The sequence below is a fragment of the Phyllostomus hastatus genome, unplaced genomic scaffold (genome assembly GCF_019186645.2).
Source record: "Phyllostomus hastatus isolate PE091 unplaced genomic scaffold, TTU_PhHast_1.1 phas_scaffold_216, whole genome shotgun sequence".
NCBI lineage: Eukaryota > Metazoa > Chordata > Mammalia > Chiroptera > Phyllostomidae > Phyllostomus > Phyllostomus hastatus.
The window spans coordinates 4,679,513-4,797,618 of NW_025334018.1; the positions used below are offsets into that span (position 1 = coordinate 4,679,513).

General features: G+C 46.5%; 8 protein-coding genes and 1 non-coding gene across 19 annotated transcripts; 4 read left to right on the forward strand and 5 right to left on the reverse strand.

Moving 5' to 3' along the window:
- Positions 1–1,305: 1,305 nt before the first annotated feature.
- NPR1 (natriuretic peptide receptor 1) lies at positions 1,306–16,793 on the reverse strand. The gene is made up of 22 exons (XM_045817061.1): positions 15,243–16,793; positions 14,262–14,461; positions 13,764–13,877; positions 13,214–13,349; positions 12,758–12,849; positions 11,904–12,039; positions 11,618–11,702; positions 8,799–8,919; positions 8,300–8,374; positions 8,078–8,155; positions 7,534–7,638; positions 7,218–7,289; positions 6,958–7,114; positions 6,524–6,679; positions 6,091–6,259; positions 5,230–5,376; positions 5,026–5,149; positions 4,805–4,873; positions 4,286–4,460; positions 3,983–4,081; positions 2,129–2,220; positions 1,306–1,976 (listed from the first exon to the last, which is right to left on the reverse strand). Exons 1-22 carry the CDS (start codon positions 15,952–15,954, stop codon positions 1,914–1,916), a joined length of 3,177 nt encoding a protein of 1,058 aa, XP_045673017.1. The 5' UTR covers positions 15,955–16,793; the 3' UTR covers positions 1,306–1,913.
- An 8,795-nt stretch (positions 16,794–25,588) lies between these two features.
- Positions 25,589–25,660, reverse strand: TRNAM-CAU. Its single transcript has one exon. It is a non-coding gene; the product is annotated as a tRNA-Met (tRNA).
- A 168-nt stretch (positions 25,661–25,828) lies between these two features.
- ILF2 (interleukin enhancer binding factor 2) lies at positions 25,829–33,772 on the forward strand. Its single transcript, XM_045817338.1, has 14 exons — positions 25,829–25,928; positions 26,580–26,639; positions 26,852–26,894; positions 27,426–27,530; positions 28,460–28,537; positions 28,801–28,903; positions 30,468–30,533; positions 30,928–31,044; positions 31,517–31,595; positions 31,848–31,935; positions 32,544–32,605; positions 32,679–32,793; positions 33,019–33,109; positions 33,261–33,772. The coding sequence occupies exons 1-14, from the start codon at positions 25,924–25,926 to the stop codon at positions 33,419–33,421; spliced, it is 1,173 nt and encodes a 390-aa protein (XP_045673294.1). The 5' UTR covers positions 25,829–25,923; the 3' UTR covers positions 33,422–33,772.
- A 283-nt stretch (positions 33,773–34,055) lies between these two features.
- Positions 34,056–36,302, reverse strand: SNAPIN (SNAP associated protein). Of its 2 annotated transcripts, XM_045816836.1 has the most exons (4): positions 36,109–36,297; positions 35,794–35,840; positions 35,424–35,542; positions 34,056–34,909 (listed from the first exon to the last, which is right to left on the reverse strand). In XM_045816836.1, the coding sequence occupies exons 1-4, from the start codon at positions 36,249–36,251 to the stop codon at positions 34,808–34,810; spliced, it is 411 nt and encodes a 136-aa protein (XP_045672792.1). In that variant the 5' UTR covers positions 36,252–36,297; the 3' UTR covers positions 34,056–34,807. The 2 variants fall into 2 exon arrangements, with proteins under 2 accessions (XP_045672792.1, XP_045672793.1); XM_045816837.1 differs by lacking the exon at positions 35,424–35,542 and having other exon boundaries at positions 36,109–36,302.
- A 7,726-nt stretch (positions 36,303–44,028) lies between these two features.
- On the reverse strand, positions 44,029–53,949 carry LOC123804339 (chromatin target of PRMT1). Of its 6 annotated transcripts, none has more exons than XM_045816508.1 (7): positions 53,653–53,949; positions 52,438–52,519; positions 50,856–51,009; positions 50,177–50,260; positions 48,220–48,403; positions 47,267–47,404; positions 44,029–45,260 (listed from the first exon to the last, which is right to left on the reverse strand). In XM_045816508.1, the coding sequence occupies exons 2-7, from the start codon at positions 52,500–52,502 to the stop codon at positions 45,055–45,057; spliced, it is 831 nt and encodes a 276-aa protein (XP_045672464.1). In that variant the 5' UTR covers positions 52,503–52,519; positions 53,653–53,949; the 3' UTR covers positions 44,029–45,054. The 6 variants fall into 6 exon arrangements, with proteins under 6 accessions (XP_045672464.1, XP_045672463.1, XP_045672467.1 ...); XM_045816507.1 differs by having other exon boundaries at positions 48,220–48,406; XM_045816511.1 differs by lacking the exon at positions 50,177–50,260.
- Positions 53,950–55,275: 1,326 nt separating this feature from the next.
- Positions 55,276–58,840, reverse strand: S100A1 (S100 calcium binding protein A1). The gene is made up of 3 exons (XM_045817322.1): positions 58,694–58,840; positions 56,542–56,694; positions 55,276–55,603 (listed from the first exon to the last, which is right to left on the reverse strand). The coding sequence occupies exons 2-3, from the start codon at positions 56,680–56,682 to the stop codon at positions 55,460–55,462; spliced, it is 285 nt and encodes a 94-aa protein (XP_045673278.1). The 5' UTR covers positions 56,683–56,694; positions 58,694–58,840; the 3' UTR covers positions 55,276–55,459.
- Positions 58,841–59,361: 521 nt separating this feature from the next.
- On the forward strand, positions 59,362–71,248 carry S100A13 (S100 calcium binding protein A13). 4 transcript variants are annotated; one of them, XM_045817317.1, is made up of 5 exons: positions 59,371–59,511; positions 59,589–59,726; positions 60,119–60,222; positions 60,600–60,797; positions 71,010–71,248. In XM_045817317.1, the coding sequence occupies exons 4-5, from the start codon at positions 60,645–60,647 to the stop codon at positions 71,151–71,153; spliced, it is 297 nt and encodes a 98-aa protein (XP_045673273.1). In that variant the 5' UTR covers positions 59,371–59,511; positions 59,589–59,726; positions 60,119–60,222; positions 60,600–60,644; the 3' UTR covers positions 71,154–71,248. The 4 variants fall into 4 exon arrangements, with proteins under 4 accessions (XP_045673276.1, XP_045673273.1, XP_045673277.1 ...); XM_045817321.1 differs by lacking the exon at positions 60,119–60,222; XM_045817320.1 differs by lacking the exons at positions 59,589–59,726; positions 60,119–60,222 and having other exon boundaries at positions 59,362–59,511.
- A 4,416-nt stretch (positions 71,249–75,664) lies between these two features.
- Positions 75,665–77,864, forward strand: S100A14 (S100 calcium binding protein A14). The gene is made up of 4 exons (XM_045816933.1): positions 75,665–75,769; positions 76,099–76,210; positions 76,690–76,836; positions 77,061–77,864. The coding sequence occupies exons 2-4, from the start codon at positions 76,181–76,183 to the stop codon at positions 77,196–77,198; spliced, it is 315 nt and encodes a 104-aa protein (XP_045672889.1). The 5' UTR covers positions 75,665–75,769; positions 76,099–76,180; the 3' UTR covers positions 77,199–77,864.
- Positions 77,865–78,904: 1,040 nt separating this feature from the next.
- Positions 78,905–84,630, forward strand: S100A16 (S100 calcium binding protein A16). Of its 2 annotated transcripts, none has more exons than XM_045817255.1 (3): positions 78,905–79,104; positions 83,411–83,588; positions 83,869–84,630. In XM_045817255.1, the coding sequence occupies exons 2-3, from the start codon at positions 83,436–83,438 to the stop codon at positions 84,025–84,027; spliced, it is 312 nt and encodes a 103-aa protein (XP_045673211.1). In that variant the 5' UTR covers positions 78,905–79,104; positions 83,411–83,435; the 3' UTR covers positions 84,028–84,630. The 2 variants fall into 2 exon arrangements, with proteins under 2 accessions (XP_045673211.1, XP_045673212.1); XM_045817256.1 differs by lacking the exon at positions 78,905–79,104 and adding an exon at positions 82,642–82,733.
- Positions 84,631–118,106: the final 33,476 nt, after the last annotated feature.

Genomic DNA, 118,106 nt, shown 5'->3' on the forward strand with positions numbered 1-118,106 from the left:
CCACTCAGTCCTCTTTAGCTTCTGCGCTCTCTCCTGGGGGCCGTCTACCACCCTTGTGAGGAGGAACTGGGGCCTGGGAGTGTGGCCCCCAGGGCCCACCAGGAAGTTGAGCGTGCTGTGTTACCAGGGCAACCATCCTCCCGTCAGGCCCTCTTAGTGCTTGCTCCTCGTCCCCAGCTGAGGAGGGTGAGGACTTAACCATGCAATAAATCAAATCTGACCTAGACCAAAAAGGGTGAACAGGGAGCACAGAACATCAAGTCCCCTGGACAAGAGAGAGGACAATTTATCCTTTCTTCATCCCAGACCACTATCAGGGAGCGCTGCTCTGGAGACAGACCTCCAAGCTGTCCACCCGTACCTCCAGGCCCCACTGGGCGTGGACTCCAGGAAGAGGCTTGGGGAGGTGGGAGGAGGAGCCTGTCCGCACTTGATGGATGGTGCTGAAGAAATGTCTGGCACTTTCTTCCCCCTCGGGGGAGGTAAAGCTGTAGCCGCCTCTCCCCCTCATCTGCATTCCTGCCTGCCTGCCTGCTTGCTCAGGAAGGGGGTGGGGTGAGCCCCTGGACCTGGGACAGGGGCCCTTAGCCTGGCAGAGAGTCATTTTACAAACTCTCACTCACGTTTGTCTACACCGGCATGGAAATGGAAGGACATGTGGACAACCCCAAAATCTCAACTCAGGTAAAAAGGGATCCATATGTTCCCACTCTCATCCCGCTTTCTCTGTTCAGTCCTCACTCCTTTTCTGGTGGTATGCCAGGCACTGGGTTATAAAACAGCTGTTTTCAAGGTGTGGTCAACAGCCCCTGGGAGTCCCCAAAACCCTTTCAGGGGATGGATGAGGCCAAACTGATTTTCATGCTCCGAGAGTACACCTGCAGCCGGGGTCAAACAGCTGGTGTCAGCGTGAACCAGATGGTTAGCACTGCGTTCGTCATTGCAGTCTTCATTACCACACGTTGGCAGTTGAAAATAAAAAAAATTTAAAAGCCAGTTTCTCTTAAAAATGTCTTGATAAAAGCGTAAAAAGTTACTAACGTGATGGGTTTCTTATTATTTTAAATGAGTTAATAGGGCTTGTTTTAATGTCTAATACGGTATAAACCTATGTAAACAAAAGCTCTTTGGGGCCCTCAGTAACTCCTAAGGGTATGAATGAGTCCTTGGACCAAAGTGTTGGCACTGCTCGGGTCATTCCTAGGCTGTTTCCAGCTTGGGAAAAATATCTTATCTGACAGAAAGGGTGGAGAACATGGCCGAGTTTTCTGGCAACCTTCTCTCCCTCAAAAACAGACACTGTCATTAGAATAAAAATTTTAATGGTCTTCACTCACAGGAGAAGCTAGGCATACAGGCCTTCAGCCCTCCATGCCACGCCTCTCCCCTGCACAGTGTATCCAATGACGGGTGGCGGGAGATAGAGGGGTGTTTGTGGCCTGTGTGGGCTAGGCCCAGGTGTGGACTCCTCCACCCCCTAGATTCACCTGTAGGAATCTAGGGGCACACCCCTTTTTCTATTCCCCATAAGGTGGCTCTCCCCCTTTCCCATAGAAGTCACAGTGTAGCAAGGTTGAGGGAAGAGGGCACAGGAAGGGGCAGGGGGGTCCAGGAATCCACACCCCAGGTAGGCCTGAGTCTGGGTGGATGGTGGGGGGTGTGCCTGTGTGTGTGCCACTGGGCATGATTGTGTGCTCTGGCCCCATCCTGTGAGCTTCGAGTTCTTTCTCCCCAACACCAGTCCTCTTTCAGAGGTCATATGTGGTGTCTCCACTGGAGTCAGCACACCTGAGCTGTTCACACCACTTCTCTGATCCTTTGGCAACGGTGGGGCTGCTGTGGGTGAGGGTGAGACCTCTTTGTCACTGCTGGCACTGGGAAGGGGAGTATGGAAGGCCAGCAGGAGAAGCAGGTCAGCCTCGGGTGCTGTTTCCCCGCTCCCCCAGGAGCCAGTAGGTCCGAACTTTGCCTTTGCCCTGGAGGGAGAAAGAAGACGTTGGGATAGGGAGTGACAAGCCCGCTTTCCCAAATGATGGGATCGAGAACGGGTGCTTAAGAAGGGGCCTGGGGGAGAGTAGTCCCCTCTGGGACCCCAAGGGGTGATGAGGGTAGGGACTTCCTTCTCTACCTTCATTTCTACATCCCCTCGAAGCTCCAGCTCAAAACCACCAAACTCCTCCAGGACGGCCTTGGTCTCAGAAGACAAGTGGATCTTAAGTGCTGAGTAGGGTGGGGAGAAGAAGGGAAGGTGAAGGGTGCAGTAGAAGGGAGCAGGGGAAATCTGGGACTGCGGGGATAGAGATATGCTCTCTCCTTCTTTTCTGTCCAGAAAGCTTCCTAATTCAGAGTCCCACCCTCTCCATGTGGTGTCTGACCATACTGGCCTCTCCCTTAGAACTTGAGAGCTGTATCCTGGTAGGGAAGAGTAGAGTCACGGTAGCTATTTAAATTAATTAAAACTGAATGCAGTTAATTCGATGACCACATTTCAAGTGATCAATAGCCCCCTGTGACAGAGGCTGCCAAATTGGATGGCATAGATTAGAGGACATTTTCATCATTGCAGAAAGTTCTATTAGTACTCTAGAGCATCACCAGGCTCTAGACGAACATTATATAGCACAGCTGGTCAGGAGCTCAGGCTTTGGATCCTGCTCTGCCCAGGAAGAATGCTTGTGTGAACGCTTGCTCGGGGAAGTAACAGGAACTCTCTGGGCCTCATTTTCCTAGACTGTAGAGTGGTGATAGTGACAATGCTCATCTCAGAGCCTTGCTGTGAGAATTCAATTCAACATTCATGGGGAAAGGCAGAAAACCGTACTTGAACAACAATAAAAAATGTTGAAATAAAAAAAGAAATTAAAAAATTCAACATTCATAAAGTAAACAGAATCTGGCACATGGGAAGCACTATCTTAGCAGTTGCTGTCAGCTATTTAACTCACCATCCTCATTTTCTAGCTAAGGTAACTGAGGCCTAGGGGAGGAGATCTTCCCAGGCTGCTGAGATCACACCCAGGCCTCCGACTTCTGACAGGGCATCCCCACACCCCTTCTCTTCTGTGACCTCCACTCCTGGGGTCTGCATCACAGTGACCTTGTTCTGTTGTTTAACCACTTCTGAAAATGTGCTCCTTCAGGACTGGGCCTCAGTGAGAGGCTTTTCTCTACCTCATCAGCCCCAGATACAGTGCCCAGGGAATGCCTGCTGAACCAGGGCCCCCCTCAGCTCCCAGTAGTCCTTCTCCTGCATGAGGTTTAGATGGGGTCTGAATGTACCCCCCAGCTAACTGTTGGTCTGGGTCTTCTCAGTATGCCAGGGCCTGGCACTCAGTAGTTACTCAATAAATGTTTACTTGATTGAATTGTGTGGAATACAGCAGGAGGGCAGAAGATCATCAGGAAGCGGGGCCAAAGGAAGGGGTGGGAGCAAGCATTTATTAGGTCCCTACTGTGTGTCGGGCTGTGTTAAGTTTTTTACAACCTGAGCCAGGCATCATTTTACAGATAAACAGCTGAGGCTCAGACAAGCTGGATGACAATTACGTGCTCCTCATACAGCTTTCTCATATGACTCCAGTGAGGTGGGCATTTTGTTCTCATTTTTGCAGATGAGAAAAACTGAAGCTCAGAGCTGGGTTAGTTGCAGAGCTAAGACTCACATCCGAATGAGCAGTTCTGGGCCTTCTCTACCACCCCCAAGAGGAGCAGAGGGGTTCTAAAGGTGGGATTGTTGCTGGCAGCTGGTGAATACTGGCCTGGAAAGACTTTCCAAACATTTGGAAAGATGGGGCAGCTAAGATCTGAGCCTCTGATTAGAATTCAAGGTGATCTGCCCAGACTGAGCCCTTAGGAGCAGGAGCCTGGGAGGAGAGAGGGCTAGGATCTGGGACAGGAATGGGGCAGGCACAAGCTGTCCCAGGGGACTTTCCTGGACTCCAGCTTACCCTGCCCTCCCTTCCCATCTAGAGGGCCACCATACCTTCTCCGTTAGACTCCATTCTTGAGGCCGTGTTGACTGTGTCCCCGAAGAGACAGTAACGGGGCATCTTCAACCCTACCACACCAGCGCACACAGGTCCTGGAGGGAGCGGAAGCCCATTAGCTAGGGGGCAGGAGGGTGTTAAGAGAGGTAGGTGGGAGCCTTCAGGGTGGCCACGGGGCGGGGCTAGGGCACTCCTGGAGAGGCAGGAGGTGGAATCTTGACGGGGGCGGGGCCGGGGGAGCGCTCATTTTTTAAACTCGGCCTCCTGGAGCCCCTTCCCTGCGCCGTCCGTTGCCTCACCTGTGTGGATACCGATGCGCAAGCGCAGCTGCTCCTGGGGCCGGTGGCGGATTCGGAAAGAGCTCACAGCGTCCAGCAGCGCCAGGGCCATGCGGGCCACCTCCCGGGCGTGCAGCCGCCCGTTCCGCACTGGGAGCCCGGACACCACCATGTAGGCGTCGCCGATCGTCTCCACCTGTGAGGGTGGGGCGAGCGTGCAGGACTTGCAGGCTGGACCTCTTTCTTCCCTGTGCCGCTCCCAACACTTCGTGCACTGCCATCGTCATTCTGAACCCCCACGCGCCAGTCGCTGGCTTTCCTCCTCATCTCCATTCCCCCATCCTCCCAACTCCTCACCCCTACCCCACCGCCCGCCCCCCAGCAGTTTCTCTGCCTGCTCCTGGGTCTCCTTGTGACACTGTGTCTCCCCATGTGCCCTGGTCTCCTCTCTTAAAGATTCTGTTTCATTCTGCCCTTCACTTTTCTCTGACCCTGTCCCGGAGTCTCTCTGGCCCTTCCCACCCACACTCCCACTCTCACCTTGTACACATCAAAGTTGTCTATGACGGCATCGAAGCAGGTGTACAGGTCATTGAGCAGGGTGACCACCTGGAAGGGAAGAGAATTAAAAGGGGTGGGGAGTAAGGACCCCACCTGGGCTTGGGTGGGGAAAGCAGAAGCAGAAGGCAGGCCTGTGGGATGGAAATGCTAGGCTCCGCACACCAGCCTGGTCTTCACCAGTGGGCTGCTCCCTGGCTCACCTGCATGGGTGTGCTCTCTGCTGACAGGGCTGTGAAACCCACAATGTCACTGAAGTAGATAGTAACGCTGTCAAAGGCTTCGGCCTGGACTGTCTCCCCGCGCTTCAGCTGCTCAGCCACTGAGCTGAGGGGTCAGGGATCAGAGGGTGAGGTGGGGTTGGGACGGGGCTGGCATGGCGCACGTCACCAGACATGGGCACTCACTGAGGCAGGATCTGGTAGAGCAGGGCCTCAGCCTTACGCTTCTCTTCCAGGTAGGCCTGGGTCCGCTCCTCCACCAGCTCCTCCAGGTTGTTGGCATACTGCTCCATGCGAGACAGCAGGTTGTCCAGGATGTTGCTGCTGTTCTCTCTGAGGGCCGAGGGGCAGTGGGCAGGGGTGAGAGGGGAGCAGTGAGCCCTACCCCCAGTGCCCACCCCAGGCCTTCACCCTACCCAGGCTTATTGACAGCCCACCTCCCAACTGCAGTGGCGGCCCTGGAGGGAATGCAGGTCGAGGGGCACAGCAGGATGGTGTGGCAGTGGCAAAGGGTAGCAGGAGAGTTCAGCTCATTTTTGAGATACCAGGGTCAAGTATGAAGCTTTACCCATACTGGCTATTTTGTTCAACTTTGTTAAACAGTGAGTTAGAAGGAGGTGGAGGAGGAGGGAAGGGACAGGGATGACTGAGAACGGCAGGAGGGCAACAGGCTTAGTGGTGTCTGCAGGCACCAGGCCAGGCGGCACAAGGGGATGGTGAGCTCACAGGGTGAGCTCCTGCGGAGGGCAGAGAGGCCCCATTTACACTGCACACCACTGGACACTAGAGACCCTGGGGGCTGGGCCGGAAAGGTGTGGAGTGGCTGCATTACTGGAGGAGAGGAGTACGAGAGGTAAAGGACTGTGGGGACAGCTGTGTCATTCAGTATTCACAAGGGGGACTGCAAGGCTGTGGTGGGTGCAGTAGGCTACGCAAGGGGGACTGTGAGTGGCTCCCTCTGCCACTGCAGGGATGAGACTGAGTGAGGGGCATTGGTGGTAGAGGGGCCTGGGAGGCTGGGGCTGCTCTATGACTAAGGCTGGTGACCTGTTAAACTTCCGCAGCATCAGGCGGATCTGCTGGAAGGGTGGCCGCTCCTGTGGGTCCTCTGCCCAGCACCTCTGCATCAGGTGCCCCAGTCCTTCCAGGTGACTCTGCAGGGCCAGAGACGGCCGAAAGGGTGGCTGCTCGCCCCTAGTCACACGCTCGATGATCTCTGTGTGGTGGGGGGAAGGGGCTCAGCGGTGGGTCAGTCAAAGGCCTGTTGACATATGGGGTGGGGAAGTCCAGGACCAGGGCGTGGGGCAGGTGAGCCCTGTAGGGTCCTGGGCCAGTCATGAGCCAGGGTCACTGGCAGCAATGGAGCAACAGGTGGCTGAGCTTTCCAGAAGGAAGACGTGGTATTTCCAGGGGTCTCTCTCTGTGGGGCTGGGGTTCATTGAGACTGTGGCAGGGCTAGGAGACAGCATGGTCCTCTCACCTTTGGGGCTGAGGTCCAAACCTTCCACGTGGAATACGCCACTCCTCAGGGCAATCTCCTGAAGGATGATCCCAAAGCTGTACACGTCACCAGCCTGAGAGCCCCGGGTGGGGGGCGAGGCCATTCGCAGGAGCTCAGGGGCTGTCCACAGCTTCTCTGCAGGTCAGAGGTAAGGAGACACAGGGTGAAGGGCCCCAAAACTAAAGGCAAACAAGGACGTAACTAGGTTTGGCTGGGACTGATGTAGAGACAGCACACCGAGTGCTAGAGCTAGTAGAGGCCTGGACACCACTTCGTCTGACTCTTCCTTCTGCTGGTGAATGAACCGAGCAGGAGTCCAGGAAGGCGGGCTCAAGCCCATCAAGACCAGGCCTCAGTCTCCCTGCTGGGCTGGGCTGCGGCCAGGGTTGGGGACAGAGTGGGTCTGAGCTCACTGGCATAGAGGATGTGTCCTTGCTCTGGCTCTGGGTCCCTGAAGCTCTCCAGCCCATAGTCAGTGATCTTCAGCACAAATCGGCTGTCCACCACGCAGTTGGATGACTTGAGGTTCCCATGGGAGCAAATAGCCCCATTGTGCAGGAACAGCATCCCCTGGAGAATGCGGGAGGCAGGGGTCTTGGGTATGAGCGGGACACTACAACCACAGCCAGAGAAGCATGCCTCCCCCACACCCAGTGGGCTCTCCTGGACCTGCCTTGACGATGTCATTGGTGAGAGAGTACCGGAACATCCAGTCCAGGGTGATGCTGTCATTTTCCAGAATGTCCTGCCGGGCAGTGAGAGTCAGACCTGTGCCCTGCAGACTCCCCTAGGGGGAGAAGTGCAGGGCTCCGACTGCCGTGCACTGGCAGAACAGGACAAAGCTTTGCATTCACTCTAGTGCCACTGCCCATTTTATAGATGGGGCAAATAAAGGTCAGAAAGAGAGAGGCTTGCCTGGGGTCAGACAATCGGCCAGGGTCAGAGCCAGGGCTAGACCCAGGTTTCCTGACACCCCTTTGTCACCTCACCTGTAGGCTCCCACGGGGACAGTACTCTGTGATGATACAGATGTTGGGGGGGTCGGTGCAGGCACCCACAAACCTGGTCAGGTGTTCATTCTGTACATCCCGCATCTGCAGGTGGAAGTCAGCATCAGGAGCCTGACAGAGACCTCGCTCACCAAGTTATCCCCTTTCTTAAGGACCCCTCACCCTTCTTAACTCTATTCATTCTCCACAGACATTCTAGGATCTTCCCTGGTGATTCCCAGCCATGTTCTCTCTCCCAACTTCCCCCTCCCCCCAAATCTGCTCCATACTCCCTTGGCGTCCTAAGCCCTCCACTCCTCAGGGGCACCAAATATGGCCCCTCCGGGACCTTCCCCCAGGGTATCTCCAGTCATCCTTTCCCCATCTATGACCCCTCCTCCCACACACAATACGCAAACAAAGGCCCATCCCAGGGCTACGATAACCCTGAGGTCCCCCCTAACCAGGGCTGTTGGCCAACCTCCCCATGTCCCCCTGGGTGGGGGGACACTCCCCTAGGCTACTGCCTCACTCCCCACATTACATGCTTCAGTTCAAACAGGACTTTTCGTGTCAGCTCAACGCGTTTACGGTTCACATGTTTCACAGCCACGAGGTTGCCCTGGGCAAGAAATGGAGACCGTCACTGTGCGGAGATGGCCCAGTGCCCTGGGAACTCCAGCTGCTCCTGACAGCCCACCCCTGTCTCTGGGACCCTCCCCTGTCCTCTGTTAGAGAACACCCTGCCCCAGACCCCCAGGCCCACCTTATAATACGCTGTCTTGGCAAAGACCTGGAACTGGCCCTCCGTGGTGAGCAGGGAGCCATAATTGGAGCCTCTCTGAAGGGATGGAGAGCGGAAGGGGCGTCAGCCCACGGGACTTACCGGGGGCCCGGCTCTCTCTGCTGGTGGCCTGAGCTCTGGTCTTCACTACCCTGCTTTATCTTTGTGTCTCCCTGCTTCTCATTCCACACCATGAAATCCCCTCCTCGGTTACTCTTTTTTAAAATGTATTTTCACATATACTATCATCAGCCTTTGAAAGAGCCCTCTGAGGGAGGCTCTGTAAATATAATCATTATCTGAGGTCATCTCAGAGAAGGACTGTGACTTGTCCAAGGTCACACAGCAAGTGAAGATGGAGCTGGGACTAGAACCCTGCTCCCTGCTCTCTCCCCTCTACCCATCAAGCACTGCCCTCCCCCTGCCCCATACCCAAGCACTCAGCTGCCCCCCACTCCCCCCCCAATACGAGTGTTCTTACCCCACTCAAGGTCAGCCGGCTGCCTGCACTCCAGAGGTGCCGCTCAAGGCTACTGGATTGCAAGTCCTCCCAACGCACCCGCCACAGCTCTGAGGCCAGTTCCTTTTCCAGCTGCATCTTCCTGGAGCAGGAAACTTGCATCTGAGCCCCTGACCCAGGGCAAAGGCACTCTGTCCTGCAGCCCCTTCATAGAGCCCTGGGACCATCGTATGTGCTGAGAGCCCCACTGCTTTGCTAAGAGGCAGATTTCAGGATTGTCATCGGGGTTAAAAGGAGGTTTGGAGAATTCTGCCTCACTGGGCCCTTGGCTAGTCACTTCATTTCTTTGAGTGTCATGTCTTCATGTCCAAATGTCCTCATTTGGAAACTGGGGACTTCATATTTACTTCAAAGTATCGTTATAAGAATGAAAAGGAACACTGAGGACAGACTTCCGGCAAGATGGAGGAATAGGTGGACGCACCGTGCCTCCTCGCACAACCAAGATTAGAGCAACAATAATTTGCATACAGAGTAACACTCAGAACTGATAAAGAATTTGTCTGAATGGAAGTCGGACAGCCAAGAAGTTGAAGTGGACCCGTACATCCAGACCGGTAGGAGACGACGAGCCGGGCGGGCGCGGGGCTGGCGTGGGTCGGCGGCGCGGGGGAGGTCGGGGAAAATTTGGCGCGAGGTCAGCGCGACAGCCATCCGGGGCGCAAGAACGCAGCGGTGATCCCTGAGTGCGCAAGCTGCGGCTGGCGGACCCAGTGGGGCAGCGATTGTGGACCAGGGCAGAGCTCACAGCCCAGGATCCCGGAGAGGGGTCTGGGCCCAGGAGAACGGAACTACCACCATTGTCCCCTCCCGTCCCCGCTCCCGCCCCCACATATAATGTCACAATCTAGTGACTGGGGTTCCCAGCCCCGGTGAACACCTAAGGCTCCGCCCCCCACCGTAACAAGAGCGACCAGACCGACAAAAAAAAAAAAAAGAGAGACAGGGAAAGACATAAGACATGTTTCCAACAGAACAGATCAGTCCCCCAGGACTCATCCTTTTGAGCGACCAAGAAATAGCCAATCTATCAGATGCACAGTTCAAAACACTGGTGATCAGAAAGCTCACGGAATTGGTTGATTTTGGGCACAATTTAGATGAAAGGATGCAGGTTACCATAAAAGAGATGCAGGAAGATATGCAGAGGAGAGCCAATAGTGAAAGGAAGGAATCTGAGTCTCAAAACAATACAGTGGACCAGAAGGAAGATAGAATCAACCAAGCAGGAAAGCATGATGAAATAAGAATTCAAAAAATCGAGGAAAAGCTTAAGAGCAACCAGGACACCTTTAAACGTTCCAACATCCGAATTATAGAGGTACCAGAAGGGGAGGAGCAACAAGTGGAAAAGTTATTTGAACAAATAATAAAGGAGAACTTCCCCAATCTGGCAAAGGGAACAGTCTTCCAAGAAATCCAAGAAGCTCAGAGAGCCCCAAAGAAATTGGACCCAAGAAGAAACACACCAAGGCACATCATAATTACATTAGCCAAGGTAAAAACGAAGGAGAGAATCCTACAAGCAGCAAGAGATAAGGGGACAGTAACCTACAAAGGAGTTCCCATCAGAGTGTCAGCTGATTTCTCCAAAGAGACCTTACAGGCAAGAAGGAGCTGGAAAGAAATATTCCAAGTCATGAAAGACAAGGACCTACATCCCAGATTGCTCTATCCAGCAAAGCTCTCATTTAGAATGGAAGGGAAGATAAAGTGCTTTTCAGATAAGGTCAAATTAAAGGAGTTCATCATCACCAAGCCCTTATTTTATGAAATGCTAAAGGGACTTATCTAAGAAAAGAAGATAAAGAAAAGACATGTATAGTAAAAGGACAGCAAACTCACAATTATTAACAACCACACCTAAAGCAAAACCAAAAGAAACTAAGTAAACAACTAGAACAGGAACAGAACCACAGAAATGGAGGGCACATGGAGGGCTAGCAGCAGGGGGGGGTGGGAGGAGGAGAGGGGGGAAAAGGTATAGAGAATAAGTAGCATAGAATGTAGGTTGAAAATAGATAGGGGGAGGGCAAGAATAGTATGGGAAATGTAGAAGCTAAAGAACTCATAAGTATGACACATGGACATGAACTAAAGGGGGGGAACATGGGTGGGAGAGGGGGTACAGGGTGGAGGGGAGAGAAGGGGGGAAATGGGACAACTGTAATAGCATAATCAATAAAATATATTAAAAAAAACAAACAAAACAAAAAACAAACAAACAAAAAAGAATGAAAAGGAACATTGTGCAGCAGTGTCTGCACAGAGTATATGATCAACCAGCACTGACTTTCTTCCCTTCCTCCTCGCTTCCCTCTGCCCTTAACTTCTGAACTTTCATCTCAGCTCCACTGGAAGGCAGGAGCGGGGCTCCTTTAGCTCTCTTGGTGCACACAGGGCTCATCAGCCCTGCTCTGCTAACGGGGCCCAATCCCAAAGGGTCTGAGGCATAGCTTCTCATCCGGTCTACAGGAGTAGGGAGGACAAACTAGCCCCTGGGCCAGGATCCAGGCCTTTATTATGCCACTCCCCCAACTGCTCTGCTCCTCTGGGATCACCAGGCTCTCCTGGCCACTCCTATCCCTGTTTTCTCCTCCTCCTCCTCTTTTCTTCCTTGTGTCCTAAGACTATGTAGTCTCTTTTCTCCCCCATCTCCACGGGCCTTCCCCTGCTGTGCCCTCACCCCTTTCCCCTCCCTTCTGCATCCCTGCCACCTCCCCTGAGGGTAGTGCTCCAGGTCTCCCAGCCTCACTCACCACCCTCATCCCGGGGCTCACCTGTATATGAAGAAGGAGACGACCAGGATGCTCAGCAGGGAGAGGCTGCCCACCAAAGCCAGCACCTCCAGGGTGGAAAAGTGGGCTGTAGGAGACAGTCCGAGTTGCAGCAAGAAAGATTTTGGTTAGACAGCAGAAGAAAGAACCTTCTAAGAGTCAACCAGTGAACTAGGATGATGTATAAAAGGAAGAAAACTCTCAGTGTGGGAAAGGAGCGCTTCTCTGACTCCTCATGGGGGGAACCAGCAGCTCCAGAACGGAGGCCTGGGTGGCAAGGGGCAGGCACCTTGGTTGCAGGTGGGATCCTCATTTTCAAAGCCGCATTTGGGGATGTCAGGAGGCGGGTATCCTAGGGGCCAGTGTAGTATGCGCCCTGATACAGCCACCAGCTCCTGGGAGGTCCCATTGTAGTTCAGAACGACCTAAGGGAGGGAGGGCAGGAATGGTGGGGGACGAGGCCTCCTGCCCCGTGGAAGAGTCCCGCCTCCCACCTCCCCCATCTCTGCTCCAGCCCTGTGTCTGGGCTGTCAGCTATGCACCACGTCCCTCCTCTGAGTGGGTGCATTCCATACCCATGCCCATGTTATTGGAATGGAAAAACTTGAAAGCTCTTCAAAGGGGAAAAAACCCTCCATATAAGAAAAACTCCATACAAAGAAAACTCCATATGGATCCCTAGCCCTATACACAGGCAGCTTGAAACACATAGAAAACAGGAAAAGGCAGTGTTCTCAGTCCACATTCTTGGCTTAATCCATGTATTCTTCCTCCAAGAAGCCTTCCCTGGATGACCTCCTCCTCGGTGCCTGTGCTCAGTCCCTTCCTGTTCCTGACCTCGCTGAGAGCTGCATAACGGTCAGTCCCGGCCCTGAGCTGCCTGTCTCTGTGGGAGGGCTTTCTGAGAGCAGAGCTGCCCAGCCTCCTCAGACATGGGGGTCCCCAAGGGTAGTGCCTATGAGCCCCCTAACATTCTGGCTGCTATTACAGACTAGAGCAGATCTCTTTAATCCAGAGCTCTCCATAAGCAACCACACATGGTAGGTCACAGAGCAGACAGATACCCTGGCAGGGCTGTGGGGGGAGGCCGAAGGGTGAGATGTCTTTCTCTGTTGGCGCAGTCTTCTCTGAATACAGCCTTACCCTGAAGGTACTAGTCTCAGGATCCATATCCCAGAGGGAAAAGTCAGTCTCTCGATCTCCGTTGCTGTCCATTTTCAGGTATCCCGTCACACCTAGGGGCGTGGAGAAAGGTGGCTGTGTTTTGAGTGAGTGGAAGTACGTGCAGGGACCGCCCCCCTACCTGGAGTCCATCCCCTGCTTGCCCCTGCCTTGCCCTCCTAACACATATATATGGAATGATAACAAAGGGCACAGACATTTCAGCAGCAGGAATGATTGGGGCTGGACGCGCAGAAGGACTTCTTGACGGAGCTAGAGAGATGGGGCAGGAGGGCCTAGAGAAAGCTGCGGAGGTTTCTTGTGGAAGAGAGGAAAAGACCAGCGTAACCAGCTCTGCTGCAAGACTAGAGGCTCCTTGTGGTCTCCTGCATGGTGCATGCACCACAAGGCAGCCCACTGCTATCTCTAGGTCCTGACCTTGGAAGCTTCGGTTCCACATCCGCTGAGTGATGCCCTCCCCGTCGGTGACAGTTCCCCCTTGTGCCAGAGTCTCTCTCACTGCCTGGACAAAGAGCAGGAGCCCGTCGTGGAAGGATGCTGGGATGGTGTTCACCTGCAGGGACCAGCAGAGCCTGCCTGGGGTGGGCTACAGAGTCGGGTGCTGAGGGGAGGGGAGGAATGGGAGGTGCTGGGAATTTGGAAGAGGATGGGAGAAAACGCCCCCACGTGACAGATTTTGCTACTGATAAGATGCCTCTGCATATAACACCTTCGAATCCTGCTAGGCAGATAGGGCAGGACTGATTGTCCCCATTTGACTGATGAGGACATGAGATTCAGAGGTTGAACAACTTGTTAAAGCCACCCCGTGCCCCCATGAGCAGGAGAGATATGGAAACAACGGGAAGGGAAAGAAAGGAGTATCTGGGGATACTGGGATGGCTGAGAAAACAGGGTGGAGACTGGCAGAGGGCCACGGAGTGGGGGCTGAAGGTCCACACTGGAGGGTCCTAGGACCCTCTCCTACCAGGCCATCCTCCACGGTGAAGTTGAACTGTTCATGGGCCAAGTGTTTTAGCTGCTGCAGGAATTCCAAGTACTCAGGATTATCTGGCTCTTTATATGTAATGATTTTGGCAGCCTGAGGAAGGGGTCAGTGGAGAGTGGTGAGCTGGGTGCTTACCGGTCCTCCCAGTACTCTGGTGCCCACCTCAACTGGACCCCATGTCCTAGGTGAGGTGTTATCTGCTCCGAAGCAGGGGAGCCAGTGGGATGGCTTCTCCAAACCCAGTTAGTCTGCACGACTTGAACATACTTCCACCTCCAGCCTATTCTCTCAAATCTCGTTATCCCGGCTCTGAGTCCTCCGGCCCTCCATGCACTCCTGGCCCCAGACCCCTGCTCTTCATCACCTAACTCCCTGTGAGCATCAAGAATCCTTTCAGACACTGCAGGACCCAGTGCCCAGAAACCATGTGTCACCAGCTCCAAGTCCCACAGCAGGGCTTCCGACCTGGACACTCACCTGAAAGGCGCGGTGGGCACTGCCATCCTGCCCATCCCCTCTCTCCCAGGGCCTGCCGGGAGCAAGGCCATGTGCACCTTGCAGGCTTTGCCCAAAGAGATCCAGGTGGAAGAAAACATAGTCCTTCCCACTCAGGCCAGCTTCCAGGGCCAGAAGCATCAGGGTTCTGAAGGCATCTGGGGAGCTGCAGATGTAGATAACTGGGGAGGAAGGAGGGGGGCGGTCAGAAAGAAAAGCAGCCTAGCCTTGGAGGAGGGAACTCCTCAGACAGGGAAGCTGGGGCACCTAGGGGGTGTTCAGAGACCCTGTGGTAGTTAAGTGGAACCACTGGCTCACTAAGTCTAGGCTTTGGCAGCAGAAGGATGGAGAAGGGTGGGAGGAGAAGGTGGGAGGGGAGGAGGAGCAGAGGTGGGGGGAGCAGGAACAGCTGAGCGGAAGGTGGGGAAGGTGGGGTCAGGAGTGGAGGCCGGAGGGAGGGGAGGGTCAGCTGGAGACGCGCGGGTGTGTGGGAGCAACGGGAAAAGAAGATGGAGGAGGGGTTGAGGCTGTTGGGTGGAAACAGAAAATGGGCGAGATGAAAGGGATGGGAACTAGGCCGGGGACCTACTGTAAGTGTCAGGGTGGCAGCAGGCGTCCCTTCCCTCCGGTACCTCAGGAGGAACTGGTGAGCAGGAGGTGGGAGAGTGGGGGAGGGGACAGGAGAGGAGAGCGTGGTATCAGGAAAAGAGGGGGATGGAGAAAGAGAAGGAAATAGAAACTCAGAGATGAAAAAGGCCAAAAAGGCTGAGATAGGAATGAGGAGCCGTGAGGGGGGGAGGGGGGGAGGGGGGAGGAGGGGGGAGGGAGAAGGGGGAAGGGGGAGGGGAGGAGGAGGAGGAGGAGGAGAAGAAGAGGAAGAAGAAAGGCCAGAGAAGATGGAGGACTTCCGAAGGCACCTCCGAAGGCTCTGGAGCAAAGCGGCGGGCCCCTGTGCCCTCTCACCTCGGCCTTTGCGCTGCACCGCCCGCAGCACACTAACGTACTGGTGGAGGTCGCCCTCGTCGAACTCCAGGTGTTCTACCGTGACGTTGAGGCGGTCTCGGACCCTCATGTAGAGCCCCTCCACCATGAAGTAGCAGCGCTGGTCGTCCTGCGGCCGGTAGGCATACAGCACGAGCGCCCGGCGCTCCCAGCCCAGCCGTCGGTGCAGCGCCGCCACGAAGTCGCCCAGCTTGACGTGGCTGGGCCCCGCGCGCGTGGTCAGCGCGTACTCGCCCTCTTCCCTGAAGCCCAGCGCCGGGGCGCCGGCCGTCAGCAGCGGCACCCGCCAGTGCGCGGTGAAGCGCGCCACCGGAGCCGCGGCGTACACGCAGCCGGGGCCCAGGAACACCGCGGGCTTGTGCTCCCACTTGAGGTCCACCGCGGCCAGAGGAGCGGCAGTGTCGGAGCAGACGCCCCGCGCGTCCTCGCTGCTGCCCAGCACCGTGCGGACCGTCCAGCCGGGCAGCAAGTCGGGCTGCGCCTTAACCCTGGCCAGGGCCAGTTCCACGGCCGGGCCCACGCGCGCCCACGACCACGGATAGGAGGTGTTGGCCAGCGGCAGCACCGCGGCCACCGTCAGGTTGCCCGCGTGGCTGCCCCGGAGCAGCAGCAGTGGCGGCAGGAGCAGCAGCAGGCGCAAGTGGGCGCCGGTGGGGCACCTGGGGCGCGGCATGGCCTCAGAGGGCACCGCGACGGGCAGGGACTCCCACCATGGCTTCCACGGTCCCCTCGGGCTCAGGGTGCGCCCCGGTGAGAGTGAGGCAGAGTGGGGTGATCACCCCAGGGCACTCATTCCCCTCCAGCTGCGACGGTCACCGTCAGGGTCGCCAAGGGTGCACTGCGGGCGGGAGGGCGGGCGGACCCCCGGCGGGGCGCGACGGCGGGGTGCGTGGAGGGCGCTGCGGAGCAGGTGGGCGCCAGGAGCAGCGCGCCGGAGCCCGACCCGAGTGAGCGTGTGTGTGTTAGGAGAGAGAAGAAGGGTGCTCGCTGGGGCTCTGGAGAGAAGGTGCGAGATGGCGCGAGGGAAGGAGAAAGGGGAGTGAGTGTCGTGTGCGTGCGGGAGTGCTGCCCCAGCGAGTTGCCAGAAGGGGTGTCCGGCCGGCCCAAGTCTCCGGCTGTCCGGGGGGGACTGGGGAGGACCTGAGCCAAGCTCCAAACCCTCCCTCCCGGACGCTTCCCCTCCCATACTCAGTGACAGCAGAGCCAATCCCCGATCTTTAACTCTTTCCTCCCCGCCTCCAAGTCGCGGGCTCTCCTGCGCCCACAGCCCGAGCGCTGTCCGCTTGGAGCCTCTTCCAGCTTCTCTGCCGCCCATCATCCACCCCATCAGAGAGGTGGCATCGCCTCGCAGGAAAGCGAAGGGGGACTGAACAGAAAAGTGTGTGGGAACAGCCGGAGGCCTCTTGCACTCCTCCCTTCTCCCTCCCTTCTCACCGGGTTCCGTCTGGGGAGGAAGGACGTGCTGGTTTGGGATCTCCGCAGGAAAATGTGTGTGTGTCTGAGAGCGACATGTTTCTGGAAAAGACGTTAAAGTAGGTGAGCCCAAGGTCCCAGTGATCCAGCCCATCTCAGACGCCCCTCGATCCCCCGTGAAGCGAATCAGCGGAGAAAAAGGACCAGGTGGAAGTGCGGAGTTAACTCTTCGGTTCCCAAAGTGGTGTGCGCGGTGGAGGGAGAGCATGCGGGTGGCTGGAGGGGAGAGAGGGGTGACCTCAGGGCCGTTATAGGAATGTGACAGTGTATGTGTTTTCGTGTTGAGAAGGGTTGTTAAGATGAGTTTTGTGGTGGCAGTGAGAAATAGTGCTGGAAATGACCAGCAGAGAGGGTTTGGCCGCCTTTGACGGCTGCGCGCCTGGTCAGGACCGCTGTGGAATCAGTCTGCCCTCTAATGGTCAGCAGGCGTCATTGGCCGTATTGTGCCACAACCTCTCCAACCCTGCGCCCAGGCCTGGACCTAAGGTCAGCAAACTTGTTCCGTTTAGCAAACAGTTGCAGGGGACCTAGTACGCATTAAGCAATGGCTGGAAGCCGAGGGTAAAAAGAGAAATACATATTCAGGCTTATACCTCTGAGGACCTCTATTTGGGATATATAACCATAACGTACTGTTGTTAAACACTGCAATATAGAGATGGATACATTACTAAAAGGCCCAGATGAGGACTATTCTGCCTGCCTAGGGACCAGGAAAAATTCCAAAGAGAAATCATTCAACAAGGGTAGAGGATGAGAAAGGTATTCTAAAGAGAGCATAATACTGAATTATGTTTCTTATATAGAGAATTTTAGGAAATTTTTGAATATTTTTATGGATAAGAGGCAACAGTAGCCCATGGACCAACTTCAGATGGCAGGCATTTTTTTCTAAATTTTTTTTCTTATTTTTAAAAGATTTTATTTATTCATTTTTAGAGAGGGGGAAGAGAAGAAGAAAGAGAGAGAGAAATATCAATGTGTGTTTGCCTTTCACATGCCCCCCTGCTGGGGACCTGGCCCAGCAACTCAGGCATGTGCCCTGACTGGGAATTGAACCAGGGACCCTTTGGTTTGCAGGCTGGAGCTCAATCCACTGAGCTACACCAACCAGGGCAGGTATGTTTTGTTTGGCCTGCATCCTTCTCTGTCTCTCTCTTTCTCTGTGTGTGTGTGTCTCTCTCTCTGTCTCTCTCTCTCTCTCCCCCTCCCTCACTCTCCCTCTCTCTCATATATGAGATATGATTTTACTTATTTCACTTTTAGAGAGGCGAGAGAAACATCGACGGCTGCCTCTCGCATGCCCCTAACTGGCCCAGTCGCAACCCAGGCGCTTGCCCCCACCAGAAACCAAACCAGCAACCCCTTGGTTCCCAGGCCAATGCTCAATCCACTGAGCCACATGAGCCAGAGCTCTATATGTATTTTATCTAATAACCCAAACTTAAACATCAGTGGATGATGCGCGAGTATTTGCAGTTATAACTTATCTCGACATACCGGAAAGCTGCTAATAGAAGTCCTGCTTCTCTCCATGATAACTCAGTAGGAATCAGTATCCATCACCTCTTTGAGATGTCCAGTTCGTCTGGTTCTTTTCTGCCCTGTTCACTCATTGGCATTTCTGACTGCAGTAAGGGTTTATGTTTTCAACACTGATTTATGGTGTAAGGTGTATACATGTAGGAATGATCGAGGAAGAGGTAAAAGACGGCAGCAGAGGGCAGCTCATGCAAGCTCTTCTGTGATAGGCATGTCTTTGTCCTGTAAGGGGAGCTCCAGAGGCTATAGAAGTGGATAAGAGATTGGAAGATTTTAATTTTTTTTGATGTACCAATTTTTTACTGATATGCAGCAAGCCACTTAAAATTTTATATTAGCCCTGGCTGGTGGTGTCTCAGTTGGTTGGAATGGTTGGTTTTGATTCCCAGTCAGGAGAAGGCGACCAATTGATGTTTCTCTCTCCAATCAATGTTTTTTCCCTTCTCTGCCTCCTTCCTCTCTTAAAAAAAAAAAAGAGCAATAAAAAATAAACATGTAAAATTTTATTTTAAAACATTTGGAGAATGTAGTAAATTTCCTTGATAAAATGTTAGCCTCAAAGTACACTACCAGGCAAACTCTTGGGGAGATTGCAAAACAGAAAGTTCATAGACAATATAAAATTGCTTGAAGGACATAGATTATTAAATCTTAAAATTTCTTCAACTTTTTTACTAGGGAGGTTTTTAAAAAAGTTTTACTGAGGTATAATTGATGGACCAGAAACCACATATTTAATGTATACAGTTTGATGTGTTCAGACATATGTATACACCCATGAAACCATCACCACAATATCTAGGTAACAAACATATCTGTCACCTCCAAAAGTTTCTGTTTCTTTTCCTCTGCACGTATGTGTGTTAAGAATAATTAACATGAGATCTACCCTCTTAAATTTTTAAATGCATAAATTATTGTAAGTATAATCAATTGGACTTCAAGGAGAGAAGACACTATGCAGGTAACTGAAGTTTGGATGACATTGACCCATTCGCTGAGAAGTTGAAGAAGCAGGTTTTGGGGAGATGATAAGATTTTTAGTTTATTGGGTTTGAGGTGACCATAAAAACCTAAATGGAGGCGTCCAGTAGGTCATAGGATTAGTGGAGGTGGACTTCAGGAGAAATGACTGTGGTACAAGTCTAATTTAATAATTGAGCTCCTCCATCAATAATGGTGGACTAAACAATTTGTCTAATTTCTGAGCTGAATATAAACTAAAACATTGGATGAAACAATTTTTTACACCTACTAAAATGGTTTAATAACTTTAAAAAAACAAGAGAAAATCATAGGTGTACTAAATGTACTAAATGTCATTTAATTGTACACTTGAAATTTTACATTATGTGGATTTTACCTGTTTCTTTTTTTTGTCATTTTAAATTTTTTATTTAAAATTTTTATTTTTGTAAGTATATTGATTATGCTATTACAGTTTTCCCATTTTTTCTCCCCTTTATGTCCCTCTGCCTGTTTTTTCTCCACCCTCCCCTCCTTAGTTCATGTCCATGGGCCGTACATATAAGTTCTTTAGCTTCTCCATTTCCTACACTATTCTTAACCTCCTGTGTATTTTGTACCTACCAATTATGCTCCTTATTCCCTGGACCTTTTCCACCATTCTCTTCCTTCCCCCTCCCCACTGATAACCCTCCATGTGATCTCCATTTCTGTGATTCTGTTCTTGTTCTAGTTGTTTGTTTAGTTTGTTTTTGTTTTTGTTTTAGGTTCAGTTGTTGATAGTTGTATTTGTTGTCATTTTACTGTTTCTGTTCATAGTTTTTTATCTTTTTTTTTCTTAGATAAGTTCCTTTAACATTTCATATAATAAGGGCTTGGTTATGATGAAGTTTAACTTGAGCTGGGAAGCACTTTATCTGCCCTTCCATTCTAAATGATAGCTTGGATAGGGTAATCTTGGATGTGCGGGTCCTTGCCTTTCATGACTGAATACTTCTTGCCAACCCTTTCTTGCCTTCAAGGTTTCTTTGGAGAAACCAGCTGATAGTCTTATGGGAACTCTTTTGTAGGTAACTCTCTCCTTTCCTCTTGCTGTTTTTAAGATTCTCTCCTTATCTTTAATCTTTTTAAAAGGATTTTATTTATTTATTTTTAGAGGGGAAGGGAAGGAGAAAGAGAGGGAGAGAAATATCAGTGTGTGGCTGCCTCTCCCATGCGCCCCCTACTGGGGACCTGGGCAGCAACCCAGACATTTTCCCTGATTGGGGATTGAACTGGGGACCCTTTGGTTTGCAGCCTGTGCTCAATCCACTGAGCTACACCAGCCAGGGCTCCTTTAATCTTGGGTAATGTAATTATGATATGTCTTAGTGTGCTCCTCCTTGAGTCCAACCTCTTTGGGACTCTTTGAGCTTCATGGACTTGCATGTCTATTTGCTCCACTAGATTGGGGAAGTTTTCCTTCATTATTTTTTTCAAATAAATTTTCAATTTCTTGCCCTTCCTCTTCTCCTTCTGGCACCCCTATGATTTGGATGTTGGAACGAATAAAGTTGTCCCAGAGGCTCCTAAGCTTCTCCTTATTTTTTTGAATTCTTGTTTCTTCATTCTGTTCTGATTAAATGTTTATTTCTTCTTTGTGTTCCAAATCATTTATCTGAGTCCTGGTTTCCTTCCCCTCACTGTTGGTCACCTTTATTTCACTTTGCACAGCCTTCACTTCTTCCTCCATTTTGTGGTGATACTCAATGATTTCTATGAGCATCCTGATTAGCAGTGTTTTGAACTGTGCATCTTGATAGACTGGTTATCTCCTTATCACTTAGTTCTTTTTCTGGAGTTTCAATGTGTTCTTTCATTTGGGCCATATTTCTTTGTCTCAGTGCTCCTGTTACTAGTGAGGGTAGAGCCTTAGATATTCACCAGGGAAGAGCAACCCAGGTCGCTATGTTGTGGCCCTATATGTGGGGGAGGAGTTTCAGAGAGAACAATGCCGCTTGCTCAGCTTTGGGTGGGCTTTCAGTCACTTCCCCTGCTCCCTGCAAGTGAATTGGGACCTTCTGGTGCTGATTCCCAGGTGTGCGGGTTTGTGTATGTTCTAGGACCCTGTGGGTTCCTCCAACAGACTCTCCTATGACACTAGGCATTCTTCCTGCCACTGCAACCCCCTAGGTTTTTACAGCCAGAGATTTTAAGGCTTTATGTCCCTGGGCTGGAAGTCTGGGTTGCGTGGTCTGTCTTGCTCCCCAGTTATTACTACCTCAAGCTCTCTCTGCCCCCGGCTGCCTAGCTCCGTCCCTCCTACCAGTCTGGATGAATGTTTCTTCTTAACTCCTTGGTTGTCAGACTTCCATACAGTTCAATTTTCTGGCAGTTCTGGTTGTTTTTGTCTTTAAATTGGCTGTTATCCTTTTTTGGCTGTGTGAAGAAGTGAAGCATATCTACCTATGCCTCCATCTTGGCCAGAAGTCCAGAAGAAATTCCTTTAAAAATCAAGAACTAGTACAATGCTGAGGAATTATTGGTATTAGAACATGAAAGGACAGGAAAGCAGAGCTGAGACCAGCAGTAGGACTGCTTTTACTCTGGGTCCATTTGCTGATGAGGAATTGGTGGAAGAAAATGAATTGTGTGGGGCAAGTGAGACAAAAATTGGAGTCCAAATGTCCCCAAAGGTGAGAGCCTTAGTAAACCACTCTCCTGTTTTTGGTGAGGATCCTGGAAGGCTGCACTCATAGGTAAAACCTAAGAATAGTGTAAACTAGAAGTAGAAAACCTAGACCCAAAATATTCTAAAACCAAAATTAAGAATAAATTGATGGATTTGACAGCAAGTTAGACAGACTGAGGATTGAGTAATGATTCAGAAGAAAGGACATAAGAAATTACTCAGAATGAAACATGGATAAAAAAGAATGAGCCCTGGCTGGTGTGGCTCAGTGGGTTGAGTGCCTGCCTGAGAAGCAATGGGTCACTGGTTTGATTTCCAGTCAGAGCAGATGCCTGGGTTGTGGGCCAGGTCCCCAGTAGGGAGCATGCAAGAGGCAACCACACATTGATGTTTCTCTCCCTCTATCTCCTTTCTTCTCTAAAAGTAAATAAATAAGTAAAAATTTTAAAGAGAAAGCTGTTTTTTAAAAAAATATTTTATTTATTTATTTTTAGAGAGGGAAGGATGGCAGAAAGAGAGAGAGAGAGAAAAACATCAATGTGCGGTTGCTGGGGGCTGTGGCCTGCAACCCAGGCATGTGCCCTGACTGGGAATTGAACCTGCGACACTTTGGTTCAGCCTGCGCTCAATCCGCTGAGCTACGCCAGCCAGGGAAATCTTTTTTTTTTTTTTTTTTTTTAAAGGAATGAAAAACATGAGACATAGGGGATACCTTGATCAAGTCTGATGCACCTTTATTTGGAGTCCAGGAAGGAGGGAAATAATAGAATAGAAGCAAAATGTGAAAAAATAATGGCTGAGAATCTGAAAAAGTGGGTAAAATATGTCAAGCCACAAATTCAAGTTCAACAAAACTCAGACAAGATATTTTAAAAATCTATATTTAGACCCATCAGAATGAAACTGCAGGAACCTAAATAAAAATTTTAAAATATGGAAAAGTATTAATTACTTTCAAAGGAGAAACCATTAGATTGACAGCTTTTTTTTTTTTACAGTAAAAAGGGAAGCCATAGACAGTAAAAATAATATTGTAAATGAGCTGAAAGAAAATAACTCCTGCTCTGGCCCTGTGGCTCAGTTGGTTACAGCATCGTCCTGACAAGCCCAAGGTTGTGGGTTCCATCTTCGGACAGGGCACATACAAGAATCAACGAATGAATGTATGAATAAGTGGATTGACAAATAGTGTTTCTCTCTCTGTCTCTCCCCCCCATTCTAAAATCAATAAATTTTTTAAAAATTTGCAATCAAAAACACAGGTGAGGACAGAGGGGAGCCAGCAAGCTGGGATGGTTCTGCTAGAGAGTGAGCAGTACCTGATGGTGTGGCCCAGGCTCTTTCAGAAGTGCCGGTTGTCCGGCCGTGTGGTCGTCACTCTGAAGAAGTGTGATGGTGGAACTAAACCCATTTCAATGAAAGGTTCTGTAGAGCGCTTTGAGTCCTCAGACAAGAAGTGTCTGTTAAAAGCTACTGATAGGAAAAAGATCCATACAGTGGTGAGCCCCAAAGAAGTGAATACATTTCAGATGGCTTATTCAAACCTATTGAGAGCTAACATGAATGGGCTGTAGAGGGACAAAAAGTGCAAGAGTAAGAAGAGCAAAGCAGCACAGTGAAGGGCACCAGATTCCCTGATTTCACCAACTAACCACTGAATTGCTATTTTTCCTTTGGTTTTTACTTTTGGCCACAAAGGTAGGTTTCTAGTTCCCCTGCATTACCTGTTTTGATGTGAGATTAGAGTCATTTTGGATGGAAGAAGAGCCGTGATGTTTACAGAGTAGTTAAAAAATGCCATTTTATTTTTGTTTTAAAAGACTTTATTTGTTTATTTTTTAGAGAAGGGAAAGGTAGAAGAGGGAGAGAAACATCAGTGTGTGGTTGACTCTTATGTGCTCCCCACTGGGGACCTGGTCCGCAACCCAGGCCTGTGCCCTAATTGGGAATTGAACTGGTAACCCTTTGGTTTGTAGGCCAGTGCTCAACCACTGAGCCATACCAACCAGGGCCTGATTTTACTTTTGATCTAGCTAATTGGTCTGTGTTGGGTAGTTGTGTATTCCTGGATTATAGTTTAAAGCCTCTGCAGCCATCTGTGTGAAGAGCAATGTATCATTAAACTTGACTATGAGAGAAAAAAAAAGAAAAGAAAAAGAAATACAGGTGAAATAATACAGATGTATTATTCATACAAATAAAAACCAAGAAAGCCACTAGCAGATGGGCACTGACTCCTGAGCAGAAGGAATTTATACCAGGTCAATGGTTGGAGTGCCAGGAAGGAAAAAAGCATTAAAAATGGTAAATCTAAATGACCACTAATTTAATTAATAAACACTTATGTTTATGGTATTAAAAATATAGAGAATTAAATTCTGTGCATATATACAACTAAACCTACCCAAGAGAAGTGAATGCATCTCGACCACAAGAATCTTGTACAAAAATGTTCAGAGCAGCTTTATTCATACTGTCTCCAAACTTGAAACAACCCAAATGTGTTTGCGTGTGTCACAGCCAGTTGGAGGTTCTGAACTCATCAAAAGGAGAAAGGACAAACTGTGGTATAATTATGCAATGGAATGCTACTGGTAATAAAAAGGGGGAAATTGCTGATAAATGCAAAAATGTGGAAGAATCTTGAAATGTGCCAAGCAAAATAAGCTAGGCAGAAAAATTACATGCAATATGAGTCTACTTATGTGAAGTTCAAGAAGAGACAAAACTATTCTATGATAATAGAAATCAGAGTAGTGATTGCCTCTAGGGGCAGGGTAAAGGGGTATGAGTGAACTTTCTGAGGTGATAAAAATGTTATTTATCTTAATCTGGGTGTTCGTTATACAGACGTAATAATTACTCAAAAATAATTGAGCTGTGGGGTTAAGATCTGCGCATTTTGTCGTAATAAATCGTATATCAATAAAGTATTTAAAAGACTAACACAACAGCAATAGTGGATAATTCTAGAGACAGTGATGGTGGTAAATGGAATTAAGTTATTCCTGCATTTTCCACGAGGAGGGTAAAAGTATTACGTAAAACCAGACTTTGCTAAGTCAAGGATGCATGTTGTAATTTTTAGGGTAGTCACTGTAAGAGGAGGAAAAGAGTGTATAACTCAACAAAGGCGGAGAGGGAATAATAAACTAATCAGTGCAAAAGAAGGTAAACAAGGGAAGTATTACAGGAAGGACAAAGCACATAGTAATCTGATTAATTTAAATGCGAATACAGTATACCCTATACCCGTGTATGTGGCTGGTGAACCCTCGCATAAAGGTGAAATCTGCCAGTTTATATTGAGCGAGGAAAGAAGAGAAATGGGGGGGGCGGGGACTGGGCAAAGGGCCTGGGGAGGGTCCTTCCCTCCTGGCTACTTCCCTTGCTTTTTTTGAATTCTCTCAGAAGGTGTCTCGGTTTCCCTTCTGGTCTCCCTCACCATCACTGCTTTTCTCCCTCTGATTCAACCAATACACTGCCTCCTTTTCCCAAAGCCGCTTCTTCTGTGCATTGCCCCATTTCACTTGCTGATGGCCAAAACAGCTTCAAAAGGCTGCAATTTTGAGGAAGGAAAAAAGTAGAAAGATGGCATTTTTTTTTTTTTAATTGAAAGAGCAGAAATTAAAAAGGGGGTTAAAAGGAACACCGATAGCAGAGGATGGTTTCGATCCATCGACCTCTGGGTTATGGGCCCAGCACGCTTCCGCTGCGCCACTCTGCTGTCAGCCGGAGTGACTCTCTTTTGATTCCTAGAGAAAGTTTTCTACTTGGTCTCTGTTCTGACTTTTTACACAGTGCCGTCTAGTGCCTAGTAAAGACGATAATTTTCCGAGGTGAACCAATAGGCATACGCGGAGGGGTAAGGCGGGAGCCAATCACAACAGAGCTTGTTGGGATACGGCTGCCAGCCACCTCTCCGGGTGTCGGCTCCTCAGAGGAGAGGGGCGGTTGGTGTGGTTTCTATTGTTCGGGATTTAGGGCGCCATGAGGTAAGGGCACTGGATGCTCTGGGAACATTTAGGGTGTTTGGCTCGAAACTTCGGGAGGGTGCGCGGAGGACTTGAAGGGACCACATGTCTGGGGGCTGCCCTAAAACCTGAGAACACCGGGTCTGGGCGAGTGGGGGAGGCTCGAGGCCGCGGAGGCGAGGAAACCTGGGCCTGGGATGGCGGTGGGGCTCAGGAGGGGGGTGGCGGGTTCCGCAACTCTGTTTCTGAGGGGCTTAGGCGAGGGGATGGCCTCAGTCCCAGGAGGCGCACCCCTCTTGCCCCCCATCTAGCCTGAGAAGGCTTAAACGAGCCTCATTCATCCTCTGCCAACTACGTTAATAAATCAGCAGTTAGTCTCTGAAGTGTTAGGGTTGGCGTGTCTTGGGATTATGGGTATTTCTTACAGGGGCTCATTGTTTGAGCCCCGTCATTGTTTGGTGTGGGCTGTGATTAAATTATCCAGAACGAGGAGGTAAAGGGGTGAGGCTGGGCTTTTGGGATGGAGAGAAGTGTAAGTGGAAATGGGGATACTTGGCGTCCAAAGGAAAGTTCAGAGCGATGGAAGTAGGCAAACGAAATGATGTGGCCAGTGTGGTGGAGAGATTTCTTTAACGAGGTCAAGACAAGCTAGTCTTGTTTATGCACTTACAGGGGGGACAGAGGCCGAGGTCGCGGTGGGCGCTTTGGCTCCAGAGGAGGCCCAGGAGGAGGGTGAGTGCCGGCTTTTAGCATCTCTGCACTGGTTAGTTCCCATTTCAGTCATCTTAATTGGAGCCTGGAGTGGACTAATAATGTTACCTGCTTTTGTGAGATCCTGCTGTGATTTAGAAACCACAAGCTCTCCTGCTAAATGAATTTGGCTGAATTGTGCTAAGTCACTTGATATCCGTGGTTAATAACTCTGATTATTTCTCGTGTTTTAGGTTCAGGCCCTTTGTGCCACATATCCCATTTGATTTCTATTTGGTGAGTACCATGGCCCCTGTTCACTCGTGGATGTAGCAGTGAGCCTGGCAACTTGTCACTTGTAGTTTCCAGGAGCCCAGCATCTCCCCGTTAAAACAGTGGTTGCATTAGGAAAAGGAATTAGTGTGTAGAGTCGGGGTTTTGAGTCAGCTGAGTTGCTTTACATACAAAAACAGTGTAAGCCTCTGTTTACACTGTTGGGTGGGTAAGCTACTTTGAACATCTTAAGGAATAGAAACACGTGTAAAATTTTCAATATTTTCTTTTGTAGCAACAAAAATCAATTTCTCCGGTATATAATTAAAAATATATATTTTATTTACTTTTAGAAAGAGGAAAGAGAGGGAGAGAAACATTGATGTGAGAGAAACATTGATCTGTTGCTTCTCGTACGTGCCCGGACCAGGGACAGAACCTGAACCTGTGCCCTCGCTTTGTGGAACGATGCCCAGCCAACTGAGCCAAGGCACCTATGGTCAGGGCACCTATATATTACTTTTTATAAATAACAGTTGTCTGCTTCTGGTTTAGTGTGAAATGGCCTTCCCCCGGGTCAAGCCAGCACCTGATGAAACCTCCTTCAGTGAGGCCTTGCTGAAGAGAAATCAGGACCTTGCTCCTAATTCTGCTGAACAGGTATATCCTTTTGGCTTTCTACCTGCGATTCCTCAAAGACAGATAGAGAAGTGAATAACTACTGGTGAGGTTACTGTTATCAGAGCCTAAACTCTATAGTTTTACATTAGCCTTTTACATAGGGGGTATGTTCCAGGACCCCCACTGGGTGCTGACACTGTGATGGTACCGAACCCTGTGTGTACTATCTTTTTTCCTATACATGCACAACTCTGATAATGTTTAATTTATAAACCAGACACAGTATGAGCTTAACAGCAATAACTATAATTAATAAAGTAGAACAATGTTAACAGTATACTATAATAAAAGGTACAGTGCCTACATGATGAAATGAAGGGAGATAAATGATGGAGGCAGGCACTGTGACGTAGCCTTAGGCTATTTACTATAAGGGTTACTTGAACACAAGCAATATGACACCTTAACAGTAGATTTGATAACCAAGAGGGCCTTGGGCAGGTAGCATATACAGTGTGGGTATGCTGGACAGAGGGATACTTCATGTCCTGAGGGGAGTGGTACACAATTTAAAACTTATGAGTTGTTAATTTCTGGAGTTTTCCATATAATATTTTTCAATAGTAGTTGACTGGAGGTAGGTAGGTAGGTAGGTAGTTAGGTAACTGAAACCATGGAAAACCAAACCATGGCTAGGGGGTACTACTCTAATTGTTCTTATTTCTCATTGTGGGTGGAGGGAGAGTGCTAGATCACATATATTTTTGTTTTTTTACTGGGGAATCTGTCTTTGAGATAAAAAAGTTGATTTCTTCTGGTATGTTCAAGGCTAGACAGGTTAGTGTTTTCAAAGCATAGTGTCAGTATTGATTCAGTTTGTAAGGAAGGGATTAGGGGGAAATAGTGAAACTGAGAAACTACTTACAATTTTTCACCTTAGGTTATTTTTATTTCCTGATGTTTTTCAGGCCTCTATCCTTTCTCTGGTGACAAAAATAAACAATGTGATTGACAATTTGATTGTGGCCCCCGGAACATTTGAAGTGGTGAGTTTTTGATGATTTAGCCCTAGAAAAGGGCAGCCATAGGAGTATGGAAGTTTCGTTGGCTCCTTTGTGGTACTGATTTTGGAGATAAGATTTGTATCATTGTTATCAGCTAGGCATGATGTATCAAGCTTTTGTGTGGTTTTGGGATATGATTTGCTCTCTGCAACTTCCAAATCTGAGTAACAAGCTATGTTATAATTGAACTCTGAGAGGACCTAGGTAGCCTTTTCCCTTTTTTTCTGAAATCCTTTTTCCAACAGCAAATTGAAGAAGTCCGACAGGTCGGATCATATAAAAAGGGAACGATGACGACAGGACACAACGTGGCTGACCTGGTGGTGATCCTAAAGATTTTGCCAACGTGTGAGTGTGCTTCTTTCTGGCCATGGGAACAGAACATAGCAGTTGGATTTGAGGCACAGGGATCTTTAAAGCCCTAATTTCTTGTGAGAAAGGATGTTTGGAAGACAAATGGGAAAATATACTTATTTATAAAAGTTCTTAGTTTATTAATTCTCTCATGAAAACTGTGTATAATCACCACAGATTAAAGTCCCCGAAAAATCTTTACTCCTTCTGTTGTGCAATCTCGGGCTCACTTTTTGCCAGCAGCACCTATGTTGACCTTTGCAGTCTCCCAGACTTTCTTCATTCTGTTCTTGCATTCCTTTCTCTGTTTTGATGGGGGGTCTTGTCATATACGCCATGTCTTGCAAGTCTGTGTTTGGGTTCATTTTTGTTAGCATAATCCAAGGAATCATAAATCATGCCAAAGCCAGTTATCCTGCCACCACCAAAATAGGTTCTGAGTACAAACAGATGACATCTGGTGTGGTCTTATACATCTGGGCTAGTTTCTCCAGATTTTCTGCTGTAGGTCCTGTTGTTGCCTTCCCAGGGTGAGGGATGTCAATGATCATTTGTTTCCACTGAAGTAGTCTGTTGGTCTGAACTTCCTGGTTATGATAGTTCCTGTGTTGTTCATGATGGTGGCTAATCTTCAAGTAGCCAGGGAGGAAAAAGCAGAAAATATATTTTTTTAAAGTGTGGGGGTAATAAGGGACAAACTATGGAGTATGTGTCTGAAAAAAGGTATGGCAATCTGGCTGGGTAGCTCAGTTGGTTAGGGCATTGTCCCTGAGATGCCAGGTTTGTGGGTTCCATCCCTGGTTGGGCACAGACAAGAATCAACCAATGAGCCCCTGCTGGTGTGGGTTGAGCACCAGCCTGGGGATGGGAAGGTCGCTGGTTTGATTCCCAGTCAGGGCACATGCCTGGGTTGCTGGCCAGGTTCTCAGTTGGGAGCATACAGGAGGCAACTAATCAATGTGTCTCTCACGCATTGATGTTTCTCTCCCTCTCTTTTTCCCCTCCCTTCCCCTCTCTCTAAAAGTAAATAAGTAAAATTTTTAAAAACCCAACAACATAAGAATCAACCAGTGAATGCATAAATAGGTGGAATAGCAAATCTGTTTCTCCCTCCCTTCCTCTCTCCCTCTTCCTTTTTCTCTCTAAAAATCAATAAATAATTTTTTTAAATGTATGGCCAGTTACTATAGGGCAGTGTTATTAAAATGGGAGTGATTTTGCCCCATAGGGGACATTTGGGAGAGTCTGGAGATATGTTTGGGCTACTGGCATCAAGTGGGATGCAGGATGGAACCTACCCCTCAACTTCCATAGAATTATCCAGCCCAAAATAGCATTAGGGCTACCCTCCTGTATAAAAGGGATGTGGGACTAGGAGAAAGTGTCCTGTGTCCTGAGTCTTCCGATTTCTCTGCCCAGCCATTAGCTTCCCCATTATAAAAGTTTTTTGTTTTTTTTTTCTATTGCTTACTCTTACTCCAGCCTTGAACTTGGGGCAGAAATCAGAGTACTTAGTAGATAATTGTAACGTTTATTATCTCCTTTTCTCTCGTTCTAGTGGAAGCTGTTGCTGCCCTAGGGAACAAAGTCGTGGAAAGCCTAAGAGCACAGGATCCTTCTGAAGGTTTGAGTTTGTTGCTGAGCATGTATTTAGTGGTCAGAGGAGCCAGGTCTGTAATTCTAAGTACATAGCTAACAAAGTCTGGTCAGGCTAGAAGGAAGAGTGAAGGAAGAGTTTTATGTTGGGGAAGTTTTGGCAGAGATCTCCAGTGTTCAAAATCCCGGTGATCTCCCTTACTTTAAAAACTCTATTGTAAATCCTCATTTTGAACTACTGCTACTTTTGAAAACCTATTTATTCCCTCACCCCAGATTTATCTTTGATCATCTAACAGAAATGTGAGAGTTAGAGCTTTTAATTTCCTTTTTTAAAAATTATTTTATTATTTCTATTACCACTCTCCTCCTTCCCTCTTGTACCTCCATCCTCCCCACCCCCTGCCCACTTTTTCTTTCAGTTTTGACCATGCTGACCAATGAAACTGGTTTTGAGATCAGTTCTTCTGATGCTACAGTGAAGATTCTCATTACAACAGTGCCACCCAATCTCCGAAAACTGGATCCAGAACTCCATCGTTAGTACTTTTATTCCATTGCTGGGAAATTTGGGGGAAGTTCAAAACATAGTATAAAGTTGCTGTTGAGTTTACTTAGGTTGTTGCCATTCCACATGAAACCATCTAGGACCTAAGTTTATTCTCAAAATTTGCTACCTCCATCTGTATTGTGAACACAAGTTTGCTAGTGAAATTGTCAAAGACAGGATGACCAGAAAAGCAGTTTGAGGACTTAAGAAAAAGAACCAAGGAAATATTTATGGAGGTGGGTTAGGCTTTTGGAGAAGATTGTGGACTTCGTATGCCTCTAGATTTGGTCTAGGGGACGAATAGTGAGTTTTGGACAAGTGATTTGCTGATCTGAGGAACATGGAGTGGTATAAAGAAATACAGTATCCTGTCCTCTTTCCAAGTTACTGAACTATGGCAATGGGATTGAATTGCTTGCTTAATAATAGAAATGTTTCATCTTGGCCTGTTATGCTTCTAGTGGATATCAAGGTGTTGCAGAGTGCCTTAGCAGCCATCCGACATGCCCGCTGGTTTGAGGAAAATGCTTCTCAGTCCACGTGAGTCCCTCCCTTGGTATTAAGATAACCTAACTCTTCTAAGTATAGTGAATAGCAGGATACCCCTATACTTCATCTGACAACGTTTCTGGCTCCCGATTTTCTCTCTGGATTTTGAATTTTACCTTAAATAAGAAAATTTAAATTGAGACAAGAGATTGTATAGTTCTGGAAATAGCTTCAGCTGTATACCTTAGGTGTGGAAGTACATGGTCATACTACTTTTAATCCCTGGGTTCTTCTTACCTTCAGAGTTAAAGTTCTCATCAGACTTCTGAAGGACTTGAGGATTCGTTTTCCTGGCTTTGAGCCCCTTACACCTTGGATCCTTGACCTCCTTGTAAGTAAAGAAGGGCATTTGGGGTTTCTTCCTGGTCATTCCTATTTAACAGTAGTTACTCTGATGTCTATCAGAACCTGAAATTTGATGAAGCTTAAAAGAAACCTCATCGGTGGACAACTAACCCAATAAAGATTCAGTGTTTCCTTGGCTCAGTTGCCTGAGTCAGTTGGTGTGACTCAGTTGGTTGGAGTGTTGCCCTGTGCACTGAAGGGTTTGGGTTTGATTTCTAGTTGGGCACATGCCTAGGTTGTAGGTTTGGACCCTGGTTGGGCACATACAAGGGGCATGTGATTGATGTTTCTGTCTTTCTCTCATCAAATATGTATTTAAAAAAAAAGATTCAGTGCTTATTATTATTACTTCAGGGATTTTTAGTGCTTTAAATAGTTATTACTGCCCCTTTGTCTTTTTTATTATGCTGTCATTTCATTAATATGATAATGGAGAGAACATATTAGATGAGCAGTCACTTCAGAATCACTTCGGAACATGAAAATTTTGGCTAGGCCTTAATAACCAGTTTTCTTTATAATGGTTTATGGTTTTAGTTTATTTGAAGATAGACTGCTGTTATTTATGGCACACTTACCAGGTTTATTTTCCAGGGGCACTATGCCGTGATGAACAACCCCACCAGACAGCCTTTGGCCCTAAACGTGGCATACAGGTAGAGCATACTTCTCTGGGTTTGGGGCTAGATGTAAATCATCTCGATGTTTTAATACTTCCCTGTGTTTCAGGCGTTGCTTGCAGATTCTGGCCGCAGGACTGTTCCTGCCAGGGTCAATGGGTATCACAGACCCCTGTGAGAGTGGTAACTTCAGAGTACACACAGTCATGACTTTGGAACAGCAGGTATTAGGACAGCTCTTAAATGGTCTGTTTTGTCTCATTCTTGAATATCCTTGGGTCAGAAGGCAAAGGGAACGTGGTCTTTAGGGGTCAAGGATTTGGGGGTTCTCACATACTTTGGTCTTGAAATTAAAAAGTTGCCTTTATCTCTGTTTTCATGAGAATGTTAGTAACATAATGGTACTTTGATTCTCGTTGCTTATTTGCCCTCACTTTGTTCTCTTTCAGGACATGGTCTGCTACACAGCGCAGACTCTGGTCCGGATCCTCTCACATGGTGGCTTTAGGAAGATCCTTGGCCAGGAGGGTGATGCCAGCTGTGAGTGACCACAGGGCCAGGGCTTCTTTGGAGTATTCTGTGTTCTACAAAGCAGCTCTACATTGCTCAGACATCTTAACATTTTCACTGTGTAGATCATGACTTCTGTGTTGGGCTACTTGTCTGAAATCACCTTTTTTTACTCTTCTAGATCTTGCTTCTGAAATATCTACCTGGGATGGAGTGATAGTGACACCTTCAGAAAAGGCTTATGAGAAGCCACCAGAGAAGAAGGAAGGAGAGGAAGAAGAGGAGAATACAGAAGAACCACCTCAAGGAGAGGAGGAGGAAAGCATGGAGACTCAGGAGTGACTGTCCCTTATCTTCACCCTTTGTTACCCAGAGGGAAGACTGAAGCTTAATTAAGCTAACTGCTACTGGGCTTTACATGGTGGCATTTCTGAGGGATGTGGAGACAGGAAGGGAAAAAAAATAAGCTCTATGGAAGGAAGTGTCATCCCACTTAGTTCTTATATTGACTTAATAACTAGAAGTCTCCCATGTATAATGAAGCAAGGTAACAACTTTTCTTCATAATACTGTACAATCCCCAGCTCCTGGAAACCTCTTTCAACCAGTACTTTGTTGTTGAAATGTCAACTGTTCATGCCTCAATTTTTTTTTTTTTTTCTAAGAAAAATGATTAAAGTACTTCCTAGTAGGGCTCTTGGTCTTGTTTTTCTGTGGTATGTGGCCACTTTTATTGCTTGCTTTTTCTTTCCATTGAAAATGCTACTCAACCCCTGGCTGGTGTGGCTCAGTGGATTGAGTGCTGGCCTGGGAACCAAAAGGTTGCTGGTTTGATTCCCAATCAGGGCATATGCCTGGGTGACCAGTTGGGGGCGTGTGAGAGGCAACCAATTGATGTATCACACGGATGTTTCCCTCTTCCCCCTCTCTAAAAATAGTAAATAAATACAATCTAAAAAAAAGAAAACACTATAAAGTATTTTCATTGTGAACACTAGATCACAATTTGAAGCTGTATTTGAATTGAAGTACAAAGACTCTTGGAACTTTTCCACATACCAGAGTAAACTAGAATGTTGTTTGAGCATTTATTAAACTGTTTTAACACTGCTGCTGCATTCAAGCTAGTGAAATCCACAAGAGGGTAGATAGGTCATTCACATTGACTTTGCCTGCCCTCCAAATCCTCAGTATAAATAGAAAAATGAGAAGTCATAGGCAAAGGATATGCTGCTCAAGTGCCAACAACCAACTATGTAACAGGAAGCCCCTCCCTGGTTAACTAGGCTTGAGGGTAACTGGGTCTTAAGTATGTACCTTTAAAAAAATTAAATGTAGCCCTGGCCTGTGTGGTCTGGAGTGGAGACCAAGATCATGGATTGGATTCCCGGTCAGGTCACATATCCAAGTTGGGAGGTTTGATCCCCAGTTGGGGCACATTTCTCAAAGCGATGAAAACAATGTCCTCAGGTGAGGGTAAAAAAAAATCAAATGTAGAGGTCTCAGCTCATTCTTGGAAGGAAGCAAGAGCTGTAATAAATCCTTTGGGATCCTGAGTCCTGTAGGTACATAGGCTTCTTTGGACTCCCACTTAAATGGGTAAGACTTAAGTGTTTCAAACACAAATGACAGCACTGTCCTGATGTCTCAGGATATCCTGGAGGCAATGAGGCAGCTGGAAAACAGTACTTGTGCTATCCTGAGGCCATGGGACCATCTTCCGGCCTGTTACTTGCTTGGGGAGCCAGGGGGGTAAACTCCTGAATCCAGCATTGCCCTCCTTCGGGCTGTTTCCTTGGCAACACTGTGGTTTAGCCTCCTGAGCCGTTCCTACAAGACAAGATTTGGAGATTTAGTAACTCCTCTGTGAAAGGCTTTAGAGCACACTGTCATCCAGGCACTGGAAAGTATCAGATTTGCTCCATCTCAATGCAGGTCTTCTAAGGTATACAGGAATGTAAATGACAGCAACTTGGTATTGAGAAACAGTTCTGTCATGACAGACATTAATTTAGTTGACAACTCTCCTTCTAATTGAAAAATTACTTTTTTTTGCCCTAGCTGGTGTGGTTCAGTGGACTGGGCAGTGGCATGCGAACCAAAGGGTTTGATCCCCAGTCAGGGCACATGCCTGGGTTGCAGGCCAGGTCCCCAGCGGGGGGCATGCGAGAGGCAAGCACACATTGATGTTTTTCTCCCTCTCTTTCTTCCCGTTTCTAAAAATAAAATCTTTTAAAAAAAGATTTGTGTTGGAGACTTTGAGACATCCCTTGAAAATTGGAGTCATATCCTGAAAACTTAGAAAGCAGAGCAAAGATTCACTATTGTTAGGATATTCTTTTACCTGGGCATTCTGCAGAATGTTGTTGACCAAGACAACTCGTCGCCGGGCATTAAGTAGCTTCTTCACATAGGGGTCGAGATCCAGGGCCACTTTCTGATCCTCATTGATACGGCACAGTTCTGTGAGTGGAAGTAACGTGCAACTAACACCTACTGGCTCATTTCTTGTTCTTAGGCAAAGCAGGCTAGTAAATGGGAAGGAAAACACTCGTGTACCTACATGGCCTACAGTCACTAGAAACTTCAAGGAATCTGTTGGCAGGCTTGCTGCGCTGCAAGGAAATGACGGCAAACCCGGCCCAGAGGACGGCAAAACATTGGATTCTAAAAGTGAGCTGGAGAATTCCGGATACACAGGGATGCTTACTCACCAGTAGCTAGGTTGTCAATTTGTTCCCGCAGCTCTACCTGGCTCTCTCTGCAAAGAAGTACAAGGCCTACAGGGTCAATCAATGGAACTGAAGAAACCCGTTCCCCTACGTGTTTCCCTACTGCTGAGAGAAGGCAGATTCACACCCTACTACTTCCCATCCCGGCGAGGCCGTTCCGCCCTCCTCCAGTTTCCCAAATTTATTCTTATTCTCTTCAGAACCTTGGCAGAAACCAATCTTGCTTCCGCCCTCTCTCGGCCCCGCCCCTACAAAGCCAAATCGAGAGGCCCCGCCCCAATCTCCCCTCTCCGGCACCTGACGGCGTGAACGTGAGAGTCGAGCTGCTGCACAGCAGGTCGCAGGAACTCGAGGAGCCCCTCGGCGAAAAGGTCGCGGCCTGCAGGCCCGGCCACCGGGGTCCCCGCCCTGGATACAGCAGCGGAACCAGGCCCCGCCATCACGAATTGCCCTCACGCCGGAATCTGCCGCGAGGGCCGCCGGGAACTGAAGCCCAGCTGAAATGGCCGCGAGGGGGCGCCCGGGAAACGCCGACTCCCACCCAGCCTCCGGGATTTCTGGGAAATGAAGTCTGGAGCTCGCAGGGTGGGGAGAAGGGCCAGACCTTAATGCTCTCGGTAGTTGTAGTTCTTCATAAGCCTTGAAGGGGCGGATATTTTTTAAATTTCCAGACTTAAGGAGCTAGGGAAAGGATTGATTTTGGGAGGGGTGGGTACTTTTTGTTCTCTCTGAATGTGAAAAATAAATTCTATCCCTAATTGCCCATAGCCTTGCTATGCTAACTTTATGAGAAAACCAGAATACATTCATAGAATAGTTTTATATTGCTATTTCTAAATTTATGAGTATATTTTAATGGCACTAAAATATGTACAAAACCGTGTATAAATATTATTCACCCTGAAAAAGGGATGAAATTCTACTACCTGCTACCATATAGATCAACCTTGCAGACTTTATGCTAGGTGAAATAAGCCAGACACAAAAGGACAAATATTATATGATTCCATTTATATGCAGTGCATACAGCAGTCAAATTCATGGAGATAAAATGTTTTATCTGTGTATCGGAACAGTGTTGAAAAGGGCTGTGGAGAAGGGAGAATGGGGAGTTACTGTTTAATGGGTACAGTTGCAGTGTGGGATGAGTAGCGACCATTGCACAATAATTTACTTAATGCCATTGAACTGTACACTTAAAAATGATTAAAGTGGTAAATTTTATGTTTCGCATGTTTTGTTACAGTAAAAAAAAAAAAAAAAGTAGCCCTGGAAGGGTGACTCAACTAGTTGGAACTTCATCCTGTGCAACCCATGCACCAAAGGGTAGTGGCTTTGGTTCCCTGTCAGGGCACATACTTGGGTTGCTGAATTTATCCCAAGTCTGGTTGGGAGGGTGCAGGAGACAGTTAATTGATGTTGGTGTTTCTTTCTCAGTCCATGTTTCTCTCTCTCCCATTCTCTCTAAGATCAGTAAACATGTCCTTTGGTGAGGATTAAAAAATACATAAATAAATTAAAATTAAAAAATAAGACTTGTATGTGTTTCCATATTTTCATTGTTCTTCCTTCCAAAAGTTTCCTAAGTTTTGTTTCATTTTTACGGCTTTTCAGAAAGTTTACATCTCTTTCAATCTTGTTGATTTTTCAACAAGAGGCACAGCCCTCTATCCCAGTGGCTCACAATTCTGTGGGCCATAGGATGAGATGTGCCTGTAGAGATGAATGGGATTCAGCCATTCATCTCTACAGGCACAACTCAAGGCTGAACTCAAGGGGTTCAGCCTTGAGTTCATTCTCAGGAGTAAAGGAGGAGATGTTTAAATCACTGTGAGAGAGTGCTGGTCAGCAGCTGTAAACTTGAGACTGTAACTGTGGTCATTTTAAAGCTTTGTGCACTTTTTGTTTGCCTCCCATTTCCCTGTATTTTTCTCTCTAGTGATTAGAGGTAAAATTCTCATGAGAGGCTGGGGACTTATTTTGGGAGTAAGTAGTACAGAAGTGAGTAGGGCAATTGCAGCCTACTTCACAGTCAGGTCTTCAGAAGGGGAAGCTTAGGAGGTGGAAAAAAGTGGTGACATTGTTGAAAAGGAAAGAGAAGAGGACCAAGTCCTTCAGGCTTGAGAACAGACTGGCCTGGACTGGGAAAGAAAGTTGATGGCCTAGTATCTAGACACAAAGCCCCTGAATTACGCTGCAGTTCTTTCTTACAGGTACCTCTTTGAAGCAGTGTTACCAAATTTAGAAAACAACAAACAGAAACCTTGGGACAGTAGGTAAATTTGAATTTTAGATAAACAACAAATAATTTTTAGTATAAGTTATCCTACTTCAAAGGCTGGTTCTCTAAGGAATCTTACTTTGGTTTTTTTTTTTTTTTACGCTTTCCTTTCCACTCCTGTTCTTATCACCTTGAGTTAGCTGTTATCTCTCAGGAAGGCATTGCAACACCCTCCTGTCTGATCTTGCCTCTAGTCTTTCTACTCTCCCGGTCACTCTGCATTCTAAAATACCAGTCAGATGACATAATAACCTTGCTCTGAGAAAGTAAGTGCTGAAAGGGACTTTTGGAATCCTTGTTTCCTGGGTTCCTTGGACACGTCTGTGAGGAAGACTGGACAAGGGTCTCACAGAAACCCTGAAGTCTGATAACGGGTTGAAGGCCAGTGCTGGTTCAATTATTCATTCTCTAAACACTTATCAAATTTCGGGCATCACGGCACAAGGTATTCAGCACAAAACCCCCCTCCGCCCAGCTTGCACCCATATCACATTGCAGTGGCCTTCCAGTCCTCGGCTTTTCCATAGAGGCTAGAAGGAGATGTAGGTCATAAGAACTCCCCCTCTCTTCTGACTCCTACCTTCCCACCCCCCTGGGTGGTGCTTAGGTTAACCTGCCCCCTCCTTGCTGGGGACTTCAATGTGGGTTTTGGGCGGGGTAGGTCCATGAGGAAACTTTGTAGGAACAGCTGTCCTGGCTCAGGCAGTACAGCCACACAGTGCCCTCTGCCTCGAAGGCTAGCTGCACCCCTGTACCCAATGTGGACCACAGATGGGGCAGGGGGTGTAGTCAGGGTTAGCAGAGGGTCCTTCTTGTGGTGGTGCACACAGATACTGGCATCTGGTGATGGCTTTAACTGGGGAGGGGGACCTGAGAGTTAGACTTCTTTGGGCCTGTTAAGTCCAGGTAAGGGACAGGGATTTCCTGGTCCACCCTACTTTCTGGGAGGCCAGAACGCTGTTTAGGGAGCCCTACAATGCTTCAGAGGCAGAGCCGAAGGAGGAAACAGTAATGGTAGAAGCAGGGATGGGGTAGATAGGCAGTCAGGAGGCCTGAGATTCTAGCTGTTTTATCAAATGGTGCTCCTGGAGAGCTGCCATCTCACCTCCCCCATGGGTGAGTTCTCTGGTCAAGCCAATATCTGGTCAGACTCTAGGGCTCCAGCTTATCACAGAGGAGTCAGAGGCTGAAGGTGGGGTCCTGCCATTGGCAGCACTGGGAACTGCAAAGTGTCTGAGGAGGCCTGTCCTCTTCTTTTATCTTCTTTGTCTAACTTTCTCCCATCTCCTCTTTTATCCAGTTGCTGACCTGGCTTTCCCCCTGAAATGAAATTCCTCTAAAGGATGTGCTTTTTGTTGAAGTCCAAATGGTAAAGTTTTAGAAATTTTGGGAGACTTCAGTGTTACAGATGCCTTCACTCTGTGTGTCTGCCATCCCTGTGTTTTTAGGTCCCTGGACCCCAGTTCCAACATGTGTTTATGTATTTCCCTCCATCAAAGAGATGGAGGGAAATACATTCTCTATTAAAGAACAAAGTTCAACTGAGTAAATCTGAATACTAATTAGCTTTATTAAGCAATTCATAAATTTCAAGAATTGGGCAGCATACCATCTAATAATTAGAAGGATGCTCCCAGGAGTTGTATAAATTGGAAGGTTTTTATAGGCAGAAAGAGGGTAGAATGAGGAAATTAATAATGAATTACTTCAAGAAAGGTCACCTTCCCTAGGGTAAGGCAGAGGGTCTTATCAGACAGATTACCTCACTGGTGCTGACCAGGTATTTCCAGACTGATTGGTTTAAAATTCAACTCTGGGAAGAAACTGAAACTGCAATTAAATTAGTTACTAAATTTTGGTTTGGTGATATAACTTAGCAAAAATGACTCCATTTTGGTCTGTTCTTTTTTCTTTTTTTTTTTCTTTTAACACCTTTAACAAGCAATTCTTAGACACCAGCCGAGTGTTTGGGCATTTAGCTCAAGTCTGACACTATCTACCTGGACAGTCCACCAGGCAGGAGCATCAGATCCCACTGGTTGAGGGTTCAGTCCTAGAAGATCTACCACCATCCCCATCCCATTTCAGATGCCATTTGAAAGTCCAGGTTGTTACCTGTGCTTCTGACTTACTGGCTTCTGGCTTCTGGCTATAATTCAGAAGTTCCCCATGATGCTCTCCTAGGGTCCCATTAATTTGCTAGAACAGCTCACAGAACTCAAACGTTTTACTTACTAGATTACCAGTTTATTATAAAAGGAGGTAACTCAGGAAACAGCTGGATGGAAGAGGTGAAAGAAGGCAAAGTATGGTGAAACAGCACACAGGCTCTGTGACCTCTCCTGGTGCTCCTCTCTTCTCCAGTCTCCACATGTTCACCAACTCAGAAGCTCTCCAAACACTTCCTTTGGGTTATTATTCTACAGGCTTCATTACATAGGCATGTTTGATTAAATCATTGGCTATTGGTGCTTGAACTCAACCTCTACCCCTCTTCCCTGGAGTGGCGGGGAGGAGGAAGGGATAGGGGATTGAAATTGCTAGCTCTTTAACCACTGGATTAGTTCTCCTGGCAACCAGCCTTCACTTCCAGATGGGGTCCAAAAGCACCTCATTAATATAACTCAACCTTTAGTCCCTACTACCTCTCCAGAGGTCTGGGAGGGGGACAGAAAGTTTCAATCTTCTAATCACCTGGTTGGCTCCACTAGCCACCAGCCCCCAACCTATGGGGCTCATTAACATAACAAGACACCATTATTGCTCTAATCACATGAAATTCCTAGCGTTTTAGGAGCTCTGTGCCAGGAACAGTGTGCAAGACCAAATATATATTTCTCATATATCACATATTACATCATACGTGTGTTTAAATCTTAAGCCAATAATCATGTTACCCTAAAGGGCAAAAGAATTAAATAAATCAAGCCTAAATGGAGAATCAAGTTGTCAAACTCAAAGTCTGGTGGTTTTGTGAGAAATAAATGATAAAGATTTATTAAAGGATCTTAAATTTTGCAAACTTGGAACACAGCTAGGCAAATATGCAGAAGTGTTCCAAAGAAAGAAAAATTAAGCTTTTAGAGTAAAAAGTACATTCGTGCATTCTTAGCCCAGGATTGGTCCAGGATGGTTATCAGTGATACGTCAAGTGGTCTGGAAGACGGGCACCAGGAGGTCTGGTCAAGTCTAGTGCTGTGGGTATGTGAGTCTTTCAAAGCATAATCAGAGGGTTACCTGGAGGTCCAGATGTATTTATAGGCATTGATGCAAGACTGAAAAGTTCAAAGTTTAAGTCCTCAGGCTGGTTAGAACAAGAACCCTCTTTTGCAGTGTTGATAATTGTAGCAGCTTGATTAAAGCAACTCCACTTTTTTTATTCCCTAGTTTTCACTCTTTTCTCAAAACAAATCCTTTAGAGCAGTGGTCCTCAAACATTTTGGACCAGGGACCGATTTCATGGAAGACAATTTTTCCATAGATGGAGCGAGGGGGCGATGGGGTAGGGGGTTGGAACTCAGGCAGTAATTCAAGCAATGGGAGCTGCATGAAGCTTTGCTTGCCCACCCCTCACCTCTTGCTTTCGAGGCCCCATGGGGCCTCAGCTGCTCCAGGCCTACTGGCCTGCCAGCCCTTCAAGGTAAGAGGCCCGAGACTAGGGACCACTGCCACCATCACAGTTCCGAGTGTCTGGGCCTATCTCCACCTAACACTCACTCTCCTTGGCATACGACATACTTTTTTAGGTCTGGATACCTTTGTTATTTGTTGTTGCCTCTATTTGGTAAAAGGCTAAAGATATAGATGGTCTGAAGAGAAACTAGAGTATTGTTGCTTCTATTTGGAATATTCTTCTCTCTTGTCTGTTCAATTTTACTTTCAAGATCCAGTTTATTGATCTCTTCCGTGCTCCCTATGCCTTTCTAACAATGTCTTGTTTATGTTTGTATGGCAAGCCCTCCACAGACTGTGGCTGAATGAGTGGAAGACTTACTACCCAGGAGCCAGGCTGACTCTCCTTGTCTCTCTACCTGGGGCACTCACCAGGGACAGGATAGCAGAAACAGGACACAAGCCCCAGGAGATGCTGGAACTGCAGTGAGCAGCAGGTGGGGCTAGAGAGCCCATGAACTGTAGGGGACTTTCCTGTATCCACTTTAGGGAATGGAGGGTGGGTGGGGGGCGGATATAGAGAAGGCAGAAAGGAAGGAGGGGTTTAGGCTCCAGTGGTCACTTCATTGCTTATCTCTACAGAGACTCTCAAAGCCCCCACATTCCACCTCACCAGGATACCCCAGTGTTCCCTGACCACCAGGCCATGTCTTGACATTTTCATAGTAGCAAAGATTCAGATTCTAGAACACCAGCCCCTACACTGCCAAGTGGAGCCAGAGCAAAAGAAGGGGTGTAAAACACATGGGGCAAGTCTTTTTGGACAATCCTGGCCATGTAGCTCTCAGTTGGTTAGAGTCATTCCAAAGTGCCAAGGTTGCAGTTTGGTCTCCTGTCAGGACCAAATAATGAGTACGTAGAATAAACCAATGTTTTTTTTCTTTTAGATCAATAAATTTAAACAAAAAAAAACACAAAGTTTTTGGACAACCAGTCCCCATGGGTAGTAAGAACGAGTCAGCAGAATGGGTGGGACTGGAAGCACCCTGGACAGGGGGAGCCTGAGCTAGAAGAGGCCAACCTAGGAGACAGAGCAGCTCAGGTATACCCAGCACCTTGGGAAGTTCCTGTCTCAAAAGACCCAGATATTCTTGGCCCCCCCACCCCCTCTGGTTTTTATCCTGGAAATCTTGCCGAGTGTGGGGAGTGCTCCATATAAGACCAGTATGAGCAGAAATAGACTGGGGCACTCTATAAAGAATTAGACAGCTGTTGAAGGGCCCCACTGTAACCCCTTATGAACTCTGCCAGGTTCCCTTTTACTCATACTGCTCCACAGCCCTTTGTGCCCCTTCTACTCCTTACATAGATGAAGGATTCTCTCATATTATTGGGGATGTATCAAGAGCCACCAAAATATTGAGGTAAAGTTCTAAAAAAAAAAAGTCATTTTGGGGCAACTTTCCAGCTACCTTAGAGGAGGGGCCAAACACTTGGGAGTAAGGGCTCAGTGTCATCCCAGATCCCAGGTTGTATGAAGAGGATAAGGAACCCAACTCACCTTGCAGATCCCTCTTCTTAATGGTTTTCTAGAGGCCCTGAGAGATGCTTGATGTAAGGTAAGCAGGGGATGTTAAGTTTGCAAGATAGCCTGCTCACTGCCAATCAGCACCACCCTCACAGAAGCCTTGGGGCCTGCCAAAGGAGACATCCTTACCACTAGTCATGCCCACAGAAAAATACTTCATGGTCCATTCTTAATAGAATGGAACCCACACTTGGAACCCACATCAGCATAATTAAGTCCTCTACCTGCACACAGTCTTCCTAAGCTCTCCCAAGTGGACTAAAACACTTGCTGCACAAAGTCAAGCAGACTTGGTCAAACCAACAGGATTCAGATTCAGGATGTCCTAACCAAAATTTCCTCCCCAGCATGTAATAAACCCCACATCTCAACAGATCAGGGTACTAGGTAGCTCAATGGTATTAGTTTGGTTGGTGGTAGTTAAGATCCCTGCCCCTTAAACAGTACAGGGAAAAAGGGGTACTAGTGCCAGGGTCCAACATATTGCCCAAGACCACCTTGCCTGAGCTTTCTATGGACCAAATGGGTCAGTACATTACTTTGCGTGGTTAAACTTTCTACAAGGCTTACTCAAAGGTGGACAGATTCTTCACTTTCTATACCAAATCCACAACACTCCCTCTTCAGAATTTCAACACAACTATGAAGGACTCAGCTCTACAAGGGGTATATCAAGATATTGTTATAGTAGCCATAGCATTTCAAAGAGCACAACAAATAAAGAGAAAGTCCTGGCTGGGTCTGAGAGAATGATTTCTTGTTATAATAAACCAGAAATACAAGATTTCACCGAAACTGGGACACTTGTCAGGATATGGTTGAACTTACAAACCTTCAAGGAAAATAAGATGGTCAAACAAAGCCAATGTATAGAAAAGCCTGATCGGTTTAGGATAAACATAAGGATTATGTTCAGAATGAGTATCTTCTGAACCCTCCCCAGCAGGTGTACCATATTTCTCCCATTCCTTCTGCAGCACCTGCTTAACCAAATGGCTTTTCCCTCTCTATTTCATATTTCAGGCATAAGCCAACCTAACAGGACCCCTCTGGATGTGATGCAAAGCCACAGGAAGGTTTATAAACCTTATTCCAGCGTAGAGTATGCACACACCCAAGCCAGCACACATTATGTGGTATCAATGCACATGGTGGCAACTTTAATCAAACCAGAGCTGCTACCATGTATATAACCTGTTATGTGGCCTTGTAGCCAGGTCAATGTCCCTAACTTACATTAAAAATATTAATGTGGCAGAGTGCATTTTGAACTCCAGATATTCTCAACACTTCTAAAAGGCTATTAGAGTGATACAGAACAAAACTATATCTCAGAAACCTAGGCGTTAGGGAAGAACACTGATGGATTATTTCTGGGACTTTCCCCAGAGGGTATAGAGATGTTAGAATGTCAGGGCATATGTAACAGGTGAGGGGAGGCAGGGGTGGAAAGAGGGCCAACATATTCATGTTCAAAGAGAAGTCTGGGAGAAGGAGGGGGGGAAAAAAAAAACCCCAAACCCCAAAACAACAAAATGAAACCAAATCCAAGTCAGAGGAAAAAAGGGTTTCATACAATATAGTATCAAAAAAGTAAAAGGAACACACTAAATGCACAAACTGGTGGCAAGTTAAGTCCATAGTCTATTCTGATAGGTCCTTCCAGCATCAATCAGGTAGGTTTCTTCTCATCTGGTATCTCAAGGTTATTTACAGATGTGATAACTTTAACAAGAGTCTCTCACAGGAGGGCAGGCAGGCTTCAATCATTAGTTTCTGGATCTGTCTGTGCCATGTAGGCATCCAACTCGGCATCCAGGTGTCCTTTTGTTTTCGACATGTACGCATCCAGTTGGTTGTCCAGCTGCTCCTTGGTCAGTACAGGGCGAGAAAGGGCACCTCTCCCTCGTCCACGGCCTCGGCCTCTGCCTCCAAAGCCCCCTCTTCCCCGACCTATCATACCCCGACCTGGCCCAAAGGAAAAAAAGACAGTTACAAGTAGTTTTAACAGGTGCTATAGTAAATGCCCCTTAGAGCAGAGGGGCCTAGCTGAAATGCTGAAGGGCAGGGCAAGGAGGAGAAATCTGGAAAAACAGTAAACACACTGGGTAGCAAGCAACACATGGAAAGCACAAATAATGAATCCCTTATTATATGCTCATCTCTAAATGTCACTTAAACTTTTTCTTCTGTCAACAAAGGGAAACTGATACTTTAAAAAATCTTAATCTTTTCTAAAACAAATGATCTGAAGTTTGAGGCCCACTGTAAGTTCCTCATTAAATTACATATAAACCTATTTAGTAAGACAGGAACTAATAAAGGCACAGAGCAACAGGGGTGTGAAGCCAGGCAATTTTCAAACCCAAAGACCTAAAATGAGCTGACCCCACGTCAGGAGACTGAGGAGTTGTTTTTACACAGGAACAATGTGGGGAGATGGGAAAAAACATCTTGAGTACTCCCAGCCACTTTGATCTCCTATTCTAGAGACTTATGATAATCTGAGAGATGGTTTCAATTCACTTAGCAAAACATACCCAGTTTAGACTTTAGACTTCCCCACCCGTGTCCTTGCTCAGAAACCAAATCAAGATAATTTGGAAACATGCCATTTCATCCTGAAACCCAAACTAGCTTGCACTTCACTCAATAAGCCAAGCAACATACAATGGGAGAAGAAAACAAGCCCTCAGTTATCAAATTTCCTTTCCTAAGTTTCTATCCCTTGGCAATTTCAAGGCCATAAATTATGGAATATGCACCACACACTTTTAAAAGGATCAAAGCAAATATACAAAGGGACTAAGAGAATAAAAATGTTCTTTTTCTTGGACAGGTGTTACTGGGAGTTTTCTGCTAAACTCTAAGCCAGAGAACACCTGAGACTTGGCATTTTAACAGCAACATCATTAAACTTCTCCAATCTGGGTCATGAGGTCACAAAAGAATTATCACTAAGTCTCAAAGGTATTATCAACATGATGGGGGGAGGGAGGTATAAGGGAACTTAAAAGGTAATAAAAAAAAGATGAGATTCATTAGAATGCTAATTAAATCTAATCCTAAAGTAAAAGAGGGGAAAAAAAGATTAACATGAGTCAGTCAGTTAACTGACATAGGGGTTTCGTGCTCATGTATAATGTGCACCCAGTTTTGTGCACATTATACACGGGATTATTATACCCATATATAGTACGCACCCTTATTTTCCCCTAAAAAATCTGGGCCAAAAAGTGCGCATTATACATGGCAAAATATGGTAGTGCCATACTGCTTTCTACCTTGATCAAAAAAGGTCATCTCTGCTCTGACCAGCCTAGCTCAGCTGGTTGAGCATTGTCCCACAAAGCAAAAGGTCACTGGTTTGAATCCCAGTCAGGGCATGTTCCTGGGTTGTGGGCCAGTCCCTGGTTGAGGTGTGTGTAAGAGGCAATCTGTCCCTCCCTTCCCCTCTCTTTAAAAATAAAGTAAAAAGGTCATCTCTGGTTTCCTACAGACACAACTTTACCTTGGATTTACTTGGTTTGAGTCAATACCCAGCTCCAAGTCTCATTATCCTTATCTTTAACTCTGCTTCATTTTTGTACATCTTCCTCTTCTGGATTCTTAAGACTTAAAAGTGGGGTTCTGAGTTATGGGGTGGGTTGTATATGGTGGTGGGGCAAGGGCAGAGTAAGGTAAAACCCCAAACTGACCACTTTGTCATTTTAACAATTTAAATTGGTAAGAGTCTGGGAGAAGTCTACAGATAATCTGGCTCTGTAACATGTACCTGACTAGTTCTTGGAAAACCCATGACAGACTTTTGCACTACCACCACATGAATTCAGAAAATAAGCCAGTTTCAAAAAACAAAACAAGACAAACAAATAAGCCTGCCTATGACTTAAAGCTGTGCAGAAAGGTGGCTCTGAGTTTTGAAGGGAGAGAAATAAGAGGGAGCTACTCTCTGAAGTTGGTAGCTGACTAACCTCTACCACCGATTCCGCCACGACCCATAGCTCCACGCCCTAGGCCCCCTCTCCCAGGACCTCCACGACCTCGAACACCACCTCTTCTTAAGCCCATTCGGGGAGCTACGGCTCGTCCACCTCGGAGCAGGTTTTGACCTTGGAGAGGAGGCATACAATGTATATGCAGGTAAGTCCAAGAGAGACAAAGTAGATTCTAACCAAAGGAAGGTGGTGAGGGTTAGATGAGTTAATTCAGGTAATTTGTAGGTTGGGTGGGGCAAGTTGCATACTGAGCGTGAATAGATTAAGATGCTCTTTATTCAATCAATTCAACAAGTCTGACCAAAAATCTGTTTTTGGAAGAACCTGGGAGGAGTTAAAGTAATCAGTAAGCACATACATTTAATAAATATTTGTTGAATAATCAGACAGGCATCTAACATTACAATAGATTTACAAATAAATGATATGGTTCCTGCTCTCAATACACTCTTACTGGGGCCAAGAACTATACAGGGAATGGTAAAACAGTGCCCCAAATGTAATACATAGCTAAGTGCTATGGGTCAACTTGTCTTTTCTTTTTCACAAGTGTATTTTGCTAGCACCAGGAAAAGAGATGATTGGTTAAGACACAGGCCAACAGACCCATACATTTCTTAGACTTGACTTATTTCTAGAACTTGAATGTGCTTTGATTCAAGCAGCAGCAGGGTGTTTTAAAATGGGATGGAGATGACATGGATAACCAGTTGTTATGCAGATCATAGTCTCTCACCACTGCACATTATCAGAAAAGGAATGGTATTGATAAAAGGACATGCAACACTATTAAATATATGTGATTTCAAGTTATTAATTATGTTAATACAAAATCAGGCTTAAAGATGTTAAACCAACGTGTCCATAAGCAGCCCAAGAGAAAAAGAAAGGGGGTGGGACCCAACAATTACCAGGTACATAGCACTGACCTCGGAGCGACATCCCGCCCCTAAGTAGGGTTCTTGTGGCACGTCCCCCACGTAGTCCTCCTCTGGGCAAGCCTCTCTGGATTATGGGCAGGCCTCGTCCTCCGATTGCTCCCCTGGCCAGGGCCCCTATGGGTCGGCCTAACCGTGCCTGGATGTTACTCTTACCCAGGCGCTGCTTTAAGCTCTTCTGGAAGAAAAGGTGTTGGGGGATTGAGATCAAAAAAAGCAATCCAGTGGGATGTGGTAACTCAACGTGCAGAGAAAAGGAAGCCAGTGAGATGTCTGTGTGAGGCATTTAAACCTGCTATGGGTATCATGAGGAAGCTACACCAGAAGCAGGCCTTCGCCTCAAAACATGGTATAAAAGAATTCTGATTGAGCTTCTAAGAAGCTTGAGTATGGTCCCATGAAATTGGCATCACCACAAATTATCTTGCTAGTCTGGCTAAGTCATACACCACTACTTGAAACTTAAGTTTTAATAAGGACACTATATTTCAAATCCTGATTCTGTTTTTAAACCACAGGTTGACAATGTATGACTTGATTCATACCTGCCTAAAAACTACCACTGTCTTCAAAGGTTTACTCAAACACTAAAGAAATTCATCCCACTCTGGGCAAAATTTAAATTAAAAATTCATCTGACTTCTTGTGACTTAAAACAACATCTGATTTCTCAATGAGTTCCATTTTCCCTGAGTGTATGTATGGCTAGATGGTCTACTTTCTACCATATGATGTAAACAAACACCAAGTCAAACTTCCTTTTCTTACATTTCTTAAATAGCCACAATTCCATCTCTACCCTCACAAACAGCTCCATTAAGCCAGTGTAATGACCTTTAATTCAAAATAAACATACAACTCAAATGTATCTCCATAGAGAGCCAGCCAAATTTGCATTAGCATAAAGACAGGCTACAATCACAAAACTCAGGTCCACACTTGAGGACAAGGACATACCAGAGATGAAGATTTTCAATAATCTGTCTTTAAAAGAAAAACCATTAAGACCACATTGCAAATAATTAAATTTCTTCGAAGGAGGTGACTATGTAGCCTTGAACACAACCAAGGCCTTACCAAACCTGTTTTCCTATAAACTCATCAGTCAATATAAATGAAAATAAATTCTATGTACCCTCAGACTTCACCCATAAGCAACTACCAATGATTTCTTTTGCAACCGTATGTTCTAAGTTATTATTATTAGCTTTCTAGCACAAGATCATAAACTCTTTCTAATCAGAGGAGCAGGCTCTGAACACTATGCGCCTAGTGTGAGCAGGTGTAGGCAATCGTAATAGCCCACTACATCACTCCCCTGACAGTATACCTCATTCTACATGTCATTTGTGTCCTGTCATCCTGAGAATATTCTCCCTTCTCAAGCTGTATTTGCCACCAATACTGGTCTCTAACATTGACAGGAAGCTTAAGGACATCCACTACTGTCATCCAGTTTCTACTCTAGAGCTGTTCTGCGTGCAAAGATAGCAACGAGCCACACGTGGCTATTCAAATTACACATTAAAAAAAGAAAAATCAAGTTTCTCAATTTCACTAGCTGCATTTTGAGTGCTCAGAAGTCACCTGTGGACTAGCAGCTACTGTATTGGAGAACACAAATATAGAACATTTCTACCACTGCAGAAAGTTCTATTGGGCAGCACCACTCTAGTGGCTATTTCTGCATTTAAAGCTTAAAAGATCCTTCGGAATAGTCCGTCAGAGACATTATCTTCAGCAATTTTGTATTTACTCTTGGAAAATGGTGGTGCCTTTTACTACTTTCCTGAGTCAGGAACGAATGCAGTCACTCCAAGGCTTAAGGTAGCCGAAGCAGAAGGCCTTGTTTATTTTTGGTCAGTGAGCCCAACGGTTCTGGGTGAAGGTTATATTTAACTGCTGAATTTATGCACAGCCATGCAGTGCTACCAGTTAAAGTCCTTACAGTTGCATGGCACCGCCCTCCAGACGCCCAGCCACAGCTTGGACATATCCTTCCACAGCCACTGTCCGGACTTGCATAAAAAGTCTATGAATAATAAAGAGCAGGTTTTATTTCAGGTCTGAATAGGATTATCTCTTACTGAAAATTTGAAAGAGAACCCATTAACTTTTAATTACTCAGTGCTCTTGCTCTACTGAGAAAACTTTAGCTGCTGTGGAAATGAGGGTCACCCTACATTTTCTACATTTTAGCACTAAAAGCCATTGACTAAGGCCATTCAGATGCCCTAGACTAGGGGAGAAATAATAGTATCATCTCCCTAATTCATAAATCATTGAACAAGGAATAAAGGATTTTCTTTTAACGGTTATTCTAAAACAGCAACTAGAATTTCTTTGTGGAAAAAGCCAGTGAATTTACTTTAAGGGCAAATGATCAGAAAATAACACATTAACATTCACTGCTAACAAAGAAACAGGCCACACTGATGGCAAACTCCCTAAAAGAGAAAGACAACAAAAAGTTACTTATTGGTACCTGCCAAAATGGGAATTCTCTGAAACTTCTCTTTCTTCCAGAGAAGTTTCAGTTTTTGCCCTGAATCACTCCTGACAGTCTTAGTGGACTGCCTGACAGAGACCACCAGCTGCTTCTGGAATGTTTAGACCTGTTCTCTCACCTGCTTAATTTTTAATGCTGCCTGGACAGAGGGTCTATTCTCCATCTGCTGGGCCAGTCTTCTGTTTCTGGCACTGGCTAGCTGCTGTTGTTGCTGCATCGAAGCCCGAATATTCACTGGCATCGGCTGTTTGTTCTTCAGCATATTAGTAAAGCTTCAAGGTCGAACAAAATGGATGTTTAAATAAAAGCTTTATTATAAAACATTTATTGGCATTTTCATGGCTTGCTAGACCAGGAACTCCAGATCCCACGAACTTTTAAGTAAAGTGGTACACTTAGATCAAGGTTGATGTGGGTGAAAGACTCCTCTGCTTCCACAAACTTGCAAGAATCAGAAACTTAGAAATGCAGCTAAGTGCAGCACATTCAATCAAAAGTGATAACAAGGGCTCAAGTAACAGCTTTTAGAGAGGCGGAAGGTATGAAATACACGCAATAAGCAGATATGGTGACAACACGAGACAGGAGATGTAGTTTCAAAGACAAACGGAGAAAGCCAAAACCCTGGAGAACTGAGGGTGTATTTTAAGGGCAAATATAAGGAAGGACTAGAGCACCCCCAAAACTTATGAAAATAATGCACCCATGTAAGACAGAAGTGCATTTTTTTAATATATGTTTGCTTAGTTATGTGAGTATGAACAATTAGTGTATCCTACCTAAGAGAAAAGGAGCAAATATGTTTCAGAAAAAGTGAAAATGTACAATGGTCGAATGTCAACTTACTAAAATCACTGGTCAAAGGCAGTCAATGAACTCTCATTAACACAAACTGCCTTTGAATACCTTCGCTTTTCTTAGTCTCAAATGATTACTTTTTCTGACGTCAACTGATTACTTCTGAAAAAGTTAGATTAGTTCAACTGTTTAAAGCTGCTGCAGACACTCTTTTAGTTGGAGCATCACCCCGATATGCCAAGGTTGCAGGTTAAATCCTCAGTCAGGTCAGGGCATATAACAGGATTCAACTAATGAAATGCAGAGATAAGTGGAACAACAAATTGATGTGTTTCTCCACAAAAAAATAAGCTTAACAGAATGGAAGAGAAGAACACTTAACTGTAAGAGAATCCAAAACAAAAACAAACTAAAAGCAGAATGGAAAGAAAGTGAAATGGAGCAAAAGCAAGTGCCTCTTACAAGGCCCAAGAATGGCATTCAAGGGCCTTTGGACATATTTAAAGCTTGCTACCTGCCTCTTACAGGCCAGACACAACACTGCTGGCCTTGGACTGGGCAACAAGCCTACTGCAGCCAGGGTACTGTGCTACCAAGCTGCACCATCCCTGTATCAATGTTTAAAAAATGTGAAGAAAAGGGAGGGTATGAGGAGTCTTTTTAAAATACATCCCACCAGATTAATATTTCAGACAGCTTAACATAAAAATCTACTGATAAGGGGTTTTGAAACAACCGCCCAATTTGCTCTGTGTACCACATAAATAAGATGCAACTATGAACAGAGGTCTGTAGCCTTCTGTTGGTATTTACTTTAAAACTGGTTTTTGTGTATTGGACCCCAGGGCCAATTTAAGTATGTTTTCTTATCAATGAGCTGAAGTTGCTGTTGGCTGCCTCACCGCTCATTTAGAGACATCTTGGTGGTGCTTTTTAGCACAACTTTCGGCGCTGACTGTGCAGCCATCTTCAAATCCCGAGGATCTACAAAGGACAATAGGCAGAATGAGCAAATCAAAGTAACAACGACCTTATTTCTACAAGGGCCAAAGGCCCAAAACAATAATGAATGAGAGGCTTGTATCAAAGACTACTTAACGACACACTAAACTCATTTCAGGTGTTTATGTTTATAAGATAGTTCTGTCAAATACACTTCAAGGCCACGGCACAGGACAGAAAGTAATCTTCCAAAGCCTCCAAAATGGCAGACTTAAGCCTAGCTAAAGGAAGTGTTAGGAGTTTGGTTTTTCATCTAGCAGAGTCCTTTCTGAAAAAACCTTGGCTGCAAGCAGCTCTTTAAAAAGTGCAGAAGCAGCCCTGGCTGGTGTGGCTCAGTGGACTGAGTGCCCACCGGAGAACCAAAGGGTCGCAGGTTTGATTCCTAGTCAGAGAACACGCCTGGGTTGCGGGCCAGGTCCCCAACAGGGTGTTCTCGAGAGGCAACCACACATCGATGTTTCTCTCCCTCTCTTTCTCCCTCCCTTCCTCTAATAAATAAAATCCAAAAAGGTGCAGAAGCGGCCCTGATCAGTGTGGCTCAGCTGGTTGAGCGTCTTCCCACAAAGCGAAAAGGCAGACCCCTAGTCAGAGTTGCAGGGTGGGTCCATGCAGCCGAAATCAAGAACCATTCATCTAGAGACGACACAGGCAAACTCAGTTTCAAAACTGACATTCGACTCCAAAATCAGGTAGGGGCCTGAGCAAGGGACCGGGGACCTGGGGGGTGGGAGCAGACAAAGTGTCCTAATGGGGCACTTAGTTGGGAGTTTTACCCCACACCGCTCTACGAGATTTAACCCTAAAGTTGCCATTACTTTCTAACGTTCCCCAAAGTCCTATAATTCTCATTTCATCTCCCTACCATCTCAAAACCTGGCAAGACCACCAACTTTGCTCCATCTGCCTATTTTCCTTTCTATCCATTTCAAATCCCAACCTTTTCGAGCAATCCCGCCACCAGTTTCCAATTCAGGCCCGCCCCTGTCTCTCCCCGGGGCTCCGCCCCCTCCCCGGGGCCTCCACACTCCAGCACCGTATCTGCTTCCACAGCCCACCACCGGCCGGTCCGCCGGCCCCTTCTCTCCAAGACTTTAGTTCTCACTGTAGAAACTTACCGAAGGAAAAGGACGCCAGTGCTCCTCCCGGGGCTGCCACGACTGCTGCGGAAGGCGGGCCGGAAGCCGGCCGAACCTGAGTTGATGGTGGAGGGGCTCGGGTTAACTTGTTTCGCGGTTGGCTAGATGTGTAAACGGTGGCCTGCTAGGTTAGTTCGTTGTTTTTGGCCGGCTGTCTGGCCAACCGGTCCACCTGCTCGCCTGGCCTGCCCTTTTCTGTCTTTCGTCTGTGTCACCACAGCCACTGCCGCCAACTACCGCTCGGTGTCCAAACAAAATGGCCGCCACGCCCAGTGCGGTGTGGGACCGGCTAAAATGGCGTCGGCGCAATACGTCACACGTCAGACTCGCGCACGACGAGGGGAGGAGGTGGGAAGATTTGTGTTACGCCTGCGCAAGAATAGCGGAGTCCTAGGGCGAAGGCGGGCGTTTGGCAAAGTACCGGTCTGAGTGCTCCCGGGTCATGAGGGGGCGTGGCTAAAGCCTCGCGGTTGGATCTCGGAGGGACTTCACGTTCCTGGCCAGGTCCCAGCTAAGTCACATTGTCTAAAATGGTTTTATTTTTATTTTTTAAAAAGATTCTATTTATTCGTTTTTAAAGAGAGGGGCAGAGAGGGAGAAAGAAAAGGAGAAAGATCAATGTGTGGTTGCTTCTTGGGCACCCTGTACTAGGACCTGGCCAGCAACCCAAGCACGTGTCCTGACCAAGGATCGAACTGGCAACTCCTTGGTTTGCAGCCTGCGCTCAATCCACTGAGCTACACCAGCCAGGGCTGACTGAAGTTCTTTACATGGGACTGGCATCGTTTCTGTAAGGGACCACTGGAATTGGGTAGTTTGCATTGGCTCTCTTTATTCTTATTTGCTCTCATTCACATTCACAGTTGTGGAATGCTGTGATCGCCCCAGGCAAGGCCTGTGGGGGCCAGTGCTAACAGCCCACATCTACTGGATTCTCTGCTCCAGTTACAGGAGCCCAGTCGGTATTTTCTTATTCACTTTCTCCCTTCCTCAACTTGGCTTAAATATTGTTAAATTTTTATTTGTGTGGGATCCCTATCTGCCATCCATGTCGGTTTTGATACAGACATATATGGGATTTTTCTAAAGCCTGGGTACACAAAATGCTCAAATGTTTGATGAATGAGTGAATGAACACATCTTCAACCTTCCCACAACACCCCGCCCCCCCGACTCCCACCCCTATATATGCTGGTCTGAATCCTTCTGTTTTCCTTCTTAGCACTTACGTGTATAGGTTTAGTGGTCTGGTGCCCTTAGTGGAGTTTACGTGTGTGAGGGTAAGGGTCATGTCTGTTTTGTTCACTGCTGTATCCCATGTTCCTACACTATGTCTAGCACATGGAAGATCCTTTAAATATTCTTTGAAGGTTGAAGGGAAATTCTTTTTTTGGCTTTATAGCTGAGAAACTAAGGTCTCATCCACTTCCAGCTGGAACTTTGAACCCCTACCTTCCTTGGCCTTGAGCATTCCTCAGGTAGGAAGATGTAATGGTCCCTTGACTTCTTGTCAAATAAGATCCTGCCCCAAATTAGGCAAGTTGGGAGTGAGCCACCTTCACTTCCCCACCCACTTCCAGGGTCCAAAGGAGACACAGCAGCTGGCGAGAGAGGAGCCTTTAATGAAACATGAGTTGCAGGACTGGCCCACTACTCTTGCGCCCTTGTTGGAGGGTGGGCAAAGGTGGGATTGTGGGGAGGGAAAAGTGAGGTGAAAGGAAAGCAGGGTGTAGAGGCAGGTATGGCAGTACAGAGGGGAAGGGCGCTGCCCACTGGGACTGTCTGCTCAACTGTTCTCCCAGAAGAAGTTGTTGCAGGCCACTGTGAGGGCGGCCACCAGCACCACATACTCCTGGAAGTCCACCTCCCCATCTCCATTCTCGTCTAGCTCCTTCATCACCTTGTCCACAGCATCCGCATCCTTCTGGGCCTGTGAAGTGAGGAGATGGAGAGGTAGTTGTAAAGAGATGAATAGAACTAAGTCAGAGGCAAAGGGGATGGTTGGTTGGGGAGAGGGAGGCATAGATAAGCAAGGAGAACTACATCTAATGGGACTGTTCTGCTCCCCTCCTCAGAACTAACACTTGTGACCTCCTGTTGCCTACAGAATAAGCTCCTCAACAAGGCAGAGTAATAACACTAGTTATTATATGTTGAGTGCCTACAATGGGATAAGCACTTTATCAGGAGTTTACAAAGTATTGTCTAATTTGATTGCAACACAAACAGTATGAAATAGATTTCATTATTCTCATTCTAAGAAAGAAACAAATGGACAGTTGGTGGTTAAATGTGTCCAAAGCCACACAGCTAGAAAGTAGCAGTGCCAGAATTTGAACCCAGGTTTAATAAAACCTCAAAGCTGGTGCCTTTCTACTCCTTTAGCCTACTTTTCTACATCCTTCACTCCAGTCAAAACTACTGAGCATGCTGCATATTTCTGCCGTGCTTTTATTCATGCAGATACCTTCTGAAATGCCTACATTTATCCTAATAATCTTCCGTGAAAATCTATCGCTCAAGCACCACATCTTTGGAGAAGGTGTCCCACTTCAGCCAGGTTAATATTCTCCCATAATCCTTTCTGCCACTTCTGTTAAGGCTCTGTGTGCTTTCTGGTGTTCAGGCTTTACGTTCGAATGTCAGTCTTTACCTTGTAGACGGTGCGCCTTGTTATTGCTGTATTTACAGAGGGCCTGGCACTTAATAGGTGATCAATATCTCAGGGTGTTTTGACTTGAACCAAGAGAGTAAGGAGATGGATGAGCTGTGCTGGGAGGGGGTGGGGAGATGGCAGGGAGATGCCCACTCTGTTCCCCCACCCCTCACCCAGTCCACCCTGTACCCCCGCCCTGGCCCTGTGCTCACGTCCAAGAAGCCGGAGAGCTCGGTCTGCAGCAGCTCTTTCAGCTCCTTCTTGCTCAGCTTGTACTTGTCCCCCTCCTTGCCCGAGTGGGCATGGAACACATTGATGAGAGTTTCCATCGCCGTCTCCAGCTCAGAACCCATTGCGCAGCTCACCTACCCACCCCCCACCAGGGAAGTGAGCTGGGAACTGTGATCAGGGTATCTGGGGTCAGGGTGAGGGGAGTCCTCAGACCTGGCCCTGGTCCCACAGCCCAAATAGCCATGAGATTGGAGTCCCATTGCCATCACAATTTACCTCTCGCTGGGATTTTATGACATAGGAGAACCCAAATATATCTGAGTCCACAGCTGTTCTTCGTGCCCCTCAGTCCATACTCCAGCCAGAGGGAGTCACGGCTAAGAGTATGGAGGTAGGACAACTGGAGCAGGGCTGGCTCTGGAGGCCTGCAATGGGCTTTGCAGCGTCTCCTGGCTGCCTGAGCAGACGCTGAGGAGGGCGTGGGAGGCAGACAGGGAGGCAGGGGTGGTCACAGGACCCAGCCAGGCTTCTTCCGGCTCTATTTTTACCCTGGACATTGCTTGCCAAGCATAGCCAAGCTCTGCCGTTGGGTGTGGTGGGCTGGGCTCCTCTCTATAGACTCTGCTGCCCACCCCTAGCAAGGAGTCAGCCTGGTACCCCTGGACACCTGGTGGAGAAGGTGCCCAGGGTTCATGGGGGAGAGAGTCTCATTGCCTGTGAGCTTCCTGTCAACAGACTGGGGACCTCTATTGGTCCTTCAACTCTGTTCTGTCCTGAACATGTCACACTGGCTCCCCGGGGTGTGCCTCTGTTACCTCTACTTTGGTTCCTTTTACTCCTCTGCAGAATCAGCCCTTCTGTTGGGTGGTGGTGGGAAGGGCAAGAGGAATGTCTGAGCCTTTGCCCTGGAGCCAGAGCTTCCAGGGAAGAGGAGAGGAGACTTGTGTCCCCTGCTGCTGGCCCTCCTATCCCAAGGGCCCGGCCTGGTAGATGTGGGGACAGGGGCAGCAGGGAGAAGGGGTTGGAATGCATTAGGGGAGATGAGGAACTCTTTAATTCAAGGGTCTGCGAAACAGGAGGAGAAACATGGAGGGGTCTGTTGAGGAGGGGAAACTGCCAAGCCAGGGGGCTCTTTCCCTTGGTCCTGGTACAGTCAACCCCTCCACAGCCTCAGGGGGCAGCTCAGGTGTCTCAGATCAGGTGTCCCCATCCTGTCCCAGGCCTGAGGGGCTGGACAATGGGCCCTGATCAAATGACATCCCAGCTCTTCAATGGGGCCCTTGTGAGTGTCACCTGAACTCCGGACATGAGAAGTGGTTGTCACAGAGACATGGGGGAGATGGAATCCAAGCCCGGCTGATGGAGGGGATAAGGAGCATGTGAGGGAGGGGTGCCGGTGGCTCAGTTACTAGCCCCATCCAGGAGGGGCTCCTGGAGGTTGCCTGGAGCCCTTGAGCAGCCAGGTGTTTTATGTAGGAGCAGTTCTGAGAGGATCTTGGCAGGGAGGAGGAAGAGGGCAAAACAAAAAAGGATTGGGGGGAAGGGGAATCTAGAGGTCTGGGCAAAGAAAGGAGGAGGAGAAAGGGGAGGTTGTATGAAGTGAGACTTGGGAATGGGTATAGGTAGTACCCTACTGCCCCCGTTCCTGAAATCTCATTCATGGTCCGTGCTCTGCCACCCCCAGTCTTCCCTGGGCCCTGAGATCTTGGCAAAGCTGGGTGGGGGTGGGGGTGGCAGAGGCTGAGACTGCAGGGGGTGGGCAGAAACAGCTGTTCCATCTGCATGATCTTACCTCACTGGAAGTGAGCCAGGGGTTGGGTCCCATCCCCAGGACCTGGGAGGTGGAGGAAGCCTTGGGAGAGCACTCGAGGGCTCCCTGCTAGGAGGGCCTGGTCTTTTGGAAGCTCCGTGGCTGGGTTCCCCTCAGGCTTCCTTGCTCACCTCATTCCCAGGTAGCCCTCTGACCTTCATTTGCCTCCAATTCCTGTCTCCCACAAGTCCCGAACTGCCATCATCCAAACTCTTCCCAGACCCTCACCTCAGTGCACCGCAATGCCATTGTCCCCAAAGTCCTGGACCCCCGCTGAAGTCCCCTTTCCCCTAAGCTGGCCAGGGCTGGGGCAGGATACTCACTGTCAGCCTGGGCCTGAGGTGGGAGCAGGTTCTGGACAGACAGACAAGGCTGAAATGTGGCTACTGGAGCTGTGTCGGGAGACCTGTCTTCAGTCCTCCTTCCCCCACTGACCCCACCTCTCCACCAGCTCCACCCCTTTACAGACACCCAGTGGGGCAAGGGGCCAGGAGTGGACAGAGGCGCCCTCTGTGCTGGAACAAGCTGCCCTGTGTCTTCTCCAGTCTTGGTTGCGTCTCCCCCGCTGCTGGCCCCCAGCAGGCAGGGCCCAGGAGGAAGGGAGGGGGGTGTCGGCAGGGAAAGGTCCTGGGAAGGACGCCGAGAGCCCCTCACACCCCATAGTACCCAGCTGTCACCAGCTAGGCAGGGAAGGGGAGGAGCCCACTGAGAGGGTCTCCGTGAGGGGACCCCTCAGTGAATAATTTGGTTTTGGAAGTCTCCCTGAGAAGTTTCAGTATGAGACCCCAAGAGGGATTTCAATCTGGGGTCTCCTCTGTGGGGTCTCATTCTGATTCCCCTATTTGTGGGGTCTCTGTCTGGAATCCTCTGAGGGGATGATCTTGGGCTGCAGGGTCTTTTGTGGGATCTCATTCTGAGACGCGTGTTTCTTAGATTGGGCCTCTCAGTGCTCCCTCTGTTGGTTCTTTCCGCTGGCAATCTGCAGCCTCCCCCCTACCCCCGCCCCTATTTGGGCGTCTCCCGTCTTCAGAATCAACTAGGAAACTTGACACCTCTGGGCTTGGGAGTGGTTGCCTCTCTGCCTGACAGGCTTGTAAACCTCAGCTCCGCGCGCTTCCACCCATCTCTGTGACTTGTCCCGGTGAGTAGTCCCCCTTACTCTGAAGGGAGCCTGGGGAGCCTTTTTCTTTTCTTAAAAAAGATTTTATTTATTTTTAGAGAGAAGGGAAGGGAGGGAGAAACATTGGTCAGCTGCCTCTTGTGCCCCAAACCCGGGACAGCCCAGGCATGTGCTCTGATCAGGAATCGAACTGGTGACTCTTTGTGGGACAACGCTCAACCAGCTGAGCCAAGCAGGTCAGGGCATGGGGAGCCTTTTTCCTTTTGGGGATCCCAGGTCCCTCCCCAGGAGCCCGCTCAGATTGGGAAGTGGCTTGGGGAAAGGCCACAGCCCCTTGGGAAAGAGTAGGGGGGGTGCCTGAAAAGGGAGGATTAGTGGGCACATCCCCTACATCAAGCCCCCCTCCTGCCCTGGGGCTGTGTGTGCCTGGACGGAGACCTTTCTGGGAGGCGGCCGTCGGAGAGACCCATCCTGGACCGCTGTTACCCGGAAATGGGCGGGAGGTCCAGTGGGTCCTGTGCTCTGCCCAGATGTCCCTGTGTGGAAGCAGGGAGGGGCCACCGGGGGGCGGGTCTGGCCTGAAGGAGCCAGCCCTGACCACAGCTGGGCATTTGCCGGATTCCTGCAGCTCCGCTGGGAGGAGTAGGCGCCGTGCCTGTGGTTGAAGACCCAGGTTCCCTAACAAACAAACGAGCTTTGGAGGCAAACAACCTTCTGACTCGCTGAGACCGGGTGAGATTCCAAGAAAGGACCCTTGGGACTGAACTCCACAGAGGGGCCAGGAGACTGAGAGGGCTCCAAAGACCACGCTCAGACCAAAAGCCTCTCTCTGAGAGGAGGGTCTTCAGGCTGAGGGACCACCACAAAGGGGTCCTTAGAACACAGGCACTTCAGAAGTTTGAGATCTAGAGAGGAAGGGGTCTGGAAGTGAATACCACTTCTCCCGCCTACACTGAGGATCTCCTCTGCCCCAAGCTCCATCCCTGTCCCCTCCTTCCTTCCACATAATGCTCCCTCCAGGCAGAGGCGTGAGAGGTGACTCAGGGCAGGGGCACGGGGCACTCTGTCTATCCTGAGTCTCCCTTTCTCTCCTTACTCTTTGATGGCAGGTCAGCCCTGTGAGGCCATCAGCTGCTGTCCCAGGGTCCTTCCTAATGGCAGCAGAGCCACTGACTGAGCTGGAGGCGGCCATCGAGACAGTGGTCACCACCTTCTTCACCTTTGCAGGGCGAGAGGGCCGGAAGGGCAGCCTCAGCATCAATGAGTTTAAGGAACTGGCCACTCAGCAGTTGCCTCACCTGCTCAGGGTAGGTGTGGGTCTCTGGGCCTGAGGTTTTGGGAGACAGTGGCTGTGGGACACTGAGCGTGTGATGTGATATTGCTAGGCATGATAATGGGACTACAGGTGTGTTGTGGTGAAGGGTGTAGGTGACTGCTTGTATAAGTGGTTCTGGGTGTTCTTGCCTGGTGTGTGTAACTAGGTAACACTGTCTGGGGGGAAGTGTATTACTGGGCTTTGTGCTGTCATCAGAAGATACTGTTAGCCTGGCTGGTGTAGCTTAGTAGATTGAGCGCTGGCTACGAACCAAAGGGTTGCCAGTTCGATTCCCAGTCAGGACACATGCCTGGGTTGCGGGCCAGGTTCCCAGTAAGGGGCATGCATGAGGCAACCACACATTGATATTTCTCTCCCTCTCTTTCTCCTTCTCTTTCCCTGTCTCTAAAAATGAATGAACAAATAAAATCTTAAAACAACAACAACAAAAAGAAGATGCTGTTAGGTTCCTGTGCCTGCTCGGTGCCTCTCTGGTCTCATTTCATGAACATAAGACTGGACCCAGAGCTGCTTCCAGGAGGTTCATAAACCGCCAGAGCTGGGTGGGTAAGAGAAAACATGGCCTATTTTCCTCACTTAACAATTAATGGAAACTGAGGTCCAGCTGTGGGAAGAAGTTTGTCAAACACACACCCAAGCCCCACAGCCTACGGTAGTTCATGTAGTCATAGAATATCAGCGACCTATGGTGACCTCCCGCCCTCTCTGGAAATACCCTCGATAATGTGCCCAACAAGGTCATTCCTTCTGTCCTCACTGGGCGGAGTAGGGATTTAAATTTCATCCACTCTGGGTTGGTACATCATCCAAGGCTGCTAACAGTTTCTTTTGCTTTTTTTCTGAAAATTCACAGGCACATAAAAGTGTCTGTAGGTAGATTTAAAAGAAAAACAAACAGCCCTGACTAGAATGGCTCAGTTGGTTGTGCATCATCTCGCAAAGTGAGAGGTTGTTGGTCCCCTTTCCGGTCACATACCCTGGGTTGCAGGTTCCGTCCCTGGTCAGGGTGCTTATGCGAGTCAACCGATGAATGTTTCTTTTTCACATTGATTTTCTCACCCTCTTTTTCTCCCTCCCTTCCCCTCTCTCTAAAATAAATAAAATCTTAAAAAAAGAAAAAAGAAAAAAAAACCCAAACAAGTCTCTGAAACTCACAGTCTGTCATTTGCAGAATCCCTTCCACCCTTAGACTTCCTAGACTTTTTCCCTTTCTCTTCTCACAGAAAACTTTGGTCTCTTTCCTGAAAGTTTTCCCGAAAGTACAGCATTTCCTGTAGCTTTGTCAAATAATGTAACGACTGTTTTTTTCTTCCAAATACAACTTCCTCTGGGCCTGGAAGTGCAGGAGTGAGCTCTTTGTTTTTCATTGCTGCTTCCAGATCTTAGTGCTTTTCTTCTTCCTGAGATGCCCAGTTCCTTGGAAGCTCATATACCTCCTGCCTTCCTTATAGCTCTTTGGATGCTAGCTTACTGTTTTTCTTCTCACCACTGGTACTTCTCACCTCAGTATCCACACGGACTACTCATCCAACTCCTGGGCTTTTCCATTTCTTGAGCTCCTCACTTCCAAAGATTCTGTCTTCTTGCATCTCAGCATTCCACTCCTCTGTTTATGCTTCAGATTTTGTCATTACCAAAATAAGCACACCACCTCCCAAATATTAGTTTTAAGACTCCCTTTCTCTGTGTTCTACCTCCATCATTCCGATTCTCTTCCTCTGTAGGGGAGTACAAATGAATTTTTGTCCTACCTTTCTATGTTCTTCTGGCTAGCGTAATAATCAAGTTAACATGAGATAGATGAACAGGCAGAAATAACCAAAGTTCATACGCATGTACACGTGGGGGTTCCAAAGAATGTGGGATCTGCAGACACCTTGGGCAGCTGAGGCTTCTGTGCGGTTCTGGAGCTAAGGAGAAGGGTAAGTGGGTTTGGTCTGGGACTTGAAAGGGCAGGAAGGCAATTCACATGGAGACAGCAGAGCAAATGTTTGGTAAATAAATGTTCGTGGGCCATCTTTAACATGGGATGCAGAGAAAACTTGTAGCCAATGGGCCTCTCTATCACACCTAATTCATGTAAACTCTAGTAATCTGTAATGATAGCTCCCTTCCTGAAGCAGGTCCTCTATCTAAATTCTTTTAAGCTTTTAGGGGGAAGGTCAAAGGTTTTCCCTGAGTTTGTTTTTTTTTAAAAATAATCAGTCTAAAGTATTCAGTTTCCATCCCCAAGACCATATTTTGGGGTGCAAACTCTGCTTCCCCTGACTTCTAGCTGGTTCCTCCACTCCAACGTGTCCGTGACTCCCTATGGTTTTTTGGTCTTCCATCATTATCCCTTGCGTCCTCATTTCCTGTTACTCACCTGGGTTCTGAGGCTCATCATTATTACCACTCCCTCAACCCCTGATTCTGTTTCTCTCTATCCTTGTCTGGCAAAATCCCAATCTAGGTTAAATCCAACATTCCATCTTCATCACCTTGCCGGTTAAGTTCACCATTCCGTGTCCGCTCTCACGTAGCAGAATCTGGCTGGAGAAAAGGTGCCGCCAGGTTGATTTGTCTCACTTGAAATCTGTAACCACAACCCCAAGGGGACCCTCAGTGATGCCTGCCAATTCTACTGCATTTCCCTGGTTGATTCATTTATTAGCTCTTTCAGATGATTATTTCACAACTTTTCCTTTCTCTTCAAACTCTAGTACCTCTTTCCACATTCTCCCTCTCACTAAGAAATTTTCTCACTGAGAAAATAAGAGCAGTCAGCAACATCTGTGTACTCCTTGCCCCAAATCTACCAATGATCAACACCCCCCCCCCCCCACTTGCCTTCCAGTTTCCATGAATGATCCATATGTGCTCCCAAGGCCAGACTCTCCACTGGTGCCCTGGATCTCATCCCTTTTCACCTATTTAAGACTTTACCCTTTCAACTCTTCTTCCTGGTCTTGCATCGTCAAAATTTCCCTCTCTACTAGATTGTTCTGATCAGTTTCCAGATATGCTGCAATATACCCCATCTTTAAAAGAAAGAAAAAAAAACCTCTCTTGATTCTATAACTCCCTCTGGCTATGCCATAGATCTCTATTTCTCTTTTATAGCAAAACTCCTCAAAAGCAATGAGAGATATTTATACTTACTGTCTTTACTTTTCCTCTCCTGATAGAATGCTCATTCCTCAGGTATTTGTTAGACTTATTCCTTATTTTACTCAGATTTCTGCTCAAATAGCAAATCCTCAGCATGGTCTTCCTTCACCACTGAACACAAAGATCACCTCCCTCGAGCTCTATTACTTTATTCTGCTTTATTTTCTTTTAGAATACTTCTATCACAACCTGACTTGCACTGTCTGCTCATACATTACTAAGACTCAAGTCCCATGAGGAAAGGAATCTACTGTTTTATCTCTACTTAGAGCAGTATCTGACTAGGAGTAGGTGCTCAATAAAATATTGAATGAGTGATTCCTGGCTGGTGTGGCTCAGTGGACTGAGTGCTGGCCTAGGAATCAAAGGGTCGCTGGTTCAATTCCCAGTTAGGGCACATGCTTGGGTTGCAGGCCAGGTCCTTATTGGGGGTCAGGTGAGGGGCAACCACACATTGATGTTTCTTTCTCTTTTTCTTCCTCCCTTCCCCTCTCCCTAAAAATAAATAAATAAATCTTTTTAAAAAAGGACCATCAAATCTCTAAAAAGGACATTTCCTGGTATTTAAAACAAAAGAATGAAAAAAATTAACCAGCTTCAAATAATCAGTACCTCCGGGATATTTTGGGATGGCAAACTCTGCTCCCCCTTAGAGTGCATAAAGGATATTTCCCCATTTTTAAAAATTGATACACTGGCCCTGGCTGTGTGGCTTAGTGGATTGAGTGCTAGCCTGGGAACCAAAGGGTCACTGGTTCAATTCCCAGTCAGGGCACATGCCTGGGTTGTGGGCCAGGTCCCTGGTGTGTGGTGCAAGAGGCAACCGCACATAGATGTTTCTCCCCCTCTTTCCTTCCTCTCTTTCCCTCTGTCTAAAAATAAAAAAATATGGGTTAACACAAATTTGTGCAGCCAATCTTTCATTGGAGTTTTCTGTTATGTCCATTTTTTCCCTTTTGCAAACATCCTTGTTTATTTATCTTTACATACTTGAGGGAAAGGTCTGAGAGCAGAAATATTAGGTCAAAAGGCATGACTGTTCTTAATTTTTACAGGTGTTACCAATTTGTTTCCCAACAAGTTTGTATCCCATTGTATGGCTGCCAGCAGTGCATGTGAATGCCTGTTCCCCATGTCCTTACCCAATATGAGTCTTCTCCCTGCCCCTGCTAATGTGTTTATTTCAGTAACAAAAGAAGAAAGATTAATTTTCTTTAGATGCACAATTAAAGCCCAAACTAAGTCTTACGAAGCTTTTAAAAAAATGTCTGATCTTATTTATTTTATTGCTTTTTCTTTTTTAAATCATCACCCGAAGGTAGGTATGTTTTTAATTGTCTTTAGGGAGGAAGGGAGAGAGAGAAAACATTGATATGAGATGTTAGGGTCATCAGTGATGCAGGCTATGAAAGAATTCACAAAGAGCCCTGGTTGGTGTGGCACAGTGGGTTAAGCACTGGCCTGAGAACCAAAGGGTGGCTGGTTTGATTCCCAGTCAGGGCACATGTCTGGGTTGTGGGCCAGATTCCCAGTATGGGTGTCTGAGAGGCAACCACACATTGATGTTTCTCTCCCTCTCTCTTCCTCCCTTCTCCTCTCTAAAAATAAATAAGTAAAATAAAAAAAAAGACAGACTCATTAAAAAAATAAAGAATTCACAAAGAGAACAAAATGCAGAGAGAAAAGTTCAAAACACTGGTAATCAGGATGCTCACAGAATTGGTTGAGTATGGTCGAAAAATAGAGGAAGCAGTGAAGGCTATGCAAAGTAAAATAAACCAAGAGTGGAAAGGGGCATGGTGTGGAGGGATACACCAGCACTGAGAGGCGGGAGCTTTGAGGTTTTTTTGGATTATAATTAGATTATAAAAGGGTGTCAAGTTTGCTCTTGTGTGGCCCCTGGGCTGTTGGGGCCATTGAAATACAGATTTGGGTGGTTTTGCATAAGCTGTAGTTTGCTACAATATTATCTTTTGCCTGCAACTGTGGGAGGCGGTTAGTCATGTTCTGCTCTTGCTTTCATTTCCAGTCTCAAGGACATGAACTTAGAAGAATAAAATGGCAGTTCTGTTTAACAAGGTCATAGGCCTGCTTTGCAAATGGTGCCATCTTTATTCTTTTATGAGAGAAACATTGATTGGTTGCCTCCCGTACATTCCCTGACCAGATATTGAACCTGCATTATTTTTAAAAAACATTTAAGTTTTTAGAGAGGGGGGAGGGAGGGAGAAAAGATGGGGAGAAACATCAATCTGCTGCTTTCATTGGCTCCCTGGCCAAGGACTGAACTGAACCGAGCTCCCAACCCAGGTAGTGCCTTGACTGGGAATCAAACCAGTCCTTTTGCTTTGCAGGACAGACAACGTCCAACCAACCGAGCTGCATCAGTCAGGGCCAGATCATTTTTGACTGTACGCAAAGGTGGACTCTTGTCTCTCGGCAATCTATCTGTTCCTGGCATTTTTCTTTGGCTTCCTTCACTCTCTTAGCCAAGAGTTTAGCATATTCTGCTCCCTCCTCCTTATTTTTCTTAGTACCCTGTTTCTTTAGAGCAATTCACTGACATTTGTATTGGAGACCATGCGCAGTAACAAGATACTGAATCTTGGGTGCTTTGTCCCTGTGTTTCTTCCCTTTGTTTAGGGGCTTTCTCACAACATATTGGCGGATGTAATCAATCTTCTTTAGAGACTGAAAAGTTTGTGAATTCTGCTAGTTCTTTTGGACTCCAGTCGATGAGTCACAGTAATATCAGTGAGATCAGGAATATCTTCCTCCCCCTTTTTCACAACGGCCAAGTTGAGAACACTGAGATTGGTCTCCACAATGCAACCCTGAGTAGTTTTGTGCCTTCTTCAGTCATCTTTGGTCTGTGCCAGGAATTCCCCTTACTCAGTAGCAGGAGAACAGGGTCAGGGCAAGACGCCCTGCCTCCTGGGGAGACCTTGTTTGTTTTTTCCACCACTGATTTGAATGACATAGCCCTTTCATTCTTCACCCAGAGCATCAGCAGCAACTTCTGGGTCATACACGCCTCATAAATGGAACAAAGTTTGTGTTCATTTCCACTTCAATGGGTTTCTGGCAACCAGTGGCTGGGAAAGAGATGTTCAACTTCATCCTGAAGCAGCTGACCACCTCTGAGGAGCCCTGAAAAAGTTAGCAAGCTTTTAACTTTTGCCAATCTAATAGGTGAAAATGGTACTTTTTCTGATTTATACTACTTTTAAAATTCTGAGTAAAATACAACATTAAAAAAACTTTTTCATGGACATGTATATTGCTTTTTCTGGGAGCCACTTGTTTATTTCTTTTATCAAAGAGTTCTTTTTTTTCACATTGATTTTTTTCTAGCTCTTTATAGAATGAAGAAATCAGCTCTTATCTATTATGTGTGTTGTGTGTTCCCCCTAATTTGCCCTTTGTCCTTTGACTTTATTTCGGGTAGTTTTTTGCCATACAGAATATTAAAAGTTTTTATGTAGTCAAGTCCTCCAACTTTTCCTGAATGGCTGCTGTGTTTTATTGTTATGCTTAGAAAGATCTCCCCCAATTTAACATATTAAAAAAAACACACTTTAAAAATAAATAAAAATCGCATAGCTCAGAGGATTGAGCGCGGGATGTGAGCCAAAGCATCGCAGGTTTGATTCCCAGTCAGGGCACATACCTGGGTTTGCAGCCCATGGCCCCCAGCAACCTCACATTGATATTTCTCTCTCTCTCTCTTTCTCCCTCCCTTCCCTCTCTAAAAATAAATAAATAAAATCTTTAAAATAAATAAATAAATGAAATCTTTAAAAATAAATAAATTAAATAAAATCTTTTAAAAAACACTTTATTTTATTAACATTTTCCTACTGATGTGAAATGCTACCTTTATTTTTTATCCAATTCCCATGTGTTTTGGGTGTCTTTATTCTGTTTCATTTATCATTTTATTATTTAGTAACAATCTCATTTACTGTAGTTTTTTTTTTAATTAGATTTTATTTATTTATTTTTAAAGAGAGGGGAAGGGAAAGAGAAAGGGAGGGAGAGAAATATTGGTGTGTGGTTGCGTCTCACCTGACCCCCACTGGGGACCTGGCCTGTAACCCAGGTATGTGCCCTGACTGGGAATCGAACCAGCAACCCTTTGTTTCACAGGCCCACACTAAATCCACTGAGCTTCACCAGCCAGGGTTCATTTACTGTAGTTTTATAATATGCTTTAATAACTTGTAGGGTTGTTTCTCTCTTATTTTTCAGAATTTTACTGGTGGATCTCATATGTTTATTTTTCAAGAAGAATTTTAGTAACTTTTAATCATGTTAAAAAGAATCCTGTAGATTAATTGGGATCATGCATATATATATTTTAGGGAATATTGACATCTTACACTATTGAGCCTTTCTCTCTAAAGTATGTTTTTTATTTATTCAAATTAATTTTTAAAAATTTATTGATTCTAGAAAGAGAAACATAGATTTATTGTTCTACTTATTTATGCATTCATTGGTTGATTTTTTAAAAACATTTATTTATGCCCTGGCTGGTGTGGCTCAGTGGACTGAGTGCCCCACCTGCAAAGCAAGGGGTCAGTGGTTCATTTTCTAGTCAGGGCACATGCCTGGGTTGCCGGCCAGGTCCCTAGTAGTAGGGGGTGTGCAAGAGGCAACCACACATTGATTTTCTCTCCCTCCCTCTCCCTTCCCTTCTAAAACTAAATACATAAAATCTTTAAAAAATTTTATTTACTTATTTTTAAAGAGAGGGGAAAGGGGGGTAGAGAAACATTGATGGATTGCCTCTTGCTCACCCCCATCCAGGAACCTGGCCCACAACCCAGACATGTGCCCTGACCGGGAATTGAACTGGTGACCTTTTGGTTTGTGGGATGACATCCTACCCACTGAGCCACACCATTCAGAGCTTGTTGGTTGATTTTTGTATGTGTCCTGACTGGGGATCACACCTGCAGCCTTTGGCCTATTCAGACAACACTCCAACCAACTGAGCTACTCTGCCAGGGCTCCAGTTTTCTTTTACATTAAATACATCGTCTGAGACCCAATTTCCAGTATGGTGGGGCTCACCTCATTTACATATCAAAAGACGTTATCACTCTCAACCCTTAGGAAATTCCAAAAGTTTTGTGAGTTGTGAGTTTGGGACTGTGGAGGAAGACCACATACATATGAGTGTTATATTTTGGTTGGGCATTTGAATGACCAAAAGTATATTTTTTATAAATCACAATATCACATATATCCTTCAGTTCAGTTTTCTTCACAAAAGCCAGATAGATTTCTATATTTATGGTAAGTGCTTTATTTTCTTTTTTACTATTTTAAATGCGATCTTTTTTAGTATAGTTTCTAATTGATTACTATTTATATACATAAAAGTTATTGGTTTTTGAATATTAATATTATAATCAAATACTTTATCCTTTCTAATCGTTTTTTTTTTTGTGGGGCGGTGAGTAACACAGAATAGTGGATAGGGGCATAAACTCTAAGTCAAACAATCTAGGTTCAAATGTGTGTTCTGTCATGTCATCCCTGGTTAGTTACTTAATCTTTCAGAGCCTTAATTTTTCATCTGTGAAATGGACTCATAATAATGTTTTTTGTTGGATTGGTCCTGCATAAATATAATCCTGAATAAATATTCAGTCAGTACTGAATATACTGAATTTACAATATAAATGTAATCCTGAATAAATATTCAGTTAGTACTCTGTGCCGTCTTGACGCTGTCCCGGGCTTTCGGTTACAGTGGTGAGCAGGCACCTGCTGTGTGCCCGACAGTCTCCCAGGCCTTGGCATCACAGCAGCGAGCCAGAGGGACGAGGTCCCTGTGCTCATGGAGCCTTTCATTCCAGTAGATTGTGAAGATTAAATGAAGTCAAAGAGTGCAATGTGTTTAGCATAATGCTTGGAACCGTCAGCACTGTAAAGTGCTTACACTTGTTGGAATATAGCCATTATGATTCTTTTTTCCCCCTAGGTACGCAATCATATAATTGCTGATATAGTAAGAGGTGCACTTTTCTCTTCTTTCCTAACACTTGCTATATTTTTTATTCCTTTGTCTTGACTAATTGTGTTTTCTCTTCCTCCCCATATAGTGTTACACTGGACACCTTAGCCTTCCGCTGGCATTACTTATAGTATTATATGCAATTAATTATGACTGTGGCTTTTTAAAAACTCTTGTGTAGCTCTTCCATGGATTAACTTTGTGCCATCTATAGATTTGGCAAGTCTTCTCTGCCTTCATCCAAACGTTGATTCAGATGGTTAACGTGGAACAGCTCGAGGCACCCTTTTCTGGTTTGACATGGATGCGTTGTTCAACAGTCCACGTTTTGGTTGTGACTGTTTATCTGGCAACAAATCTTGTGACAGTGATGGTCCAGCTTACAGTGTCCTTTGATGTCACAGGCCTGTCATGAGGGACTTTTTCAAGGGTTCCCTAGAAAAACAAATACCTCGTGTCTTTGCCATTCTCCTGATCTACCAGGCTAGTGACTTAAATGGAAAAATGAGAAGACATCAGGTTTATGCAAATGAACAGCCAAGTGTGAACTTCTCCAGCTTTCTGAAGCAGGAGGGTGGCCCAAGTAGGATCTGAGGGTGGTCAGAGTAGGTCTGTGTCTACAAGGGCTCCCTGGAGGTCCTTGGACAAATCCCAGGGCTGGTGCTGTCTTGTGCTGGAACCTACCTGCTCCTGCAGCTGAAGGCCCACTGTGTGCACCTCTTCCCAGCTCTGCATTCAGTGACATTTGTGGTTCATAATCTGCTGTGGTGGGAGTATTTGTTCCACAGCGAGTGCTGTGAATCAAGTTCTCCACCTCCCTGTGCTGCTGCCCCTTGAAGTTGGGCACCGCGACAGCTCTGTCTTCGGGCTGCAGCCTCCTCCTAAAGGTGTGGGGCAGGTCCTCATGGTCCCTGAGGGAAGGGAATGACAATTAGCAGTTCTTCCCCCTCCCAGTCTGGACAGCCCTCATTTCTAACCCCACCCTTCCCTTTGGTGTCTCCTCAGGATGTGGGCTCTTTAGATGACAAGATGAAGAGCTTGGATGTGAATCAGGACTCAGAGCTCAAGTTCAATGAGTACTGGAGGCTGATTGGGGAGTTGGCCAAGGAGATCAGGAAAGAGAAGGCCCTGGAGATCCGGAAGAAGTAAAACTTGCTGGCCAGGATGCTGGGTGGGGGGTGGGCAGGGCAGGGCAGGACCACACAGAACCCCATTCCCCCAAATAAAACTTCCTCCTTAAAACATGAATGTTTTTTATTCACACCTACCCTGATTTCTTCTCTTGAGACTGAGGGGTGGGAAAGCTCTGCCCTGACCTGAGGGTGGGTCTAAAAATTATGAGCTCCTCGAGGACAAGGAATGTTATTTGTCTTTGAACATTATGCAGCATCTGACACCTAGATCTTGTGCTCAGGGGAGGTTGCTTGGTAAGTAAACGGTTGGTGAATGACTATATGAAAGACAGACAGACCTCCTGGAACAGGCGAGGTAACTCATATCCTACCAGGTGCCTCCTAGGGCTCAGGGGTGTGTGCTCGGCTCCCATTTTTCTTATTCCTAGGGTTTGTGTCTTATTCCTAGGATTTGAATGATAATGAAAGCTGGGAACATATGTCGAAGGCTTGCTATTTCTTGCATTATCTTAGTTAGTTCTCACAGCCCTTTGAAGTAGGTTCTATTTTTTAAGTGCCATATTAAAGAGGAAGAAACAGATTTGAGAGAGGTTAAGTCACAAAGACAAGATCAGGTGGAACTGGGTTGGAATTCCAGAGCCTCTGATGGGTGCTCTAGAACACTGGCCCTTCCTTCCCTCCCCGCCCCCTCGAGAGCAGGGGTGATGCAGAAGGATGAAGACGAGGTCCTGGTTCGAGGACTGTGGGGTCAGGGTGGTGGAGGTCCTGCAGGAAGCAGAACTTCAGAGTGCCATGGTGCCCCTCTCCCTGTCCTTGGCTTAAGGGGTATGTGGCTTGCTCTGCCTGCCACCAGAGGGAGCAGGGGTGGGGCAGCCTAATGGGTACCACCTTCTGGGGTTGATACTGCATACCCTCAGGTGTCTATCTGGGGCAGTTCTTAGTCCAGAGGAACATGTAAGCTCCCTCTCTATACTATGAAAGGGTCCTAGATTGAGACCTTCTATCTAAGTGTTCCCAGACTGAGAGGGGCCCTCAGACTGAGACTCCCAGGGGCCATTTGTCTGAGATATTCCAGAGAGGTACCCACACTGAGGGGTTCCTACACTGAGGGGATCTCCCACAGTGAGAGACCCTTGGAGGGATCCCCAGACAGATCCCTCAGAGGGACCCAGGTTGAGGCACTTTTGGAGAAGCCCGAGGATTGAGAGACGTCCAGAGCGTTCCCAGTTTGAGACCTCCCAGATGAGCCCTCAGAAATGATACTCTCGAAAAGGCCTCATTGAGACTCTAACAGATCCCTCTTATTGAGGCCACAAGTACAGGAGAGCCCTAAAAGGGGCCTTGGAGGGGCCTCAGGCTTGGTCTCCTAAAAATAAAAGGACATCTCTGGCTGGCATAGCTCAGTGGATTGAGTGAGGACTGTGAACCAAAGTGTCACAGGTTTGATTCCCAGTCAGGGTGTTATAGGGTGCAGCCAAGAGGGGGGACCCCAAATAGGCATTTGAAATGGGGTCCAGAACTTAAGGTGTCCAGGAGATTTTAAGGTGTCTTCACCCCTTCCCCCACAGGTGTGAGTTGGGGGAAAGGGCACACAGAGCAAGAACATGCAGGGCAGCTTTGCAGCTAATCCATGGCATGGTCATTTAGCATACCTATAGCCTTTGGCTGGTCACTTAGATATGCTAAATAGCTATGGCCATGCTCAAGGCCAGGGGGATGGAAAGGGATCTCCCCCCTCAAGATGTGACTGGGGGGCAGGTCCCCTGAGTTACAGCACCTGCGTGGGAGCTGGGAGAAGATTGGCTCCATGACATGGGGTGACACCTGCCCAGACCCACGATGGCGACGAGAAAAGCTGGAGAAGACAGCAGATTGAGGGCAAGTGTGCCCAAGTGTAGGAGGAGTCGGAAATGGGGCTGCAGAAGAAGATTGGCGCAGGGGATTTAAACCCAGACACGGCAGCCATTGAGGGAGAACCACGCGGCTTTGGCAGAGTGGGGACTCTCCCCTTCCCGCAGCCCTGAGGAGGAGAACCACGTGGCCTTGACAGAGTGGGGACCCCGCAGCTTTAGAAGGGGAACCACCACCTGGTTTGAGCAGAGATACCGGCGACTCAGCTGAGGGTGCCGGGAACCCAGGGAGGTCTCCCAGTTGAGATGGAGGACTAACTGGGAAGAACCAGAGGACTGCCTGAGCCATGGACTTCTATTTCCTTTCCTGAGATATGGTACTCTGGACTGGGCAAAGGGGGAAGGAAGGAAGGACTGTGTGTTTGTGGGTGTTTTAAGGGACTTTAGGATTTTTGATAAAGACATTAGGTCACTACTTGAAGTCTGTATAGCATTAAATAAACATTTCCTTTCCTTTTCATGAATCTCTGGCATTGAGAGATGTCTTTCCTAGGGCGGCGGACATAATGGACCCGGGGCCTTCTTTCAGTAATCATATATTGTCCCAGGCCCCCCTTGTTTGTTCTGTAACAAGGGTACATGCCTGGGTTGCAGGCCATGACCCCCAGCAACCGCACATTGATGTTTCTCTCTATCTCCCTCCCTTCCCTCTCTAAAAATAAATAAAATCTAAAGAAAAGAAAAGAAAAGTTGTTACTTTAAAAAAATAAATAAAAGGACAAAGTGAGACAACAAACATTTATTTGAGATCCAAAAGAATAAATATTCTGGAAGCGCTGATTTAGGCAGAAACTCAAATAGTGTTCCACTTGGGGTCAAGGGGAGTATTTATGAGAAAGAGAAAGGGAATAATTACAGGTGGAGAGATTGAAAATTTTTTTATTTTTAAAGATTTTATTTATTTATTTATTTATTTATTTTTAGATACAGGGGGAGGGAGGGAAAAAGAGAGAGAAACATCGATGTGTGGTTGCTTCTTGTGTGCCCTCTACTGGGGACCTGGCCCATAGCACAGGCATGTGTTCTTGACTGGGAACTGAACAAGCAACCTTTTGGTTCACAGGCCGGCAGTCAGTCCACTGAGCCACACCAGCCAGGGCTAAGAGGTTTTTTTAATGGTGTTAATAGACTAAGGAAGGAATTTCTGTAAGTGCAGATAAACTAACATAATGATGCTAATTCTTGGGAATGTCTTTAATTTCAGCCTGCTTTCTTGTTATCTCTGCAAACAGTCGTTTGGATTATGGATTACAATGCTTTAGGTCCATTCGAAAGGTTATTTGTCCAGTTTTAACATTCCAAAGGTGTTTGAAGGGTGAGATAAATAAGGCAGTTCCTCTGAGGTGGCACCTTGAACTCCATTTTTAAATTATTTTTCTTTCTTTCTTTCTTTCTTTATTTATTTATTTATAGAGAGAGGGGAAGGGAAGGAGAAAGAGAGGGAAACAACAACGTGAGGTTGTCTCTCGAGTGCCCCCTACTGGGGACCTAGCCTGAAACCCAGGCCTGTGCCCTGACTGGGAAGCAAAACTGTCGACCCTTTCGTTTGCAGGCCTGTGCTCAATCCACTGAGGTACACCAGCCAGGGCTGGACTTCACTTTAAAGTGGATCCTTTAAAAATAAATATAATAAATACAAATTTTTATAATAAGAATTTTTAAAAAAATAAGTGAAAATAAAATGGCTGTTTTATTATTTTTTTCATCAGGTATGCTCTGAGCTCAGGGTTTAGGAAAGGAACCCAGGAGCTTTGACTCTGGGCCCCACCCCATTCTTGCCCTGACCCTCTGCCCTTCTCCCTTCCTCCTCCCCATCAGGCGAGGAGAGCTGAGCCCCTGGGCCTGCTCCCTGAGATGACATCCTCCGTAGTGGCCTGTGTGTTTGTGTGTGTGTTGTTGCTGTGGAGTGGCTGGGTCAGGGAAGGCTCGGGGCTCTGAGAGAGGGAGCAGCAGGCAGCCCAACCAGTTTGGAGAGGTCATTAGCTGCCAGATAACTCATTTGGGCCTTGCACATGTGCACACTGGTTGAGGGGAGCTGAAGGGAAGTCAGGACAGCAGCCAGTCTGGCCCCTCTACCAGGCTGCCTCTCTCTGGCTCCTTCCTGATCTGGTCCTCATTCATCTCTCTGCCATCCGTACTGAGGAAGACTGGGCTATGGGGTCTGGGCAGGCTTGAGTGTCACTGACCACAGTGGTCCAGGTGAGAGTGTGTGTGTGTATGACATCAAAGAACAGAGGGGTCCCTGACAACCTCTCTCAACCCACGTGTCCCTCATTTACTCTGTACCACGAACCCTGCCTTGATCAGCATCTGCTTCTCCCGGCTCTTACCTCAGGGCCCCTCCATTTCCTTGCCCTACAATTCCTCCAGCCAGGCCTGTCCTCCCCAGGTCGACCCTAGAGTGTTGCCACACCTTCCCCCTCTCCCTTCCCTACCTTTCCTCCCCTATCTTTTCTCAGGACTCTGTCTCCTGGTCTGGGGCCAGGGACACCTCAGACCTGGCCTTCCATGGCTCCCTCCTCTTGGCAGGGATGGCAGCAGGCTCTGGAGCTCTGGCCAATGGAGGGTGTGGCCCACAACTGTCTCACCACCCAAGCAGCCGAAATAGCAGAGGTGGCTTAGGGAAGAGGCCCAGCCCCTGCCTCCCCTCCCTTCCCCCAGGTATAAGAGCTGAGCTCAGGTGAGCTGGCTCATCCTGTCCTGTCTCAGAGGCTGTCAGCAGGTAAGGCTACCAAGGGCTTTTCGCCCAAAATGGGCTTCCCCCTGTCCAAAGGGCATGATTAGCTTCTCCTACCCTAGACTACCAGGGAAAGGGCTGGAGGGCGGGCACTGGAGGCTGGTGTGTGTGCATGGAACTGAATGGGTATTTGGAGGAGGAGGAAGGAATGAAGCTAAGGTGAGGCCTAAGGGATTCTCTCTAAATGGGTTGGCTTGGGGGTGGTGACCTTAGCTCCTGGAGCCTGGGTTTCAGAATATCTGGGGTGGAGCCAAAGGGGCTCGTGGAAAAAGAAATCCTGGGATCTGCCCTCCTCGACCTCCCCACTCCTCTAGGCAGATCATGAACCATCAGCTCCTCCTGGGCAGGCAGTAGGACGACTCAACTCTCACCAAAGGACCAAGCACACCAGGCACCATGGGCCAGTGTCGGTCAGCCAATGCTGAGGTGGGCCCATTCATTCCTGGCCTGTCTTTCTATTCTCACACTCTTCTCCTCTCCTCTGTGGGTCTGTGTTCCCCCATGGACTTCTCCCTCATCTTGGCCTTGGCCTACCCTCCAGACTCTGCCTATAAGACCAGACCCCCGCCCCCTTTCTGGTGCCCACAACCCCCTTTCTGGTGCCCACACAGGGTGATGCAGATGGAGGCCTCCCAGGAAGAGGATGCCTGGGCCATGTGCTGAGACCTGCCCTGCCTGGGGAGGAGGGGCTGGGGTGTGGGGAAGGAAGCCTTGTCCAACCTGTAGCTCAGGGCAGAGGCCAGTGGGGGTGAGGAGGGCTGGATGCTGGGCTCTGGAGTGGGAGGGAGCCTGTGTGCCTCCCAGCTGTCTTCTGCCCTGTTGGCCTGGCTAGGTTCCTGGGGAAAGCAGGGTGTGGTAGGGTGGGGTAGAAACTCCCTGATGTGGGTGACGTCCCTTCCCCTCAGGATGCCCAGGAATTGAGTGACGTGGAAAGGGCCATTGAGACCCTCATCAAGAACTTCCACCAGTACTCGGTGGAGGGCGGAAAGGAGACGCTGACCCCCTCTGAACTACATGACCTGGTGACCCAGCAGCTGCCTCACCTCATGCCGGTACTGAGGGGGTGACCCCACACCAGGCAGAACCCTGATTTCCCAAGCAAGTGCTTCAAGGCCCCACCCACACAGCCATAGCCCTTGGCACTAGCAACCCCTAGCCCTTCCCCCTTGCCAGAACCAGGTAGGCTCAGGCCCTGCTTCCGGCCCCTGGGCAGGGCGGGGTGGGAAGATTTGGAAGGCGCTGCCTCCCTGAGCTGTGGTGTCTTTCCTCCCTTCAGAGCAACTGTGGACTGGAAGAGAGAATCGCCAACCTGGGCAGCTGTAACGACTCTAAACTAAAATTTGGGAGTTTCTGGGAGCTGATTGGAGAAGCAGCCAAGAGCGTGAAGCTGGGGAGCCCTGTCCCCGGGAGCTGAGAACCTTACCCTGGGATTCGTTGTGGGGGGGATGTTGGGGAAGGGGGAGCCTAGAGACTTTGGGCACGGAAATAAAACTCCTCTCTACCATCACCACACTGTTCCCCAGCTTGCACCTGTCTCACCTCTGCAAGGTTCAGGTTCATTATAGTCCATCCTGGGGCTCTCTGCACTTCATCCCTGGGGGCTCCATGGATGGAGCTAATGGGTCCAGGAAGGGTCCAGGAATCCCCACCAGAGGGAGGCTCACGGGTCAGGTTGGGGCCAGGGATGGACGTGGAGGGGTAGGGATGGTGTAAGGGCCACCCCTTTAGGTAGTGGGTGCAAGGCAGAGAGGAGCTGGGCTAGGGGAAATGACTTGGAAGGGGCTGAAAATAGAGCTGGATATTTTGTATTAAAAATGGTCTCCAAGAACCTGCCTCTCCTAATCTATCCCCAGCCCAAATTAGCTGTCCGTCCAATGCAATCTGTTCCTGCCTCCAGCTCTGCCCCTGCCTCCTCCCAGGACTGTCCTTGGGCTAGGGCAGGGGAAGTGGGAGAGCAGGGTGGGGGACAGGCTAAGGAGGGTGCGACCTTCAGAGTGAGAGGACCAGCTGGGTGCTTGGGTATTTAAAGAATGATGGTTATTTTGTATCATTTGATTAATAAAAAATGGAAAAAGTGAAAGATGTCTTGACTGGACACCCTCCCTCCAGGCCCGCTGGGCAAGCCGTGGGTGAGGGGTGGTCAGAGTGCAGGGCAGAAGCTTCGGGCGGGGGGCACACATGGCGTTGCAGCGGTCGTCAGGGAAGTGAACGCAGACCCACTTCACCTCACGGATTCGGGCCCAAAAGGTGGGCAGCCTGGTCCTCTGTGAGGGACGAGCTCCTCTTTGCCTGTGGGCCGGTCCTCTGATTGGAGGGGAAGGCACCAGTGCACACCTGGGGTTATGAACCCAGGGGTGCTGGAGCCTGGCTGATGAGCAAGGGAAATGTGAGGCTGGTAGCCTGGGTGTGAACCTTTGGAACGGTGGGCATGCTCTCGGTATCAGTTTCCTCATCTCTAAAATTGGGATATTAATAGTTCTTCCCTCATGGGATGGTTAGGAGGCTAACTCAAGGCTTCATGTCCTTAGCGGAGAGCCTGACACAGTGGGTACCTGGTGAGGTGAAGTCGCAACTGTCGGAGTTGGTGAATGGGTCCCCTCTGGCTTCAGCTCTGCCTCCCCAGGCGGATGTGGACCTGGCCAGTTTCCTTGGTCAGTTTGGGGAAGAGCTAGAGGGTGTTTCCAGAGGAATCCTCTGCTGCACTTGAGAGGTCCCAGGGGTGGGGGTCAGGAGAGCTCCTGGTAGTTCTAGCTCCTGGAGCTAGAACCCGGGGGGCAGCGGTCAGAGCCTGGTCCCCAGTATCTGCCTTCTGACTTGAACACACAAAAATCAAGCATAACCCCTGAAATCCCAAGAGCAAGGAAATTTCTGTGGCTAGCCAAGCCGGCCTGTAATGCTAACTGACCTTGTCTGTTTGGGGCCCCTGAAACTGAGCTCCCAGTGACCCAGGTGAGAAGGGCAGGTGACAGTCCTTCCCTTCCTTTTTCCGCCTGGTAAATTCTGTCAGGCCCTGCGGGTCTAGGAGGGTGGGGTTGGGGGAGTGCCAGCTTCCACCACTCCTACTGGGGTGGGGGCGGAGGGGTGTTAAAAAAGGTGTGTATCCCTTTAACGAGGGCCCAATCCCAGGGCCAAGTGAAAGGGAGTTCAGTCACTACCTCCCCACTGAGCCAGCTCAGCCAGGCAGGGAAGGAGGGAGTGGGACACGTTCTGGGAGTGCGGCGGGGAGGAGTCCTGGCTGGGCTGAGCGAGGGTTGCTGCTTGGCTGTGCCAGAGCCCAGGCCTCAGAGCCTTGCTGGAGAGGAGGTGAACCCAGGAGGCAGGTGAGTACTCCAGGACCGTCCTGGGAGGTCTGGGGCTACCCCAGAGGCCCCACAGGCTTGGGGGGCCAGGAGAAGGGGCAGTGAAAAGGTCCTGGGGAGGGGGGCCTGCCAGTGACTGGGCGGGGGAGGTTTCGTTCATGATTAACTTTTCCAAAAGGCTGGTTTGCAAAAGGAGAATTCTGGTGCGATTGGGGACTGGAGAGGCCTTCAGAGGAGTGGAGGGGTGGTGAGACCCCTCCCCAGCCCAGCAGCTGTCTGGGCTCCTCTCCAGGGGCTGGGCCACTGGGCAGGGTGTCTGGAAGCTTTGGCCACAGCTGCTCTGATCCTCCCCTAACAGAAAAAGGGCAAATGCCTGCTGGTGGGGTTTGGAGGGGGGGTCAGACCCTGGACACAGGCCTCACTGGCCTCTGGGAGCTGTGTTCTGGGAGAGGTGTTGGGGTCCAGGAAGCCTGAGAGCCTGAGGGGTGCTGAGGTGGCTTCTCTCCACCTCAGGACTCAGGAAAGTCCCTGGACGTAGGTGTCATTGTGCTCTGAGAGTGGGTCCTTGGGAGGGCGTATGGAACCTGGAGGAACCTGGGTGACATCCCAGGGGAGCTTGGGAGCTCCGGGAGAGGGGCCAGAAGTCTGGGCAGCTTCTCATTCACCTCAGGACCCAGGCAGGTCCTGGCTTGACTGGCTTTGTTTGGTGGATCCACTTGCACTATGGGAGCATTCCCTTGCCCAGTCCTGTCCGGGTGGTGGTGAGGCTTTGTGGGGGCGAGGGCAGGGGAGCTGAGGGAGGGAGCACTGGACGTTCTGATGCGTCGGCTCAGCCTTTCCCCATCCACAAGTGAAGAGCTCTCTGGGTGTTGGCGAGGCCGGGGGTGGCCGTGGTGTGTGTGCATGTGTGTGTCCACCAAAAACTCCTCCAACTTCACTTTTCTAGAAAAACATTCAGAGGAGCTGGCTTCTTCTTCTGGCTACATTCTCCAAAAACACAAGTGGGTAGAAGGTAGATGAGTTACCCAAGCAGAGGGGATCAGGAATGGCAGAACCCTCACTCTGTGTATATATGTATGTGTGAATTAAATGCAGTGAGTCCTGTGATGTGGGGGAGGGCGAGGCAGGACGCTTGTGTGAGGTAGTAGCCTCTGGAACTGGGAAAAGACCATGAGAACATGGAGCAGAAAGTGGGGATATCGAGGCTGAAGAGGTTAGTGTGAAACAGCCCTGGAAATTGAGGAAAGCATTACCAGAGCACTTCAGGTTACACCTTCCCTGTATATTGAAGTGAATTAAGGAAATGCATGAGTGAGTGAGTGAGTGAGAATGAATGAATGAGTCAATAAATGAATTCATGAATCAATGAATGAATAAGCAAATGAATGGTGAATAAATGAATGAAAAAATTTGAAGTAGTTGGAAGGAACACAGAGCCTGCCCGATTTAGGCTTGAGAGTGGGCTAGGCTGTCCAAGGAAGGTGACTAGGAGGGATGGGAGTCCAGGGACATATCCCAACACTTGGAAACAGTTCAAGGCTCAAGAAGTGTTTATGGAGGTGGGAGAGGAGGGTGAATTTTGGAGAGTGTGTGGATGTTTGGGCTGCAGATCGAAGGGGACTAGAGAGATGAAGAGATGGGGGATGATTAGCAGGCACTTGGAGGGGTGGGGCCCAGAACTGGGGCTGGTGTGGGAGGGTGGGGCTGGGGTGGCTGAAACCCAGGAGCATGGTGTCAGGCCATTTGGGCTTTTGGAGAAGTCATCAAGTCATCAAGCTGAGCTCAGTCAGGTGAGCAGAGTGGGGACGGGGCCTCCTGGTTGCTCAGTGATGAATCAGCCAAGGAGAAGACAATGAGAATATTTTTAGAGGGGTGAGGGCCCCAGGTGAGAGGGCCCTTGGGGGAACCAGTGGTCTCCCCATTTTTTGGGGGGGCTCTGATGTACATGTCTACCGACTCTCAAGTCAGTGCAGGACAATACGCCGCCTACCGCCCACCTCGCCCCAGTCCCGTGCCTGGGACCATCCAGCCTGGGTGGTGGGAGGATGGGACAGGCAGGAGGAGCAGGTGGCTATGACATCAGTGTAGTGGCAGAGCCTGTCTCCTGGCCCCCAGGGGAGGGAGGGAGGGAGGGCGGAAGAGGGTAGGGTCATCTGACTATCTCACTCTGACATTCTTCCTTCAGAGAGGCATTTGCCCAGATGTGTCTCCAGCAGTGTCCATCTGGCTACAAGGTGCAGGGGTGGGGCCGACCATTGGGAGGCCTGGGCACTGCTGAAGCTACCTCTCTGGGCTGATCTGAACACCTGATAGCAGGTGGATGATTACCTCCTAGGTGCTCACCTGGGTCCTGCCTACTTGGCTGCCAGAAGTTTGGTAGGGTTTGGGGATTGCTAACAAGGAAGAGTGGGGGTTCCTCTGGTCAGAGGAATAGGCTCCAGGAAGGCAGGTGGTGGGTGGACTTTGGGGAAAGGGGCAAGACCTATCACCCTTCCAAACAGATTTCTTTCCCTTTCCTCCTCCTATTTCCCACCAAATCCCTCATGCAGGGATCAAGGTCTGGGATGAGTAAGGGTGGGGGTGTTCTCTGAACTCTCTTGCCACTCACAAAGCTTGGTTGGGAGTAGCCTGGGCACAGTCCTTGCTGAAATGGGTACAACTTTTAGAATCCTGCAGTGCTGGTTTCATACTTCATCCTTTTGGCCACAGACCAGGGGAGGGAAGGACAGGATTCCTGTTCAGAGATGATGAAGCCTGTTCCCTCACCCTCTCAACTCTCTCTCCTTCCTGTATCCTGGACTAGTCTCATTCTTCCTTCTGAAAAAAACGTGGCAAAAAAACAAACAAACAACCTTAGAAGGGTGGTCAGGGGCTTTGCATACTTGGTGTCAGGGCTGGAAGAAAGTAGGGCATTTATATTCCAACTTCCTTGAGCAAAGCACCGGGCTGAGCGATACAGGCTAGGCCAGGTGCAGAGATTCAAAAAGCAGGGAGGTAGTCTATCGAGGACTAGAAAAAATGGTTCCAAAGCCTCATCTTTCTGTGTGGTTCAGAAAACACAGTGGCTGTGTGTCAGAAACACTTTCCTTTCTTCTAGTAATAGCTGGTGTCTGGGGAGACAAGACCCAGAAAGGCTGCAGCCACACCGGTTAGCGCTGGACTGCGCTGACTGAGTTTGTAGGAGCCAGGGGAAGAAGAAGGGCGTGGAGGGTCGGGGTCCGGGCAGCCTTCCTGTGGGAGGTGCGGCTCCAGCAGGCTTCAGCTGAGTGATGAGGGCACAGAGGAAGAGGGCCCCAAGGGGATTAGAGAGCAGGTGGCAAGGGCAGGGACTGAAACTGTGGATGCCCAGACTCTACAGTGGTTGTGCTTACCTTCCCTAGCCAGGACCTGATGGGCAGGGTGGCTGTAGCTCATTCTTGGGCTTAGGGGCGTGAGGGGAGGCTCATTTGCCCGGTTCACTTGGGGGGGCACTGGGCATGGGCGGCGACTCAGAGTAGATCCGCCTGTTCCCTTCATATCCTGTTATTCAGAAGGCTGTAATCGCTGGGAATGTGAGTGTCTTTTGTCCTAGGGTGAGGGGGTGACTGTGGCCTCTGGCTGGCTGCGGCTCTGTCTCCAGCTGGGGCAGACCCGGCCTGGCTCCTCTTTAGGTAATGTGGTGCCGGGTCCTTGGGTCTTGCTGTATATTGCGGGGTGGGTTTGAGGGAGGCTAGGCCAGCGGGGTGTGGCTGGGAGTCTGCTGAATGTCTCCCTCAGTGAATCAGGACATTGTCCTTTCCCAGGAGCGGCCATGGCCTGAGACTCCGGAGTCACTGTCTTGGAGCCTGGCTGAAGGGACTGGGGAGAGCCTAGGTCCCTGCCTCCTGCTTTGTTGCCTGGGGCTGGGGTCTCAGACAGTCTTGGTGTCTTGGTGAGAGAACATGGCTCCTGCCCTCTACCCCTCAGCCCTCTTGGCTCATCCTAGCAGTTCCTAGTGGTGTTTGCACCTAGGGCAGGGGGCCTGGATTGGCCAGGTGCACAGAGGGCAGAGCGATGGGCATTCACTCTCCTCTTCCCACGGCAGACTCTTGCTCTCACTGGAATTCTGACAAGCCCAGTGCCTGGGGCTGGGGAAGGGCCCGGAGAACCTGTTAAGGCAGTTGAGCTGGGGAACACCTGGATTAGAAGAGCCACATAGTTCTCATTCCAGGGCTATCCTGTGCCCCCCTTTCCTTGTCTCCTCCTCCCGGGGGACCTGCCAGCCTGGAGGACCCAGGGCCCAGCGTGGGTGTGGGAGGAGGTCTGACCGGTGGGGTTTCTTCTCATCTGCACTTCTCACGGTGCCCAGGACGCTCGAGGAGTGAGGCAGTGAGATGGCGGACTGCTACACGGAGCTGGAGAAGGCGGTTGTGGTTCTGGTGGAAAACTTTTACAAGTATGTGTCTAAGCACAGTCTAGTCAAGAACAAGATCAGCAAGAGCAGCTTCCGAAAGATGCTTCAGAAAGAGCTGAATCACATGCTGACGGTAAGGCCCCCACCCAAGGGCCTTTTTTCTCTCCAGCCCCCAAAGCCCTGTCCTCTCAGGGTGTCGCCTCTGTTCTTTCTGAGTTACCCTCTGAGCCAGGGTCTCGACCCCACCCAAGCCTCTGTCCTCTTGGGGTACCCAGGCCTGAGCCAGTGAGGGCTCTGTTCCTGTTTGCCAAGGGCAGCAGCTGCCCAGGCCAGATCCTGGCCTTTGCCTTGGGCCCTGCCCGGGGTCCTGTGAGACTGCCACTCTCAGCAGTGCTGACCCCCTTTCTCCCCAGGACACGGGGAACCGTAAGGCTGCGGACAAGCTCATCCAGAACCTGGATGCCAACCATGATGGACGCATCAGCTTCGATGAGTACTGGACCTTGATAGGCGGCATCACCAGCCCCATTGCCAACCTCATCCGTGAGCAGGAGCAGCAGAGCAGCAGCTAAAGGACCCCACCGTCCCCTCACAGCACTGCCTGCACGCCCGGCCCTCACACTCTTCCTAGCCTCCTGCCCACCCAGGCCCCATCCTCACTTCTCCCTCCAGATCCTCTCCAGACCCTTGCCGAGCAGGGGGAGGGGATGATGTTAGGGCCTCTGTGAGCATCTCAGTCTGGGGTCGCCTCCCTCAGGGTCCCAGTCCCTGGAGCCAGCAGACCCTGGGGGCCTGGGCCCTCTGAGATCCCAGTGCTGTTTGGGGACCCCAAGAATTTCCTCAGTCCACCTACCCTTCCAACATCTAATATTCCTGCCTGATTTTAGGTCTCTCCTGACCTCTGGAGGTCAGCTCGCTGCTCCAGGTCTTCCTGCTCCTGGTGTCAGCAGCAGAGACCTCTCCCCTTCCTTCCCCGCACCCCCTCTGCTGGGGAAAGACTTCCAGGGACTGCCTTCCAGCTGCCTCTGGGTCTGGGAAGAGATAAGCAGGGTTGAGCCCCCTCCCTCCTACTCAGCCCCTGAAGCATGGCAATAAAGGCTGGATTTGAAATTTGTATCCCCCTCACACAGTCCCTTTGTGATGCTCATTAAAATCTTTACACTCCTTGGAACCTCCTCAAGCTTGGTGGTCTTTCTCGAGGCCCCTGGCAGAGCAACGAAGAAGTAAAACTCCTGGATCTCAGCAGGGCTGTCAGCCCTGGGCCAGCAGCTCCTTCCCTCCAGCTCCACAAAGGTCTGAAGAGCCCAAGTCACCGTCTGGGTACCTCCTGGCCCAGACTCAGACTCAGACTCAGACTCAAACTCACCTTCTGGATACACAGTCTGTCCCAGGTAGTCCTTACTGCAATTCTGTGAGAGAGAGGCCATGATTCTTGGTCTTTTTCTTTTTATTCATTTATTTTTAAGATTTTATTTATTTATTTTTAGAGAGGGAAGGGAGGGAGAGAGAGAGAAACATCAATGTGCAGTTGCTGGGGGCCATGGTCTGCAACCCAGGCATGTGCCCTGGCTGGGAATCGAACCTGCGTGCGATACTTTGGTTCGCAGCCCGAGCTCAAATCCACTGAGCTACGCCAGCCAGGTCTTTATTTGTATTTTTAAAATTTTTTGTTTTAGAGAGGGGAAGGGAGAGAGAGAGAGGGAGGGAAACATTGATTCGAGAGAGAACACTAATCAGCTTGCCTTCTGTATGTGCTCCGACTGGAGAATGAACTACAATCCAGACATGTGCCCTGACCAGGAATTGAACTGGTGGCCTTTTGGTTTTCCAGCCAATGCCCAACCCACCGAGCCACAACAGCCTGGCTGACCCTCACTCTTGAGCCATGAGTTGCACTGAGGCCCCGAATATTCAGCAACAGCTTATTCTAATACACAGGGAATTTGGTGGGATGGGAAAATAAGGGTTCAAGGAGAGAGGAGTGTGGGAGGCCAGAGCTGGAACTGGGAGGGGGAAAGGAAATCAAAGCTTGTAGCTGCTGGAGGGGTAATGCCAGCTTCTCCATTTTTCCCTGTTCTTCCACTGGGGAAGCCCCTACTGTGGAGAGAAGGCCCGTGCTCCACAGGAACGCAGGGAAGCAGCAAAGTCCGACCTGCAGGGTTCTTCAGCCATGGTTTTCAACCTGGGGCAGTGTTTGCCAAGGTTTAAGATTTTTCCAAAGATGCACAGGCACAGGCAATTTTCCTGAAATCCATCTCTAGCTCCTCGACCTTCTAAAATAGACCTGCCTCAGAAGAAGCCTGAAGACGAGGTAGCAGGCTGGTGTCTTCCACCTTTTGCCCCGGTATGAACGGGAGCGGTTACGATGCTGCCCTGACCGAATGGTGAAGAACTCATTCCCATTTTTGAGAGGATCCACACACACTCACACAGGGGTGGGCAAAGGTTGTTTACATGGAAAAAGACATACAGTTATGATTATTACAATAGCTTTATTAGCTCAAGAATGTCGTAATGACACAGTGTACCTAAGTACAATCTCATGACAAGTGCCCAAACTGCTGGCCTTCATTATTTACACAACCTTGTAGGGCACTTGCTATAATAAATCCTGTGTTTTATGTACTCACAACTGTAAACCTACTTTTGCCAACCCCCTCTGTATGTGTGTATATACACACACATGCATGTATGTACACACACATATATATAATAATTGTGGTAAAAACATCACAATCTACCCTGAACACATTTTAAGTGTGCGTTACAGGACTGTTAGCTGTATGCACAGAACTTTTTCATCTTGCAAGGCTGAAACTGCCCACTGAACAACACCTCCCCATCCCCCTCCCCCAGCCTCTGGCAACCACCATTCTACTTTCTGCTTCTGTGAGTTTGGGGACTTTAGATACTTCACACGAGTGCAATCACTCAGCATTTGTCCCCTGACTGGCTTATTTCACTTAGCATAATCTCAAATTTTATCCATGTTGTCGCATATGACACAATTTCCTTTTTTAAAAGGCTAAATAGTATTCTATTGTATGTATAGACCACATTTTCTTTATCCATTTATTTGTCCACAGACATTTAGGTTGGTTCTACATATTGGTTATTGTGGATAATGCTGCAGCAAACATGGGAGTGTTGACATGTCTCTGAGATCCTGTTTTCAACTGTTTTGTATATGTACCCAGAAGTGGAATTGCTGGGTCATATGGTAGTTATACTTTAGAATTTTTGAGAAACTTCATACTGTTTTCCATAGTGGCTGCATTGATGTTTTTCTGTCTTCCTTCCTCTCTGTCTAAAAGCAATAAAAAAAAGTCCTTGGGTGAGGATAAAAAGAAAAAAAAAGACTTGTTTGTAGCCTAACATGTGACCTGTTCTGGAGAATGTTCCACGTGTACTTGAGAAGTATGTATATTCTGGGCTGTGAGGTAGAATGTTCGTATATGTCTGTCAGGCCCGTTGGTGTGTCGTGTTGTCCAAGTCCTCTGCTTCCTTACTCATTTTCTGTCTGGTTGTTGTATTGTTGGGGTTCAGAATGAGCCACCCCAAGGTGGCCTCGTGGTGTGTGTATTGTTTTGAGCTAAAGTCAACTGCAGCCATGGGCTCAAGAGAAACTTCTGCCTCTTCGTTAACTCCCCAGAAGAACTTGAATTAGGAGCCTTGCTCATAATAAGAGATTATCAGAGGTAGACTCTTCTGACTTCTTTACAGGGCAGGACAAACTTCTATTTACTAAACATCTATTCTTCTTATCATCCTTTGAAGGCCCTAAGCACCTTACCTCATTCATAGCTCAGAATGTGTTATATATCCACCCTGGCTGGTGTTGCTCAGTGGTTGAATGCTGATCTGTGAATTGAAAGGTTGCTGGTTCGATTCTAAGTCAGGTCACATACCTGGGTTGTGGGTCGGACATCTAGCTGGGGGCTGCGATGTATTTCTTGCAGGTTGATGTTTCTCTCCCTCTTTCTACCTCCCCTCCCCTTTCTCTAAAAATAAATAAATAAATGAAATCTTAAAAAAAAAAAAGACTATGTGCCCTGGCTGGCATAGCTCAGTGGATTGAGTGCCAGCCTGTGAACCAAGTGTCAATTCCTAGTCAGGGCACATGCTTGGGTTGCAGGCCAGGTCCCCAGTAGGGGGTACGCAAGAGGCAACCACACATTGATGGTTTTTTTTTCCCTCCTTCCCTTCTCCTCTCTCTAAAAATAAATAAATAAAATCTTTAAGAAAATTAAATTAAAAAAGTATGTTATATACCCATTTTCTCTTTCTGTCTCTGAGCCTCTTGTGCCCTTCTGGTGTGGATACCTGGGTGGGAGGGTTTGTGTACATTCTAGGACCCTGTGGGTCTCTCCAATGAACTCTCCTGTGAGGCTGGGAGTTTCTCCTGCCACCTTAACCCGCACCGATTTTTTCAGTCAGAGCTTTTGAGGCTTTATTTTCCTGGGCTAGAACCATGGGTCCAGTGGTCTCCCTCGTCCCCCAGTTGTTCCTCCTGGTTTACCCGCATGCAAATGTGGGACTGCTCACCCTGCCAGCCCCGCCTTGCCTGCTCTGGTCCTCCAGCCCCTGCCTTGCCACATGTCCTCTCCACCTCAGCTGCCCATCTCTGCCCCTCCTACCAGTCTGGATGAATGTTTCTTTTTTAGCTCCTTGGTTGTCGTACTTCCATACAGTTCGATTTTTCTGGCAGTTGTGGTTATTTTTTGTTTTTAAATTTGTTGTCCTTTCGGTTGTGCGAGGAGGCGAAGTATATCTACCTACGCCTCCATCTTGGCCGGAACCCAGAATTTCTTTAGGGAGCACAGGAGAAAACCCCGTGAAGACCACTGCTTTAGAGAGCATCGGGGGAACGGGGGATGTAGAGTGGGGCTACCTGGGTGAGCTGAACTGGAATGGAAACAGGAGAGAAGAGGATCAGGTAGGGAGATAAAGGGGCCTTGGAGAACAGGACAGGGACAACAATCAGGTGCCAAGGCCTTGGCATAGTGAAGGAGGTGGCTTCTCAAAGCCACAGAGCGGCCCCTGGGTGCCATGAGAAATACTAGAGGCACTTCCTTCCTGCCGCCTCCCTTCCAATGACTGGCTCCTCAGTTTTCAATCTTCCACATTGAATCTTTCTTAAAGGAGTGTGGGTGGGGGGAGTAGTGGGGGAGAGTCTGGTGGGCCAGCCCCAGCCCTGTTCCTGAGAACCCTGCTGCTGCGTCTTTGAGAGAAGTGGCTATGCCCCCTTCCGTGCTCGGGTACATGTCTAGAGCTCAGCACTTCCCGCTTTCAAGACTTCTGAACAGCTGGCAGGAAATGAGAGAGCATGTGACCCCAGTTAGAAGACTGTTTCTAGGAGACTTAAGTTCCAACCTAAAGTGCTGGTGAAAACACTGAGCTTCAGTGGAGGTCAGAGAATGTTAACAGCAGTCAGGACTTGGGCTTCAGGGCCTAGAGCCAGACAGGCCCCAGAGGGACAAGAGCTGCCACTGCAGGATCAGGCAGCTCAGCCCGAGACCTCCCCGGGGAGTGGTGGGGCCAGAGAAGGGCAAGCCTTTTCTCACCCAGGAGTCCAGGGACCGGACAGCCTGAGCAGGGCCTGAGCAGAGCAGGGGAGAGAGGGTCAGAAGTAGGTCCCACGGTAGTACTGAGAAGGGTCTGTCTGTCTGGGGTCTCACACAGGCCTGACCTAGTATTTAAACCACTTGGGTCTAAAGTGGTGGGTGCCCAATAAATTTTGCCTGTCAAACCTGTCTGTAGCCAGACTTGTCATTCCTTAGGATGAAAACCTGGTTTATTTTGCTATATTAGGGTAGGAAACCAAAAACCACCTGTGTCAGATTTTGTACTTCTTGTATATTTGTTTTTTCTTTCCATTTAGATTTCTAGTAATTCTGTTACAGAACAGACTTAAGGGGGGTGGGTGTACGATATACTATTACTGAAAGGACCCTTCACTAGGTTCGCTATGCCTGCCGCCAGAGGAAAGACATCTTTCAATGCCAGAGATTTGTGAAAAGTAAAGGAAATGTTTATTTAAAGCTATACAGACTTAGAGTAGTGGCTTAATGTCTTCTTTAAAATACTAAAGTCCTTTAGGATACCCATAGACACACACACAGCCTTTCCTTCTCCCTCTGCCCTAATCTGGGGTACTGTATCTCAGGAGAAGAAGTAGAAGTCTGTGATTTGAGCTCCTGGCATCATCAGCTGTGTTGCCACCAAGATCTCCAGTTAATTCAAAGCCATGTGGCACCTTCTCATGGCCCACCAGCAAGAGTCCTTACACCTCTTTTCTTCCAGGCAAAGTCCCTCCTACTTCCTAAGCCACGTGGCAAAAGGGAGCACCCCAAAGCTACGTGGTCCTCACTCTCACCAAAGCCGTGTGGTTCTCCTCTTTCTACACTCATAGCCATGTGGTCCTCTCTTGCATGGCTGCTGTGTCTGGGTTTAAATCCCCGTGCCAATCTTCCTCTGTAGCCCCATTTCCAACTCCTCCTACAATCGGCTACACATGGCAGCACTCCTGTATTCTTCCAGCTTTTCTGGGCTGCCATAATGAGTCCGGGCAGGTGTGGCCCCATGGCATGGAGTCAATCTTCTCCAAGCTCTCATGCAGGTACTGTAACCACGGGGAGCTGCCTCCCAGTTACATCTTGGGTGGAAGTCACTTCCATCCCCTTGGCTCAAAGTGTGGTCACAGCTATTTAACATATCTATGAAACTGGTTACATGTTATAGATACGTTAAATGACCATGCCAGAGGTTAGCTGCAAAGCTGTGGCTATACAAAATAGCTCTGCATGGTCCTGCTCCATGTGTCCCTTCCCCCAACTCACACCTGTGGCGGGGAGGGGGAGGACATCCTATATATTTTTCTAATATTTCCTGGACACCTGGAGTTCTGGATCCCATTCCAAATTCTTATTTGGCCCCCCTCTTGGCTGCACCCTGTTACAATTCCTTTTGAAAAACTAAACAATTCTTTCAGTTTGTCCAGCGTTAAATGTTTTTAAAACACTTTCTTATTCAAGCCTCATCGGTCCTCCTGACAGCCCTGTGAAACAGGAATCATGATCACATTTTACAGATGAAGATATCAGAGCTGATGTGACTTAGCCAAGGACACACTACTGGTGACCATTAGCTCTGTGACTCAGACCATCTTTTACTAACTCTGTGTGGACTGCCTGCAGGGCAGAGGCTCTTGCTGGGTCTTAGTCCCAATAACTATGAAGGGCCAAGAGTGCCCTTTACATGCCCTGTAAGGTGACTGTGGTTGCTTCTGTGTAGATTAATTAATTAATTCATTCATTCATTCAAAATGGTACCTTGTAGGTGCCATTCACAGTAGATGCTGCTATAAAAAAGAATAGCAACATATATATTTTCTGATTTTATGGGGCTTTCAGCTTAGAGGTAGAGGAGAAGACAGCAAATACACACATGATCACACAAACAAGTAGATAATTACAAACTAAGAGAACATTGGAGGGATCACATTTGTGGTAATTTCTAACTAAGAAACCTGACTTAGACTGGGAGTGGAGCTTATCCTCGTGGAAGTGACACTTGAGCTCAAATCTGCAAGATGAACAGAAGTTGTCCAGAAAGAGAAGAGGCGAGAGTGGAGTTGGTGGAAAGAAGGGCTTCTCATCATATGTAAAGGCCCTGAGTTACTGAGGGAAAGCAAGTGTGGGCAAAGCCCGAGAGCAAGGTGGAGACAAGAGAAAAGGCTGGAGAGGTGGGCAGGATCTTGGGGGACATGTTAAGGATTGGTAGCCACTAAATTTTTTTTTCAGCGATATGAGTACATGTGTGTGCCCTTGTTTGTGTGATGTAATCAGGTTTGCATTTTGAAAAAATCTCAGTTTTCAATGTGGCAAAGAGAGAGGGGCAGAGTAGATGAAGGGAGACTAATGAGGAGGTAATTTTAAACAGATAATAGCTAATTTTAAACCAAGTGTTTAATCTATACCAGACGCTATTCTGAATATTTTGTATGTATTAACTCCCCACAATGCAATGAAGGAAGTGCTTCTATTATTTCCATTCTGCAGATAGGGAAACCAAGACACAGAGAAATTATAAAACTTGCTGGAGACGATGAAGCTGGTGAGGGCTAGAATCCAGGAAGTCTGCTAAAATCTAGGAGGGCTGCTGCTCTTACCTACAGCTGTCTCCTGAGCTAGGGTGGCGGAAGTGGACACTCATCCCTTTAGTCAGCATGTACGCATTTAGTACTTAGGATGTCCAGACACTGTTCTAGCTCTGTTCTCATGGCACTCGTGGTCTATCCAGGTGGAGGCATCGTATGGTACATAGAGAACAACGAAGCAGGTGAAAGGAACAGTGAGCTCTGGGGGAGGAGGTAGTGGAGAAATGTGAGAAGGGGATAGATTTGTGAGAGACTTAGGCTATAAAATAGTGAGGCCTCGAGGGACTGGATATGATGGGCCAGGGAGAGGAAGAGGCCCAGATGGTTGGGGGAGGGGGTGGGTGTGTAGATATTGGAAGTTTAGTTGTAGACGTTCCTGTGAACTGGTTATGTGGGAATATCAAAGAAGCAGTTGGATATATACATATCTATAGTTCAGGGGGTGGGGCTGGATTGGCAGCTTGAGTCAGAAACATACAGATGGAAACCTATGCATTGGGCATGGATAAACTTGCCAAGGGATAGAGCATGGAGTGAGAACAGAAGAGGTTTTGTCTAAAAAGCATCTCTAAGATAAAATAAATAAATAAATAAATAAATAGCATCTCTAATTCTGACACCAATTCCAATTCTGCTGTGTTTTTTTCCCCTATGCCAAAGCAATTTCTCCACCAGCGAGGTGTCTTACAATTCAACTCAATTCTGACATAAGCTACCTGAAGATAGTGTAGATCGCACAGGTTAAGGGCTTAGTCTGATTGAATGCGCATTCACTTCTGCTGCCAAACACAAGGCCAGGTTGCTACCTGTGCTTCTGAATGATGGGCTATATATCAGAGGTTCCCACGACCTTCTCTTTGAGTTTGATTAATTTGCTATGGTGGCTCACAGAACTCAGAGGAACAGTTTACTTACTAGATAGCTAGTATTATAAGGTGATATAACTCAGGAACAGTCAGCCGGGAGAGATGATATGGCAAGTTCTGTGGGAAAGGGTGCATGTCTCCCAGGGGCGGCACATCTCTGAGTCTCCGTGTGCTCACCAACCCAGAAGTGCTCTGAACACTGACCTTTTTCTCTTTTTATAAAATGTAAGCTTTATTACACAGGCATGATTGATTAAATCATTGGACAGTAAGGATTATTCAACCCCCTGCCCACTCTTGAGTCCCATGGGAGAGTTCAACTGCTCTAATCACAGGGCTGGTTTCCCTGGCAACTAGCCTTCATCCACCGTCACTTTATTAACATGCACTGAGTTGTGGTTGAGAGGGTTTGGTTACAAATATCATGACACCTTTATTGCTTTTATCACAGGAGTTCCAAGGGTTTTGAGAGCTCTGTGCCAGAAATGGGACGCCCAAATATATATTTCTTATTATAAATCACAATATCACAACATCTCAAACTTAACATGTCCCAAACTACCGCCTTTTGTTTGCCCTCGATCTGCTCCTCCCATGCTTTCCCCACTCTCAAATCAATTGGCAACTTCATTCTGCCAATACTGAGGACCGAAACCTGGAGCCATGTTCAGTTCTGTTAAAAAAGATAGATAGATAGATAGAAAGAGAGAGAGAGAGAGAGACAGAGAGAGAGAGCATGCGCGAAAAGGTGAGAGGCAACAAGCATTTATTTGAGATCCAAAAGAATAACCATTTGAGAAGCACTGATGCAGGCAACAACTCAAAAAGTGTTCCCATTAGGGGGTAAAGGCAAGGGTTTTTTAATATGAGAACGGGCAAGGGGATAATTAGTACATTGATGAAACGAAGGAATTTCTATAGGTGCAGATAGGCTAACACAGTGAAGCTCATTCTAAAGAATGTGTTGCCCTGGAGGGTAGCTCAGGTGGTTGGACTGTCATCCCTATATGCCAAGGTTGTGGGTTTGATCCCTTGTCAGGCACATACAAGAATAAACTGGTGAATGCATAATATAAATAAGTGGAACAACAAATTGATGTTTCTCTCTCTCTCTCTAAAAATCAATAATAAGAAAAAGTTAAAAAAATAAAGAATGGCCCCAGCTGCTGTTGCTCAGTGGATTGAGTGCCAGCCTGTGAACCAAAGGGTTGCCGGTTCAGTTCCCAGTCAGGGCACATGCCTGGGTTGTAGGCCAGGTCCCCAGTGGGAGGGGCGTGCAAGAAGCAACCACATACTGATGTTTCTCTTCCTCTCTTTCTCTCTCCCTTCCCCTCTTTCTAAAAATAAACAAATAAAATCTTTAAAAATGAAGAATGTTTTAATTTTTAGTCAGGTAGCCGTAATGTTTCCTTTCCTGTTATATTTGCAAACAGGAAGATAGCAGGAAAGCAGATGTGTTGGCTGGGCCCAGTTCAAAGACTGTTTTGCCTGGTTTTAACATCCCAAAGGTTTGAGGAGTAAGGCCTGCAGGCAGTTCCTCTGGGGTGGCAGCTCTGACTCCATTTTAAAATGACTCTGTTTGTATTGTTATTATCTACTATTATGATAACTTTTCAGTGTTGGAAGTTTTCTGAAATATTGCACAAGAATTAATTTCCATCAAGCCTTCTCACATTATCTACGTTTTATTTCTTTTTGGTGTGAGTTTTTTTTTAAAGATTTTATTTATTTATTTTTAGAGAGGGAAGGGAGGGAGAGAGAGAGAGAGAGAGAGAGAGAGAGAGAGAGAGAGAGGGAGAGAGGGAGAGAAACATCAATGTGCGGTTGCTGGGGGTTATGGCCTGCAACCCAGGCATGTACCCTGGCTGGGAATTGAACCTGGGACACTTTGGTTCCCAGCCCGCGCTCAATCCACTGAGCTACGCCAGCCAGGGTTTGGTGGGAGTTTTACATGTAAGGATGAGGGCTAATTGAAGTCTTTCCTATACTAAACTAGAGGTTTGATCCAGTGAGTCCTTTCATGTCTTTGGGAAAAATAGGAATGACTGAAGGTTTTTCCACATTCTTCACATTTATATGATTTCTCTGCCGTGCACACTCTCATGTTGCAATTTTGAAAAAAATTGTTACAAATGAAGGCTTTTCCACATTTGTTATAGTCACAGGGCTTTTCTCAGGTGTGAGTTCTTTTGTGTTTCGTAAGGAACTGGGTTCTCTGTAGGCTTTACCTGCAATGTTTACATTCACAGGGTTTTTTCCTGTGTGAATCCTTTCTTTGATTTTTAAGGAACTATACAATTTGAAGGCTTTTCCACATGTTTTACATTCATAGGGTTTCTTTCCACTGCGAGTTCTTTCATGTATTTGAAGACTGCTGGGACACCTGAGTGCTTCACCACATGTTCTGCATTTACAGTGTTTCTCTTCAGTGCCAGTCCTTCTGTGTACTTGTCACACACTGGAATATCTAAAGGTTTTTCCACACTTTTTACATCCATACTGTTTCTCTGCAATGTGAGCTCTTTCATTAAAAAAAATATTGATTTGAGAGAGAGAGAGAGAGAGAGAGAGAGAGAAACATTGATGTGTGAGAGAAACATTGGTCGGTTCCCTCACATATTCACCCTGACGGGGAATTGAACCCACAACATTTTGGTGTACAGAACAACACTCCAACCAACTGAGCCACCTGGCCAGGGACATTCTTTCATGTATTTGAAGAAGACTGAAAACATCGAATGCTTTACTTATTATTATTATTTTTTTACATTCATAGGGTTTCTTTCCAGTGTGAAACATTTGGTGTCCTGGTAAGGAATTGTAGTGTCTGAAACTCGTTTGATGTGTTTGTAAGGAACTGGAATATCTTAAGGCCTTTCCACATTCCTTACGTTCATAGAGTTTCTCGGCACTGTGATTTCTATATCTTCAAAGATGACTGGGATTCCTGAATGCTTTATTGCGTTTTTTTAACACTGATTAGGCTCTTCATTGTGGGGTTGTTGTTTTTTTAAATATTTCACCTCAAGACATTTTTTTTCATTGCTTTTTTAGAGAGAAAAAGAAGGGAGAGAGGCAGAGAGAGAGAGAAACATCAATGCGAGAGAGAAAATCGACCTGTTGCTTCTAGTATGTGCCCAGAACCCAGGATTGTTTGTGCCAGACCAGGATTGTTTGTGCACAAGCTAAGCATGTGCCCTGACTGGGAATCATACCCACAGCTCCTTGATTATGAGACAATGTTCCAATCAACTGAGCCACAGCAGCCAGGGCTTCAGTGAGGGTTTTTTTGCATATTAGAAATGAAGATGAAGAACTAAAGGTTTTCCCTTATGTTTATAAGGACCTTACATTAATGAAGGCCTTCTGCAGTATGGCTGGTGGATTTGGAGCCACATGACAGCTTTTCTACATTCCTTACACTTACGGGGTTTTTCTTCATGATTTCCAAAGCACTAGAGAAAACTGAAGATCTCGCCCACATACATTACATCTACATGGTCCCTCTCCATATTTCTCATTTTGAAAAAAAGATTTATTGTATTTTTTCCATTACCACTTATCCCCCTTATGCCCTCTTCCACCTCCACCTATCCCCCTCCCCTCCGTAGTCACTGCGCTGTCGTCCATGTCCATGGGTCTTTTCCCCCTTGATCCTTCCACCTTCTAACCACCCCACCCAGAGCTGTCAGCCTGCTCTCTATTGTGAGTCTGTCTCTATTTTGCTTGTTAGTTCATTTTGTTCATTCGATTCCACATATAAGTGAAATCATATGATATTTGTCTTTCTCTGACTGGCTTATTTCACTTAGCATAATGTTCTCCAGGTCTATCCATACTGTTGCAAAGGGTAAATTTTTAATCTTTTTTTATGGCTGAGTAGTATTACATTGCATAAATGTCCCATAGTTGTTTTATCCACTCATCTAATGATGGACACGTGGGTTGCTTCCATATCTTGGTGATTGTAAATAACACTGCAATGAACATAGGGGTGCTTATGTTCTTTTGAATTAGTGTTTTGGGTTCCTTCAGATATATTCCTAGAAGTGGGATCACTAGGTCAAAAGGTAGATCCATTTTTAATTTTTTGAGGTATCTCCATACTACTTTTCACAGTTGCAGTGCCAATCTACATTCTCACCAACAGTGCAAAAGCGTTCCGCTTTCTCCATATCCTCACCAGCACTTGTAGTTTGTTGATTTATTGATGATAGCCATTCCAACAGGTGTGGCTTTAATTTGGGTTTCTCTGGAGATTAGAGATGTTGAGCATCTTTTCATATGTCTATTGGCCAGCTGTATATACTCTTTGAAGAAATGTCTATTTAGGTCCTTTGTCCATTTTTAAATTGGGTTTGTTTGTTTGGTGTTGAATTTTGTAAGTACTTTATAAATTTTGGATATCAGATATATTGGTGAATATGTTTTCCCATTCTGTGGGTTGTCTTTTTATTTTGTTGATGATTTCCTTTGCTGTGCAAAAACTTTTTAGTGTGAGGTAGTCCCATTTGTTTTGTTTTTTCTTTTGTTTCCCTTGCCTGGGGAGATATATCCGATAAAATATTGCTACCAGCAATGTCTGAGATTTTGCTGCCTATGTATTTTATGGTTTTGGATCTAACATTTAAATCTTTGATTCATTTTGAATTTATTCTTGTGTGTGGTATAACAAGGTGGTCTAATTTCATTTTTCTGCACATATCTGTCCAATTTCCCCAACACCATTTATTGAATAAAATATCTTTAATCCACTGTATGTGCTTGCTTCCTCTGTCAAATAGTAATTGACTATGAAGGTGTGGGTTAATTTCTGGGCTCTCTATTCTGTTCCATTGATCTATGTATCTATTTTTATGCCAGTACCATGCTGTTTTGATTACTATGGTTTTATAGTATAGTTTGATATTAGGTAGTGTGGTTCCTCCAACTTTGTTCTTCTTTCTCAGGATTGTTATTGCTATGTGGGTCCTTTTGTGGTTCCATATAAATTTTTGAAATATTTGTTCTGTGAAATATGTCATTGGAACATTGATAAGAATTGTGTTGAATCTATAGATTGTTTTGGGTAGTATGAACATTTTAATGATGTTAATTCTTCCTATCCCTGAAGATGGTATGTGCTTCCACTTATTTGTATCTTCTTCAATTCCTTTCTTCAGTGTCATAATTTTCCAAGTAAAGTCTTTTACATCCTTGGGTAGGCTTATTCCTAGGTATTTTATTCTTTTTGAAGGAATCATGGATTGTATTTTATTTTTAATTTCTCTTTCTGTTAGCTCATTATTAGCATATAAAAGTGCAACTGATTTCTGGATATTAATTTTGTATCCTGCTACTTTGCTGAATTTATTGTTAGTTCTAGTAGTTTCTTGGTGGAATTTTTGTTGGGGGTTCTCTATGCACAGTATTATGTCATCTGGAAATAAAGACAGTTTTACTATTTTTTTTTCCAATTTGGATGCCTTTTATTTCTTCTCTAATTGCTGTAGCTAGGACTTCTAGTACTATGTTGAATAAGAGAGGTGAAAGCCAACATCCCTATCTTGTTTCCGATCTTAAGGGGAACGCTTGTAGTTTTTGCCAGTTGGGTATGATGCTAGCAGTGGGTTTGCCATATATGGCCTTTATTATGTTTAGGTATGTTCCCTCTAGTCCCATTTTGCTGAGAGTTTTTATCATAAATGGGTGCTGGATTTTATCAAATGATTTTTCTGCATCTATTGATATGATCATATGGGTTTTTATCTTTCATTTTGTTTGTGTGGTGAATCACATTATTGATTTGTGAATGTTGTACCAAACTTGCATCCCTGGAATAAATCCCACTTGATAATGGTATATGATCTTCTTGATGCATTGCTGTACTCGGTTTTCTAATATTTTGTTGAGGATTTGGGCATTTATGTTCATTAGGGATATTGGCCCATAATTTTCTTTCTTTGTAGTGTTTTTATCTGGTTTTGGAATTAGGATAAAGCTGGCATTTTAAAATGAGTTTGGGAGCCTGCCCTCCTCTTTTATTTTATGAAAGAGTTTGAGAAGGAGAGGTGTTAGTTCTCAGAATGTTTGGTAAAATTTACCTGAGAAGCCATTCAGTCCAGGGCTTCTGTTTCTTGGGAGTTTTTTGATTACTGTTAAATTTCACTAGGTGTAATCTGTCTCTTCAGATTCTCTGATTTTTCCTGACTTAGATTTGGAAGATTGTATGTTTCTAGGAATTTATCCATTTTGTCCAGGTTGTTGACATATTGTTGTTCATAATATTTTCTTACAATCCTTTGTATTTCTTTGGTGTGAGTTGTTATTTCTCCACTTTCATTTCTGATTTCATTTATTTGGGTCTTTTCTCTTTATTTCTTGAAGAGTCTTGTAAAAGTTTGTCAATCTTGTTTATATTTTCAAAGAACCAGCTTTTGGATTCATTGATCTTTTATATCATTTTTTAAGACTTTATTTTTTAAATTTCTGCTCTGATCTCTATTATTTCCTCCCTTCTACTCACTTTGGGATTTGTTGTTCTTTTTCAAGTTCCTTTAAGTGTAAAGTTAGATTGTTTTTTGAGATAGGTCTTAATGCTATAAATTTCCCTCTTAAGATTGCTTTCCCAGTGCCAAACAGATTTTGGATTACTGTGTCCTCATTTTCATTTGTTTCAAGGAATCTTTTGATTTCTTCCTTGATCTTGTTGTTGACCCATTCATTGTTTAATAACATGTTATTTAGATTCCACATCTTTATGTGTTTTTCAGTGTTCTTGTGGTTAATTTCTAATTTCGTAGTATTGTGGTCAGAGAAGATGCTTGATATGATTTCAATCTTCTTAAATTTATTGAGACTTGGTTTTGTGTCCTAACATGTGGTCTATCCTAGAAAACAGTCCATGTGTACTTGAATAGTATGTATATTCTGCTGCTTTGGGGTGAAATGCTCCAAAGTTATCAATTAAATCTGTTTGATCTAGTTTGTTATTTAAGGTTACTGTCTACTTGTTGATTTTCTGCCTGGAAGATCTAACCATTGAAGTCAATCAGGTGTTAAAATCCCCAAATATGACTGCATTTTTGTTGATCTCTCCCCATTATATTTCCATCAAGATTTGCTTTACATATCTAGGTGCTCTTATATTGGGTGTATAAATGTTTACTAGGGTTATATCCTCTTTTTGGATTATTCCCTTAATTATTACATAGTGCCCCCCTTAGTCTCTTACTATAGCCTTAGTTTTAAAGTTTATTTTGTCAGATATAAGTACTGCTACCCTAGCTTTTTTTCTTCTTTTCCATTTGCATTAAATATCTTTCTCCATCCTTTTACTTTTAGTCTGTGTGTGTCTTTCAATCTGAGATGGGTCTCTTGGAGGCAGCATATATATGTTTTGTTTTATGCATTCAGCTATGTCTTTTGGTTGGAGCATCTAAGCCATTTACACTTAAGGTAATTATTGATAGATACATACATAGTACCATTTTATTGTTAGACTATTTTCCTCTTTTTTTTTCTTTTCTTTTTCACCTCCTTCTCTTCTCCTCCTTTTTCTTCTAGCAAGCCCTTTAACACTTGTTGCAGTACTGGTTTGGTGTTAACAAATTCCATTAGCTTTTTCTTGTCTGGGAAGCTCCTTATTCTCCTTCAATTTTAAATGATAGCTTTTCTGGGTAAAGTGGCCTTGGTTGTACGTCCTTGTTTTTCATCACCTTGAATATTTCACGCCACTCCCTTCTGGCCTGAAATGTTTCTGCTGAGTAATCTGATGACAGTCTAATTGGTGCTCCTTTGTAGGTAACCCACCTGCTTTTCTCTTGCAGCTTTTAGGATTCTCTCTTGGTCTTTAAGCCTTGTCATTTTAATTATGATGTGTCTCAACTTGTTTGGGGCAATCTGAGCTTCCTGAGCTTGTATGCCTTTTCCTTTCACCAGATTAGGGAAATTTTGGTCATTATTTCTTCAAATAGGTTCTCTATCCCTTGCTCATTCTCTTCTCCTTCTGGTAGTCCCACTATGTGAATGCTGTTATGCTTCATGTTGTTCAAAATATTTCTTAAGTGCTCTTCATTATTTTATTTTATTTTTTTCTATTTTTTAAAAATTTATTGTGGTTCAAGTACAAGCTCTTCATTATTTTAAATTATTGTTTTCTTTTTGCTGTTCTGACTGGGTGTTTTTTCCTACCTTGTCTTCCAAATCAATGATTAAATCCTTGACTTCATCTAACTTACTGTTTATTCTTTCCAATGTATTATTTGTTTCAGATATTGCATTCTTTTTTTCTTACTGGTCCTTTTTTATGGTTTGTATGTTTTTTTCATGCTATTGAGTATCCTGATAATCATTACTCTAAACTCTTTATCTGTTGAATTGCTTGCCTCCACGTTATCTTGTTCTTCTTCTGGAAAATTCTTTTCTTCTTACATTTGAGGTCTGTTTCTTCATCTTCCCATTTTGGCTGCTTCTTTGTATTTTCTGCCTTAGTTGTTAAACTGATCAGTTGTTAATCTAATCAAGCTATAATCAGCAGCCACAGGGTGGCTTAAGAACCGCAGGGTGGGGCAGAGTAATTCTTGCAGGCCAGGCTATTGCTTCCCCTCAGGCTGAAGCCACTTGGAGAGGAGTGCTCTGCCTGAGAAAGATGGCTCCTGCAGTAGAGGGAATAACTCAGCACAGGAATCCTAGTGGCTGTTCCTTTAGTTCTCTCCCCACAGCCACCAACCCCAGATTCTACTCAAGTGTCTCTAGTCAACTCTGCCCTCTCTCTGCCAGAGCCCAGAGTAAGTGGCTGCAAACCAAATTTTGTGCATTGACCCTTTAGGAGTCTCTGCATTTCCAGCCATCTCTCCCTGGCAGACAGAAACCCTGCTTTTCACAGCTGGATGTAATCTGGGTTCCTTTCTGGCTATCGTGCTGCAGGCTGGGGAGCCAGCTTGAGGGTTAGACCCCATGCTTCTCAGCAGAACCCCCTGAATGCTGAAATATTTCTCTGGAACTTCATGAGCTGATGCTCATTGGAGTCCAGCCAGCCCTCTCACCTGTTCTCTGCACTCCCTACCAGTCTTGTTGAGGTGAAGTGGTTTCTTTTATCTGTCCTTGGCTTCTCTCCAGGTAATATTCAATTGGTTATTCAGGATGATTTCTCTACAATTTAATTGTGATTTCAGACTTGTTTTGGGAGTAGGTTAGTGTAGCTTCCACGTACTCCTCCACCATCTTGGATCTCTCAACTTCTCTGTAGAGCTTCTTCTGGGATAGATCCAACAATGCTCACTCCTCCAGGGTGAAATTTACAACCATTTCCTCAACTCAGAGTCCTCTGTATGCAGAACTGAGGCTCAGTGGGGTCAACAAAGCTACACAGGGCAGCACAATGCATCGGAGGGGCTCCCAGCAAGCAGCAGCTCAGAGAGCAAGTGTCCCCAGGCTTTTTTAGTAGCCATTTCTAGGTTTGCTGGGGGCCCCTGAGACTTATCTATGATTCCCACAACCAGTGCTCTCCATAGCCTATGTTATTTTTTACATTTCCTTTCTGTAGCTCATATCCCACATATAGTCTGTCTTCAAGTCCTGCCAGTTCCACCTTCAAAATGCATCTAAGATCGAATGTTTCTCTCTCCCCACGGTTGCCACATTGGTCCAAATAATGCACATCTTGCACTTGGACTTTTGTAACAGTTTTCTAATTATGTTTCAGCTTTTCTCCTTGTCCCTTTATAGGGACTATATACTATATACTTATATACTCATTCAGCAGTCAGCATGATTCTTTTAAAAATCAGACTTCTTTCAACCTTGTGAGGGTGCAATGAGAAGTTGGCAGTCTGCAACATGGAAGAGAGCTCTCACCAGAACCTGACCATGCTGGCACCCTGATCTTGGACTTCCAGTTTCTGGAACTGCCAAGAAATAAATTTCTGTTGTTTACAAATAAAAACTAAAAATGTAAATCAGGTCATATCCACCCTCTGCTCAAAATCCACCAGTGTTTTCCCATTTCCCTGAGTGTAAGCTGAAGTCCTTCCAATGGCTCCAAGGCCCTTGTTAGCACCTCCACTTGTCCATTCTCTCTCCTGCAATCCTCTTCCCCAGATATTCACGTGGTTCCTCTCTCAACTACTTCAGGTCTTTTTGTTTTTTTTTAATGTTTTTATCAGCATAGAAGTCTTTTATTTTTTTCACACTTACCATGCTGTGAATTCATAGGGAATGGGTTCCAACAGCTCAGGCTACTTTCCATGAGTTCTCAGGAAGTGTGCTTCTCTGGGTGGAGCAGCTGGTACTTCAGCTGAGCCCAGGTACTTTTCTCTTTGGCTTCCTTCTTTTTCTCGTCATTTCCTTCACACGTTTCAGGACACTATCTCGACTCCTACAGTGCTTAATATGCTCAGTTCACACATTAATTCTCTTGGCAAGAATCTTGCCCTTAACTTGTTTGTTTATAACAATGCCCACTGCATATTGGGTGACATTGTAGACTCTTTCGGTTTTGCCATGGTAACATTTGTGGGCCATTCCTTTTTGAATAGTGTCCATTCCTTTGATATCTACCTACCACCTTTCTTGTAGATTCGCATGTATGTACCAAAGGAACAACTCCATGTTTTATAAAAGACCTAGGGAACGTGTAGCGCACAGGTGGCAAACACAAGGCCCGCGGGCTGAATCCGGCCCTCCACCTTGTTTCTATGAGGCAGCAGTGCTGAGCTCCTTGCCCCTAGTTAAGGAGTAGTTACATTTAGACAGTCCTAAAACTACATTTGGCCCTTTGAAGGCAACTGCGAGGCTGATGTGGCCCCCAGTGAAAATGAGCTTGACACCGCTGATATAGTGGGTACCTCTCCTCTTTCCCTTTGTGTTAGTCATTTTGGTGAATTACTGGAAGATGGCAGTTTGGCCAAAAAGAAAAAGTACTTCAGGTCTTTGTTCAAATGTCGCTCTGAGTAGAACCTTCCTTGACCATTTTAGTTAAAAATGAAACTTCCTGCGGGCTGGCATGCCCTGTCCTTTATCCCTGCTTTATTTTTTCTACACAGCATTTATAACCTCCAAAATACTGTATGTTTTACTTGTTGTTTATTGTTTTTCCTCACTACAACACAAGCTCCATGAGGGAAGATTTCATTGTCTGGAGTGTCCCAGTGCCTAGGACATAGCAAGTGCTCAGTATTTGTTGAATAAATGAACTTCTATGTGAATATCTCAGTGTCTGAAACTGAAAAGTCCAAAAACAAACTCTTGGTTTTCCCTCCAAATCCACCCCCTAATATTAATGGTGCTCAGTTAATTTACTCATAATTGTTAATTTACTCAGTTGTTCCAGTTAAATCTAGAAGACTTCTTGGGTTCTTCCTTACCCCTTGCTCCGCAGAGCCAATTGACCAACAAGTTCTACTGGTTCTACTTCAAAAATAAATACCTAATCTTTCCAGTTATTTCCTTCTTCAAAGGCCCTCCTATCATTTCAAACCCACCACCATCTCCTCCATATAAGAGCCAGTCTTCTCTGTTTCCCACAAGTCCTGCTTCAACCTATTCTTAGAAATACCTGCCAAGGTCATCTTTTCTGCATCTTTTTTAGAATGTCCAGGCCTTGGCTGGTGTGGCTCAGTGGACTGAACACCACCCTGTGGACTAAAATGTTGCTGGTTGGATTCCTGGTCAGGGTTTATGCCTGGGTTGCTGGCCAGCTACCCAGTTGGGGGCATGTGAGAAGCAACTGATCAATGTTTCTCTCACACATCAGTGTCCCCTTACCTGTCTTTCTCCCTCCTTCTCTCTAAAAATAAATAAATAAATAAAATCTTAAATAAAATATTCAGGGCTCATATCCATTAGCAACACCACCACTAACAATAAGTTAAACAATACAGCAAAATACAGAGAAAAAAGAAAAAGTTTAATAAGTGCCACACAGAAATAAGCATTAACATTAGATAAATATCATTTGGCTTTCTATCAGTATACATAGTTAGAAAGACTCAGAGACAAATGTACTGAAAAAAAGTTACAAAAATGGAACAATAATATTGTTCTTTATAACAAAAAGTACTATTTCAGTTTTACTTAGAGGTAACAAAAAGGAAAAATACTGAAGGGAAAATGAACCAATTGCTGAACTTCAGATAAATCTTTTGTTATCATGAGAAATACTAATTTATAAAAGATTCTAGAGGTTAAAAAAGTGTTTCTCCACATGTTTTCATTTTAGACAGAATCTTTGTACTCTGCCAGAAGACTGAGGGAAACAGTACATTTACACTTACCTCCCATTTCTCCTGTTCAAATCTCCCAATTTCTGATAATCATGTTAATTTAAAAATGTTGACATACACAGTATTTACATTCTGTTTTGTAACCATGATTTCCAATACAAGTGTAGTCTTAGTTCTATAAACTCAGTGCTCACTAACAGACCTTTTAGCCTGGCTTCTTCATTCCTGCCTCCTTTATTTGATTCATCATTTGGTCGGCTGGATTTCAAAGAGCCCTTGGCTTATGTGTTCCCTGAGTTCTCGCAGCTAGAGATTGTTGCTGTTTGGCAGAGCATACAATTCTGTGGTCATACATTCTTTCTCTCTGCGCCCCGAAGATATGGCAACCCTGTTTGTGGCCAGTACAAGTTCCATGGGAAAATCTCAGGCTTTTTGTAGTTTGGTTCTTTTTCCTTTTTTCTTGCTTGTTTTCCATTGGACAGAGGCAACTTTCTTCTTATGTTTTGAGTTACACAGTCTGCATTTTTATTTTTTAAAATTTATTTATTTAGAAGGGAAGGAGGGAGAAAGAAAGGGAGAGGAAGATATTGATGTTCGACCTGGTTGCCCTTTGTACACATTCCAACTGGGGAAGGAATCTGTGAAGTTTTGGTTTGTGGAATGACACCCAACCAACTGAGCCACACTGGCCAGGGCTACATCCTATGCTTTTATTTATTTATTTATTTATTTTATTTTTGTAAAAGTATTTTTTAATTTTCATTTATTTTTAGAGAGAAGGGAAGGGAGGGAGAAATATCAATGTGTGGTTGCCTCTCACACACCCCCTACTGGGGACCTGGCCTGAAACCCAGGCATGGGAATTGAACCAGTGACCCGTTGGTTCGCAGGCTTGCACTCAATCCACTGAGCCACACCAGCCAGGGCAATGTTTTTAAAATGTTGTTGTTATTACTCCATGTTACTCCTTTGAATAATTTCTAAGTGTACCAGTCATTTGATATTTCCCTTAGCAGGAGAAGTGTTTTTTCATACCCTCATATTCCTTCAGTCGTGCCGTTTCTTTTCTCTAATATCCCACCATTTTACAATTCTTAAATTCAGGCTGATTCTTCTTTTGTGTAAGTCCCCAACCAAAGGCCAGCTCTTGTGTCCTTCAAGTACTTTTCCTCGTGCTGCTAATAAAATTCTGTGCTAAGCCCTTTTTGCTTTTGGCTCATCTGCTGACAGAGTCCAGCTGCAAATACAATTGCAACAGCTAGAGACTGCTCTCCAACTATTCCATTCCGATTCTCTATCTCTCTCTCTCTTTCTCCCCCTACCCTCCCTCCTCCTTCAGCCTTTTAAAGCAATCAGTTTTCTTATATTTAACCAATTTTACTCTCCATATCTCAGGTATGATGGTGATATATTTCTCATTTGAGTACTGTCTCTAAGAGTGTTAATCTTGCATCTAGTGTTTCTGTTGAGAAGTCTGATGTCAACTTAATTCTTCTTCCTTTGTATTGCTTTTGGAGGTGTTTAAAATTCTGATGTTCTTACATTTGATGTTTGACTTTGATGTTCTTTTATTTTCATGTAGTGAGTCTGGATGTGTTGTTTCTCCCTTTGCTACCCTATGGAGCACTCTGGGAGCCATTTCAATCTGAGGTCTTCTACCATCTTCTAATTCTCAGAAATTTATCACCATTATTTCAACCATTGTCTCCTCTCTTTTATTTTCTTCTTCCCTTCTTTGGGAAGTCTTATTATTTTGATAGCCACACTTCTTTTTATGTCATGAAGCTTATTTAAAAATATTTCATGTCTTTAAACTATTATTTTATTTTATTTTATATTTTATTTTATTTTATAATTTAATTTATTTTAAATTTATTTGTTGTTCAAGTACAGTTTTCTGCCTTTTACTTCCATCCCAGCCCTCCCCACCATCTTTAAACTTTTTTTTTTATCTCTTTGGGACATTTTCTTAATCTGATCTTCCAGCTCACCCATTTGTTCTCTAGCTGTGTGAATTCTTTATTTTTACCAATTGTTAATGTTCTTTATGTTGACTAATATTTTAATATCTAATATTTCTGATTTTTATTTATTTGTTTTAATTTTGTTTTTTATCATTTTATCTTTTTTTAAGATATATGATTTTTTAAAGATTTTATTTATTTATTTTTAGAGAGGGAAGGGAGGGAGAAAGAGAGAGAGAGAGAGAAACATCAATGTGCGGTTGCTGGGGGTCATGGCCTGCAACCCAGGCATGTACCCTGACTGGGAATTGAACCTGCGACACCTTGGTTCACAGCCCGCGTTCAATCCACTGAGCTACGCCAGCCAGGGTATCATTTAATCTTTATTGCTTTTTTTCCACTATCATTTAGTCCCCCCTACCCTCCTCCCTGTCTACTTTTTAAAATGAATTCTTATTCTTATTTATATCACTAGTCTTCTCCTTTACCTTTTTGAGAATATTATCTTGTTTTAACTTCTTGGCCCAACAATTTCAATAATTCTGCTTCAAATGGCTTATGTCACTCCTTTTGGGCTCATCATTATAATAGCTACACCCCTCAGGTTCTGATTACTTAGGCTTGTGAGCACACATTTTCTGGGCTGGGGTAAGGGTTGTTCTCAGTTACCGTATCTGGTAGTGAGTGGGTGCTGGGGATGACCCTCAGTGTGGACAGCTAAAGACAGACACCCAGAGAGCTGGTGTCATTGTTCTTTTTGTTGCCACTCTGAAACAGGGTACAGAGTTGGGTGATGACCCCCAGAAAACCCCCACAGCCTATGGTTGGGGAATGGGGGAAGGAAATGGCACAGCATTTAAGACACTTTGCATTACAATGGCAAGTAAATAGCTGAATCCTTCCTGAAGAGAAGCTGTACTGCCATCTGGGTAAAGGCATCTGTGACCTTCAGTATAATGTGGAGCATGAAGTCACATAGGGGACCCTGGGTCAGCATTCAAAATTAGGATGACCAATCATGAATGGGGCGATGTGGTTTAAAGCGGGTAGAAGGGCCCCCACTGGCCTGCCATGTGGCCTGGTGTGTAAGGAGGTGCCACATGGTTTTGGATTAAGAGCTGGAGGAAAAAAGAGGAGACCTGATGGGAAATCTGCCTTATGGAGTTGCTGGGGCCTGCCCAACCAAGCACAGATTAATGGGAAATACCTGGAATGCTGAACTGTGACCGGGAGTGCTGAGCCGCAGGTTTCTACTTTTCTGAAAGAGGGTACGTCTGAATGGCATTCTCTGAAACTGGCCTGATATGGCAAAGAGAGGCAGGACTGTGAGTTTGTGGGTATTTTAAAGGGAGTGGGACTTAACAGCAGAATTCTGCCATTATTCTAAATCCGTATAACTTTAAAAAATATATTTTTAAAAGATTTTAGGGGGAAAATGCAGACAACTGTAACTGAACAATAAAATAATTCTAAAAATATTTTTAAAATTTATTATTAGAGAGAGGGGAAGGGAAGGAGAAAGAGAGAGAAACATCAATGTGTAGCTGCCTCTTGTGCAACCTCAACCTGGGACCTGGCCTGCAACCCAGGCATGTGTCCTGACAGGGAATTGAAATGGCCATCACCTGGTTCGCAGGCCTGTGCTCAATCCACTGAGCTACACCAACCAAGGCTAAATCTGTATAATTTTTAAACAAGCAATTCCTTTATTTTTATCAAACTCTGGCATTGAGCATCATACCTCTTGGCAGCGGGCAATAGCACCCCACAGCTGTTCCAGAACAGCATAGGCTGGGGTTCTGTAACAACTCCACTGAACAACATCCTGGCCAGGGATTTGCCTTTAAATTTAACTTTAAAATGCATCTCTGGGAAGGGGCAATGTCTTTAGATCGTCATCTTCCAACTCTGGGAACTTAAAGGGGGAGGACACTTGGCTGCCCCAAGTCCTCCTGATGGGGGACTGGAAAGTTGGAAAATGTTAGATTAAGTAGTAGCTAATAAGCTTAGTAATCAATGCATGTAAAAGCTATTGTTCCAGGAACTGACTCCAGGAGACCATAAGCAGTTTTCCACCTTTGTGCCTCAGGAGGACTGCAAGCAATTCAAGACGGTATCTGAGCCATTGTACTCGAGGGTGAGGTGACTGCTGTCCAGGACAAAGCTAAAGAGCACGGCCTGAGGCACAGCTGCAGACCATTGCCTGGGGCGAGAATGCTGCAGTTTTTCTGAAATCCAATTAACTTTCCCCTGAATTTCAATCCCCTTTCTTACACTTTGCCTCCTTATGAAAAGCGTCATTTGAAAATGGAATTTAAGGCAGGGTGTTAGGGTGTAGACCCTCTGTCTTCTCAGATCGCTGACCATCTGAATAAAGCCCCACAAAGATAGAATCCTGGCCTCTGCTTATTGGGTCTGGTAGGTGACAGGCAGCACGAACACCAGCTTTTCCAGTTACCTGTCTTCCTCCGCTTCTTTCCCAAGAAGGCTTTGTGCTGCTCTGCAGTCAGCTCTCAGGGTTCCTGTCTTTTTTATGGAGGCAATCATATCAGCTTATTTTTTTCTAATCCTTATGAGACACCATAGTAATTCCTGGGAAAATTCCTGGGCCAGTGGAACGAGGAAACTGAGGCAAGAAAATTAAACAAAGCCAAACAGTTAGAGCAATTTATAGCCAGCTGGTGAATGGCAAGACCTTCCTTATCTTTGTTAACCAGAGAATACATAACCTCCCTGGCCATAAACCCACGGGCTCCCAGGGGAGGGAGGAATTCTAATGCAAACAGGAGAGATAAGACTGGGACCCAGGCAGTCAGTCTGGGAGGAAGCTGCTCTTCCATTTCAGCTCCCCCTAGGAATTTCCTCCTTCCAAATTCCCTATATAAACTTGCTTTTGAAAGCTCAAGGAAAGGTGGATGTTAGGGTTTTTACCTGCCACCTTCTCAGACTGCTGGCCTCTGATATTAATAAAGGCGCAGTTATAATCCAGTTCTTGTCTTAGAGGTTCGGCTGAGCGCTGACAAGGCACCACGAGCCCCAGACTTGGTTGCCCTCCAGTTTTACTTGAACCTTAAGAAAAAAGTTTTTCTTACTGAAGTGGCCATAATCTTCAATTCAATGTTAAGTAAACTGATAGTAGCGAGAATCCTTTCCTTGTCCTTCACTTTAGTAAGAATACTTTAAAGCTGTCACTGTTGTCCTGACTAGTGTGACTCAGTGGTTTGGGCATCGTCCTGCAAACCGAAAAGTCCCATTTGATTCTCCGTCAGGGCACATGCCTGCGTTGTGGTCCAGGTCCTCGGCTGGGGTGCCACAGGAGGCAACTGACTGATGTTTCTCTTACATTGATGTCTCCATCTCTCTCTTTCCCTTTCTCTCTCTCCAAAAGCAGTGAAAACATATACCTGTGTGAGGATTAAAGAAAAAGACACATTTGGTAGTGTGTTAACTATACAAAAAAGGACACTGTATAATTTACAGGAAGTATTACAAGAAAGAAATGAACCTTGGTGGGGGCTGCTTTAGCTAATTAAGAAGTCAGAAAAAAGGGGGCCTTGGGGACAGGGTCAGAGGTCGTTAGCCCTGAATAGCTCCTGCTGCCCACTGCTCCCTGGTTGCAAGCCTTGTGGAGTACCTTATGGTTTAGAGGAAGCATGCTTATGAGGAAAGAAGATGAGGAAGGAAAGGCTGTGTGGCGTGCTCCTGGGAGGGAGAGTGCATTTGGGGACCTTTGTTCTGAGGGTTAAAAAAAACGATTTTATTTACTTATTTCTAGAGAGGGAGGAAGAGAGAGAGAAACATTGATGTGTGAGAGATACATCGATTGGTTGGTGCCTTGGCACACCCCCAGCTAGGAGCCTGAACCACAACCCAGGCATGTGCCCTGACCGGGAATTGAACTGGTGACCTTCCGGTTTGCCAGTCAGCGCTCAATCCAGAGACACACCAGCCAAGGCGCTGAGGGGTTTTAAAGGCTGGGAGTTTAGGGGAGGTCTTAGGGAAGGAACTTAATAGAATGTTCACCAGCATTATGTTAATATGCCAAAATGAGATTTATTACCTTTAAAGCATCTGTCCGTGGTGTGGTTGGCCAATGGCACTAATTGGATTTCTACTATTTACCTACCTGAGTAGAGTGATTTAAGCTGTTCACTCTCTGGTTGGTTGAGGAGAAATGCAAACCATTTACTCTGAAGAGTCCTCGGTTTAGGGAAGGTAGGATTTACTAAGTGGCTGCGAACTGCTGTTTGTCTGTCTCAGTTTCCCTAATGTACTTGCCGAGGAATTTTCCTGGCATTTTGCTCTTCTGCCTCAGCACCACCAAAGGTTAGGTTGGGAAGCTCTCCTTTGATTTTGGGGCAAAGCAAACAAGAAAAAGGCCAAAGGAGGTCTCTTGGGTGTGTGGGATCCTTGAACTTCTTTTTTGCTTCCCCTTTAGGAGGGATATGTTTTCATTTCTCTTTCCTAATGGGCCTTGCCTGCCTTTGCCACGTCTTCACATTTTCCTTTCTCTTCAGCAGAGGTGGTCTTCCACCTCTTGAGCACTGAGAAAACTCTGAGAAGTTGACTGAAAAATCTGGGTGCTTCTTCTGGTGCTCCTCCCGGCAAGTTGTACAAAGAAAGCACAGGGTGAGATTTTTGTCTCTCAGCCCGGCCCGGCCCGGCCCGGCCCCCCGTAGGATTGTTTGCTTACTGTTCCTCAGCGGGCACCGAGTCCTCCAGAACCTGTCTGGCTCGTAACTTGCCCCAGTGCTCTCCCTGTGGAGCTCTGTGCACTGCCCGATCCGTTTCTTTAACGGTTACAGATCTTCAGATTTCCTCTGTTTTCATCCATGTTGGCAAGTTATAAATATATATTTCTGCAAAACTGCCTAGTTATTGGAATTTTTCAAATTTCAATCTCGGTTTTATTTGGGGAATCTGGTTAATTTGGATTAAGGGTGTGAGCAAAGTAATTTCACTTTCCCCAAGTGCCCCAGGGCTATTACAAATTTAGCACCACTTTAATATTAATTTTTGTGTTTTGGGATTTCCTGACCCATGCTTGTCATGTGAACTAAAATCTCAAATCTCCATGAAGGAAGGCCATGGTTAAAATTTCTCTAAGAAAATGATTTTTCCCACCCAGGGCCCAGGCCGACATACACAAACCTCTCTGTAATCTCATTTTGCTGGTGGGAGATGGTGTCATCCTTTGAAAGTCTGGGCTTCACGTAGGGGCTTTCCAATTCTTAGCTACTTGCAAATGCAAAGACTCATCTCTTTTCAATTGGTCCTTAAAAACTGAAGCCCCTTGTTCCTCATACTGGACAACACCCCTTCCCAGGGACAGCTGTGGCATTAACTCATGCTTACTTGATTTTTAGCTCCTCCTTCACTTTGAGGAAATCTAGTTTCCTGTTATACTTCAAATAAAACCCAAACTCCTTACACTGCCTATGAGCCTATGCATGATTTAACCCCTCCCGACCTCTCCCTTTCATCTTATGCCATTCTCTCCTTCATCATTCATGCCCCACTTACCTGTTCTTCTTTTACTTCTTTCACACCCTAAACTCCTTTCTACCTTTGGGCTGCTGCCTGAAATGCACATCCTCCACTCCCTGTGCAGGTAACTAATCCTCTTTTAGGTCTCGGATGGAAGGTCTCCTCCCTAGCAAGCCATTTTCTGAGCACCCCACCCAGGTGGTGATTCTCAATCATTGTGTCCTAGTAGCTTTCATTCATAACACTTACTACCACTTGTCATATACATATACTTCCTGTCTTCCCCACTCCATTACATGCTCTTCCAGGGCAGAGAATGTGTCTGTTTTATTCACCAGTGTATCCCCAGGGCTTAGTGCTGTGTCAATGCCTAATAAACATTTGTTGAGTGTACGAATGAAGAATAATTGGAGAGTGGTATCCTTGAGAGCCACACCGAAGAGTTTGATAAAGAGGTCAGTAGAGAGAACCAGAAGGTTTCTGAGCAAGTGACTGACAAAATGGATAGCTATGATCAGAACGAAGTAGGGAGAGACTGGAGTCCAGGAGAAGGTTGGTCAGGAGGCTGCAGTCTCAGGACAGCTGGGATGAGGCAGTAACTGCGGGTACTGAGAGGAAGGGACTGTCTGGCTAGGTGAGGTTGCAAGGAAAACTCGGCAGCACTTGGGGAGGACTTGTGGCTGGCAGGGCTGCTTGGCCAGATCTGGGATTCTACAGAGCATGGCAGAGATGCTGTGAATTGGGGCTTGGACGGCTAGGGGGGCAGCGAGAGCTTGGGACAGGGAGGATGGAGCTGGCTGAGTACAGTTTCACACTCTTCGATTTTAAGAGTTCTCTAAACTGAGATGGTGGTGTTGTGAGACTGAGAGAAAAGGGAAAGGAGTCTGAGGGAAGCAATTAAGAGAGAAAAGAAGATAGGCCCACCCATGGAGGTAGGGAGAGAAGGAGGAACCAGGGAAGTGGCCAGGGAGGGAACTTTGGGTGGGGGAGCAGGTGTCGGGGTGATTGAGGAGTGGCACTCTCCAGCCTTGCCAACCTGAATTCAAACCCTGGCTCAATACTTACTTGCTGGGGCTTCCGTTTCCTGATCTATTAATCATAGACATTGCACACATTATAAAGTGGTTGGGAGGATTAAATTAGACAATGCACATAGAGTATTAGAACAATGTCTACACAGAGTAAACACCCAGTAAACTTTAGTTTCTTCTCTCTTACCTGTCTGCCACCCTCTTCCCTTCTTGGAAGATGTTTATCTGGCCAAAGCTGGGCAGGTCCAGAAAGTCATTTTTTAAATCACTTCCCTTAGGGATGACCTTGTTCTGAGAGATACATTCTTGTTTATTCGTATGACTGCATGGTAAATGCAAACATTGCAGGAATCAGCTCGATTTCTTGCCAGAAGGAAAGTCCCTTTGAGAATCTAAGTGCAAACCGGAGGTTGGTTGGCAAGTAGAGAGCTGAGGTGACCGGAAGTGCAAGATCTTAAAGGGTGGCACACACAAGCTGGGAAGGCCGTGGGCGTTATCCACACCACACAAAGAGTTACTTTCTTATCTGTGAAATGGGGTATGGAGAGGCATTGACCTAGATCAGGCTACGTTATCATCATACTCCACTAGTTTTGAACACTGAGTCTGGGTTTATCATTAATTGCTATGAAGGGAAAAATATGACCATGTCCAAGCTAGGAGAAAGAGTGAAGCAAATGGACAGATTTCTCAACTTGAAGGTTTTCTTTATTTTTCCTTAAACTGTTAACACTTGATGTTAGCAGATGACAACATGAGGGTTCAAAGGATAAATATGTATTGACAGGAAACCAGGAGCAAACGATTGTCCTCGTATGCTAGCGGCTGTGTGGGGTTCCATCGCGGTTTAATGCCGCTGACATTTCAGACAGCCTCATCTCAGCAAGGATGCCGGTTCTCACCGTGTGTCATGGTTTCTTTTTCTACTGCTGGATCCAGTAACATACACTGAGTGCTCACTGTGTACTTTGCATGTGTTATTTCATGTGACCTGTGAGGTGAGTGATAATATCCTCGTGTTACAGAAGAGCAAACCGATGCTCAGCGGGAGGTTAAGTAACGCTAGTAAGGTCACTTGGTGCGGTAACTTGGTTTCTTTTTTTGGTAAGAGATCCTTGCTGAGTACCTGACCACACTGGTCAATTATAGCACCCTGACCTCCTGGAAACAGGCATGGGTTCATGGCTGAGTGCATGGACAAAGCGGGGCCAATCAAGGCTCTTCCCGGGATGCATGAACCCTGGGTTTACAAAGCTGGAACAGTCTGTGACCATGTTTCTCATAACTTAGAGAGGTCCTGTTACAGTAAGAGTAAAGCCGACAAGCAAAGAGAGACAAGCGGTGGTGAGAGAAGGATGGACGGATGGAAGGATGGCTGTTGTGGAGCTTCTTGTGGCAGCCTCCGAGCGTGTGGTCCATTGATTCTGCACATTACCCAAGTGACCTTACCAGTATGTAACATGATACTTCCTTCCCCTTTTCTTTGCGTCAGTGGGCATTGATGGGACTACAACGGGGGGAGTCAAGATTCAAACCCCAAGTCCATCCTCTTCTCTGCAATAAACATCTTCTACTATTACACATTGATCTCTTAAAACATCGCTTTAAACCACTTCCTCGAGAACAACACCCTATAATTTTTAAAATCACTGTTCAGTCCCCTGAGTCACCTTTCTTTTTTCGAAGCTGGTCTTAGTCTCTTTGAGAGATTTGTGAAGTTCCCTGGATTTATCAGGACACATCAGAAAGTGTCTCTCAAGTTGTTGAGCCTCTTGGGAAGGTGGTTAATCACTCCGTTTTATGTTGATTCTTGTTAGCACCGGTTTCACCAAGTGACATTTTCCATCCTTGGCCTTTCCATTCTAGCGAATGGCAGAGCCCAACTTCAGACCCAAGTCTGCCTGACACCCGGGCCTGAGTGTTTGCTGGGACGGCTGCTGGCCTCCAGGCTGCAGGAGGCTGTGAGGAGCCTACAGGCTGGGGTGGATTGTCCTTGGGTCCCGAGTCAGGTGTCAGACCTCAGGAACCACAGGTCTCTGTGCCTGAGTTTCTGTAAATGCTGTGGGCTGAGGAGGCAAGTCTCCAAACCTGAGCTGTGCAGGGGATGGCCCAGAGTGGCTATGCTCCTGCGAGCCTGCTTTCACAAGGACACAAATGAATGTTGGGGCACAAGAAATGGTTTGTTCTTGACCAGATTCTCTGCGGAATGACCCTGGTTAACGGTATAGATGACAACAGAAGGGCCAAGGAGGAGAAGGAGGCCTGGGCACTGGGGCTTCCAAGGGTGCTGATTGTGCACACCCCTCTTCCTTTTGAGTGCTGATAAAATCTCCAAATCTCAGCTGTGGACCAGGGACTGTAATCTGGACCTGAAGCCAAAAAAATCTTTATATTCTAATGTTGCTGCTTCCTTACTGACCTCCCTCAACCCATCGCAGTGAACAGCTGCCCAACGGCACCCTGCCCATGGGGTGGTGGGATCACCTGGGGGGTAAGGATGGGGAGGGGCCGGCTGCTTGAGAAAGAGGGAGCTGGTAACCTGGAAGGGGCAGCGTCTCACCCCTCTTCCTGCAGAGGAGTGGGAGTGATGGAGAGAGGGGTGGACCGGCTCCTCCCTCTCAAGAGCCCCCTGAGAGCCGGTGTTATATTGTTCCCTCCCCAGAACACTGCCATTGGCAAGAGAGAAGTTTCTGGTACCACTGGAGAAAGTTGGTCCACAGAGTATAACAAATGAGCTTTTAGAAGTTTCGGGGGTGAGGGTAGAGAATTTAGGGCGGGGTCTGGAAATGTGGTATTGAAGGGAGGAGAAGGATGGTGGCCATCGGGACAGCACTAGTGCCCCCCTCTGGCCATTCACCAAACACCTGCTCTGTGTGAGGCACCTGGGACCCTGGCCATTAACAGTACTCTGTGTTTCCCAGCAGCCCAGTCTAGTGGGGGAGACACATAAATAGTCGCAATTAAATTTAAAAAATTAAAAAATAAGTTATTGATGAGAGAGAGTGAGAGAGAGCAATTTGTTGTTCCACTCATTTATGTTGTTCTACTGGTTGACTCTTGTATTTGCCCTGACCGGGAATTGAACCCTCAACCTTGGCATATCAGGACAGTACTCCAAACAATTAAGCTAACTAACCAAGGCAAAAAATTATATATATATATATATATGTATATATATGTGTGTGTATGTGTGTGTGTATAATGTTTTAGTTGCATTTGACATTCATCATTTTGTATTAGTTTCAGGAGTACAGTACGGTAGCCAGACACCCATATAACCCACAAAGGTAACTCCAGTGCTCACTATACACAGTGGTTACAATACTGTCGACTACACTCTTCATGCTGCACTCCACATCCCTGACCACTCAGCGACCGCCAATTTGTACTTCTCAATCCCCCATCTCCGCCCAGACCCCCGCCCCCAATCTGGCGACCATGAGTCTGCTCTCTGTGTCTATGAGTCTGCAATTAAACTTAAAGGATGAGCAAGGGGCTGCAAAACTACATAAAAGAAATACCTAACTCTGCGTGTGCATGTGCACATGCTCGTATGTACACTCACATGTTCCAGTATGCAGGAAGTAGATTCAGGGATGCTGTACAGAGGAGATGATATATGAGCTGAGTTTAGAAGGTGGTGAGGAGATTGACCCGGGGACAAACTGAGGAAAGGCTCTCCAAGAGAATGAATGGCGTAGGCAGGGCTCCGGAGCATGGACGGGCCTGGCGTGTGCATAGAGAAGTTTCATTCTTGGGAAGTCGTGCCATGCTCTGTAGTGTTCTCCTGAAAGTTATGAGGGTTCACTCAGCATTTTCACTTGGGGAATGATGCGCTCAGGTTTGAATATTAAGATTACCCTGGTGGCAAAGGAAGAAAAAAGAAACCAAATAGGAAATGATGAAGAAATAAGAATTCAAAAAAACGAGGAGAAGCTTAGGAACCTCCAGGACATCTTTAAACATTCCAACATCCGAATTATAGGGGTACCAGAAGGGGAAGAGTTAGAGCAACAGATTGAAAATGTATTTGAACAAATAATAAAGGAGAACTTCCCCAATCTGGCAAAGGAAATAGTCTTCGAAGAAATCCAGGAAGCTCAGAGAGCCCCAAAGAAGTTGGACCCAAAAAGAAACACAGCAAGGCACATCATAATTACATTAGCCAAGGTAAAAATGAAGGAGAGAATCCTAGAAGCAGCAAGAGATAAGGGGACAGTCACCTACAAAGGAGTTCCCATCAGACTGTCAGCTGATTTCTCAAAAGGGACCTTACAGGCAAGAAGGGGCTGGAAAGAAGTATTCCAAGTCATGAAAGACAAAGACCTACATCCATGATTACTCTATCCAGCAAAGCTTTCATTTAGAATGGAAGGGCAGATAAAGTGCTTCTCAGATAAGGTCAAGTTAAAGGACTTCATCATCACCAAGCCCTTATTTTATGAAATGTTAAAGGGACTTATCTAAGAAAAGAAGATACAGGAAAAACATGTATAGTAAAAGGACAGCAAACTCACAATTATTAACAAACATACCTAAAGCAAAACCAAAAGAAACGAAGCAAACAACTAGAACAGGAACAGAACCACAGAAATGGAGATCACATGGAGGGTTAGCAACAGGGGAGTGGGAGGAGGAGAGAGGGGGAAAAGGTACAAAGAATAAGTAGCATAGATTGTAGGTTGAAAATAGGTAGGGGGAGGGTAAGAATAGTATGAGAAATGTAGAAGCTAAAGAACTTATAAGTATGATACATGGACATGAACTAAAGGGGGGAATGTGGGTGGGAGAGGGTGTACAGGGTGGAGGGGAGTGAAGGGGGGAAAATGAGACAACTGTAATAGCATAATCAATAAAATATATTTAAAAAAAAGATTACCCGGGTGGCAGAGCTGAGAAGGGGTCAGAATGGGGGGCAATGTTAGAGTAGGGGAGAGAGTCC

Excerpts from the sequence above, each read along its gene's own strand:
- NPR1 (XM_045817061.1), bottom strand. The coding sequence starts at position 15,954 with ATGCCGCGCCCCAGGTGCCCCACCGGCGCCCACTTGCGCCTGCTGCTG. Across the intron at positions 12,850-13,213 it reads GTGGAACCGAAGCTTCCAAG|GTGTGACGGGATACCTGAAA; the intron begins GTCAGGACCTAG and ends CCACGCCCCTAG. Across the intron at positions 7,290-7,533 it reads GTCCCCGTGGGAGCCTACAG|GACATTCTGGAAAATGACAG; the intron begins GTGAGGTGACAA and ends ACTGCCCGGCAG.
- ILF2 (XM_045817338.1), top strand. Across the intron at positions 31,045-31,516 it reads ACTGGATCCAGAACTCCATC|TGGATATCAAGGTGTTGCAG; the intron begins GTTAGTACTTTT and ends TTATGCTTCTAG. Across the intron at positions 33,110-33,260 it reads CCAGGAGGGTGATGCCAGCT|ATCTTGCTTCTGAAATATCT; the intron begins GTGAGTGACCAC and ends TTACTCTTCTAG.
- SNAPIN (XM_045816836.1), bottom strand. The coding sequence starts at position 36,251 with ATGGCGGGGCCTGGTTCCGCTGCTGTATCCAGGGCGGGGACCCCGGTG. Across the intron at positions 35,543-35,793 it reads AATTGACAACCTAGCTACTG|AACTGTGCCGTATCAATGAG; the intron begins GTGAGTAAGCAT and ends TTCCACTCACAG. Across the intron at positions 34,910-35,423 it reads ACATTCTGCAGAATGCCCAG|GAACGGCTCAGGAGGCTAAA; the intron begins GTAAAAGAATAT and ends CTTGTCTTGTAG.
- LOC123804339 (XM_045816507.1), bottom strand. The coding sequence starts at position 52,502 with ATGGCTGCACAGTCAGCGCCGAAAGTTGTGCTAAAAAGCACCACCAAG. Across the intron at positions 51,010-52,437 it reads AAGATGTCTCTAAATGAGCG|CTTTACTAATATGCTGAAGA; the intron begins GTGAGGCAGCCA and ends TCGACCTTGAAG. Across the intron at positions 50,261-50,855 it reads CAGCATTAAAAATTAAGCAG|ACTTTTTATGCAAGTCCGGA; the intron begins GTGAGAGAACAG and ends TATTATTCATAG.
- S100A1 (XM_045817322.1), bottom strand. The coding sequence starts at position 56,682 with ATGGGTTCTGAGCTGGAGACGGCGATGGAAACTCTCATCAATGTGTTC. Across the intron at positions 55,604-56,541 it reads AGCTCTCCGGCTTCTTGGAC|GCCCAGAAGGATGCGGATGC; the intron begins GTGAGCACAGGG and ends CTCACTTCACAG.
- S100A13 (XM_045817320.1), top strand. The coding sequence starts at position 60,645 with ATGGCAGCAGAGCCACTGACTGAGCTGGAGGCGGCCATCGAGACAGTG. Across the intron at positions 60,798-71,009 it reads AGTTGCCTCACCTGCTCAGG|GATGTGGGCTCTTTAGATGA; the intron begins GTAGGTGTGGGT and ends GTGTCTCCTCAG.
- S100A14 (XM_045816933.1), top strand. The coding sequence starts at position 76,181 with ATGGGCCAGTGTCGGTCAGCCAATGCTGAG. Across the intron at positions 76,211-76,689 it reads GTCGGTCAGCCAATGCTGAG|GATGCCCAGGAATTGAGTGA; the intron begins GTGGGCCCATTC and ends CCTTCCCCTCAG. Across the intron at positions 76,837-77,060 it reads AGCTGCCTCACCTCATGCCG|AGCAACTGTGGACTGGAAGA; the intron begins GTACTGAGGGGG and ends TCCTCCCTTCAG.
- S100A16 (XM_045817255.1), top strand. The coding sequence starts at position 83,436 with ATGGCGGACTGCTACACGGAGCTGGAGAAGGCGGTTGTGGTTCTGGTG. Across the intron at positions 83,589-83,868 it reads AGCTGAATCACATGCTGACG|GACACGGGGAACCGTAAGGC; the intron begins GTAAGGCCCCCA and ends CTTTCTCCCCAG.